The sequence below is a fragment of the Berkeleyomyces rouxiae genome, assembly GCF_048999995.1.
Source record: "Berkeleyomyces rouxiae strain 22BRR77 chromosome Unknown BrBRR77_ptg000009l, whole genome shotgun sequence".
Taxonomy (NCBI): domain Eukaryota; kingdom Fungi; phylum Ascomycota; class Sordariomycetes; order Microascales; family Ceratocystidaceae; genus Berkeleyomyces; species Berkeleyomyces rouxiae.
Window position 1 is genome coordinate 895885 of NW_027396499.1, and position 108857 is coordinate 1004741.

At 49.9% G+C, this 108857-nt stretch overlaps 28 protein-coding genes across 28 annotated transcripts; 10 read left to right on the forward strand and 18 right to left on the reverse strand.

Moving 5' to 3' along the window:
* Nucleotides 1-295: 295 nt before the first annotated feature.
* BROUX77_006833 (uncharacterized protein) lies at nucleotides 296-1205 on the forward strand (the record flags this gene model as incomplete). The annotated part of the gene is made up of 2 exons (XM_073751861.1): nucleotides 296-306; nucleotides 716-1205. 2 exons carry the CDS (start codon nucleotides 296-298, stop codon nucleotides 1203-1205), a joined length of 501 nt encoding a protein of 166 aa, XP_073602980.1.
* A 777-nt stretch (nucleotides 1206-1982) lies between these two features.
* On the reverse strand, nucleotides 1983-2317 carry BROUX77_006834 (uncharacterized protein; the record flags this gene model as incomplete). The annotated part of the gene is made up of 2 exons (XM_073751862.1): nucleotides 1983-2013; nucleotides 2145-2317. The coding sequence occupies 2 exons, from the start codon at nucleotides 2315-2317 to the stop codon at nucleotides 1983-1985; spliced, it is 204 nt and encodes a 67-aa protein (XP_073602981.1).
* A 1662-nt stretch (nucleotides 2318-3979) lies between these two features.
* Nucleotides 3980-4897, reverse strand: BROUX77_006835 (uncharacterized protein; the record flags this gene model as incomplete). The annotated part of the gene is made up of 1 exon (XM_073751863.1): nucleotides 3980-4897. The coding sequence occupies one exon, from the start codon at nucleotides 4895-4897 to the stop codon at nucleotides 3980-3982; it is 918 nt and encodes a 305-aa protein (XP_073602982.1).
* A 134-nt stretch (nucleotides 4898-5031) lies between these two features.
* Nucleotides 5032-6739, reverse strand: BROUX77_006836 (uncharacterized protein; the record flags this gene model as incomplete). The annotated part of the gene is made up of 3 exons (XM_073751865.1): nucleotides 5032-5121; nucleotides 5318-6444; nucleotides 6514-6739. 3 exons carry the CDS (start codon nucleotides 6737-6739, stop codon nucleotides 5032-5034), a joined length of 1443 nt encoding a protein of 480 aa, XP_073602983.1.
* A 917-nt stretch (nucleotides 6740-7656) lies between these two features.
* On the reverse strand, nucleotides 7657-9204 carry BROUX77_006837 (uncharacterized protein; the record flags this gene model as incomplete). Its single annotated transcript, XM_073751866.1, has 1 exon — nucleotides 7657-9204. The coding sequence occupies one exon, from the start codon at nucleotides 9202-9204 to the stop codon at nucleotides 7657-7659; it is 1548 nt and encodes a 515-aa protein (XP_073602984.1).
* An 828-nt stretch (nucleotides 9205-10032) lies between these two features.
* On the reverse strand, nucleotides 10033-12100 carry BROUX77_006838 (uncharacterized protein; the record flags this gene model as incomplete). The annotated part of the gene is made up of 2 exons (XM_073751867.1): nucleotides 10033-11508; nucleotides 11564-12100. The coding sequence occupies 2 exons, from the start codon at nucleotides 12098-12100 to the stop codon at nucleotides 10033-10035; spliced, it is 2013 nt and encodes a 670-aa protein (XP_073602985.1).
* Nucleotides 12101-16121: 4021 nt separating this feature from the next.
* BROUX77_006839 (uncharacterized protein) lies at nucleotides 16122-16331 on the forward strand (the record flags this gene model as incomplete). The annotated part of the gene is made up of 1 exon (XM_073751868.1): nucleotides 16122-16331. One exon carries the CDS (start codon nucleotides 16122-16124, stop codon nucleotides 16329-16331), a length of 210 nt encoding a protein of 69 aa, XP_073602986.1.
* A 3524-nt stretch (nucleotides 16332-19855) lies between these two features.
* Nucleotides 19856-20714, reverse strand: BROUX77_006840 (uncharacterized protein; the record flags this gene model as incomplete). The annotated part of the gene is made up of 3 exons (XM_073751869.1): nucleotides 19856-19949; nucleotides 20036-20565; nucleotides 20688-20714. 3 exons carry the CDS (start codon nucleotides 20712-20714, stop codon nucleotides 19856-19858), a joined length of 651 nt encoding a protein of 216 aa, XP_073602987.1.
* An 843-nt stretch (nucleotides 20715-21557) lies between these two features.
* Nucleotides 21558-22542, reverse strand: BROUX77_006841 (uncharacterized protein; the record flags this gene model as incomplete). The annotated part of the gene is made up of 4 exons (XM_073751870.1): nucleotides 21558-21563; nucleotides 21679-21904; nucleotides 22106-22245; nucleotides 22540-22542. 4 exons carry the CDS (start codon nucleotides 22540-22542, stop codon nucleotides 21558-21560), a joined length of 375 nt encoding a protein of 124 aa, XP_073602988.1.
* A 486-nt stretch (nucleotides 22543-23028) lies between these two features.
* BROUX77_006842 (uncharacterized protein) lies at nucleotides 23029-23871 on the forward strand (the record flags this gene model as incomplete). The annotated part of the gene is made up of 3 exons (XM_073751871.1): nucleotides 23029-23094; nucleotides 23182-23295; nucleotides 23368-23871. The coding sequence occupies 3 exons, from the start codon at nucleotides 23029-23031 to the stop codon at nucleotides 23869-23871; spliced, it is 684 nt and encodes a 227-aa protein (XP_073602989.1).
* A 299-nt stretch (nucleotides 23872-24170) lies between these two features.
* On the reverse strand, nucleotides 24171-25231 carry BROUX77_006843 (uncharacterized protein; the record flags this gene model as incomplete). The annotated part of the gene is made up of 2 exons (XM_073751872.1): nucleotides 24171-24825; nucleotides 24885-25231. 2 exons carry the CDS (start codon nucleotides 25229-25231, stop codon nucleotides 24171-24173), a joined length of 1002 nt encoding a protein of 333 aa, XP_073602990.1.
* Nucleotides 25232-26015: 784 nt separating this feature from the next.
* On the forward strand, nucleotides 26016-27456 carry BROUX77_006844 (uncharacterized protein; the record flags this gene model as incomplete). The annotated part of the gene is made up of 2 exons (XM_073751873.1): nucleotides 26016-26154; nucleotides 26213-27456. The coding sequence occupies 2 exons, from the start codon at nucleotides 26016-26018 to the stop codon at nucleotides 27454-27456; spliced, it is 1383 nt and encodes a 460-aa protein (XP_073602991.1).
* Nucleotides 27457-28751: 1295 nt separating this feature from the next.
* Nucleotides 28752-29532, reverse strand: BROUX77_006845 (uncharacterized protein; the record flags this gene model as incomplete). Its single annotated transcript, XM_073751874.1, has 2 exons — nucleotides 28752-29177; nucleotides 29263-29532. 2 exons carry the CDS (start codon nucleotides 29530-29532, stop codon nucleotides 28752-28754), a joined length of 696 nt encoding a protein of 231 aa, XP_073602992.1.
* A 7490-nt stretch (nucleotides 29533-37022) lies between these two features.
* On the forward strand, nucleotides 37023-39388 carry BROUX77_006846 (uncharacterized protein; the record flags this gene model as incomplete). The annotated part of the gene is made up of 4 exons (XM_073751876.1): nucleotides 37023-37150; nucleotides 37254-38871; nucleotides 38939-39050; nucleotides 39123-39388. The coding sequence occupies 4 exons, from the start codon at nucleotides 37023-37025 to the stop codon at nucleotides 39386-39388; spliced, it is 2124 nt and encodes a 707-aa protein (XP_073602993.1).
* A 466-nt stretch (nucleotides 39389-39854) lies between these two features.
* Nucleotides 39855-40954, reverse strand: BROUX77_006847 (uncharacterized protein; the record flags this gene model as incomplete). Its single annotated transcript, XM_073751877.1, has 3 exons — nucleotides 39855-40007; nucleotides 40112-40462; nucleotides 40898-40954. 3 exons carry the CDS (start codon nucleotides 40952-40954, stop codon nucleotides 39855-39857), a joined length of 561 nt encoding a protein of 186 aa, XP_073602994.1.
* A 568-nt stretch (nucleotides 40955-41522) lies between these two features.
* BROUX77_006848 (uncharacterized protein) lies at nucleotides 41523-43931 on the forward strand (the record flags this gene model as incomplete). Its single annotated transcript, XM_073751878.1, has 1 exon — nucleotides 41523-43931. The coding sequence occupies one exon, from the start codon at nucleotides 41523-41525 to the stop codon at nucleotides 43929-43931; it is 2409 nt and encodes an 802-aa protein (XP_073602995.1).
* Nucleotides 43932-45223: 1292 nt separating this feature from the next.
* On the reverse strand, nucleotides 45224-47899 carry BROUX77_006849 (uncharacterized protein; the record flags this gene model as incomplete). Its single annotated transcript, XM_073751879.1, has 5 exons — nucleotides 45224-46126; nucleotides 46217-46598; nucleotides 46663-46977; nucleotides 47046-47382; nucleotides 47452-47899. 5 exons carry the CDS (start codon nucleotides 47897-47899, stop codon nucleotides 45224-45226), a joined length of 2385 nt encoding a protein of 794 aa, XP_073602996.1.
* Nucleotides 47900-48465: 566 nt separating this feature from the next.
* Nucleotides 48466-49704, reverse strand: BROUX77_006850 (uncharacterized protein; the record flags this gene model as incomplete). The annotated part of the gene is made up of 2 exons (XM_073751880.1): nucleotides 48466-48907; nucleotides 48974-49704. The coding sequence occupies 2 exons, from the start codon at nucleotides 49702-49704 to the stop codon at nucleotides 48466-48468; spliced, it is 1173 nt and encodes a 390-aa protein (XP_073602997.1).
* Nucleotides 49705-50810: 1106 nt separating this feature from the next.
* BROUX77_006851 (uncharacterized protein) lies at nucleotides 50811-51515 on the reverse strand (the record flags this gene model as incomplete). The annotated part of the gene is made up of 1 exon (XM_073751881.1): nucleotides 50811-51515. One exon carries the CDS (start codon nucleotides 51513-51515, stop codon nucleotides 50811-50813), a length of 705 nt encoding a protein of 234 aa, XP_073602998.1.
* Nucleotides 51516-60192: 8677 nt separating this feature from the next.
* BROUX77_006852 (uncharacterized protein) lies at nucleotides 60193-60897 on the forward strand (the record flags this gene model as incomplete). Its single annotated transcript, XM_073751882.1, has 1 exon — nucleotides 60193-60897. One exon carries the CDS (start codon nucleotides 60193-60195, stop codon nucleotides 60895-60897), a length of 705 nt encoding a protein of 234 aa, XP_073602999.1.
* A 3273-nt stretch (nucleotides 60898-64170) lies between these two features.
* On the reverse strand, nucleotides 64171-66912 carry BROUX77_006853 (uncharacterized protein; the record flags this gene model as incomplete). The annotated part of the gene is made up of 2 exons (XM_073751883.1): nucleotides 64171-66367; nucleotides 66425-66912. 2 exons carry the CDS (start codon nucleotides 66910-66912, stop codon nucleotides 64171-64173), a joined length of 2685 nt encoding a protein of 894 aa, XP_073603000.1.
* Nucleotides 66913-67336: 424 nt separating this feature from the next.
* BROUX77_006854 (uncharacterized protein) lies at nucleotides 67337-67752 on the forward strand (the record flags this gene model as incomplete). Its single annotated transcript, XM_073751884.1, has 3 exons — nucleotides 67337-67387; nucleotides 67486-67589; nucleotides 67680-67752. 3 exons carry the CDS (start codon nucleotides 67337-67339, stop codon nucleotides 67750-67752), a joined length of 228 nt encoding a protein of 75 aa, XP_073603001.1.
* Nucleotides 67753-68143: 391 nt separating this feature from the next.
* On the reverse strand, nucleotides 68144-68922 carry BROUX77_006855 (uncharacterized protein; the record flags this gene model as incomplete). Its single annotated transcript, XM_073751885.1, has 4 exons — nucleotides 68144-68317; nucleotides 68377-68423; nucleotides 68627-68659; nucleotides 68721-68922. 4 exons carry the CDS (start codon nucleotides 68920-68922, stop codon nucleotides 68144-68146), a joined length of 456 nt encoding a protein of 151 aa, XP_073603002.1.
* A 966-nt stretch (nucleotides 68923-69888) lies between these two features.
* On the reverse strand, nucleotides 69889-71962 carry BROUX77_006856 (uncharacterized protein; the record flags this gene model as incomplete). Its single annotated transcript, XM_073751887.1, has 5 exons — nucleotides 69889-70130; nucleotides 70187-70448; nucleotides 70503-71789; nucleotides 71850-71878; nucleotides 71941-71962. The coding sequence occupies 5 exons, from the start codon at nucleotides 71960-71962 to the stop codon at nucleotides 69889-69891; spliced, it is 1842 nt and encodes a 613-aa protein (XP_073603003.1).
* Nucleotides 71963-72337: 375 nt separating this feature from the next.
* BROUX77_006857 (uncharacterized protein) lies at nucleotides 72338-73791 on the forward strand (the record flags this gene model as incomplete). Its single annotated transcript, XM_073751888.1, has 3 exons — nucleotides 72338-72462; nucleotides 72537-72849; nucleotides 72931-73791. The coding sequence occupies 3 exons, from the start codon at nucleotides 72338-72340 to the stop codon at nucleotides 73789-73791; spliced, it is 1299 nt and encodes a 432-aa protein (XP_073603004.1).
* A 592-nt stretch (nucleotides 73792-74383) lies between these two features.
* BROUX77_006858 (uncharacterized protein) lies at nucleotides 74384-77962 on the forward strand (the record flags this gene model as incomplete). Its single annotated transcript, XM_073751889.1, has 1 exon — nucleotides 74384-77962. The coding sequence occupies one exon, from the start codon at nucleotides 74384-74386 to the stop codon at nucleotides 77960-77962; it is 3579 nt and encodes a 1192-aa protein (XP_073603005.1).
* Nucleotides 77963-80084: 2122 nt separating this feature from the next.
* On the reverse strand, nucleotides 80085-81365 carry BROUX77_006859 (uncharacterized protein; the record flags this gene model as incomplete). Its single annotated transcript, XM_073751890.1, has 2 exons — nucleotides 80085-80212; nucleotides 80279-81365. 2 exons carry the CDS (start codon nucleotides 81363-81365, stop codon nucleotides 80085-80087), a joined length of 1215 nt encoding a protein of 404 aa, XP_073603006.1.
* An 18351-nt stretch (nucleotides 81366-99716) lies between these two features.
* On the reverse strand, nucleotides 99717-103482 carry BROUX77_006860 (uncharacterized protein; the record flags this gene model as incomplete). Its single annotated transcript, XM_073751891.1, has 2 exons — nucleotides 99717-99949; nucleotides 100011-103482. The coding sequence occupies 2 exons, from the start codon at nucleotides 103480-103482 to the stop codon at nucleotides 99717-99719; spliced, it is 3705 nt and encodes a 1234-aa protein (XP_073603007.1).
* Between the last annotated feature and the right edge of the window lie 5375 nt (nucleotides 103483-108857).

Genomic DNA, 108857 nt, shown 5'->3' on the forward strand with positions numbered 1-108857 from the left:
GTAGCAACTAAACAGTACTTGGCTTGTCTTTAGCAGCCAAGTTGAAGTTTGCGTTTTCACTGGCACTTGTCTTGAAAACGTTCGTTTTACACATTCCTCTTTCTTACTTCTATACTTCCACTATATCCCAAGTTCTCATGTTCTAAATGTATTATGTATATTCCCCCCTAACTTACCATATCACAAAGTCATCGTAGTCCATATAAATACTGTAGTGCCTTGAAGAAATAAATGATAACATATTGAGGGCATTGTTCCGTGTGACTGTCAACATAGCCACCCTGCTTCCGACGTCATGACTTCGGCGTAAGGACCTGCCGTGTTGCAGGTTCAGGCCTGGTTTGATTAGAGCATGTTTAACTTCCACCCAAAACACTAGGAGACAGTGACGCTGAATTTGTGACCGGGCGGATGTTGAATGCCCCCCTGTTCCGCACCCCCGGGTGATTCGGGGGTGTCGCTCCGGACCGCGCTCTTCCCTTATAGTCCGTCTTGTCACCCCCTTCTATCACATACGACCATAGCCTGCGGAAAATACGGGGTCCCGTCTGCTCCCCCTTAGTCAAGCCACAGAGCGCCGAACCAGTAGTATGGTGGGTGACCACATGCGAATCCTCGGTGTTGTATGTTTTTTGACCTTTTGCTCCACTGGGTTTCACGTTACACAAGCCAACAACACCATTCAGTGATGCTCCAAACCGATCTGGGCACGCAGTGAATTCCGCGCCCGGGTCACTACCGCATTTCGCGCCTGGTGGGAGGCAGAGGGTCGCAACTCCAGACCTCACCTGCGCCGCCCGGTGCAGGCCCCGAAGAAGGCTTGGACAAGTCTCCTTGACGAGACCGATCGCAACCTCGCCCGCGCGGTGCTGACAGCTTTGTCAGGACACGGCGACTTTGCGGCCTATCACCGCCGTTTCGAGCACGAGGACGCCGTGCTCTCCTGTCCCCTCTGCGGAGCCGACACGAGCCCGGAGCACATCTGGGTTTGCCACCACAACCCACAGCGGGTGTCCAGCAGCTTCTTTCAGAAGTTGATCGGTACCAAGCGCGGAGCCTGCTGGCTGGCCGCCAAAGCAGCCAAAGCCCCCACGGCCCTGTTGGCTCACCGCCGCATGAGGCCGGACACGCGGGCGCAAGACGCGGCCCCTCCCGCGCTCCCTCTGCCACCTGGAGACGGCGTACCCTCGGGGTCTCCCCCTTAGCGCGTTTGCGCTGCCATCACCTCCCTTTTTCCTACTTGTTTTTCTCTTTATTTGTACTTCCCTTTGTTGTTTCCTTTGTATTTGTTTTTATGTTTTGCCTGCATCAGCGGCGAGGCCAGGACTCTGGGCCAGGTTTGGGGCCACACAAGCAAAGGACAGCCTCTGGGCTGGGCGGGTGGACACACTTTAGTCATTACACTTTGTGCGGGGGGTTTCTGTATGCATGGTTTGGATTTTGGGTTTCTGTTTCTGTATGTAATTTCTGGTACTACTTGTAGTCCCCTGTCGTATGCCGAGAATACCTCGCGAGTAGACAGGTAAATAAAGAATCAATCAATCAATGCTCCAAACCGATCATCATTTTGCGCAGCCGCGAGCCGCGAGCGAGATTTTGCGTCGTATGCGAGGAGTCCCTCGCGAGTAGGCAGGTAAATAAAGATTTTCAAATCAGGCCCCTCATCAGTAAACATTTTGACAAAGACTTTCACATTTCATTTTCAAATCATCACACAAATTAATACTTGTACTATCCTGGAAGTTTTGTGAAATGGTGTTTATATTGATACGAATATCTGCTACTCACCCAGTGGACCTTGTTTTGAGAAAGCCCAGTCCCCTGGATAGAACTGCAGCTGTTCCTATAGTGACTCGTAGTGGAAGAGAGTTGACCTCCCAACTAGTCGGTCATACTGCTCAGAACAGAAAATGTGACATCCAAGCTGATACCAAAGATATCAACAGAGCCGAGAGAAAAAAGAGAGACCAAAATAAAGAAACTTAAAGAGGGCTTGATGCTATTCCAGTCTCACTAATACAACAGCTGTTAGCAAAACACAAAAGAAGAAATAACAAAGGCAAGAAACTCACTACAAGACCGAGTCCATCTGCATCACCCTCAGTACTGGCAGACATCTCAAGGATCGTACAGTCGTGGTTTACATCACGCTGCAGCCGGCAAAGGTGCCAGAACGCTGGATCGAGCAACCAGCAAAGGTGCCGGAACGCTGCACCGAGCAGCCAGCAAAAGTCCCAGAGCGCTGAACCGAGCAACCGGCAAAGGTGCCAGCCTTGTTAGCGGACTTGGAGGAGGCGGAGGTCTTGATGGCGGCCATTTTGAAAGATTGGGTTGGTTGGTTGGTGTTTGAAGAAACGAGAAAGAGATGTAATAGATGAGTGTGCGGTGCGGTGCAGAAGAAGAAGGGGAAAGCATCAGAGACACGGTGGATGGGATAGCTATTTTATACAGGGTGAGAGCTTTGTGGTTCATCGCGAGAACTCTCATCTAGTTTGTATGTGAGAACCACATATGGCAGACAGTCTTGTCGGCTTAGAGGCATCTTTCATCTCGGTCACACATTGCATATTGTTTTCTTCTCGCTACCCATTGTCACTCACGTTCAAAGCCTGCCGTGCATTAGATACTTCCCTTATTGCCATAGTGCTGAAGCTAGATGTAGGTGCATCTCAATGTTGAATGGCTATCTTACCAGTTCATGCGTGTGAAACCAGCCCATTCATACTTTCGAACCACCCTCCCCTCAGCTTCAGCCTCTATTAAAGAGACAATCTTAGCGTTGTCTCTTGCCCACAGTTCTCTCACCAAGCTTCAGCAATATCATGCAAGTACTTGGCTTTAGCTTCCTTTTCCTCTTTAAGAAAACGCTGTCAAAGACGTTGACATTGTGTGCCACTCCCCCGTCATACAGAATGAGAGAATTAGACAGACAGTGTTGGAAGCTCTAACAACAATCAAAAAATATGGATATCTCGGATATTGTGTCGAGTGAATAGCCAAGCTGACTTGGTGTTTGAGTGGGTTGAATGGACAGTCGCCCCATCATTGTTCTCATACCCCTGTACGGCGTTCGATATTCAGGCAGCTGGAAAGTTAGCCGTGGACGCCAAGCACAGCCAAACTCCTCACTCAAAACATTCCAGCTTTCAGACTCTCAAAACGTGGTTGTGTCCAAATGTCGAGAGATCTTGTAGTCCCCGAGTGCCGGGATCAAAGAGAAGGAAACAACGGAAAAACAGAAAAAAAGGTTTTGCATTGTCTGAAGCTCTAAGACAGGCCCGGTCAGCGAAGGAGGTCGATTTCCCAGGAATTTTTTGATTTGATTTTATTCTTTTACGTCTACCTACTGTTATTTCGCAGCAATATGACGGCGATTCCCAGGGTTTTTTTTTTTGTTGTTGTTTATTTTTACGCCGTGTTCCCTGATTTGATTTTGATTTGATTTTATTCTTTTACGTCTACCTACTGTTATTTCGCAGCAATACGACGGCATATTCCGGACGGAAGCAGTCGGGCGATGTCATCTTCCAAACTACTCCCGGGCGGTCAGCGATTGCAGGTGCGCGTAGACTTCAAGCATCTCCTGTGACTTTTTAGGGTCCGGCATTGAAGCCAGGAGGACTCTCTGTCCAGCGCAGCCCGGGGGCGAACCTGCGGGGTTCCAGGGTTGGTTACCTGGTGTTTTTGGTTTGCAACAAACCGCGTGTAGTCTAGTCTAAAAGGCCACCGGCTCTCGGCACGGGGGTTTGTCCCCGGCGGATTACGCGTGGTTTTGTCCTCTTGCGGGCATGGCCGTTGCTGCATTTTTTTTGAACGTTTTCCCTCCTCTGTAGTTGGTGGACGGGAAAAGGGCCCCCCAAAACCTCCTCATGGAATCCTTCTCGACATCTCCTTCCGATCCTACTACCTCGTCTCCTCCCAATCTAACCTTCCTCTCCCATCTCTCTTCCACTCTCATCTCTCCTTCAAAATCCCACCTTCATGTCTCGGTGCTGGCAGTGGGTAGTGGCTGGGTAGTCTCGAGGCGCTCGGGCTGTTGTCTTTCTTCAAGGAACTTGAGATTGCGGCGTAAAACGCTGGCAACGTGACTTGTTGCTTTTGTTGTTTTCAGAAGCTTGTCAGCAAATCTCTGGCTCCACGGCCTCGGCAATGCCCTGCATGTCCACCAGTGTCCTCGTTCCTTTGGCTGGTTGCAAGCTCGGCACCCGCGTGGACAGTTGTGTTCCCATCGGTCATGGTACTCGTCAAAGTCACCATCTCCGGTTCTGGCGGCCAGGATGTGGCCTAGCTCAATCCTGGTGAGGCCGTCGTAGCGGGAGACACGGAAGGGGGGTTCGGCGGGGACACCAGTTCCCAGTGGGCGGTATCCTTTTTGCTTCTGCCACCATTCCCCGTATTCGAGACTTAGACGGTCTCGCCTCCATCTCCGTGCTCCGGCCAGGCTGACGCGGGGTTCTGTTGTCGTCTGTTGGCACCCCAGTTTTGCTTGCGCGTCTGCCAGTTCGTTGCCTTCCAAGCCCATATGGCCTGGGACCCACAGCACATGGACTCTCCTCCCAGGACTCTCGCTCGCCCAGCGGCGAAGGGTTGTCTTTGTCTCATCAATAACGTCCTGAGATGTGCTGTTTCTGGTGGATGGGTTGCGGAGGCGGTTCACTATTCCTTGGTTGTCCAGGCAAAGCCAGATTTCCTCGGTACCTTCGCGCGCCGTGGCCCGCCTCGCTGCTTCGAGAGCGCCAATCGCCTCAGCGTCGGCCACTTCCATCCATTTTCCCAGAGCTACGTGCCCTTCCTCTAGCGTGGCCCCATCTTCCGTAATCACCCAACCCGCGCCCGCGTTTCCATTCTCGTGCTTCGAGCCGTCGGAGTAGGCAATGATCGTTCCCGGGGTGGCCATCTCAACTTCCGCTCTGTGTGCCTCTGCCTCTTTTTCCTTGTCCAGCCACGTTCGAGACGGCATGTCTGGCCCAGCTGCGTTTGGCCTGAGCCTGGTGTGCTTCTCCATTTCGGCAGGTAGCAGTTTTCGCAGCCTCACCACCACTGGATTGTACTGCGGCCCTCGAAGTAGATGCTTGTCGTCGAGTCTGTGCCATCGTACCGCCTCTCGTCTCTTTTCATCTTCTAGGAGGAGCCCGAAAGGTGGAAAGCTTGCCGCATGGTGTATGCATTCTCTTGGCGTGGTGCGATACATAGGGAGAGCCGCCCGTAAGCATTTTCTAAGGGCAACATTTATCTTGTCTGAGGCCGTTTTTGTCGTTTCCGTCCCAGTCCAAGAGCTGGCCGCAAAGAGTGCTTTGCTCAGAGCGCACGCGCGTACCGCATGGAGCATGCTTTTCGTATCTGCTCCCTTATAGCAACCGGCCAGATACCTCAGGCCGTTCGCCACTCGGTTGATGCCCGCGGTCACGTGCGCGATGTGCTTGTCGAAGAGAAGTTTGGCGTCTAGATGCAGCCCCAGCCATCGCATCGAGGCATTAGCCGGGGTGGGTTCAATCGTGCCTAGACCCTCCACTGTGACGGACGGATTTCCTGCGACCTTTCTTCTGCCCTTGACGTGCAGCAGTGTTGACTTTCCGGGGTCGATCTCCAGTCCATTGTTGGCCGTCCACCTCAACACTTCCCTCATGAGAATTTGGATGACTTCGCAGTTCTTGCTAAAAGCAGGACCACTAACCACCAGAGACCCATCGTCTGCGTATCCGAGAAGTGCGGGGTTTTTCTTGTACAATGGGGCCATGAAGAGCATGTACAGCACTGGCGAGACCGGCGAGCCTTGCGGGAGGGAACCTCCTACAAGGGTTGTGGCGACGCCTCCTTCGGTGCGCATGCTTGCAGCCCTATCTTCCATGAAGCTTCTGACCCATCGGCATAGCTTCGTTGGCCAGCGGTTCTCAATCAGGCGGTGCTCCATTCTCGCTGGGTCAACTGCATCAAAAGCTCCCTTGATGTCGAATGTGAAAATTGAGGTGACCTTTTTCCAATCCTGGGCGTCCTCGATTCTTCCACGGAGCTCAATGAGCATGTCGGTAACGGCCCTTTTTGGCACGGCGCAGATGTAGTTTCTCGGGATGGTTTCTCTCTCTATCGACTCTTCCGCGAGCCGCCTAGCCACTGCTCTCTCGAGGCCTTTGCCCAGAGTGGGGAGAAGTGAGATTAGGCGATACGAGCGTGGTGCTTGGCGTGGGCGTCCTGGCTTCGGTATTGCCACGAGGTCGGCTTTCTTGAATGTGCTCGGGTGGTGTCCGCTGTCTAGGCATAGGTTATATAGTCCCGTTATCAGATTACCTAGAGGTTTCCACGCCCTTTTCCATACCTCGTTGGGGATGCGGTCCGCTCCCGGCGCAGTGTTCGCAGGTTTCCAGATGGCAGCCTTCACCTCGTCCGAAGACAGAGGGGGCCACTCAATTGCGTCGGGGTTGGGCTCCTGAAACCGCCATTCAGAGCCTGTGTGTGGCTTAGTATGGGTTTCGAGAAGGAGAGCCACGGATTCTGCTGTGCAGGTCGTCTTCGTACCGTCTGGTCTCTGCAACAGTGGAATACGTCTGTCGGTTTTGTCGTTGGCCCATTTGATCGCGCGGAATACATCTCTCGTTTCGTTGAATCCGTTGATGATCTTACTCATGAGGGCCTTCTTGGCCTGGACGACCGCCCATTGCATTGCCTTTTGCTCCTTGACGTATGCCGCTCGCAATGTGAGGTCTCCCAGTCTTTCTCGAGTTTTGTCGCGTGCCTCTCTCATCCTGGCGTTGCACCGTTTGCAATTTTCGTTCCACCATGGTTTGAGGTCGGTGTTGGGTGGTGTTTTCGGTGTCGACACATCCAGTGCCCTTCCCACTGCTGCGACTAGTCTCCCGGCAAGGTCGTCCGCTCTGTCTGCTCCGCTTCCGCTACCGGTGAGCAGCCACTCCAGGCCGCTGTTCTCTCTTGCGCACTCCGCCACTAAACGGTCCACATCCATCTTCCCTAGTCTCCACCTTGCCTCTGGTCGTTTTCGAGACGCTCTCGCTTCTATCTCTAGCTCGAGTATCTCGTGGTCGCTTGTGCTTCCGGGAACAACTTTCATGCGGGTCTCCCATTTCACTACCGCCGCGTGCGGCACCACGACCAGATCTATCACCCTCCCGGCTCTGTGCGTTGGTTCGTCTCTCTGGTTCAGCACAGTCAGCCCTTGGTCAGTCAGCCAATTTTCCAGGGTCATCCCGTCGTTGTTTTCTTTGTCGTTGGTGTCCCATGTACCGTGGTGGGCGTTGAAGTCTCCCAATGCAACCCATGCGTGTTCTTTTTCTGTACGCATCAGTTCTTGCAATCCCTCACCGGCTCGCAAGCACCTCTCCGGCGCATTGTACACTCCCAAAAATCGAAGCACGCCCTTTGTCGTCTTGATGCGGATTGGACACAGGTCCGGGTGGGCCTGATTTGTTTCAAGTGTCTCGATGTCTTTCCGCACGTAGGCGATGCTCCGTGGTCGATCCAACCATCCTTCTCTCGGGCTATGCAGAGTGAATTCTGGGTGGAACTTCGTTTTGTCCTTACGCGGTCCAATCCAGGGCTCCTGCACAAACACGACGTCTACCCGTTGCCTGACGGCTTCGCGTAGAGTCAGTTCATGGTTAGGTCCCCCTCTTCCCACGTTGACGCTCCATACTGTTAGGTGTCCTAACATTCATCTCGCTGGGAGCGTTCTCGGATGACCTCGGGCCGCGGAGTCGGCTGCTCCGCCGGGGAAAGTCTCTTTCTCTTGCGAGCCTGGTTGTCGTCCTGGGGGTTGGCTGGCGTGTTTTCCGTTGGCTTTGGGGTCGTGCGATTCGGGCGAGTGCCTCGCTTGCAAGCGGGGTCCCCTGCCGAATGGTCCGGAGCCTTGCACACGATGCATGCGGCGCGGGATCCAGCGTGTTGCCCCTCTCTGTGGTCTGCGCTCCCGCACAGGCGGCACCGTGGCTTTTCTTTGCACCCCGCTGTCGGGTGTGTCGCCCAGCAGGTACGGCACAGCGGCAGTGAGGGGGTCCGGCACTTCTTGACCGTGGCCGGGTTTGAGCTCCCCTCGAATTTCACACTGTTGGGGAGGGTCTGGCCCTCGGGTAGGTCCACTGCAATACGGAGTGTGGCGTCCATGTACTTCTCGGTTTCGAATTGCCACTTGATGGATTTCACTTCTCCACCGGTTTGCTCCGTTATCTGTCCGATGAACCATTCTTCGTTCTTCTTAGTCACCGGTCCGTTCTCGCCTACGACATAAAAGTCTGATAGGCCAGTGATGCGTGCATGCGTCCATCTTTTGTCAATTTCGCACGCTTTCGCCCCACACGCTTCCTTGACGCAGTTCAGCTTCTCGGCTGACACCGCACCCTTGGTCGTGTAGAACGCCCAGCCCGAGTTCACCTTCTTGATCTGGATCTCGGCGGGCTTGCCGCCAAGGACCTTGGCGATCTCGTTGCTGGCGTCCGCTTCATTTGCGGCCGCTGGTCCTCGGACAAAAACTCGCACTTTTTTCTCTTCCTCTGTTGTCGTTGTCTTTGTCTTGGGCTTGGGGGCAGTCTTTTTTTTCAGGGTGACTGCTTGTCCCTTGCCACCGTCGGCCTCTGCCGCAGTGCTTGCGTAGCTCCTGTTGTTGTTGTTGTTGTTGTTCGTGTAACCCGGTGTGGGCTTCGGGGCTTTGGCAGACCCTTGCTTGTCGTTCTTAGGGTTGCCTGAAGGGGCAGGGGTAGTGCCACCTTGGAGCTTCTGGAGCATAGCTCTGAACTCCTGGGACACGTGTCCTGCCAGCTTCCTCACGTTCGCGTCGCCTTTAGCCATGGCGACGGCTTCGTTGCACATTTCGGGGATCTTTTCTGCGAGCCAGAGGTACGCCTCAGCGCGCAGTTCTATCTTCTTCATCTCTCCTGCGATGTGCTTTCTGGCCATGGCGAGATTGCGGTCTTTCTCGGTGGCCGCCCCACGCTTCTCGTTCTCCTTGGGGGTGTTGGACGGTGTCGAGCCCTCATTCTTCTCGATTTGTTCGTCGGGCTTGTCGACAATCATCAGCTCCATTGACGAGCTGGTCGGAGTCTCTTGCTGGGCGTCGTCGGTCTCGGTTTCTGGCTGGACGTCGTTCGTGTTGACCATCTCAATGTCGACCTCCGTGTGCGCGTCCGTTGCGCTGATCGTGGGCTGGTCTTTCGCGGGTCGCGCCACCTGGGCGCTTCCTGGTGCATCGTCGCACTCCATTTCTGGATAAGGGGATTGTTCTCGATTGATTCTTGTAAGTCTGTGGTCGTTTCGCTGATTGACTGTTGACGCCGTGTTCCCAAGGGTTAGGGTTTACTATCACCTGATAGTTTCTTTTTGCTTAAAAAATTTTCAACAATCCACCCGCCCGGTTAGCTCAATCGGTAGAGCGTGAGACTCTTAATCTCAAGGTTGCGGGTTCGACCCCCGCATTGGGCTCAATTCCCAGTGCTCCAGATCATCTGGATTCTTTCGAACCTCCTTCGGGACATCTTTTTGGCTGTATCGCGACTTTTTTGTGTAACCTCGCGAAAGGTAGGCCAGGGCTGGTGTTGATAGGTGATAGAATTGGGGGGGAAGGGGGGTTTGTTTTTGGCTCCCTGTGTAGTGAATGGGTTGTTTTTTGGCCCGTCTCGCGAGTAGAATGGTTAATACAGACGGCTGTATAATTGTTTTTCATGTAGCTTGGTCATCTCAAATACAGTTAAGTCAAGACAGGTTAATGATGGCTTCCAAGTTCAAATTCAAACTCTCATCATGGTATATCTCCGCCTTATGCATGGATGTTTAATATTCATGAAGATTAGTTATGTTGAATCAAGTCAAGTTATGTCAATTTACTTCGCCTGCATTCTAGCTTCCACTCTCTGACTTTCATGACTCATGGTTAGCTCTCCACATCATAGACGATTGCGGCCACCAACGCCTGTGCACTTCTTGTTTTCACAGGTATAGATCGTTTAAATTACTCCTAATTAACAGGTATATCTGGCCACATTTTACCTTATCACACTTTGAATTCCTCTCCGTCGAAATTATTTGCTCCATCTAAAAGCGATCAGCGGGTTGGCGACTGGGACGCTCCTCGAAAGTGGTACCGTCATCAGTGCGGGCAACACCGAGACCCAGACATTCAGCAATCTTATAGAACACGTCAACATTGTTGTAAACACCACCAAAATCAGCCTGGCAAGGGCCCAGAGCAAAGACAGGAACGTCGGTTAGTGAGTGGACACCACTATACTCCAAGGGTCCCAGTGTGCCATTGAGAAGTAGACCATCAGGGGAATCCTCGTCATTGACGAAGAAATCCTTGATGCCCTCACGTTCCATGACAGGGTAGCGGGGACCCTCAGAATGTACGCGGTAGTTCTCACGGCGATCAGGAACACCGGCGGCACCAGCTGCAATGGCATACCGGGGCTCCCAATTCATGGGAAAATTCGGTCCAGTACCATAGCTGATGCCGGGGACAGGCTTGGTGTACTGTGACTCGCCAGACTGGCCGTAGGTACCAACGGCCTTGCGCTTGTCGCGCATGTTTTCAGTCTCGGCAATGTACTTGGTGTCAGCAGAGCCAAAGACATCAAAACCGTGACCGTGGTCAGCAGTGACAACGATTTGGGTCTCTTCAAAGATGCCAAGTTGTTTGAGCTGGTCGATAGCCTTGCGAACAGTGTCATCAAGCTCCAGAAGGTCACCCAGAGCACGGTCATAGTCCAGGTTGTGCATCTGCTTGTCGATCGAGGCAGCCTCAACCATGAGAAAGAAGCCTTCGTTCTCACTCCTAGCCTTCATAATCTCAATGGCCTTGCTAGTCATGTCTTTGAGATCTGGGACATCGAGAGCAGAGCCGTCTTTTTCACGAGGGTGGTTTTTCATCTTGGCAAGGTTCTCGGTGTAAATTTTGCGATCCAGCCAGACTGGAATAGGGCCCTGGGAGAAGACACCCACAGCACGAGAGTCGGTTGTCAACTCATTCAAAGCAGCCTTGTCGTTCACAATAGTGTAGCCCTTGTCAGAGAAAGCAGCATAGTAGTCCTTGCCCTGGTAGGACTTTTTGTTGGGAAAGAAGTATTCAGCACCACCACCAAGGTAGACCTCGGGGCCACCATGGTTTGTCCAGGTGTAGTTGGTAATACCGTTCAGGGCCTGGTCAAGAAGCGCACCATAGTGCATACGGGTGCGGGTGTGAGCAGTCAGGGCGGTGGGGGTAGCATCAGGGAGATGGGCGGTAGAAACAGCGCCCCAGCGCATGCTAAGCAGACGGGTAACGAGCTCCACAATGGTCTCAACCTTGGGATCATCGAATGCGTCAGCAGAAGAGTCAGAGTAGACACCCATAGAGTCCACGGTGGACTTGTGGCCGCTGAACAATGAAGCTGCTGAGTTGGCAGAGTCGGTCAAGTAAGAGTCAACCGAATGGGTCATCTGGTGGCCAAGCACGGGGAAGGTATCCATGGTCATACGGGACTGGTACTTTCCGTTGATAGACTTGTGGCCTAGTAGGCGGGCAGCAGTGATCTAGGGATGTGGTTAGTGATATACAGTATGTTCTGGAATAGGACAGAAAGCTTACCATGTTAGTAGTCATACCATCGCCAATGAAAAGAACAACGTTCTTGGCCTTGCGCTGGGTAGAAATCGGGCGCACGACCCAGTTGGCGACCGTGGTCTCGCCGTTGTAGTAAGTCAGAGTGACCTCGTAGCTTCCGGGCTCAGTGAGAGCGATGCGGCGGTAAATTCTCGACGCAACATTTACCATGCTCCTAGAGCCTGCATCTTCCGCAAACATATCCTCATACCAGCCAAACTGCCACTTTTCAATCTCAGGCTCCCGGACCTTGAAGAACTCAGTGATGGGCTTAGGATCAATGCCAACTTTACCGATGGTGACAGTGAAGCCCTCATCGGGGACGCCGTTGTTGAAGGCCTCGGAGCCGTTCAGGGGAGCGTGAACCTCGACACGAAGATCGAAGTACTGGCCAGGGAGGAAGTCGGCCTGGTCAGGCGGTAGAACGCAGCCAAGTTTGGGGCAAGTACCCAGACGCTGGTACGTCTGCGCAGTCGCAAGAGAAGCCGAGGCCACGAGCGCAAGAGAAGTGAGCTTCGTCATGACCAGGAAGTGAAGGATAAAGCCAAGAAGAGAAGCGCAAAACAAGACACAGTCAACAAATCCTCGGTGATTGGAGTCAAGATGAGTAGATGTGAGAGACTGATGAGATGGTGGATGTGAGTGAAAAGAAGAAAGTTAGAATCAACACATGGGAAAAACACGTCTTAAGTACTGAGAATGAGATGTAAGTGAGATCGCGATGTCTGCCAGAAAGCAAAGCACGTACCAAATGTTGTAGGGTGGGTCATTGTTCCATCGAAGTTTTGTTTATCTACACACCCACGTCTAGTCTCTTAATACCTTATCTTGGATTTTTATCTTTCTTTTGTCCTTTTGACTTCCTGTAGTGCGCCTTTACCCTCGTTCTACTGATATCTTGCTGGCATTTGTTTTCGCTAGTAGGCCTATGATCTACATTTCTGCAAGTAGCAAAACTCTCAAGCAAAAGATTGCGTATGGTAGTACGCTGCTGAAGTGACACATAGGTCTAGCGTGTAGTTTATCTATATAACTATTCTATACTCAGCACCAAGACCAAAGTCACGATACATTTTCTGATGTCAAGTTCTCTCTACACTAGTATAGCGGTGTAGTCGCGGTACATCTAAGACATTATTACTTGATTTTGAACTTGGCTAGATAAAAACGTCAAACTCCACCATACCCAGACTCTTCTTGGCGTGGGGGTATAAGCTAGAATCAAGTGTGTAATATCAATGGGCGAAGGGCGCGTGTACATATGACTAGGCCATGACAGCAATGAGCACGAGGTATGGGATCATGTTAGCAGCAAGTTTATTACAGTTAGAGTTGAGGCTGTAAGTCTCAGTACACAAAGTCCCGATGGGATTACCACCGACCAGCGCTGCCATGGATAGCCTACATGATTTGCGGAGATGGGAGCGGAAACACATTTCCCGACAGGGCGGGAATATGACGGAGATGGTGTAGTTGTCATTGTAGAACTTTTAAGCTGCTAAACTTGTGGAGTAAATCCCGCTTGGTAAATCATGCACGCCAGGCAGCAAAATAAAGTATTTTTCCCGGAAGAATGAGGGTCGAAAAGCCTCGGTAAAAACCCGTTATGGAGGAAAAGCAAGTCCCAAAATAACGGCCCAGCAACATCGGTTTCACCAAGACAAAGATCCCTAAACCGGCAGTACACCGAGCAAGGGTAGCTACTGACCGTAGCCTTGGCCCTTGCGAATACGGAGGCTAGATGTGTAATCGAGTTCAGCCCCCAAGCGGCAATAAGAGGCCATCCTACAAAACGAGACTAGATATCCGCCTTGTCTATGGGTTATGGATAGCTGAGTATGTGATGGTTGACTAACAATGTTGTGTAACCTAAAGTTTTCGAAGATTCGACGAGTCAGACCTTTTCTTTGCAGCTTCTGGATTGTTGCTTCCTTGGGCAACGTGCCATGCTCATTATAAAGACGCAATTATACACAAAAAACATGTGTTTTTCATGTTGTTGGTCAAATGTATACATCCCAAATGCTCTCTTGTGCCCTTTTGGTTGCAAGTAACTACAAGGCTGGTTACTTTTGCCGTTTGCCGGTATTTGCTCATGTCCAAGGTCTCCATGCAAGTCATGGGCACGCCTGGGCCATATCAGATCTTCCTTCACGCATTTTAAGTGTCTTCCCGTCCGTATGGCGACCATTCCCACAGCACTTTGTATCGCCGGACCACCAGGATCGCCAGATTCTTCCTGTATAAAAGCTGCGGTATAGCTTTGACATGGCTGCCTAGCTGCAGTTAATGGTCCTAGCTCAAGGCCACCACGCCGTCTCTGACATACTGGTCCACAATAACGCAGCACGGTTTTCAGGGCAAAGGAAGGAGACCATCGCTACGTTAAGCTTGGATGTTGTTGACGGCGCGGTTAAAATGGGTACAAGAGGCCGCAGCTAACCGAGCCCTAGACCCATAATTAAATCGCACCATCGCGCATCAGAAAAAAAGTTCACTCGTTTGCATGGTTCGCTCTCATTGCGAGGTTGGATTTTATTGAAATTATCTTTTGCCGAAAATAGATCCAGCAAGAAACAACCAGTTAACCCTAGCGAAGATTGAGGCCATGAACAACGTCGAACCACTTGGAGAAGAACAAATGATCTATGGGTTTAGTCTAGTCGATGGAAACATGAGTGACTCTTAGTGCCCTCAGGAATGAAAACAAGATTACGGTTTTTGCATTGCTAGCCCTAAGGTATTTCCCAAGGACAACTTCATTATCTGGGAATGGCGTAACTAGGTCTCTGGGTTCAAACAGCCTCATGATTGGAGATGAAAACACGCAGGTTGTTGTTGAATGAAAAAAGAGACCAGGTCATTTTAAAAGGGATGAGCAACCTTGCTCCTAGGGGCTCTATAGCCAAAAATACCGCTGCTCAGAGTTTTGACTTGACTAACTAATAGGTAGTCATGCTATCTATTGTAACATGTCAGTCACTGGGACAATACGGCTTTAATCCACCTACCAGAAAAAAAAGAGACTCACCAAAAAGCGTAAGTGAGAGTAGGCTACATGAAAAACAATTATACAGCCGTCTGTATTAACCATTCTACTCGCGAGACGGGCCAAAAAACAACCCATTCACTACACAGGGAGCCAAAAACAAACCCCCCTTCCCCCCCAATTCTATCACCTATCAACACCAGCCCTGGCCTACCTTTCGCGAGGTTACACAAAAAAGTCGCGATACAGCCAAAGAGATGTCCCGAAGGAGGTTCGAAAGAATCCAGATGATCTGGAGCACTGGGAATTGAGCCCAATGCGGGGGTCGAACCCGCAACCTTGAGATTAAGAGTCTCACGCTCTACCGATTGAGCTAACCGGGCGGGTGGATTGTTGAAAATTTTTTAAGCAAAAAGAAACTATCAGGTGATAGTAAACCCTAACCCTTGGGAACACGGCGTAAAAATAAACAACAACAAAAAAAAAAACCCTGGGAATCGCCGTCATATTGCTGCGAAATAACAGTAGGTAGACGTAAAAGAATAAAATCAAATCAAAAAATTCCTGGGAAATCGACCTCCTTCGCTGACCGGGCCTGTCTTAGAGCTTCAGACAATGCAAAACCTTTTTTTCTGTTTTTCCGTTGTTTCCTTCTCTTTGATCCCGGCACTCGGGGACTACAAGATCTCTCGACATTTGGACACAACCACGTTTTGAGAGTCTGAAAGCTGGAATGTTTTGAGTGAGGAGTTTGGCTGTGCTTGGCGTCCACGGCTAACTTTCCAGCTGCCTGAATATCGAACGCCGTACAGGGGTATGAGAACAATGATGGGGCGACTGTCCATTCAACCCACTCAAACACCAAGTCAGCTTGGCTATTCACTCGACACAATATCCGAGATATCCATATTTTTTGATTGTTGTTAGAGCTTCCAACACTGTCTGTCTAATTCTCTCATTCTGTATGACGGGGGAGTGGCACACAATGTCAACGTCTTTGACAGCGTTTTCTTAAAGAGGAAAAGGAAGCTAAAGCCAAGTACTTGCATGATATTGCTGAAGCTTGGTGAGAGAACTGTGGGCAAGAGACAACGCTAAGATTGTCTCTTTAATAGAGGCTGAAGCTGAGGGGAGGGTGGTTCGAAAGTATGAATGGGCTGGTTTCACACGCATGAACTGGTAAGATAGCCATTCAACATTGAGATGCACCTACATCTAGCTTCAGCACTATGGCAATAAGGGAAGTATCTAATGCACGGCAGGCTTTGAACGTGAGTGACAATGGGTAGCGAGAAGAAAACAATATGCAATGTGTGACCGAGATGAAAGATGCCTCTAAGCCGACAAGACTGTCTGCCATATGTGGTTCTCACATACAAACTAGATGAGAGTTCTCGCGATGAACCACAAAGCTCTCACCCTGTATAAAATAGCTATCCCATCCACCGTGTCTCTGATGCTTTCCCCTTCTTCTTCTGCACCGCACCGCACACTCATCTATTACATCTCTTTCTCGTTTCTTCAAACACCAACCAACCAACCCAATCTTTCAAAATGGCCGCCATCAAGACCTCCGCCTCCTCCAAGTCCGCTAACAAGGCTGGCACCTTTGCCGGTTGCTCAGTTCAGCGTTCTGGCACCTTTGCCGGTTGCTCGGTTCAGCGCTCTGGGACTTTTGCTGGCTGCTCGGTGCAGCGTTCCGGCACCTTTGCTGGTTGCTCGATCCAGCGTTCTGGCACCTTTGCCGGCTGCAGCGTGATGTAAACCACGACTGTACGATCCTTGAGATGTCTGCCAGTACTGAGGGTGATGCAGATGGACTCGGTCTTGTAGTGAGTTTCTTGCCTTTGTTATTTCTTCTTTTGTGTTTTGCTAACAGCTGTTGTATTAGTGAGACTGGAATAGCATCAAGCCCTCTTTAAGTTTCTTTATTTTGGTCTCTCTTTTTTCTCTCGGCTCTGTTGATATCTTTGGTATCAGCTTGGATGTCACATTTTCTGTTCTGAGCAGTATGACCGACTAGTTGGGAGGTCAACTCTCTTCCACTACGAGTCACTATAGGAACAGCTGCAGTTCTATCCAGGGGACTGGGCTTTCTCAAAACAAGGTCCACTGGGTGAGTAGCAGATATTCGTATCAATATAAACACCATTTCACAAAACTTCCAGGATAGTACAAGTATTAATTTGTGTGATGATTTGAAAATGAAATGTGAAAGTCTTTGTCAAAATGTTTACTGATGAGGGGCCTGATTTGAAAATCTTTATTTACCTGCCTACTCGCGAGGGACTCCTCGCATACGACGCAAAATCTCGCTCGCGGCTCGCGGCTGCGCAAAATGATGATCGGTTTGGAGCATTGATTGATTGATTCTTTATTTACCTGTCTACTCGCGAGGTATTCTCGGCATACGACAGGGGACTACAAGTAGTACCAGAAATTACATACAGAAACAGAAACCCAAAATCCAAACCATGCATACAGAAACCCCCCGCACAAAGTGTAATGACTAAAGTGTGTCCACCCGCCCAGCCCAGAGGCTGTCCTTTGCTTGTGTGGCCCCAAACCTGGCCCAGAGTCCTGGCCTCGCCGCTGATGCAGGCAAAACATAAAAACAAATACAAAGGAAACAACAAAGGGAAGTACAAATAAAGAGAGAAACAAGTAGGAAAAAGGGAGGTGATGGCAGCGCAAACGCGCTAAGGGGGAGACCCCGAGGGTACGCCGTCTCCAGGTGGCAGAGGGAGCGCGGGAGGGGCCGCGTCTTGCGCCCGCGTGTCCGGCCTCATGCGGCGGTGAGCCAACAGGGCCGTGGGGGCTTTGGCTGCTTTGGCGGCCAGCCAGCAGGCTCCGCGCTTGGTACCGATCAACTTCTGAAAGAAGCTGCTGGACACCCGCTGTGGGTTGTGGTGGCAAACCCAGATGTGCTCCGGGCTCGTGTCGGCTCCGCAGAGGGGACAGGAGAGCACGGCGTCCTCGTGCTCGAAACGGCGGTGATAGGCCGCAAAGTCGCCGTGTCCTGACAAAGCTGTCAGCACCGCGCGGGCGAGGTTGCGATCGGTCTCGTCAAGGAGACTTGTCCAAGCCTTCTTCGGGGCCTGCACCGGGCGGCGCAGGTGAGGTCTGGAGTTGCGACCCTCTGCCTCCCACCAGGCGCGAAATGCGGTAGTGACCCGGGCGCGGAATTCACTGCGTGCCCAGATCGGTTTGGAGCATCACTGAATGGTGTTGTTGGCTTGTGTAACGTGAAACCCAGTGGAGCAAAAGGTCAAAAAACATACAACACCGAGGATTCGCATGTGGTCACCCACCATACTACTGGTTCGGCGCTCTGTGGCTTGACTAAGGGGGAGCAGACGGGACCCCGTATTTTCCGCAGGCTATGGTCGTATGTGATAGAAGGGGGTGACAAGACGGACTATAAGGGAAGAGCGCGGTCCGGAGCGACACCCCCGAATCACCCGGGGGTGCGGAACAGGGGGGCATTCAACATCCGCCCGGTCACAAATTCAGCGTCACTGTCTCCTAGTGTTTTGGGTGGAAGTCAAACATAGTCAAGTCCAAATCACATCGAGCGTTTATCCCTTTTTTCCCCCTGATTTTCCGCCATTTCTCCTTATAAATGTTGGTAGATATCGGAATTGCAAAGTCACGATCACCTATACAAGAGTTTTGCCTCATCTAAATGACCATCTGGATAGCACCCCAGCTTGAACTACGAAGTTACGTAGCAGCGCTCCATATAACTACACTACTTCTCGTGCTGCTAGTTCGTATAGTACTGCAAGTAGCCCAGGGGCTACACAACAACAAGAGACAGATGAGCCACATGTTCACTCCCATCTAGGGGTGTTTCTACTGATCCCAAGACTCCTTGGCTCTTCACGCTCTAGCCATTCTGGAAGTTGTTTGTTTCCAAAGCTCATCGAAGTTGTGGTCATATGACTCTATTCCTAATTTTGCTCTTTGTATCTCATCCCACATATCGAGTGCTGTCAACATATGCCCGAGGGGTTGAGGAAGCACTTCCTGAATACCTTGAACATGCGCCTTTCAAGGGTCTCTAAGTGTTTATGGACTATGAGGCTCTAAAGTCTCGGGACCGCGTAGGTGGTCGCTGGTCTCAGACCTGAAGCTCTTTCGCATGTTGCGAAAAGTAGGGACACTACATCGTTGGGGGATGACATTAGTACACTTGGGAACACGCTCTCTTTTGGAACAGAATTTGTGTTGTTTTGAAAACATGCCTATTTGCCGAACTGGTGTCATAGTGCATTAGAACCGGTTGAATGGAGGTCAAGCCCTATGTGCTTACTCACTTCATGATCTTGAGATAGGTCATCCTATACCTTGACACACTTCAGGGAACCGCTGTGGCGGGTCCTATCATCGAACTGAATGAGAGAAGATTAGATGTGAATAAAAAATCATATTAATATGTCACTGGCTCTGCAAGCGCTAATAACAGCGATTCCCTTGAATTCAGCAATGAAGTTTACAATGCGGAAAGCAGGACCTCTCCGATAGGCTTCTGAGCCGCCATCAAGCTCTCTTACTGCGGAGAGCAAATCCAGGGAATGGGTAGTCCCGTACTCTCCGCCATCTGAGCGCCGTTCCCATAGTTGCATGCCAATCATACCCAATCTATACTCTGAGACATGTGTACACAAAAGCACGGAAGAAGATGACTCCCAAATCATAGGTAGCTACCAAAGAAAAGTCATCCTGTTCCACCAAGAATCCAACACTGGCATAACGTCACTTCGGCAATGACAAGACTGAGGTACACGTACACTTATTAGAGGAGCATCCATGTTTCTCTGGTGTTCATTCCAACTAGAGCTGTTGATCTTTTCTTTGTTGCCGGTGTTCCTCGTCCTTATTATCTGACGACTCCCGACTTTAGTTAACCCAAAGTTCTCTCCGCGACAGAAGATCCAATGATTCAATAGAAATAACCTCTCCTAAGTCTGAGCTATCAGAAAAGTCATGTCCTCTCTTGAGAACACTTTCAATGTTACCAAATCTAGAACTCATGTTATTGTTTCTAGAAAATTACACCCAACCACAGATCGAGCCTATAACAATCGTTCTTTCAAGAGAAAACGGTAAAAGAGAGTCTTGGTTATTATGTATATTTTACACCATCCGTAGGAAAACGGCCTGCCGTTTCTCTTTGTGATGAAAACTCAGAATTGAAAATGGAACCAAACTCCGACATGGAAAACATCACTCATGGTCTTGGCCTCATGCTCGCTCACCCTTACCTGCAGTCAACTCGTTCTTTGTTAGTTGAGCTTTTGTAGATATCCCTGGGCTATCAGGCGCTCGACATCGCCTTGGCGTACATTCAGCTGACTGTTCTTTGTCAACGTGATTGGCCTAGAAGAGGGTGTCAGTGAATGATCATAACTGAGTTCCAACATCTTGAGACCCCAAGATCAACTCCGCTAGCACCATCAACTTACCCATATTCTGTCTCAATCTCGCCAGCGTCTTTCAACACTCGTACGTCAATAAATAGATCCCTCGGTGGCTCCAACGTACCCGTCAGGTCGATATCCGTCCACTGGCCCTTGTACGCTGCAAGCAAGTCGCTATACTGGCGCACATACTCCTCCTCCTGCGGGCTCAGATTGCTCTTGACCTCGCCAGCCGCCGCTCCGCCAGCCGTAGCCCCCGCCGCCGTCGCGCCAGACCCAGCCGCTGACAGATCCGCGATATCGTAGCCCTTCCAAACCAGCTCCTCGAGCTTGTCGCCGCGCGTGCGGTGGTAGGCAAGCAGACAGCGCTTGTTCCGGCGCATGGCCATGTAGTTGACAAGCAGGGCGGTGGCGATGGCCGAGTCGCGCATCGGATCGAAGGAGCCCTGGAACGGCGCCAGCGTCGTCTGCACGTCGCGGTTCAGGTCGCGGATCTCGCGTGTTACGTCGCGTACTAGCTCCGTCTGATATGTCGGTAGGTGCACGAGGTTCTGCGTTCGTTTGGCATGTTGCACCTGTTGGTCGCGGCGGGCTTGCGCAGCGGCGCGCGCGGATGGGTTAGCGAGGGGGGCACACAACAATAGGTGCAGACGCGTGAAACAGAAAGAAGACACGCCGACCGCCAGTGGGAGCTCACTAGTTTGTTGCCGTTATCGCCGTACATTGCGAAGTTTGCAGTCAATACGCAGGAAACAAGTATAAAGGAAGAGAGGCGGTGACAATGACTCGCAATGTAGTCTGCAGCAATTGCACGAACGCCACAGGCCTTTAGTCTCTCAACAGATTTAGCCCACAAGCAGGACGTTTCTAGTAATACAGCAACTAGGTGTTCAATTATTTTCCTCTTGTCAACGGCGCGTTTCTTTTCGGGTTCCCATTCTCGTCGAGCCTTTCTGAAGCTACAAAACAATGGTTGGACCTGCCCCGCCAAACGAGTAACAGTAGTGCAGGTAAAAATACTTGTACTGATGGGGCACAAGTATTTATACATACATTCAGACGAACGTCACTACCCTTGGCATCACCCAACCACTAACACTGTTGTCTATTCGTCTATTCATCATCTGTCTTTTTTACTCATGTATTCTGTATTTTTTTGTTCATCTTACATCCTCAGCCTTTCTATAGCAGAGACATGTCGCTTAGTTAATGTCTTCTTGAACAGGCCTATACGCACACCATCTAAACCAACGTTATTTTGGCTAATTTTCCCCATAGAAAGCAGAGAATAGGCAATCCATACTTTTCAATGGTAGTAAACCATGGCCAGTCATATACGGTTCGATGGCAGTGGTGGAGAAATTCGAAGCCTTATTTAGATGGCCCTATCCCGTGGGCTGCTTCATGCAAACGTCAAACATAATGCAAAAAGCCAAATCCGAATTCCATAGACCAATGCTGATGTGTTCAAGGAGAAATAAGTTCTTTTTTTTGTCAACCAAGCGCCGTCCTACCCACCATATGATCGCCGCCACATGTCGTTAAACCGAGAAAGACAGGTTGGAACTTAAGCCTGTGGAGAAATAAAATGTTAGTATGAGGTTGTGTAGCGAAGTTTCCCAAGTTCTAGATCATGAATGGTGTTCAAGATCAGGATACCTGGGTGGTAAGTATGGTATAAAACGCACCTTGACAGCGAAAGTGCGCTGGGGGAAGTGGGTTCTCCGCTTCTGGACCTTGGCCAGAGTGGAGGAAGCCTCGTGCTTTGTTAACCGGCGGCGGATGGCACGGGTCTGCTTGGCACGGAGGTCAAGAGGAGCGTACTTCTTGCCCTTGTAGAAGAGGCGGAGCTGGGCACGTTGCTTAGCGTTGACAACAGTCAGGACACGGGCAATGGACTTGCGCAGGTCGTGGCTACAAAATCAATGTTAGTAAACCTGAATTGCATGGGTTCGTCGTTCAAAAGTGTATGGCTGATACAATAGATTGGAAGGCAATTATCGAATCGCTGGGAATAAAACACGCTGTTTTTCAAGGCCAGTCAAAGCCCATCACAGCACTTTTGCGGGCAGAGGTCGGTAAAGAGTAGATTTTTTGCAGTTGGAAAATACGCACATCTTGTTCAGCTTGCTGCCTGAGGAGACAACCTTCTGAATGCGAAGCTGGCCGAGCTCAGTCTTCAGCTCACCGAGCTGCTTCGTGAGGTCCTCCTTCTTCTTGTTCCAGAGCTGGCCGGTCTTAACCTTTCCCGTCGACTAAATTTCGAGAAGACGACGTCAGTATTTCGTCTTGGCATCGTTGATTCGCAGAGCATTTCGTCCATCATCTGGGTTGGTGTCTTTGAGTTAACTTGTTGATGAGGGTAGTCATTTCGGCAGTGTGTATATCAGGTAGCGAGAAAATGTTTTGTTGAGAGGCGCGTGATCGGGTAGAACATTGGGTTGTCGTCGGCTGTATGGGTGTCATCACGGATATGTCGTTCGGAAATCGATGATGTTGTCGAAATGTAATTCCTCCTGGTGATTCAAATCACTTCATCTTCAACTCACCATTTTGAAATATTTCGGCGTCTGGCGTCGGATTAAAGATTCGTACTTGTGAGGGTATAATTGAATCAACGGCAGAGGCGCTGAACTCTATGTTGCAAAGAAAACCAGATCTTGGTGTCCAATAGGCTCCACTTTTTGGTAGCACAGCAAAATTTGGCAAAAGCCCTAATATGATTTCTGTGCGAAAGACGGTCGGAAAATTGACGGCACAAAATCCCATTCCTATCGATAAATGGTGGAGACGACCAATTGATAAGATATTTTTTGCACGTGACTATATTTGAAGCCTGCATTCCAGGGATAGGTAGCAGTGGGTCTGCCTGTTACATACTATTGGCTATAACTAAGCCGGCTGACATAATACAATAACAGGGGTTGTCCAGAGCTTGAGACCTATATGGGATATCTGGAGTCTTGGGGAAACACACGTCATTGAGTTGAGGGTTAGAAGCATCGACCTAATCACGCATAAGTACCCGCCTACCAATAATGGCATCATCCGGCAACAGTGGCTGGGCCCAGCTTCGCCAGCAAGCTCGAACTCTCGAGAGTCAGGTATGACAATGTGCTCTAGGGCTGGGACTAGCCTTGATATCTTTGAAGCTACCAGAAGCCAGGCTAATGTGAGACGAAACAATGTAGACCGAAACGGCATTCCACACATATTCGCAATATGCTCACGTCCCGAACATCCCCGCGAAACCAACGAGCGAGGAGCGGGCAACAGAGGACAAACTGAAAGGCTTGTTGGAAAAGGTAGCACCCTAGCCATCTTCTGCCAGAACCTTGCTCCTCTGATCATACTGACAAGCTCCTGACTGTCCTCAGCGCGAAAACGTGATTGGCCAACTTGGCCGCCTCCTTGATTCCGATCCGACCCTTACATCATCAGCGCTGAAGCAGAACAATCTGCAGCTCCTTCGCGATAAGCTGTCCGACCACAAGCGCGACCTTGGCCGCCTGCGCACGGCGCTGCAACAAGCCCGCGATCGCGCCAACCTACTCTCCAACGTGCGCGATGACATTGACCAGTACCGCGCAAACAACCCGGAGGCCGCCGAAGCGGACTACATGCTGGACGAGCGCAACCGCATCGACAACAGCCATAACATGGCAGACAGTGTGCTAAGCCAGGCGTATGCGGTCCGCGATGACTTTGTCATCCAGAGCCAGACGCTTCAGAATATCGGCCGGCGTATCACGCATGCTGCCAGCCAGGTGCCTGGATTAAACCAGCTTATGGCCCAAATATCAGCGCGCAAGCGGAGAGACAGCATCATCATGGGCTCCTTCATTGCATTTTGTTTCCTCATGTTCTGGTGGTTCTCATAGACTGCAGAATATGCCATCCCGCTCTGTGCTATCTTTGCTTTACAGTCTTTGTTGCCTAAGCTAGGCTTGGTGTGGCGTTTTTGGGAAAGCCTGTTTTTGTTTGTTCTGTTTGTGCATTTCCTTGTTCTCTTATATCGCCCTATTACCACATGTTTATCAAGCGAAGAACCGCAGCATCATATAATCTATAGCCTACATCTTGTTACAACGTCTATTATACATGGCCCTTGGTCCAGGGCGAGTAAGTTTCCAGTGACTTTGCAGACCCTGTAGTCCAAGCAAAGATCAGTTCACACCTTTTAGTCCTTCTTGTTGCCCCTGCTAGAATTCTTCTTCGCAGCAAGTTCAGCCTTTTCGGTCTTAAGTTCATCAATCACGCGCTGTAAACCCTTGACCAAACTCTCGCTTTCAACTGGATGCGGGGGACCACTTCCAGCCCAGCGGATACGACAGTGCTGGTCCACCAGATAAATGTAGCCAACTTTGCTGTTAAGGTAGCCAATGTGTTCCCGGATGCTGTCAGTGATTCCCTTCTTGATGATAAAGTATTTGTCCCAGTCTTGTTCGGCAAAGCCTCTGCGAATCGAGCTCATGAAAAGCTTGATCATCCATGCCTTGACCGAATTTTCCTCGACATTACAACGCACAATTTGCGCCTCGGGATTGTTCTTGAGGATTTCAGCCAATTCAGGGTTTTTAACGGAGTTCACCCATGCATCGATCTGGGTTTCGGCCCATCTACCACTCAGCATGGTGACGATGGAGGCTTTGCCAGTGAGTACCGGCGTAGTATCTCTTTCAAGGCCAGCCTTCTCAAGAGTCACACCGTGAAGGTTTGGGAAGTACAGAGACTTGTCAGCTTTAAAGATGCGGATAGGTCCAATAAAGGACTTGCCATCGTGCATTTTGATGTTGTCCCAGTCACGGAAGTAAGGGCGCGAGATTTTAATTTTCCTATAAATATGTGATTAGTATCTTCACTTTGTCGAATGGGCCAAAAAAGCAGCACATACAGTTCTTCTCTGCGCGCCAAATGCTTATCCCAATCCGTCAGGTCCTGACGCTTCTGCATCAACGACCGAGTGTCGACTCCAGTGTTCTGGCCTGCCCGGGGAGGCGCCAGCATGCCAATTGGTCGCGGAAGAGGCTGAGGCGTGAAGTCTTCGACCTTCATACCGTAAGATCGTGGAGCCTGGATCACAGGCGGTTCCTGGGTTGCCGCCGGGGTTGGTTTCACGACCACATTGGGCTTGGGTGATTCTTGCTGTGTGAGTTGAGCCGAGCTCGTAGTGAACGTAGCTGCCCCATAGCGCTTGACAGCGTTTGACAGAAAGTGTTTTGATGCTATTTGAACAGACATTGCGATATGATATGCGGCTTTTTGATGGAAAGAAAACTTGATATTGGAGTTTCGTGATACGATGATCCCTCCTTAACAGGTTCCACTCAGCCTTACATGGGCATGCCCCAACGTCGTTAGTGCAGAACGATGTGAAGGAAAACAGAGCTTATGGCTCTATGAATAGAACCCAAAAAAAGACAAATTACTTAGTACACCAATGTGATTCCATCACACCATCAAAGTTCAAAAGCCTTTCTGGAGAGATTTCCGAAATTTTGAGCTTCACGGTTAACCCTACCCCTGATTAAATAGGGTTATATAACTACCCCATACTTCGGCTCATGACCATGTGCCCTTTCAGACGGTATAAGACTCCCTGCACAACAATACCTAGCTTGGCACATGCCCGGCTATTCACGGGGTGTCTTTTGAAAGCCGAGACACACAACATGAACTACGAGAGGCCGACAAGATATGTACAAAGAAAGATAAAACAGCAGGTAAAAGGAGAGATGTTGGAGAAAGATGGAGAGGTCGGGCAATTTGTTTTCTTTTTACCTCAAAAAGTCGAGGATCGTGAACTCAGCAACAGCTTATTTTGAACCAAAGTTTCTGAGCACTTGCGATTTTGATATATGCAACTCCTGGCGAACAACATCTGCTTATTTTCACGTGAAATTCGGCGCAACAACTACTGGACTCGACCATAAGAGAATACCCCACGAAATACTCACCGTCTTCAACCCTGTCTTGTATATCAAGCTAAGCGACGCCATTTGCGAACAACTTGATTATAAACACCATGTTCCTCCAACGGGGCACAAGCGTCCTACGGACTACTCCCATTTCCAGGCGGTTCGTCACGAGCCAGTTGCGTGGGTTCCGCGGGGCAGCAGCATTGCAAGCAGTGAAGCCTGTGATACTGGCAGATATCGGTGAAGGTGGGAACAACCAGGCGTGTCTCCCGGTAGCAAAGTCCTAACTAACCTAGCCATCTAGGTATCGTGGAGTGTGAAGTCATCCAGTGGTTTGTCCAGCCAGGCGCTCGGGTCGAGGAATTTTCTCCCCTATGTGAAGTACAAAGCGACAAAGCCTCGGTCGAGATCACGAGCCGCTTCAGCGGCATCGTCAAAAAGCTCAAGTACGAGGCGGGAGAGATGGCGCGAGTCGGCCAGCCTTTTGTCGAAATTGACATTGACGGCGAAGTTGAGGAGGCCAACCCCATAGAAGCAGAGCCTGAAAAGGCAGAGCCTGGGGTATCAGAGTCTAAACCGCCGAAGGAACTTTCGATCTCTGAGAAGAAGAGGCTTCGTAACGGTGCTATTGCAACACCTGCAGTGCGACACCTATCTCGCGAACATGACATTGACATCACCCAGATCGCTGGAACTGGTAAAGATGGAAGAGTACTAAAAGAAGATATACACAGCTACCTCAAAGCCAGAGATTCCGAGGTATCTACGCCGGCATTCGCAGGACAAGCTATAGATGCAACTGTTCAAAGCGGCCAGCAGGTTGAGACGACTGTGGCTCTGACGAACACTCAAGCCCAAATGTTCAAGACTATGACAAGGTCACTTGCTATTCCACACTTTCTCTACGCCGATGAGGTCGACTTTACCCGGCTTCGTGACGTGCGGTCCAGGCTCAACACCGTTCTCACTACCATGGACTCTGTTGGCGTGTCTAAGATATCGTTCCTCCCATTCATTATCAAGGCCATGTCTATTGCTCTTCAGCGCTACCCCATCCTTAACGCCCGAGTCGATGCTGCGCCCGGTTCTAAACCACAGCTCATCTACCGCTCGCAGCACAACATTGGAATAGCCATGGATACGCCTCAGGGGCTGGTAGTTCCGGTAGTGCAAGACGTGGGCAGCCGGTCTCTGGTGTCTATCGCTAGCGAGGTTGCCCGACTACAGGCTCTTGGACTCGCGGGAAAGCTGAGTCCACAGGACCTACAAGGCGGCACCATTACGGTGTCCAATATTGGCACGATCGGAGGAACCTATGTGGCGCCTGTCATTGTCGACAAGGAGGTTGCGATCCTTGGAGTGGGCCGTATGCGGACGGTGCCAGCATTCGGTGGCGAGGACGGCAAGAGCATCGTGGAAAAGTGTGTGTGTAACTTTAGTTGGAGTGCAGATCATCGCGTGGTCGATGGAGCGACGATGGCGAGGGCGGGCGATTTAATCAGGACGTTGGTGGAAGAGCCGGAGCTGTTGATGGTCCAGATGAAGTGAGGAGCGCATCTCCCTTGCAGTTACAGTGTATAGGTGTGTGCGATTGCCTAGTTATTATTTTTTGAATGTCAGTATCAAGTGGATCTGTAAAAGCATTCATGTCTAGTAAAATACGTGGGCGTATCGTGTATGTCGTTGATTTTCTTGGGTACGACTTTGAAAAAAGGGCCTGGTAGGGTGCAACGTGATGTCTCCACATCTCCGAAGAAGCCGGCCCGACGACAGCGCAGTCCCGCAGCCACCGAAACAACAACACCACCACAAAACCACAAAGTTAGCTGCTCGCGTACAAAAGCTACGTCTTGGATCAATCTTGCGCGCCGTGGCTGGCTGTGCTCGTACTGGCAAACCTCGCAGCGTATTCTAGTCCCGTCTCCCTGCGGTTCTCCAACGGCGCTGCATGAGTTGTCAGGGCACATGACGTGGTTTTTGGATCATTGGCATGGAGAAATGGAGCGTCTCGTGACATGATTGTACTTGTACAACATGCAGCAAACGAAGGGATAATTAAACGGAGGCATAAATAGAATATCCACGTTACCAGATCCAGGGTATTTTGAAGGCTAGAGAAATAATCGGAGCACTTCCCCAACGGCGAAGTATACATGCATACATACTTGTATACTTTTACAGGGTCTAGGCCGCTGGAAATACATTCTGCCTCTGCCGCCATGGAGACAACGACCTGCGCCGATGCCGAGGCCGTTGCCGCGGAGGGGGTTGGGGGAAATCGGAGGGTAGAGATCTGATGTAGCCTGTAATTACAGGGCGTTCCAGGGCTGTCAGACACTAAGCACCCACTGGCTCTATTGGCTAGCCCGTGCCTGTGGCTTACGGCAGTTCTTCACCACAAAAACATTACACGACATTGGCTGCGGCAATTGCGAGCGATATTACGATAACAGTATCCTGATGATTTGTCTTACAGAAAAGATAAAACTAGAAAACACGATTTATGCTAAAGAACCCAAAAAACGAGGCCTGGCCCGACAGAATCCAGTGTCGACGGCAAAGTATAAATCCCAACAAAGCAAAGACCCAAAAACAAGGCAGTGGTTTCCAATCCCGAGAACAAAATGCGAGAAAAACAGAAAGCCAATCCTCAAGGTGGAGGAGAGTATCAAAAGAAGAAAAAGATGAAGAAGAAGAGTGCAGCTGGACTTGGACGAAATCATAAGCGATCCAAGCCTGGAGCTTAAAACAGAGAGGCAAAGCCCAACGCTGAGATTAAAAAAAGGTGTAAAATAGAAGATCGAAAAGGCAACGCAGAAAAGTACCGAGAAACCCGGGGCCTCTTAGTCCATGCCTGTCAGCACAGCCTCGAGCGCATCGTGCATGACAACTTCCATTGGCCGGCTGACATCGACCGTGACGACGTCTGTTTCGCTCGGTGTCGGGCGCTCCAGCACGTCGAACTGGCTGCGCACCATGCTCGGCGGCATAAAGTGGTCCTTGCGGCCGGCGACGCGCTGCACCAGCACGCTCTCGGGCGCATCAAGATAGATGAAGTGGATGTGCAGCGACGTGTTGAAGTAGCCGGCAACGCGGATGACATCGCGGTACTTGCGCTTAAGCGCCGAGCACGTGAGCACCACACCGTCGGAGCCGTCTTCGATGCGGCGCATCGACTCCTCGCGCAGCGCCGTCAGCCAGTCCCAGCGGTCGGCGTCGGTGAGGGGAATGCCATTGCTCATTTTCTCGACATTGGAGGCAGGGTGGAACTGTTGGTGGGGGAAAAGGTTGCGTGGGTTAGCTTGTTTCCTTGGGTGCTGAGATGCGTGGTCGTCATGGGATTGGTAGGCCTACCTCATCGCCCTCGATGTAGGGGAAGTTGAGAGCTTCAGACAAATACGCGGCAACTGTGCTCTTTCCGCAGCCGGCCGGGCCAGTAACTAGCCAGATGTGGTGGAACTTGTGCGGCGGTAGGTCGTGAACACGGATCGAGTCGGCAAAGGCGGTGGCGGGCTTGATGGACGAGCGGTGGGGGTTTGTGGAGGACACGGAAACTGAGGGCGCAGAACTGGGTTCCCGGGAAGACGGAAGGGCAACGGCCACGGGGGTGTTGTATGACAACATGGTAAGGTGTGTGGATGTGGATGTGGGTGAGAGTGTGGTTCTGTGAGACTGCAGAAGATAGATGGAGGAGAGACGGCAGCAGTGGCTGTTGGTGTCTGTGGGTGTAAGTCGCAAAGACAGCGAGGGGCGCTATGCAACAAAGATGTGGCTGAGAACAGAGCTTTTTAACAGCTTTGACTGCGAGTATAAAGACCTAGACGAAGGAATCCATGTGATTAGCAGACAGCTCTAGTTTTTTCATGCCCATTTTTATTTCGACACGATGGATCAATCGCTGCAATTGCCATAGACTAGGAGCTGCTCTGACTCGATGGTATGGGCGACGAGAGACTTACCAGGGGCAGAATATAAGGAGAGACGTAGGTGGATATGGAGACGGAGGCTCAAGAGCAAGTAGAAGCAGAGAAGACAGGACAGCAGCTATCGCAACGCCGGAGGAGTATCAAAGGCAGAGAGAATGGGAGAATACAGAACAGACAAGACAGTGAAGACTGAAAGAAGACTGAGGCACATGAAGCAGTTCCAGACAGGCAATTGTGGGTGGGCGTGATGGCCGACTTATAAGAAAAGACGTATTCACTAACACACGAAGTCCAGAAACATCGATAAATTAACGATAAATGCGCCAAGTGTCAAGGCCATATGCCTGCTGGTTGTAGCAGATTTTTCTGGCTGGCACAAACTCTCAGCGAAGCAGACAGGTACCGGTACCTGCTCCGCCCCCGGCTTTACGGCGCTGTGCCAGGTACCTGTACTTATATGTGCTTGCGCCCACGTCTCCACATTTCTTTGCCACAACGAGCCATCTACTCACTCATATAGCAAGGCCCATGTATGTATATTATAGTTTTTGAGTGTGAAGATGGGGGTCAGGCTGGCTTCTCTCGCTCTCAGAGACGGCCAAGCAGCCTCACATGCTTTTCTGATCTATCTCTCTCCCTCACGCACGCTGACGACATCTTGTGAGCTTGTTGTTAGAGACCCTCCCTCCACCGTGTGCGTGTACGTACATGTATGGCTACAAGTGCCTCATTGCAGTATACTTGGGCGTGGGTGGGAAATTGGGGTTCGTGGAGTGCGGTTGTGTGTTTTCCTGGCTCACGATGTTTTTGTGCATGTAACATGGTGTATGTGAGTGTGCTGTCTGTCCGCGTGACCTGGTGTGCAAGGGAGGGAGGGATGGTCATAGCCAGCTGCTATACATCGTGAGTCTGGGCGGATAAAGGAGAGGACGACTAACAGGCCCCCGTCAAAAAAGAGACCTTTGGAAGTCCCATACAAACAAGCAGGTCATATAGAGGGGGGGAACGCTTGCTCCACATAAGTGGGCGTAGCTGTGAGGACTCGTGGGCATAAGAGGGACCAAGAGACAGTGATGTCTCTCTTGAGCAAGCTACGATACAGCAAGCAAGCCCAAGCACAGCAGCCACAGCCACGACTTGCCGCAAGTTCCTTTGCAGATTCGCCAGCATATACGCACAGTTTGGGCTTGTACTGTACTCTGTACTGGTACGTTGGTAGTTCGGAGATCACATTCTAGACTGTTGCGTGCTCCCAGCAGCCATTCGCTTGAGCGCTGTTTCGAGGCTCCTGGTATCCAAGTAACAGGCAGTATGAGATGAGCCGCACAGCAGGGGTCAAGAAAGATCTCGCCGAAGTGCAGAGAGCAGAAAGGGCCCCCACAGGTGTGCCGGGCAGTTGGGAACATAGAAAAGTCACGAAACAAAAAAAAAAGTTCAACACCGCCTTTTAGCCATAGATATTCCTTTTTTTCCTTTATTTTTTCTCTCTCTTCCGAATAGCCTACCAGCCCGGAGAGTCTAGCCCGGTCCCTCAAACAACCCCAATCCCAGCTTGAGGTCAAAACTAGCAAAAAAGGGTTTTCTCTCCTTGGTCCAGTTGAGTTGCGTGAGCAGAGCGTGGGATGTCCAAATTCAAGCTGCAATCCAAACAGGGAGCATCCCGGCTACTTGCTTCAGAAGCATCAATTATACACCCGGTGAAGAAGGGAACGAAGACCAAGGCGGCAAGTGTCGTTTCTGTGGTGGTACCAAGTACAATGTACACAGGAAAGTAGTGGTCGTACTAACTCACTAGTAACTAGTATTGGTTAGTAGCTAACTATGGAAAATACACTTGCAAGGCCCTGTCATCATCCACCGGGACCGGCCAACAAGTTGGAGAATGAACCTTGCGGCCGGATACCCTCTGTTGGCAGTTCAGTTCCCTTGCGTGTCTCCCAGCCGCCGAGACGACCTCCAGAACAAGTATTGTATGTGTGAATCATGAGCCTCTATGTCTGCTTTGAGCCAAGCAATTGTGCGTGTGATCGTCCATCATCTGTACCCCATACTATTCCTCACGCAAGGCGAAGCTGCTCAATGTCCTGCGGCTGCAGCGCTTGCATGTTCCCCGCGAATTGACCGTCAAGCCAGCACGAGATGTTGTATGCTGTGCTGCAAGGCTCTTGAGACCATGCACCCACGAATGTGTACATAGTTACATACATACATGTGTACTGGCTACTTGTAGTTGTCACTAGTTGTGGCTAGTTACATAACTAGCTATGTACATACATAGTTAACGATAACTACATCTAGCTATACATGTTTCAGCTTCAAGGGGTCAATCGCCGAGCTGGGCCGAGCCACACGGATTCCGTTGACAGTTGACCAGCCCGGTCGTGATACTTGCGTGAGAGCCGACATGAATCCATATTCACTTTCCCGTCGAGCCAAAACTGAGATGAACCCATGTGCATGATGATGGTCGTGTGCTCCCCTGCCGGCTTCAGCACCTAATGAGCTACACAACTATACATGCAACTAGTTACATGCATACGTAACTATACTTATGGTACCGGCACGACTACACTTCCCCGGCTGCACTTGTTCCAATCTACTTGGAGCCTGGCCGAGTGTCACCCAGCACGCGCTATCATAAATACTGTCCTTCTTTCTACAAGTCCACACATAACTGCCCGCATCCGAAGCCCGCATCCTATGCCTCTGGAGCAAAACGTACGACAACCAGTGCAAATTGGGCCTACGCTGCGCCAAAGGCTATGACCGACTTGTGTGGGTGGGTTTTCTGTCACCACGGGGTCTTCGGCGGGCCATATGATGACTCTGTCGGGCAAAAAGCCTCAAGATGCCGTGTGCCAAGCTGATGAATATGACAGATCCGCTCTCCTGTTCACGAGTAGCCAACTCCGTATAACTATATGCATGTGTTTGTACGTTTACTGGTATGCCGCCGGGACAATTGTTGTTGGGGTCTTGTCTCCAGTCGTCTGTGAGTGAGGGCAAGTTGCGGCTTTGCATGTTGACTCGGATATCTCCAAGCTCAAATCAACATCACAGAGACAATGCCCGAGTTGGAGAAATGCTTGGCTTGGCGTTGGGTAAGCCCAGGCACAAACACTTTGTTGAAAAGCGACAAGGACAGCAGGCCAATGGGGCAGTCCTCAAATAACTCAATGCAATCCACAGGTACGATCCAAACAAACAAGCAACCTCCGCGCTCCATATCCCAATCCCGGAGATCTGACTCTGAGGCACGCACATCAAACACGCCACAAAACAAAGAGGCTGGGCGCCGTCAGGTACAGTACAGGTGACCAAGTTCAGCCGTTTATGTGCGCATTCTCGTCTGTAGCACTTGTGCAACTTGTACATACGTACCTCCACGACACCCTCTTGTTTCGATATGCCGGTTTGTCGAGCGTGGGGGTTCCAGGCCCAGCGTTCTCTTTTTCTCTTTCGCTCTCGCTTTGTCTCTCTCCGCTGTTGTCTCTAAATGTGGGTTGTGTCTTTTTTTTTCCCCAAGCTCCGAATCCTGCACTCTACGTTCTGCGTCTGCGTCCTGCGTCTGGAGTGGATAGTGAACCCCCACTCACAGCTTTCATCCGCCATCCTCATCTTCTCCTACATCCCATGGCTACTCCATAGTTATCCCACGCCCTGGCCTGCTCCCCATTATTTCCTCCGGGGCTTTTCGAAACTGAGAAAATATCGCTTTCTGGAAGTCTGCTCAAACAGGCAACGCTCATCTGGGTACAAGTAGAGTAGTACAGGACACGATACTATACTCCCCTCCCCCTATCATTCTTGGCCCAGACGCTACTTAGCGAGCAAAAGGAAATACACAAATGTACCAACCCATCTGTTCCCGTGATGCTTTTTCACGATTTCAACACATGGTGTCTGTAAATATGTACATGGCAGGGGATAAAAGCCCATGATAGTTACAACTAATCAGATAGTTACCTAGTCAAATGTTCTGCTATAGCTACACACACTTGAACTCCTTTTCCACATATCTGCATGGCTCCTGAGGGTCAGTTTCATGTGGGGGAGAGCCCTATTATGCAGCACTTCTGCGTTCGGATGCGGCGTCGGCTTTCTTATTGGAGTAATGTAGATTTGTACACATCTAGCTGTGCATATGTACATACGCATGTGCAAGTATTCTCTCATGTAATGTACGAGCGGTGGCCCGCCCCGCCCCGCAACAGTTTCTCCTGCACCCTTCACCGCCGAACCTCCTCAGTCTGTGACTACATTCTAGACAGAATGTCTTGCGTTTCTTTTGACATTCTGTCTTGCCCAACTAGAGGATTGAAGTGGATGTATAGAGGAAGAGGAGGGGAAGCTCTGGAGCTTTGACCTTTCCCCTCCCCCTTCCCCCTCCCCCTCCTCCTCTTCTTTTTTTTCTAAGCCCCTCCCCATTACGGTGGGAGCCCCCGCCTCATCCTATGTCTTTATTCTTTGTCCCATTGTTTCCTATCCGTGAGCCTCACATTGTTCATGTCAGCTTCGAGAACAGGTCCGCCGAACGTCAGAGTGCCGTTGATTCCGGTTGAACCGTTTGATGGTGTGTACTGGTAACTAGAGATATATACAAGCACAAGCACAAGCGCAGCCAGGGACAAATATGTTTGTAGCACGAAACAGGTTTTGGAGTACAGCCCGCCCAAGTCAAAAACGCCGCCCCCGGATTGCAAAGCCAGCCTGTGGCCACATGGCCTGCTTGATTCCACACGCACAACGATGACATACCAAATGCCGCTCGACAAAAGCAATAGGTACCACTTAACTCGTTAGTCAGTACCTGTAGTTACTTGCATATTTGGCTTCCTGGCTGCCCGGCTACAACCACCCTTCTGGTATCTCTACTCGCCCACCATGCCACGACCATCATCGACGTCATGGTCTGCGTCATAAGAACAGCTCCAATGCCTCCAACCGCTCCGTGTCCATGGAAACCCAGATTCTTCTCTCTGACTGGTCCGCTGGCTGTGTCAGATCACCGCCGCCAGCCTAGCGAGTCACCTACTTCCGTTTGGAAATGTTTGCAATGCAACTTTCATTTTCTGGGGAAGCTCATGGCATATGCAGTCATCTTGCAGGACCAGTGATCTTCAAGTTTGATGTTGATTGCTCTGCCCAATTTCCGCCTACTCCAGCCTATCCAGGGCTGAGCCTAGCCATATGTTGCTTTCTTTGTTGTTGGGTTTCAGTGTTACCTCTCTATATCATCCATATCGGCATGCTCATCTACTTACATAGTTGCTTGTTCTTTTTTTTTTTATTCATTACTCGCATGGAACCTATTGCTTGTTCTTGTTCACATGCTACAAAAGTAATAGCACAGCCACCTATTCGCTACCTCTCTATGCCCTACTCTCTGGGCAGCAGAGCTCTTGTATACATATTAATACTAGTAGCCAACTATACAGCCCTTCCCCAAAACAGACTGCCCTCTTATTCTCTCAATCTCCCCCCTTGCCATAAAATGAACTCCCACGCGCATCTCAACAAAAAAGAAGCATCACGTGGGCACAATGCTTGAGGTCTGTCTCTCGCGTAAACTGACGGCTGAAGCGCAGCCGAGTTGGACACAGGCATATACTGCATGTTTCGTCCTTGGGCCCGGGTTCTGTCTTCCTGTCTTCCACGGATAATCTCTTCCCGCACGGGTTAGCTTAATGTCATAAGAGCCTCTTTCTTGGCTCCCGTAGTGACGAACAAATACCGGTGGAGATGGGAGAAAAGCTCCATCATCTGACATGTAGTTGGTTGTAGTTGTTGTCACTTGTAGCTAGTCAAGTCTACATAACTTACTACACTACATTCACCCATAACTGGTTATCCCTTTCTCCCCGCCTCCCGCTGTCCTGTTTCATGTTTCACCGCTATCCCAGGCCTGTCTCCGTCAATGCCAAGCACCACCAGATAGGCAACAGGGTATCAACACTCATCTGCAATTTACTCCTTATTCATTCTGTCCCCCACTTGCTTTTTGTACAATCCCAGAGCTGGTCTTTGCCCCGCCTCCATCTTTACCTTTACCTCCCTTGCTGATCCCCACGAACCAAACATCAAGCTGCGTGTCTTGCCCCTCCTCTCCCCCCTGCTTAGCTTTCTCCATAAACATGACCACAGCTAAACCCTTGCAACGTCTGGACGTACCCCACGCTTTGCCCCCTCTCTTGTTTTTCTGGGGCTTCTAAACTTGGGTCGATACATGTCCAGTTTCCATGGCCTTTGGTTAGGTACCGGAAAACCCAGGCGGGACCAATGCTTTGCATAGTTGCTAATGAACTGAACGTCGTGTCATAGGGTCTGCTCTAACCCTGGCATTTAATCATTGTTCAAAGTACATGAGCCAATATCGTATTTTGATAGCCAAAGAAAACATGCATTCCTTAGGTGTCAAATGGAAAATTTCTCGAGCCCACATCGGCCCTTTTCGAATCAGTTCAGGCTGACTGACAGTCAATATAAAGACAAAACAGTACGTGTGAGCAGCTAAGTATCCCTTCAGTGTAAGACACAAAGAATTGTATGTTTGATGGTAGATGAATAATTGGTCTTGATGCCCCATCGAAAGATGCCTGATGGCTGGCCAGCTGCTAGCACTCTGTGACGGACCGATAAGTCCGCCTAGAAATCCGTCGAAAAATGGCGTCGAAAAACCAGGCAACTATATAGAGTTGGATAACTAGGTGTGTCAAGTTCGGCGGGTTCAACAAAAAAAACAAGCCCCGTCATCTTATTGCTCAAGAAAGAAGCAACGGCTCACGTAAGAATAGGGAATCGAGCGGATGGTATTAGGTATAACTAGAACACAACTATAACCATAACCTATAGAACATGGTTGCTTACCGTTCCAGGCTGTTGTGTCAGCCTCGTGCGTTTCGGCAACTTCAGTCGCAGTTGCAGTTGCAGCGGCAGCGGCAGTCACACTTGCCTTCGCTTCTGAAGACATCCGCTACTGCTGCCACGTCGCTTCGTCAGCACTGCTTGTTCTCCTCATCCCCTCCCTGCCGCTCCTCTTCTTCTACCTCCTCCCCGCTGTTTGCGTCTGTGCAGTCTCGTTTCTGCTTGTCCAGCCGTCTCCCCAGGCAAACCGCCGTTTCTGTATTTCCGTCCCTCAACCACATCCACAACCGCCACCTGATCCCCCGTTTCTCCTCTTCCGCCGCCATGTCGACCACCGAGGATCTGAAGCACTTTCTGGCCGATGCCCCGCCCAGCGTTGTGCGTCTCGAGATCGAGAATCATTTCAACGTGTTGGATGACAAGCTTAAGCGCTATGCCCATTACATCAGCAAGTGGGTTCAAGTACATCTACATCATCATCATCATCCTCACCCAACCCCACCCTAGACCCCCTCATTTTAGTCACCAACCTAACAATGTGTGTGTGTAACCCAGAGCTTCGTTTGCTGGCACTCGTATTGTTTTAAGACAGATCTCACCCGAGTCAGAGCCCATCTATGACTTCATTATTTCTCTCCACAAGGCCTGTAATGGCGACTGGAAGGCCTTGGCTTCCAAGGTCGGCGTTGACACTGCTGGCTTGGATGCATTTTTGGAATATGCTGCCATGTTCCTAGGCAACAATGGTAACTACAAGAGCTTTGGCGACTCCAAGTTTATCCCCCGCTGCAGCGAATCTGTCTTTGATGCCTTGGCTACCGCTTCTCCCGAAGCAGAGAAGTTCTACAAGGCCACTCAGGGTGCCATCTTCTCCACGGATAAGCCCGGCCTCTTGCACCTCGGTTACACCGACGCTGGTCATTTGACCACTTACTACCCCGACTCTCCGACAATCACCAAGGACGAGATCGATGCTTTATCTACCTGGATGGAAAAAAAGGGCCTTTTGCCCGAGAACACCCGTCTAGTCAAGACTCCCCAGGGCGTCTTTGAGATCCTCATTGCTTCTGCTGACAACAAAATCCCTGCCACTGGCGGTGACATTGGCAAAGATACCTCGTTTACTGTCGAGGGTGGTCTTTTGGATGGCAAGACTATCAAACTCATTTATGGTGATTACGCCAAAGAGATGAAGCTGGCAGCTGAGTACATTGCCAAGGCCCAGGAGAACTCTGGAAATGACAATCAACTCAAGATGCATGAGGCGTATGCCAAGTCTTTCAACAACGGATCTCTTCTTGACTTCAAAGACAGCCAGCGCTTCTGGATTCGTGATAAGCAGCCCCAAATTGAATGCAACGTTGGGTTCATTGAGACTTACCGCGATCCTGCTGGTGTTCGCGGTGAGTGGGAGGGCTTCGTGGCAATGGTCAACCTGGAACGTACTAGGGCTTTTGGTGAGCTCGTGGCTTCTGCTCCCAAACTGATTCCGCTTCTCCCCTGGAGCTCCGATTTTGAAAAGGACAAGTTCCTGTCTCCCGACTTTACATCGCTGGAGGTCCTCACCTTTGCTGGTAGTGGTATTCCTGCCGGCATCAACATCCCCAACTACGATGACATTCGTCAGACTGAGGGCTTCAAAAACGTGTCTCTGGGCAATGTCCTGAGCGCCAAGAGCTCACAAGAAAAGATTCCCTTCATTGCTGAAGCTGACCTCGAGGTGTACCAGAAGCACCGTGATAGTTCGTTCGAGGTCCAGGTTGGCCTACATGAGCTGACTGGCCACGGCTGTGGCAAACTTCTTCAGGAGACTTCTCCTGGAGTCTTTAACTTTGACAAGCAGAACCCTCCCATTAGCCCTATCAACAACGCTCCTATCACTACCTGGTACAACGTTGGCCAGACTTGGGGCTCTGTCTTTGGCAGCATTGCTGCCTCGTATGAAGAATGCCGTGCCGAGTTGGTTGCTATGTATCTATGCTGCGAGTTCCCCGTGCTGAAGATTTTTGGCTTTGGGAATGGCACCACAGATATAAACAGCGAGGCTGGTGATGTTCTCTATGCCGCCTATCTGTCCATGGCCCGGGCGGGGTTGGTTTCACTGGAAATGTGGGATCCCAAGAGCAAGAAATGGGGCCAAGCTCACTCTCAAGCTCGCTTCTCGATTCTACAGGTAATCATCAACTGTTTTGCAAATTTGATGAAAGTATAAAGACATGCCATCCTAACCTTTTTTGTAGTGCTTCCTGGAAGCTGATAACGACTTCTGCAAGCTTGATTACACCAAGCCTGATCTCTCAGACCTGACCATCAAGCTGGACCGCTCCAAGATCCTGACCTCTGGTCGTGATGGTAAGCCAACCTGGTGATATGCTTTTAGTTACACTAGTCCGAAAACTAACCGCATCATTGCTACACACACAGCTGTTGGTAAATACCTGCAGAAGCTGCATATCTACAAGTCGACTGCGGACGTCGTCGAGGGCTCCAAGTTCTACAACAAAATGACTCACGTTGACAGCGACTTCTGGGGCAGCAAGGTGCGCAACGTCGTCATGAACAACAAGCAACCCCGCAAGGTCTTTGTCCAGGCCAATACCGACATTGATGCCAACGGCAAAGTTTCTATCAAGCACTACGATGCTTCTCTGGAGGGCCTGATCCAGAGCTGGGTCGACCGTGACCTGTAAAACAAACCCCCGGTTCACCCGAGATATTGTCAAGACAAAGAATATGTGCCACACAAGTACTTGTAGGACACAATATTGAATCAGCATCTGATTAAGTGTGTGATTTTGTTCAACATTGACCCGTCTAATACCTTTTTGTTTTTTTTTACTTCTTCATTGTTTGCATTTTTTCGACAGATTCTATCGCCCAGCCGCGACCTTCATGAAGACTTTAAACTACTACTGTGGCTGTTCCGTTTACTCGAGCAAGAGGACAAGAAAAAAAGAAGGCGGTTTCACGTTTTATTCTTTTTTTGCCAGTGTCCTGGTGTGGGTCTTTTGTTGGTTTCTTTCATTTGTTTGTTTTTCCCGAATTTCCCATAAAATGAATGCTCTCTTTCTTCGAAAAAACCTCTCGTAATCAATTCATGATGTTACGCCAAAGACGAATTCTTTTTGGATTGTTTGCGGGGGTATAACGAAACATCTACCACTTCATCTCGTGGGGCTTGTCACCCTTCCGCAGGGAGAAAGTGCTGGACAGGTAGGAAGACAGCATGTCGACCTTCTTGATGTTGGCCAGCAGAGCCTTGTCAATGGCCTTCTGGTCAGCCACCCGGGTGGAAGTGACCTCCTTCTTCTGTAGTGATTGTTAGACACAGGTTCATGCTGAGTGTTGTAGCACCAAGCCCGGTGAATGGTGCTTGGATATCCTCGGAGGATGAGGTACTGGTAAGGTCTTACCTGGGGCTTCTCGCCGTTCTTGAAGAAAGCCTCTTCGCCGGCCTTCTGGGACTCCTTGTCGGCGGTGAAGTACTTGGCGGTGGAGATCTCGTCAACCTTGGCCTGGTCCAGACCGGTCAGGTCAACCTTCATGGAGGTGGCGATGACGTATCTCGAGTTGACTCTCCGCAGAGGGACACCGTTGATCTTGAAGGGGCCAGTGACCAGCAGAACACCCTGGTCAAGAGTCTTCAGGAGGACGACGCGCTTGCCACGGAAGCGGCCGGCGAGCAGGATAAGGACAGTGCCGGGAGCCAGAGACTCACGAGGAGTCCAGGGGCGGACAGCCTTGCGGACCTGTTTGCGAGCGTACTTGTCAGTATGTGCGCATATAGTTGATGTGTGATATTGATCCAAGTCTTTGAACGTGCTAGCTGAGCAACTGAGGTCTGGTGCGTGTGGCGAATGATGAGAGATGGCGCCCAAGAAGTATAAAGTGGTGATGGGCGGCGGGTTTATCCGTCTAAGAATGTTGTCGGTCGCTCTCAGCTGGCAATGAGTTCGTGTGCGGTTCGTCGATCATCGGGTTTCCGACTACTCGGGGATGGTAGAGTGTTATACAAGGTCCGACATTGTTGATCGTCACTACCATACTTTTTGTCTCGGTCGGTTCGATGTCGCAAATATATATCTTGTGTCGAATAATGCGTCTCTCGTCTTTTTCGCTTGGTACCAAAACCACCAGTTGTTCGATACAAAGCCCGTCCATCACTATCGTCAATATCGATATCCGTGAGGAAAACTCACCTGCTTGAGCTCCGAGTTGTCGTCGGTAGGGTACCACTTTTGCGCGACGGGGGCCATTGTGACTGATTTTGTCGTCCGGGTGAACGAGGATTTGAGAGAAAAAGAAGAGGAAGAATCAATACAACAGAAAGTAGGAAAGGTAGACGAGAGTCCCTATCTTGGTTGACAATATTTAGTGGGTTGCTTGGATTGGCCAGACCCCGGCGCCAATAGGATTTCGCTCTCTGTGGTCCAAGGCCACAGAATGACAAAGTTTGTGCGAATAATTTTCCAAAACCCTCTCGTGCTAAGCCCTCATTGGAAGGGCTAATGTGGCTGAAATAGTCTGAGTGTGGCGTCGTACCCGAAGAATACCCGGTATCTTCTTCAGATAAGAAGATGACGATAGCAGCCCAGAGTGGGGCACTAGCATGGGAGGTTGCTTATTCTACTTGTTACTAGAAGCTGCGAGAAAGTAGGCCAAGGTACCAGAGCCAAGTAGATCATTCTGGGTTAACTAACACTCGGGCATGATTTTTGGGATATAAGTTGCCGCATGTCTCTCATGGAAGCCGTGGCTATTCGCCATTCTCAATCTGTTATTTGACTTTTTTTGCCTTTCTACCTCATCCAAACATTTTGTGCAATGCAAGCTCGTCTTCAACTTACATCTGTAGCCCGGAGAGCTTTGCGGTCTCAGGCTATTCCTTCGTCACTTTCACACCGAATTCCAGTGTCTGCTCTAGGCACAGCTACGATAGCTGCCAGAAATATCACACATCGCATCAGCACCCAACCATCACAAACTCGCAGCTATGCTTCTGGCGGTGGGGCACACCCGCCCGGCGGTACCCACCGCATGGATATGAGTGGCGGCGAACAAAAATCGGCCCTTGAAGAATTCGGCTTGGATCTCACCGAGAGAGCCAAAGCTGGCAAGCTGGACCCAGTTATTGGCCGGGACAGCGAGATCCAGCGTACCATTCAGATTCTGTCAAGGCGTACTAAAAACAACCCGGTGCTCATTGGAAATGCCGGTACCGGAAAGACCGCTGTTCTGGAAGGACTTGCGCTTCGCATTGTCCAAGGCGAAGTTCCCGAAAGTATCAAGAACAAGCGAGTCATTAGCCTAGATCTCGGCTCCCTTATCGCAGGCTCCAAGTACCGCGGCGATTTCGAGGAGCGCCTCAAGCGTGTTCTCAAAGAAGTACAAGAATCCAAGGGAGAGGTCGTGTTATTCATCGACGAGCTTCATACCCTGCTCGGTCTTGGGAAGGGTGAGGGCTCCATCGACGCCTCAAATCTCCTCAAGCCTGCGCTTTCCCGTGGCGAGCTTCAATGTTGTGGCGCCACTACTCTTGCCGAATACCGTCTGATTGAGAAGGACGTGGCATTGGCCCGTCGTTTTCAACCCATTCTTGTGAACGAACCTACTGTTCAGGACACCATCAGCATTCTCCGTGGCATCAAGGACAAGTACGAGGTTCATCATGGCGTGCGCATCACGGATGGCGCCCTGGTTGCTGCAGCTACTTACTCCAACCGCTACATCACCGACCGCTTCCTTCCCGACAAAGCCATCGACTTGATGGATGAAGCATCTAGTCACTTGAAGCTACAGCATGAATCTAAGCCCGATGACATCCTAGTGCTTGACCAGAAGATCATGACGATCCAGATTGAGCTTGAAAGCCTGCGCAAGGAAACCGATATTGCTAGCAAGGAACGTCGCGAAAAGCTCCAAGCTGATCTCAAGGCCCACGAGACAGAACGGGAGAGACTCAACAAAATGTGGCAGGCCGAAAAAGCAGAGGTGGACTCTGTCAAGCGCATTCAAAGCGAACTCGACACTGCGCGCATTGACCTTGATAAAGCCCAACGTGAGGGGAACTTTGGACGGGCTTCCGAGCTTCGATTCGGTATCATTCCCAACTTGGAGCAAAAGCTGCCCAAGGAAGGTGAGCCGAGATCAACGAGCGGTGGTCTGATTCACGACTCTGTGACTGCCGATGACATTGCTGCCGTTGTTTCGCGCGTTACTGGCATCCCGGTTGCCAAGCTAACTTCAGGCCATATCGAGAAGCTTGTTCACATGGAAGATCTACTCTGTGAATCAGTCAAGGGCCAGAACGAAGCGATCAAGGCTGTCTCGGATGCCGTAAGACTCCAACGCGCTGGTCTAAGCGGTGACAATCGGCCCACTGCATCTTTCTTTTTCCTGGGTCCTACCGGTGTCGGTAAGACAGAGCTGTGCAAGAAGCTTGCTGGTTTCCTGTTCTCTACCGAGTCTGCAGTTGTCCGCTTCGATATGAGCGAATTCCAGGAAAAGCACACCATCTCGCGTCTTATTGGCGCCCCCTCGGGCTATGTCGGCTACGACGATGCCGGCCAGTTAACCGAAGCGGTCCGTCGCAAGCCATATGCCGTTCTTCTATTCGACGAATTTGAAAAGGCCCATCGCGATATTTCGGCGCTTCTCCTGCAGGTTCTCGACGAGGGTTTCTTGACCGATGCACAGGGTCACAAGGTTGACTTCCGCAACACCATCATCGTTTTCACTTCCAACCTTGGAGCTGACATTCTGGTTGACGCCAACCCCCTGCACCCCTACAAGGAAACTCCCGAGGGTGATGTTGACCCGTCCGTGCGAAAGGCCGTCATGGACGTTGTCCAGGGCAGCTATGCGCCTGAATTCCTCAACCGCATTGACTCCTTCATCATCTTCAAGCGTCTGGCGCTGCCGGCCATCCGCGAAATTACAGACATCCGTCTAAAGGACCTGCAGGGCCGCCTCGACGACCGACGCATCACACTGGACGTCTCGAGCGATTCGCGTGACTGGCTGGCAGAGCGCGGTTATGATCCCAAGTATGGTGCTCGGCCGCTCAACAGACTTATCACGAATGAAATCTCCAACAAACTAGCCGACAAGATTATTCGCGGACAGTTGTTGCAAGGTCAAACGGCAAAGATTACTATTAATGACGACGAGAGTGGTCTTGTTGTTGAGGCCGTGGATGCTGCCCCTACATCTGATCCCATGCCGGCTCTATAAATCATGGGCCCGGCACCATATAACACTACTGAATACCCTCACTGTACTATAATCTCCTCTTCAAACACTCACCCCCTCTCTCTTCTTTTTTCTCTTTCCATTGTCAAACGGTTGTTTCCACTAAATACTTGTATCAATATTCAATTTGCACTCGCTAGTTATACTTTTTTGTTGAAGACAACAGAATTCAATTCAAAACTTGGGATCATAATCCCTGCTTAATAGTCACGTGTCTTTTTCCAAAAAAAAAAAGAGGCCAAAAACCCATACCCAAATCCAAATATGCAAATCGAACGCCGGCTCGATTTTACTCACCACCACATCAGCTTCGCGCAAAAATGTCAAAACAATCGTGAAATAAATCAAAAAAAAAATTTGTAGCTTCTCTTTGATGTAGCGTGTCATCCTTAGTGCAGGGGCCATGCTAATCTTCTCTGTATCGTTTCTGTGGGAGTTGTTAGTGACTGTAGGAGTCATGGTGAGAGGTATTAACCAGTGACAACTTACCAAATTGACCAAATGTCCCGAAGGACGAAAGAATGGTCTTTTACTTGACCTTATAACAGTAACTTTTTCAAAATTTGTGGGGCATTTGGCACTGTCATATTAGCATGACAGCTGGCATTTGCCAGCCATCCGTCAGCACCCATCGCCGACATTGCGTTCAACAAGCATTGTTGAACATGGGTGAAATTAAACTGTCATATGCAGAAATCTGACCATTCGCCAGCAAAAAGAAAGAACAAAAAGAAAGCGACAACCAGCACTTCTGGAAGAATAAAAAAGAAAGCAGAGAGAAATGAGAGGAGAATTTGACGATAAAAAGAACAAAAGAGAGGAGGGGAAAGAGAGAAATCAAAGCGCTCGTCGATTTTACTTCCATAATGGCGCACAAAAACTTGAATTTCCCCTCATTGAACCCTAACAAGTGGCACTCTCTTGTTACTCACCCCACTATAAGTGTCACATCATGGATATAACTGTGCAAGGAAAGATGATACAGGAACACCAAGAGTGGGTGGTATGTGTAAGAGGAGTGAGCTTTGAAGAAAAGCGAATATTGATAAATGTATCTTTCAGCATGTCCATGAACCAAAATAAAACCCATTGTGAAGATTGTATATCACGAATGTTTTTTAATACGGCCACACTTGAGATGAGATTTTGAAACGTACTACCAACCCTAACATAAAAGATTGCATACCCTACTATGCGAAAGGACCTTGATGGTCGATACTTCTTGCTCCTTGTATCCCTGTCATCGTCACAAACTACTTGGTAAATGATCCATGTCAGATGGCACTTGACTGCGGGGGGCTTTCACACAGCCCTTGATTGGAACCTCGAAAACTGGGATTCTCCCTCTCCTGAGACACATTCAATGTTGAGTTGGCAATGAGCTTCTCAAGCAACGACTCGATGCGCGCCGACCGATTTTCGAGCTTATCCAAGCGCCGCGACAACTCCGAGACATCGTCCCGTTGAGGCCCAACGCCGACTGCGCCCGCGGCTCCCGACAGCGAGGCCATGGGTGTGGTCTGCGAAATATCGCCAAAAGTCGAGTCACGGCGGGCCTTGGGGCGCACGTATTGGCGGCGAATCAGGTGGTGCGTGAATTCGTCGTCGGCGGCAATGGCGTCCTCGACGCTGTCAGATGGCGGGAAGTCAAAGACGGCTGCGAGGTCGGGGTGGGCGGTGAAGTGGAAGCGCTTCCAGAGGCCTTTGCCTTTGAGAGCCTGTGCCCGTGGGCGATAGGTGGCGGACAGGAGATTTTCGGGATCGGTTATGCCCGAGGTATTGCTCGAGACTACGTCTCCTTGCGGGGGCAGATGGCGGAATGTCTCAAGCAAATAGCGCTCCAATAGCGAAATGACCAACAGGGTCGGTAGGTTCACTGTGCGCACAGCAGCGACATGGATCTTGTGAAACCAGCGCGGGGATAGCAGAAACTTGAGTGGGACCAACATGAAGATGGCTACGATGTTAAAGGGCGGCTGGTAGGCAAAGGTGATGTCGGACTTGACAGCCTCCAGAGTCAACACAGCCATGCGGAATTGGATTTCAGCTGTGCTGTTTCGTGATATCTGTGCAAACGTGTTGGTCAAAACCGAGACGAAGACGGTAAGAAACAGCGTGTTGCCAAGAAACGAAAAGGCAACGGTCAGCGCAGGGCCAAGCAGGGGATGGAATTCAACCTGGGGTTGTTTTGATTAGTTGACTGATGGTAGGGAACCAGACGAGAAATGAGTGTGGAAGACAAGTTTCCCTAACAAGACACGACTTACAGAGTTGGAAATTCCTGTGCCGTCCAATCCAAACCAGATCCAGAGGAGCCACTTGCTGATGACCCAGGGACTTTCTGATCCCTCGGAAAGCCAATTCAAGGCCATCAGAAAACCACAAAAGCACCATGCAGACAGACAGGTCAGCAGTGCGAAATCCGAGATCATGGCACGGATAGACAGGAATACCATGTTGTTCGACATGAGATTGAAAGCTAGTCTTGGCACAAGAATCGGCGCCGCCATAACGAGCAGGTCGATTCCTTGGATGCTGAGACCTTCTTCACCGGCAATCGCCCCGTACGTGCGGAGGCAGATATACATGCCATAAAGACCCATGAAGCCAACATCCAAAAAAGACCATAGATTTTGAGAATATATACCCCTGAACGGGCCTTGGTCAGTACACAACGAAGCTATGGGTAGGTTCAAACTATACAGCAACTTACCAGCCATGCTCCAGAATAGTGGCCAGCTGATCAAGAGACCATCCAAAAGTGTACACGCCGAAACATAGTTCTCGCCATGTGACTCTAGCTGTGTTCCGCTCGGCCATGAAGAGGAAGTAGAAGACGAGCAAAACTGTGAACTGCACCTTGTCTAGGACATTGCGTACACGCGGCACGATAAGGCGATACTGATTCAACAACGGTGCTTTGCGCGGGTTGTATAGAGTGATGGGTGTCTTTTTGTAGTGGTCTGGAATCAAGTCGAAGAAAGACGACGGTGTATAGATGATGCGACCATCGTAGATGGCAGAGATGCTAGAAGACGATTGTTAGTACTGGTTCTCTCCTTCACTGTACGAATGCTCAAGCCTTCCGCCACATACACTTTCTGGCATGTCGATGACGACAGGAACATCTTGCTCCCCGTGACAATGGCTACCTCGAGTGCTGGCACTGGCTTAAAGTGCGCCCAGGCAATGGTATCGTCAGCCTGGGCAATGACATCTGGCGGCGCATTCAGGAACGGGTGGAAGCCGGCGACCAGGATGTTGGCTAGCAGTAGTAGGCGGTCGGCGGGATCAGCATCCTCGCCGTAGCGCCGAAGGATGCGCGTGGCAACGAGCTCGCAGAGAGTGGCGCGCGTGAAGTTGACATTGTTTCGGTTGTGCGCGGTGCTCTGGTCGGCAAGGAATTTGGCTCGGTTGACCATCAGGCAATATACTGCGAGCATGATCGAGCGCGGTTAGCAGGTGGCGACGATCATGTTCCTGGGCTCGACTCAGTGCTCACCTATTGAGATGTCTTCCATGTCGTACAGCTTGTCAACCAACGGGCGCACAACGGCAATGTTGATGCGCACATCCTGGAGCTGATCTAAGCTCAGATAATCTTCAACAATAGCTATGATGTCGCGGCGGATGCGGTGGATGTTCATGTACACTGGGTGCGGCAGATTGCGGTCGACAACGCAGCTGTAGAGCGGAGTCTCAGCGAGTCTGCGGAAGCTCCTGCTGCGCGTCATAAAGTGCACGGAGCGCGCGTTCTCTTGCTGCCGGTCATCATGGGCGGGAGCGGCCTGTGTGGCCAAGAAGGAAGAGGCCGACGGTCTTTGTTCATGCTGCTGCGGCGGCTGCTGCGGCGTCGAGGACGATGATATCACCGACGACGAGGCGGAGAACTGCGATGGTGTCTTGGGCAGGAGAGGCCTCTGCTCGGCGGCGGTTGGGCGGGACCACATTGAAATAGAGCTGACGATGGAGGATGCCCATTCACACCACAGCTTGAGGTGACTGGGTAGATTTATATCAGGATGAAAAGCCGGCGAGGAGGAGATCCTCAACAAGGGAGATACAGTCCTAGCGTAAAGGCATGAAAGGGACCGAAGGGTTAGAATGAGATTGGATTCCCAGGATGCGAAGCAGAAAAACTTTGGCAGAGCAACTTTTTGCGGCTAATGTCTGTTCCTCATGCTACAAAGGTAAATACATCTCATTCGGTCATAGTGCGCATAGCTTACCCGGCTACATTACACTGTCACATTAAGCCCTATGAGGCAAATCTTGAGAGACGGCAGCGGAATTAAGCGTGCGGCGGAATGTTCAGAGAGATGCAGACTTCTAATCGGCTTATTGGAGGAGATATGGAGGCTTAATTACAGCTGTTATTTACAAAAGCAACCCGTCGCATCTGCCTTTGGTGACAGGATCAGTGCCATAGCCATCTGTGATATTGTACTTGGAGATTGTGTGTTCTGTCTGGATTCCACATGTACATCTTGCGCCAATTCACCACCTCTCCTCCGCCTCATAGCTTATGCTTCGGCTTCTTGGCCGCCAGCACCAGCGCCCATGCGAACTCCGCCAATGGGACCATCTGCAACCCATTCTGCTGGGCCATGGCACTACTCGCCTGGCGCAGAGCATAACGCGCCGCAATACCGTGGCAGATGGCTGCCAACCGGAACATGGTAAAGGCCATTCCGTACGCCAGCTCGTTGCCGATGCGCGGGTCGTAGCCCGAGCTGGCCGCATACCACGATACAACGTCATTGAGTGAGGGCAGCCCCGGCGTGCGTCCAGGGAGAAAATTTGGGTCTGACACGGCCAGCTGGTTGCCGGATGGCGCGGCGACGGCGGTCAAGGTGATGCCGGCAGCGGCAACAACTTCGGCCTTGTTAGCGAGGATGAACTTGGTGAGGAGGTTGCAGAGGTCGGAGAGCGGGTGGCCAATAGTTGACATTTCCCAGCTATACTGTCGTTAGAGAGAGGTCGCAGAACACACGCTGGTTGGCGCGGAAAAAAAGAATACTTACTCAAGCACGCCAATCACCTCTGGCTTATCATGCGCAAACACGAGATTATCAATCTTGAAGTCTCCATGGACCAGCCTTGCTTGATCCCGCGGCTGATTCGCCGGGTCGCCAAAGAATGCCAGCAGCTCATCCATGTACGGCAGCTGGCCGACAGGCTCTCCCGTCTCGACATCACGCACGACCTGCTGTGCCTCGCAGATGGCCTTCCAAGTCGCAACCTGGCGTGCAAAAAATCCCGCAGGCCGGCCAAACGTTTCGAGGCCAATGCTCTTGTAGTCGACGGCATGTAGCGCCGCCAGCACGCCGACAGCATGGCGCCACATGGCCGAGCGATCGGCTGCCGCGACACCGGGCATCAGAAAGTTCTCAAAGATGCGGCCATTGACAAACTCCATGATGTAAAAGGGCGTCCCAATGACACCCGCGTCGTCGCACAGGCACAGAGTCTGTGGCACCGGCACGCCCGCTGTTTCACGCAGCGCGCTGAGCACCCGGTGCTCTCGTTCCACCTTGTGCGCCGTCTTGGAGACGAGTGCGCCCGGCGGCTTCTTGCGCAGCACATGGTGCTGCTCTACACCGGCCACCGAGCGCGATGTCAGCTGGTACGTCGGGTTGCTCTGGCCAAAGCCAAATTGCTTGATGGTGAAGGGCTGCGGGATCGTGGGTGCGGCGGTCGCAAGATAGCGCGCGAGAGCGACTTCGTCGATAGGCTGGCGGACCGAGGAGGCCATGCTGGTCAGAGAAGCGGAGGGCGAAGGTTACGGTAGTTTTCGCAAGTATATGGCTGCTGGGCCTTGGTTCGCGGTCTCAAAAACAATAGTTCACTTACCGTCCGGCTTGTGACTTGCTCGCCATTAAATGCGTCGTTGCGAACCTCAGAGCCGAGGAACAACTACGGACGGGCCAGATGAGCAAGCATTATCCTTGCTCACCGCCTTGGTTGGAGAGGCTTACCCCACAGCCTTTCAGATAAATTGGTGGCAATTTAAAGAGAGCTCTGACATGTTGTCTGCGTGCCTTGCTAACATCGACACAACCTGAGGTTCGCCTTCATGTTTGTACTTAGTTGACAATGCATGTAGTACTGCAATTCATTTACATACATATACATGTATAGATAGCTAGCTAGTAACCAGACAGAACAAAATCACGTCCTCGTACATACAAAAGACCCCTCCCAACGAGAGTAACGAACAAAAAGGAAACATCATGTAGGAAAATCATCGACATGCATAAGAAATCAGCTATATCAGGTTTCCTGTATACTGCACATCAGACAACGTATCTGAAAACACAGATAACATCCATAGGAGAACATCTGACTGGTAGGGAGAAAAGAAAAACCAAAGAACTCATGAGACTGTAGTGAACATCATAGTCCGAAGCAGTGGTGATAAAAACATGACGATAAAAGAAAAGCTTCAGGATTCTGAGGGGCATCTTCAATGGACAAAAGTCCCAACACCAAATGTTAACCTATATTTTTCCCCTCTGTCATTTCTTGGAGATGAATATCAAAGAGCCCACCAAGCGAAACATGGAGGGTGGCATGAAGAAAAATCAAATGAAAATAGCAGCGCACGCAAAAGGGGGATCAAGTAACAACCAGTAAAGAAAAAAAAGAAGAAACCTCGAGCCAAAAGGACAAAAGAAAAGGAAATAATGGAGCATAACAATAATTGGGGGACAAAAGAAGCCTGGTTAGTTGGATACATCCAACAACTTGCGTGCGCCCTGACAATATGTTGAGTTGAGGCTTGGAAACTGGAAGCCGTACCAAAATCGATCAGACGGCAAACACGCCAAGTGTACCTTGTCTCTCTCTCTGCTATGGCACTTAAATATTCTGCTCGTCTGTCTTCGCCTTCTTAGCAGTCGAAGTAGGAGATTCCGGTGCCTTGCGCTTTGCAGCAGAAGAAGTAGCAGATACCACGGCATCTGTTTTGGCGCCATCGTTAGATGACCCATCGGTAGGCGACTCTTCATTCTTGGGTTTCTCTAGCGCTGCTACCTCTTCGGCAGTCAAGAAACGACCACCAGGACCCCGGGGGCGGCGCATGGCATGGTTGTGTCGTGACTCGTGAAGGTAAGGCTTTCGGGCTTTGTTGGTGAGCCGTAGCTGCTCCTCTAGCTTTTGTCTGGCTACACGGCGTTTGAGAATACGGTGGAATTGCTTGGCGTTGACGTAGAGAGGCGTTTCTTCGGCGGCAGCGACAGGAGGTTCGACAGCTTCCATCGGTGGCGCTGTAGCTGTTACTACATTTGGCACGTTGCCAGTAGCTCTGGTAACATGATTCAACATAGCAGCGGCAGTAACAGCAGCAGATGTCGGGCTGCTGACTTGGCTGAGCCGACGTTGATCGGGCGAGCGGGGATCGCGCTTGTCTTTGGGGGAGCGTTGTTGAGTGAGGGCTGCATTGTTCAGATACTCGTAGCCGGTCCCTGAAGCAGCCGCTGTCGCAGCCATGGCAGCAGCTTGTATTTGTGGCATGCCATAATGCATGGCTTGCTGGGGAACGCCGTACTGTGACGAGGAGTACATGGTGACTGTGGAATGTGGGTTGTCGATGAAAAAAGCTGTGGCCGACTGAGACCAAGTCGTTGAGGGGCCAATAAGAGATCAGTCGCAAGAGACAAGACAACCTTGGTAGCCCAAATCAGATACCAAATCAGAGCCAATCAAGATACTCAAACACCCTTTTTTTTTAGTTTCTGACTCAACAGAAAGAAAGAAAAATCTCTCTGTACACGGCTTTCCTAGCGAGAGATTTCAAGTTTTTTGTTGCTCCAAGTTGCAAACCTCAAGTAATGGAAAAGGCTGAGAAGACCACAAAGTTAGAATGAATGTTTGGATATATGCCACAGTAGTGAAAGGTAATGATTCAAAGAAAAATAGTGAAGTCGTAATAGAAAAGTCGGGAGTGATGGCAGTATGAGGTGATGAAAAAAAAAAATGAAAAAGGTGAACCAAGGGAAGCTTCACTTGAACCAAGCAAATGGAATAGAGTAGGTGAGAAGGGGGAAGAAAAGGAAAATACAGCAAATGTAACAGACGGTCGAGTCCTGTGCGACAATAGAGAAATTGCCATCATGCATCCAATGGACATGGAGAGCAGTGGGGAGAGCAGTGGGGAAAAAGAAAGCAAGGCGAAATTCATGTAGACGTAAGGTAAAGTCACTACCCAACAAATGTGAGATAGAAGCTCGTCGCTTCTTCGAAGACTCCGTACTTGAAAGTAGCGCGCAGGAAGGACCTGCAAGCCCAAGACAAGCAGGATATAGGGAATACCCGGATGTCTTTATGGGCAAAACAGGTACTGAAGGCAGCCTCTCATATGGAAACGGGAGGCTATCAACAAGCATTCCATGCTAATGGACGCCTGATGAGGGTCACATGGTCCCAAGATGCCCGGCAGGCTCTTCTCTCCACGCACACGCTATTTTGTGAGCAACAGCAATCCTGAAAGCCGAGCTCAAGACTAGCCTCAGGTCAAAGGTGAAATGTGATGCATTGGGCAACATCATTCACATGATCCGACTTGGAAGTTGACAATGGAGTGGTAGCTCGGGAAATGAAAGCTAAATTAAGCAGGGTTGCCGCATGAGCGAGAAAAGCAAAGACGGGCGAAAGTACAGAAATACTGGGGGTAAAGCAGGCAAACAAGGAGGCGCGACTTTGTCATGCCATCTCGTCGCCAGCTAGACCCTTTTTTCGCGTCCACGTTTGAATGGATGATGTGCGTTTGAGTATGCACGCATACTAGCACCAAATACTCGAGAATAAGTCAAAAGACTTCTTTGATATATACCTTGGGGTATTCGGACAGGGACTAGGGCTTATCCTACTGCTCATTCTGATGTAGGTATCCGTTGCCAAGAGATATGCGTACAGAGCAACAGAGCTGCTTCATGGTAGAGAGTTCCTTTCTGGATGGTGTCTTGAATTGTTGAAGGAGGTGAGGTCGCCTCGTCAGACGTCTGAAAGGGGGACGACCCGTCATAATCACAAACTTTGTGAATGAGGAGCGTGGCAGTCTCTGGCCTTGTAAAGAGAGGGGAAGAAGACAGCGGTAAATATGCAACTTACATGTTTGTAGGTGATAACTATACCAGCGACAAGGCAGGCGGAGTTGATGGTCTGAAGTTGGTGATGAGAAAACTGGATGTGCTAGACTCTGGGTCAGTCGCGTCGTTATGGCAAACCAGTCGCAGACGAGAAAAATTTAGATACAAGACAATAGCAGTGGATTGGGGATCGTGATATTGACAACAAATAATAGAAGAAAAAGCGGCAGTACATGGGAATAAAACTACAGGGAGGGAACAGACATTGTCCGAGGGGAATAGATTATTGTCAACAGGCACTCAAAACAAGACCAGACGAAACGAAACGAACTCAAGAACAAGACACCAAGAGCGACAGGCCACTGGCCACCAATCAAGATGCGTTATCTGCCTGCGTTTGTTGCTGTCGGCTGGCGGGCACTCTCAGCCTGGATAGACCCTGGGCATTTTAGAGTGGATGTGCGTACAGTGGTTGCAGAAGCAGAGGGGAAGGGGAAATAAGAGCAACGAAATCGTCGAATCAAAGGTCACGGACGCGCTGTCAAGACAGAGGACGAGACAGGGCAGAGGGAGAAGCCTACTTGCGCTGCAGGGAATAAGAAACACAGGAAGAAGCAGAGAAGGAAAAAAAAAAGACGCGCTGAATCCTACATCAAACACGCAGGCTTTTTTTTCTTTCGTGACGATTCATGCTGGGAGACTTCGCATGAGCATGAAGCGACACTGAAGCGGGGTGACTTGTGTTTTTCTCTTTTCAGAGCACAACTAAAGAAAGAGCAGACCAGACATCGCGATGGCAGCAAGTGGCGTCCAACAACGGTGACAGCAGCGACAAGGCCGATGAGCCAGCTTGGCCGAGCCATCACGACCATCTCCGGCATGGCCGTACGTGAATGCGTCTCGCGCTGCCGGCTCGCCGGAAAATCAAACGCCGCTCCTACTAGGAGACCAGGCACTTCGAGCAGCTCCGACGACGATGTCGATGTCGATGGCACTGGTGATAACGGCGATGGCGATGGCTGCACCAAAGAGTCACTGTGGTCCTCTTCGTGTCCTGCAACGTGATAGGACAGCGAAAGGCTGCAGCAAATAAAAACCAGGGAAACAGGATGGTGATAACGATAAAACAGAAACGAGACCAGATTAAGAAAAAAAAAATAAAGCGGTATAACGTACCAAAGAGTTTGATTCGCTGGCGATAATCGCTTTTTGGCTCTGTTTTAATGCTCTGGCTGTCCCCTTGCGAATGGGATAGATTGATTGGTTGTTGAGGGGGAAAAAGACAAGCAAAAGATGGAGGACGAGAATGCGACAAGATGATTTGAGGGCTTGGGAGGCGGGGGGGAGGTCATAGCTATATGGGCATTTGGTGCAAAGTCCGGCGACTTATCGGGTGAACACTGTCGACGCACTGTAATGGCCGTAAGGAAACTTTTACACACTGTTACTTTACGGGTATTAAGCACCGTGTATATCAAATACACACTGTTTCTTGGGGTACTAGCACACAGTGCCCTGATTGCATAGCACGACTTCAGACAGTCGCGTTCTGGGGGAAAGAGGGCCCCAGATGTTCCCTGTTCTGTCTGCATCAGTCTGCCTGTCGGCTGGAGGCAACTTCCGATTCTTGACCGTGTATGACAAGCCCTATTTTCCTTCACTTTGAGCTTTCTTTTTTGCATTGCTTTTCTAATTTCCTTTTTTTTTTTCTCTAAGTTTCTTCTTGGTCTTTTCTTCTCTATGCTCTTTTTCTCATGCCGTGTCACGACTTTCTGTTGATCTCGCAAAACATGAAAATCCCGCTCCCTCTTCTCTTCCATAGCATTCATATGCGTAAAGTTTTCCTGCCGAGAGACATTATGCACGTCCCTACGCACGCACTCTTTCAAATATCGGCACAAGACTTGCAACCTCTGTGTTGATTTTCTTTCTGCAGGCACCACGAAAGAGTCCACCACGGACAGAGGGCCAGCATCCAGCCATTCATGTAATATGGCTGGCTCTCTGCATCTCCGAATCGGGCTGTGGTCAACTACGTGCCAGTAAACATCTTCTAAATTTAGTGGGTACTCTCCCAAGAACCCTGTGTTAGTCTGACCCGCCCTGCATGTCTTTTGGGCAGATTCGTCAAGGGTTCGTCTTTCGTGCTGCCAACTCAGCCCGACTAGATGCAGCCCTCCTCCCAATATGTGCGCCCGTCCGCAACATCTTGACTGAGTAATGACGTCAACCTGGCTCTGTGCCGTCCTCTCTGCTTTGTTGTTTCCGCAATAGCACTTTGTCAATTATGTGCAAGGTTCTGGAGCCCTACAACATCGACAATGTGTGGCAAATTCGACGCTGCGACTCTGGTCCTTTCTTCACCACCCAGAATCTTACCGACCCACCATCTTCGGCACGGGATACTCGATCAAGCAAATTGACACACGGTGCAGATTCCACAGTCACACAGGTCTGGACTCGGTCAGGGAAGGAAAAGAAAGAAAAAGGGACTGGCTATGCGCAGGACACAACATGCCATGCTGCAACTCAGTCAACCTTAGGGTCTGGACCAACCTTCATTGGTCCTGATAGACCCACTCAAAACCAGCTGTCGACATGGCCATTGGCTGCCTGCTACCTAGCCCCGCTCTAATGGAGAACTGTGATTGGCTGGATGGCAGAGGCAACTGGAGAGGAGCGCGCCAATTGAAGTCAAATGCAAAATAGTAACATCACAAAATTAATAAGTCATGATGTGTGTGCATGTATGGTTGGGTATAATGGTAGCATACAAAGCAATGCCAATGCCTCCCAAAACTGAAGCGAAGAAAAAAACAATGTCGAAAGCGGGGCTACAGAGTCATGACACAACACGAACCTTGACAAAGCACAGGTACACTTGTGTTCGTGTACTATCTATTGAACAACCTCACACTGCTCAAGGAGCCAACCAGCAGTAGTTACAGCATGACCAAAACCAAAAAAGAAAGAAATCGCGACATATGACAGTCTGCTCATCTTCACTCCGCCTGTTGTCTCTGTCCATGCATCTCTTCACTTTTCTGCTTTCGTTTGGCTCTGAGGCCCTCTGGCCGTTTCAATAGCCATCTTTTATTATTTCTGCGGCTAGATACCGGGTTGTGATTGGTGGAGAGACTTCCTTCTTGCATAGATGCAAGAGGTTTCCGTGCCTCAGAATGTGCACCGATTCTCTTTCTGTCTTCCTGTCAGACTCTAGCAGTATTAGTACTGTGTAGTTATTGATTGCACAAGTTAACTTGGAGCCAGCCGAGGTATTCCTGGTACCCTTGAACAAAAAAGAAGCCTGAGGTTGTGGAACTACTTGCTTTGACGCTGGCCTGTCATGCGATCCTATTGTCCATCTCCTTCAATCTGCCTCCCCGCTCGTCCAATCGAGTCCGTGCCTTTGTTTACCCGGCTTGCTCGGCTATTTTCTTTCTCACTTGTCAGCAGTGGCAGACAGTACTATTAACCCTGTTGAAGAACTGTATTGGGAATGTTGCGTGATACTAGGGTTCGTCCGATGGCCAAGGAAGCCATCGGATTCTTGTGTCACGGAGCTAAGGTGTGGGATGTCGCCAACAGAGTTAAATATATTCGTATAAGTACTGAGTTGATGGAAAGATAACTAAACAGTCTATAACATGTGGCAACACTTGCGGCAGAGACGACGCTATCTGGAGCTGGGATAGAAGAGTATCTTGACCGTGCAGCTTTATTCAGATTGTAGAATGGCAATGTGAAATGTTGTTTTCCACATACACAATTATGTACTGGAGCAATCGGATGAGAAGAAATAGATTAGATATCAAGGAAACCATGTCCTAATGTTCATTGAAGCAATGTTGGATAAATAGATATGTACAAGCGATATGCATCTCAGGCGATGACGATGCCAGGCGGTCATGTGAGAGGGAGGGATGACTCGATACTATGAGTCTACCTATGTGCTTATAACTGAGCGGCTATACGAAATATCGATGAGTAGCTACGCGCCTAGCGTAACCAGCTACAAATTTAAAGAGTGGTGTACCTGAACACCAGTAACTTCAGCAAATGTTGGCCACCCGATGGGGATAGGACTTTCAAAGAGATATCCAGTCACGAAAAACTATGTGAGATGAAGTATGTCAAGCCTCTTCATGGTCCAAACCTCATATTGAGGGGGCTTACAGTTGCCATTAAATTCCGTGGATAGAAACGAGTTCCTCGAAAGTTGGAACATCCCATAGGCAGGATCAATGCCTGAACTTTGAAAACGAGGTACACACTACTGACCACCAGCCACCAACCACCGACCATGACCTCCGAATTGCAAAATCGTTGTAACCAGAGCTAAGAATATTGAGAAAAGCGCTTCGGTGCTCAAGCGCCCCAGTAAAACAAGATGAACACTCCATGATGACTCGGAGATACTGGTGGGAAGTGATTGATATGTATACGCGCACTCTCTGTATTCTAGTCAGAAGCCTTTGGAATACATTTTGTAGAACCAACTACAATGTGGAAAGAGCAACTGAACCAGTGGATATGAAATTGATATCAGCACTCGCTCTAAACTTAGACCAAGCATTGAGATGTCGTCAAGAAAGATGTCGCCAAGTTACACAAGGTCGGACTAGACAAAAACACTACGAGGAAAATGGAACTATTGTCCTGATGAATAGATAGTGTTGTTGAAACTACAAATAGCTCATGAGAAAAGGCTAGGTGGATTACGAACCTATAAGGTTCTGACACGTGGCCTGAAAGCCGGACGACCTACTTGATAGACCTCACATTCACCAGAAACAGATGAGTTGGAAACCACATGGATACTTTATTGACAAAGTTGCGGTCTGGATGATATGTACCATAATCTGATTTACTGGAAGATATACTGAAGAGCTTGGGAGTGAGATTGAAGCCCAGCCCTTTATGTTTTGATCTCACAAACCTGTCTTATTGCACCGGGCCGTGAGCGCACCTCGGCGGTAAATGAAGCGCAGCAAGCTGCCGGCCAAGTAGACGCCAATTCAAACAATGCCGGCGAATAACAAGATCCCAGACATTCATCGTAGTGAAGTGTAAATAAAAGGCAGGAAAGCATTTATCCTGGGTAGCCGCGCGTGTATTGCTGCTTCCACCTGTCTGTCTTATCCAATGTCGAAAGCCGCAATGCCGGTGATGACTGGGGGATGGCGCGTGTATCTCAGGTTTCTGCATTGTCTGGCCGACGGAAACTCATCTCGACTTCGCCATAGGCTTTGGAGACATCGGAGAGGATGCAAGCAGCCGATGAAGAAAGGCCCACGATGAGTGTTGGTGAATGAAGCATGTATGTATGTACATATGAAGTGATATGTACTTAAATGCAGCCGGGCCACCGCAACTTTCCACTTTGAACTCCAACACTGCCCGAAAGCTTCCAGGCTCCCAACTTTACCCTCTGCTTCTCATTCTCATACTTCTACCCATTAGCACGCAGTATCATTGTACAGCTCTTGCTCACATAGTTCCATCTTTCAAGACTGGCATCTTTGCGAGCATCCCGACTGGAGAGCCGACCACCGTCCTCCACCGCTCCTACTTCAACATAGCCTCACCGTCTTTTCGCCGGTAAGTTCTCGATGCCCTCTCAATCATCCACTACTCCACCAGCCTCCAAAGACGGACAACTGGTCATCCAGCTTCGTGCTTGGGCAAGGCTCCGCGCCGCTGTCAGTGTGCTCTGATTGGCCGGGCTCTTTCAGCATACGGACTTTCTGCCTGTTGGTCCAGGCGACAGCAGCATCGCAACCAACAGCAGTGCAACCATGGTGATGAATAATGGATCCAACGTGCATCGCTCACATTTTCCTGTCTCCATCCAGCAGAACAAGCTCTTTTGCGTCAACTCTCACAAACCGAAACGCAGCATCACAACTGGCTCAAAGGTTCACATAGCTTGTACTTTAGCGCCTGGAGCACTGTAAATCAGCAACACGCCCCCGCAGAGCCCTGTTTCTCCATTGGCTTAACAGACCTTACGACTGCCACAGAAGTGGACACAAAGCGTTTGCCTGGGCATTTTAATTGGCTACGACAAGTCTGAAGGAGCAACCTGGCCCAAGCCTTTTTATTTGCACCCCCAACAATCCATCCGTGGCAGGTCCCTTGAAGCGACAAAAATAACAGGCAAGTGCAAAAAAAAAATATGTGATGAATTGTCAAAAGCAGGAGGAGAGTGTCATTCGGAGCTGGAATGGAAAGAGTACCTACCGTTTCTGATTGACGCATGCCTTCCCTTTCATCTCCTACTTCCACCGGCTTCCATTGATTGTGGGGTGTTCTTGCTGCGTCTTGTTTTCTGGTGCCCCTCATTTTTGACTTCTCATCTTGCTCTTCTCACCTCTACAACCAAGTCTTCTACCCATCACCGCATCTATTGCTTGCCAATCGTCTCGCCGTTTCATTGCTCTGCCTTTTACCATGATGCAGCTCGACTAATTCTCCTGGCTCTCCCGTAGAACTTGCAGCTAACCTTCTCTTCGATCGATACCAGACCACGCAAGAAATCAAACCTCCGCTCTGCTCCTCTTCGACTTCTCTTGTTTGCCAGCTCATCCGAGTCGTTCTACAAAGAACAAGAAACATTTTGCATAAAACAAGTCTTTCTGTTCGCACACCCCTCCCCGGTCACAGTCTTTCATCTCCTGCTCTTTGCCGCCAAACACCCCCCGGAACACCATCCAGACCCCAGGCCAGGCTCAATCCAAGCAGCAGCGCATCGCTCCTGAAAAGACTTGGACGTTTGCTATTTGCCCATCTCATCTGTAACCATCACTTTCTTCTGCATCTACCAACGCTTGTCTCTCAAACAGTGCTTCCTTCGTTCCTTTGGACTAGCACACATCGTCTTTCTACGCGCTTGTCTACTACTACCGGCCGGCTTCTACTGGCTGCTGTCACGTACCCACTCTTTCCACCTTGCCTGTTTCCTGCTTTGGCTCTTGATCAATAGCAACACTTAAGCGAGTCGGCCCTCGATTTTTTTTTCGTCTAACCCGGAAGCACGTCTTTGTTCACTTCTTTCTCTTTGCCTTTCCGGTCTTAAGTGCGCACAGTAGTCATTTTTACTACCACCGACTACTCCGCCTTCTTCAACACCACCACATAGACGACTCGAAGCCATGGCCACTACTTGTAAGCCGAAGCTGCCGCAGCTTTCAACACCCGTCAACAGCAAATTCCCTCTCTCAGTCTCCGGCCCCTCCCCTCTATCTGCGAATCCACTGTCCGCGAATGATAGTGGTCGCACTCCCATCAGCCCCCCCTCAGCCTATGTCGAGTATCTTCGAATGTGGTCTTTGAATTCGCCCATGACTGCTCGGCCTTCGGTTTCTGGAAACACCACACCATCGACATCTAACTCTCACTCTGATTGCTCGTGTAAAGCCGCAGCCTCTGCAGCGATTGCAGCTGCTGCCGGTGAGGGCAACAGCACAAAGAAGGAGCTGGGCCTTAAGACGCCTCTGACGGCCCCCCAAGTCCCCCCAAGTCCGTTTGCACGTATTCCTATGTCTGCTCCAGCCAATGGTGCTTCATTCCCCAGCTTAAAAGTTCCACCCTCACCATCAGTTGCACTCTCGCCCTACCCAACAGATTCGCCTACGAGTGCCATATCGGCTTCTTTCAGTGCTCGCTCAAATATCAAGTTCGACTGGGATTTACCTTTGACTGCCGCACTCAAGTCTCGATCCGCCGCTGCAGGAGATTCTCGGAAGCAACCTTCCCGAAAAAGTGTCAGACACATCCGTGAGGTGGTTACGAGAACAGTGACTTATACTCCTCGCATGAAGCCTGCGCCCAAAGGCAAGCGGAAGAAGCTGGAGTGAATAATGTTTCTCCTCCAAGACTTAGCTCTTCTTGACTTTGCTGCCTAGACTCGTTATGTGACTCGATGCGTTCCAGGCCATCGAGCAAATAGTGTCCGGGCCAATCAAATACTACCGATACGATTTCCATGACCGACTGCTTTGATTTTCAAAATTTACATATGGTTTATTATGTACTACACTTTGTCGCCCTTTCGTTTCAATACTTGCTTTCCCACTTCCGATTATTCACTTTGGAAGGCTTTCTAGCTCTTGGACGCCTATCCTCAAGATCTCAGCCTGTCTAGCCCTTTCGCCTCTCCTTTTTCGATGTCTTCGTTTTTCTTTCGCTCTCTTTGGCGAATCGCTCTGAGTTTTGGTTACCGCCTGTCAAACCTGATAGACGCTCCTAAAAATAGCACAAAATGCTAGTCAATGTGGCTGGCTATGCTAGCCTCCACCCGGCTCTCTACAGGCCTTCGAATTGGCACACCAGCAAACTGGCTTCGACAATCCCACATGGACAGGGAGAGCGAGCTACAAGGGCTGTTCATTCTGGTTGCTCACTGTCGCAGATCACCTGGCGGGTCATGAAGACGAATGATCCAATGATGTGGTACTGCTACTACCACTCTTAATCTTTTCTCAAGGGGCTGGCCCCTTTTGGTCCGAGCTTTTGCAAGAATGCAGGGCAAGGGGGTAGTTCATTATGCCTATCTGAACCGGGGAGACCCAATGGGGTCGTTGTTCATGTTTGAGCATAGAACAATGGTTATGTTCCCCCTACTCTTACCAAGCACCGGGCTATCTGGATCAGCCGACCTTATATTGTGTTTTTCTTTTGTGCACGGTGTTGACTGGTGTTTTTTTTTTTTTTCATTTTCATTTTCATAATATCTTGATCTCTTGTTGTTGGGCGAGAGCAGTCTTTGGAACAGGACGTTGCCTTGATGAATCTCACGAGATATTGTTTCAAATCTATGTGACACTTACACCTGTGTTTCCTTTTGTTTTTTTTTCTTCGTTTGCGGTGGGTATAAACTAGGTCATGTCATTAGCATTTGACGATTGGAGTTGGATACGGTTGAATACAGCAGTCTCTTTTAGGTGGAGATGAAGATACAGAATTCTATTCGCACAAGAAGAGACATGCCCAAACCTCTCGCATTGTGAACTGTAAAGACTTCCAGACTAACATGTTGCACAGTCTGGTTAGCCGCAAAGACAATCAACCATACTGAAGCAAAGTTCCGTAGTTGATTCTCGTTATCCCAAGGGTTTCTTTTGTCCTTGACACTTTTGGTCTAGTGGACGATCATTACTGGGACTGTTTGTTAAGTGCCTTGGCCGCACATGACCGCACTGCAAGGCGGCCTACTTGTACAAGTAGTCTATTCAAGTTCGACGAACCGGGTGTGGTGGACAGGGGGAATAGTAGTCATCACAGATGCAAAGTGATGAAGGCATGCACAGCTGGACCGACAAACATAGACTATCAAACGACCCTCCGAGGAAGCACAACAGCCCTCCCCCCCTCTTTCTCCCTATCATCAGCCAGCCGCCGCTTCTGTCGTCGCCGTCCCCTGTGTTTCAAGCCAATCTACACAACAGTGCTCTTTGTCTGCCCTGTTCTTAGTGAATAGCCCGGCTGGACGTGTGTGTAGTAGCTGTACTGGCACCCATATCAGAGGGGGTTTTTCTTTTTGAAGGAGGGGGCGTGTGTATAGCCTAAGCGAAGAACAGGGCAGGGCGCCTGGATTTTGTGTTGATCCTTTTTCTGTATAACTACATATTCCGTTGGACGTCGTCCATCCAGTAGATGTCGTAGCTAAGCGCCGGGCGAGGAAGAGAGAAGAAAAAAAGAAATAAGGAGAGCAAAAAAGAAAAACACGGGGGTGCTTGTGGTTTGTGTTTGTCTCCTGTACCGTTTCTGTTTTGTTTTTGTGGTGGTTATTTGCCAGGTCAAGTCACCATCCTAGGTCCGCCTGATATATTGTTGGCTTTTCTTCTTTCAACACTTTGTCTCTTTTCACATGCTTAATGTTTTGGTTGATCTTTGAAGGCTTGCACTCTTGTTCTTGTTCAAGGCAGGGGAGCCGTCCTGTGATTGGCTGCCACTTGTGGGTGAGACAGGTGGGGCCTGTAGACAACGACTTAAGCGCCTGATGGGCTTCCTTTAACTGGCGATGATTTGGATGCAAGTGAAAAGTACGAAGAGGATAACAGCGATGCGTTCTTGCATCAGCTGTGTGATTGTGCGATTGTGCTGAAGATGTGAAGAATACCTCTGGTCCTTTTGGCCCTGGATGTGTGTAATATGGACCGAGACCAAACCAAACCCCCCCTCCGACTACATGGAGAGCACTGCAGGGGCGACTGGCTTGCCATGCGCAAAGAGGGCCTTTTCTTTTTTCGTTCCATTGTTCTGTCTCGGGGGCTGTACTGTCGTTGTATGAATGGACAACGCGCTGCTGCGCATATAGATATCAGAACGAAAGTAAAACTGCGGACGGAGAGAAACAGGAGACGACGCTAGGACGGCAGTCCCACGGGGAGAAATAAGAGGGGAGACAAAAGGAGAAGAGAGGGAGCGCGAAGCAGAGGCCATGGACACAAAGGAGGGGCGCGAGGAGCGTTGTGACATTCTTCAGGCTTGCGTTGTACCGGAGAGAGAACCATGTGAACCAGTGGCTACAGGGCATTCATTTCCTGATGCTAGGTATTATTCTTCTGTTTGCCTTCTCTTCTGTCTTCTTGCCCACAGATAACCCCCTCCCCGGCCTCAGGGTCCCAAGTTCATGGGTGGGCCGGTTCCAAGGCCGCGGTCCTAAGGCCAAGTCGAATAGAACGAGGAGACCCTTGCTTTGCCCCCATCTCACAAGGTTTTGTCTGTTCTCTCTTAGACCCTCCCTCTCTCATCGGCATAAGTATATACACACAAGACAGAAAGCGAGATAGACTCTCATTGTTCTAAACTTTCTCGCTGCGGGGGTCGTTGTCTCGGTCAATGGGCTGTCGCTTCCCAGGGGCAAGAGAGAGAAAGGGGGAGAAACACAGTCCTCTTTCATTTTCCCTTGTCAGTAACCTGGCAAGAGAGAAGATAGAACAGTGCCCCCTATACAGAGGAAAACCCGCCTGCTTGGATCTACCAAAACTTGGAACCCTCTCTCCCGTAAATCCATGTCTGCCCCCCATGATCTGTAGTTTCCCTTCCAGCCAATGATATCCCTAAATCGCCTCATCTCTGTCACAGGAACGTCCTTTTGCCACTCCTACACATTTGTGACTGCGACTCTACTTGCTGCGAACCTCCCGTGCAAAAGTCCGACAGACAGCTACTGGAATGCCTGCCCCACCCAAAACGTGCATCCACAGGCGCTGCGTATCGCTGACACGGTCACCCGCGCTCTTAACCTCAACAAACATGCACTCACCAGGCGCATCCGTCTCCGTGTTGTCGTCGTCGTCGTCATTGTTGCCACTGCCACCATCTCTCTCGCGCCACAGCAGCAGATCCGGCATCCCGCTGCCGCGCATGCGATAGTCCTGCGCAAGCACCGTACACACCATGGCCAGTGCGGCAGGTGGGAAGCACCGTACGAGCTGCTGGATGTCCTCTGCAGCAAAATCCCAGTTCAACCCAACGACACTGGTGCGGCGCGGGCGCTCCCGGGCGCTGACGTCAGCGACGAGGTCGCTGGCGCCGCCGTTGGAAATGAGTGCGAGCCGGCGGTTGATTTCGCCGGCCCGCGTAGCGTAGAATGTATCAGAGAATAGGTCAAGCGGGCAGTTCTGAAAGGCGGTTTGGAACACGTTGGGGACTGGCAGGAAGAGAATGTCGTAGAACAGGTATGCAAACAGTGTGCGCACAATCCCGCCTTCGGCATGATATCCTTTCCAGCCGCCGTGGGCTCGGTACCAACTCAGAGACATTTCTTCCACAGTCACAATAGCAGTTGGATCACTGCCATGTAGGTCAAGCCACAATGTGCGTGTACTCTTGGTGGGTTCAACCCCGCTGCCTTCTTCCGCCTCAGGCTTCAATTGGATGCCTTGTACTGTATGTTCAAGCGGACGACGAAAGCTGACATGTCCAAAGTCATGTTGGAGTCTTTTTGGGATGCGCAGTTGGCGCTCTAGCTTTATAAGTCGCTTCTGGAGATCATAGTGAAAAATGACATGACAGTCATTGTCCTGTAACGCCTGTTCACATGTCTCGGCGGCTTTCTTCTTCCACTTCTTTTTCAAAGCCTCAGACTTTTCAGTCAAAGTCTCTCCCGCTGCCAAATCCACAGCGTGCATGTAATGCTCCTCGAGAAGAGCCTTGCGTTGATACCACGATCCTCGCCGGGCCCTATGAAAGAGTCGCTGTGCCAAAAGCTCAGTTAAAAGGCTATGTTCACGGGCATAATTCTTAAGCCGTCCTAGAACAAATAAACCTTTGTGGATGATGCGTGTGTATATATGTGCCGGTATGAAGCGCCGTAGATAAGCGCCTTCCCCGGGCTCAAACATCCACTCGCGCTCTTGTTCTTGCTTGAGAGATACCTTCCAGGAATGATACACCGAGTCTACGATTTCAATAACACGCGAGAACTCAGAGCTTCCCACTTCGAGAAGTGCGTCAACTTCAGATTCTAGACACAACGCTGCTTCAAACTCTATGACATTGGCACGTGACGAAAATATCGTCGATGACCGATGAACGACATATTCGGGGAAGTTTCGTCGCGAAATCTTGGCCAGAATAATGGTAGTGAGTGATTTCTCAGTCCATTGTGTAGACCGGTAAAAGACAAGATGGACACGCTGAAAAAGCTTCGCGGTTTGCCTCGAAAGCCGGATACATGGTCCAGTGACAGCCATGATCTTGTCCAACATGGACTTTTTTCGACAGCTAGGTGCTTCCATAGAACTAATTGGTGAATCGGACTTTTTATCAAGACCACTTGAAGAGCGCCTGGAAGTGACTCCCATGGACAACAAGCTAGACTGTTCTCGGGTGATCTGTATAATGCTTCGACATAGCTCAGACTTGCTCTTCCCAGATGCCTTGGTTTCTTTGGCAAGCGCCTTGAGCTCCTCAAGATTAAGCAAGACTATGGCGTCTTCAAGAGCAGTAATGTGATCCACGGAAGCATCAATGAACGTGAAAGAGGCCCCATACTCAACGTCTTTCATGAAGACAGACTGGCTGCCCAGTTGCATTTTGGTTTCGACACTGGGTTTTTGCTGAGTGCAGCTCGACGTGTTGTGCTTCACATCCTCGGGTTCTGTTTTGCTATGAGGCAATGGTATTTGTGGTAGACTGTCTGGCTCTATTTTTATCTGGCAAGATTTGCCTGGCTCGCTTGATTTCAAGAAGGAGAGAAACGGCCAGTTTCTTTCCAGTACCTTGATAGTGGCCTCTAGATCTGAGATGTCGCTGTGATATCCTAAGCGGGATATACGATGCCAAGCCGCTTCTTTCCTCAAGAACAGTCTCACGTAGCTAAGTCGTTAGTTAGATCACACGCTCAGTCTCAGACCAGGCATATATCCAACTTACAGATATTGTTCCTGATAATCCAACGCCCTCCACTCTCGGAACACTTGCTGCTCCTTGTCGTCAAATAAATGGATCTCGTCTTGAAGCACCGTGTCAAGCGCCAAGTTGAAGGCATCAACATACAAGGAGCTTTCACCCTTGACCCATAGATATCCTGTTGGTGTAGGGTGCTCTTCCTCCTTTCTGATGGCATCTTGAGTCCCTTCAGTCTCCTGACACATAGCACCCACGGGTGGTGTTTCCTCAAGCTGCGCGGAGAACTCCAATGCACTCAGCTCCGTCTCTTCATTGCCGAAAAGAACAGAGTCTCCTGAAGGAACAGCCAAATCAAAGTCGCACTCTTCATCTTGCTCCAGCTTGATAGGAGTCGTCGATGACGCACTGTCTGCTGATTCATTGCCGACGTCACTCAGCCGAGGCTTTTTTGTCGCACGCTTTTCTATGAACCCTCCGCTTGCCCTAGGTTTTCGTATGATGAAGCGATCCATAGATGCTTCAAGTCAATGACAAGGTAGGAAACTTGGCTCTGATTTCGAGAATGGCAAGAAATCACATCTTCGTTGTCACTACCAGCAGTGATTAAAGATATGATAGAGCGTATTTTGCCTGAAGCAAGAAGAAAATCCCATGGCCTTGTCCATGGGGGATGTGTTAGAAATAGGGTTATGCACGCAGCCGGCGCAGCTACCGACTTCAAACCTCTCACGAAGGAAAAAGACGGGGGTAAGGGAAAACAGGGAAAACAGGGAAAACGCGAAATCACGTGCTGATAAAGAGTAGTCCAAAAAAGATTAGGCCTTGGTGCAACCGCCAACAACCGCACTTCATCAACGCAAGAGTACTTCTTTCATACACCTCCTCGCCTTCTACAGCCTAGCTTCACCTGTTATTGATCATCCCGTTGTTTGAAGAATGGCATCTACTCAGGGAGACATCCAAATGGCTGACGCCTCTCCCTTGCTAGTTCGTCACATCCCATTCTTGTGTCCCCGTGGCGTTTGATTGTTTCTCTGTAGACAAGTTGGTGCTGGTGGACTGACCTCTTCTTGAAATCAATCCAGATGACTCCGGCAGTTGATAACGACAGTGAGTCTGTCCGCAAATATCTCAACACAAAGGTCACAGGTGTGTTGATGGAGGGCATGAAAAAGATTGGTAGCGAGAAGTATGTTTTGTTATTTTGCATCATTAGTCGTGCTCTTCTACTTCATATTGAAAGACTCGTTCACCGTTGGGCGCTAACTTGATGATATAGACCAAAGGACCCTCTCCGAGTTTTAGGAGAGTTTTTGCTTGAGCGATCTAAAGAGCTTGAAGAATCAAGCTAGTACACACACTCGTAATCCTCAATTCGGTGGATGGTAACTCAAAGTCACTTTAACCTTTACAAGCATAAAAACATCACATTCACAAACGCCCATCTGTTCTGGGGCGAGCTGGCAGATTACTGGCATATCCAGGTGACATGGCGATGTACGACTGTTCGATAAAACAAATAGGATATATTCATTCATCAGACCTCGTTAAGCATGAACACCGTTAACGCCATGGCCTTGGCCCCAGGACTGTGGGTGAATCCGTTCAAAAAAAAACAATATACTTTTGGCGTGGTTTAGATGTGATTGTTTGAAAAGAGCTTTTTTATTTTCTTTCAAGACTTCCTTTCTCAAGGAGACCCTAATCACACACATCAATTTTTGGTTATTTATGATGGTGCATTTAAGCAACCAGGGTGCTAGCGCTGGCCGACTCGTACTTCCAGTTGGGGGGAAGCTGAGCGACACGGCGGTAGTAACGGGCCAGACGGTGGATACGGGACTCGATCAGAATCAAGTGGAACTTGGCGTCTTTGTCCTTGCGGTTGCGCTCAAGGTGCTTGCGGACAGTGACAGCCTAGAAAACAGTTAATATAACACGATGCTGATAGTTGTCGGGGATATGGAAAAACTCACCTTCTTGATCAGGTTGTACAGGTCCTCAGGAAGCTCAGGGGCCAGACCTATATATTCACTCTGTCAGCCAAAACCGAACAGAGGCCATGACGGGTTGGTCCTCGTCTTGCAACGGAGAAACCACCTTGGGTAAACATCTGTATGACGTATATCCATGTTGCTCATACTCGCGGGATATTTCCACGTTCATGCGTAATAGAGTCGAGGTGAATGGATATCGTCGTTTTATTTCAAGTAGGGGGAATCGTACCGTGAGACTTCAGAATGCGGACAATGCGGTTGCCTGTGTCAAGTTAGCAATTGGGTCCATGAAGCCAAGCGGGTGAGAAAATTGAAAAACATACCAGTGATAACCTTGACCTGGGCAATGCCGTGGGCGTCACGCAGGACGACACCGATCTGGGAGGGGGAAGCACCCTTACGGGCCAGCTTGCAGATCTGGTCGGCAACCTGGTCGGGGGTGGTCTTCTGCCACGCGGGAGCGGTGCGAGAGTAGGGGATTGTGGAGGCAGAAATGCCCTTGCCCTTGCTGTGAAGTCTACCCATTTTGTTGATGTGGTGTGGTCTCGAAGATTGGTGAGAAGTTCGTTAGAGTCGGAGAGAAAAAGAAGTTCAAAGTAGCCCAAACGCAATTCGCAGTTATGGCCTCTACAGTATTTTTCGCCAACAGGGATTGTGACCCACCTTAAATGTGGAGCGACTTGTGCGTTGATATTTTGGCAGGGTCGGCTAATTGTCGCACAATTAGGGCCATGATGACAATGAATTTAATCGATAAAGGGACCCACGTGATCCCTCACGTGTCGTAATAGACTCCAATAAGGCTGCATGGACCCACTCGCGACATCAAAAGTCTCGAGAGGCTGGAGAAGTATCTGCAACTCATCTTTCTTTCCAAACAAACTGCCTTTTTAGACAAGACAGCCTGGGGACGGGTGACGCGCTGGACGCGTCCGGGTCAAATTTTACGGCATGTCAACTAATACTCTCCAGCACATTTATTGCCTCATTCAATCACATCATGTAAGTTACATCTCTTCTGCTTACCTCTAACCTACCTGCTTATGATGAGACTCATTACTATCTGGTACCTATAACATGAAGACCGTTAGGTCTCTTGATTCTACTGTTTACTCTGATACTTGCCCTTTTTACCTTCTTTTAGTTCCGATTCAATTTGGACCTGAAATGCTAACATCTAAAAGTGTAGAGCCGGTGTTGGATTACCAAAGATATAACTATCAAAATAGGGATACTACGAATATAAAATTTTGAATCATTATTGACCATGTATTAAGTGATGTGGTATGACCAAATATGTGAATGATTTTTTCGAGGTTACTGCTATGATGTGTAGACGCTGAGAGATGCGTTGATCTAATCAGTTGATCAAAATGAGTACTATCAAGTATAAGAGCTTGACCATGTTCCACCGTTGAACTCCGGATTGCACTAAAGTAAACAGAAAAAAGAAAGCCCTATGAAGGAATATGTAACCAACCGAGAACCATTTTACCACAAACCCACTTCGAAGTTCTCTTCCGGGAAGAAGGTGGTGATAACTGTACGATCAGAGAACTTCCGGCCGGCCAGTGCCCGCAGCGCCTTGCCAGCAGCTTCCTTAGTGTCGAACTTGACGTAGATCTTGCCAACACCGGGCGACTGCTTTGAAGAGCCTGACGTAGGCCGAGGGATCTTGAGCTCAACGACCGTGCCAAACTTGGAGCATTCGTCTTGGACGTCCTCGCAGATTTCTATAGTCTGTGTTAGCTAATTGGTCAGTGTTCATGGGATTGGCAGTGTTACTTACCCTCGTAGTCTTCATTGTCCAAAAGCTCATCAGGTGTCACCATGTTAAGCAACTGAAGAACACAGGTCTCTTCAGGATGGACAGCGGTGGTTCCGGCCAGCATTGACATGGCGCTAATACCCATCTCGATGCCGGCAACTTGGGTGATTCCACAGCTGGCCTTCTGAACTCTGAGTTTCTTGTCACCCAGCTCCATGCCATTGAGTCCCTGGATGGCAACATCAGTCGCTGAGGAGTCGGCATATTCGCAGAAAGCAACACCCTAGTAATGAAGTTAGCATAGAGGATCATAAATAATAAAAGAGGGTAGACTTACTCTTGACTCCTCGGTATGTCTGTCGCGAACAAGGACAAATGACTTGATTTCGCCAAACGAAACAAGAAGCTCGGTAACCTGCTCCTCAGTAAAGTAGGGTGCTATGTTGCATATGCTGATCTTGTGAGGGCTGTCAGGAACAACATTTCCAACGACACCACGTTCTCGGGAGCCATCATCGATGTAGTCTGGGACGATATAGTCCTTAGGGCGGCGAATCGAGATGCCATCCGAGACACCGTTGGCAGCACCATCTTGAGCTCCACAATCCTCCATCAGAGTCCCATCCAGGGTGAGAGCCACAGTCGCATCATTAGACTCGCGGAATTCAACGATGGCAAAGGTGGCGTCTTTAGACTTTTGCGCCAGAATACAAGGGTCAGTACCCTCAACAACGTTAAGACCATTTAGCTGCAGGTTAAAGAAGGCCAGAATGCTCTCATCCGTTGCCGAGGCAGGGAGATTCGACACCAGAAGACGTTTGCTTTGGCGCGCATTGGTCGGCTTGAGCGAAGCATTGTTGGTAGGTGCGGAGGTTGTGTTGTCCTTGACGAAGGCCTGAAGTCTGGTAAGATCGGGCTGCTGTTGCTGCTGTTGGCGAGGGGCACCCGGGAGGGCAAACATGCCTGAAAGTTTGGCTTGCTCGGCTGCGACATTGTCATAGCCAGGAGGCTTAATGTCCCATTGAGTCATGCGACGCTTGCGCTCCAGAACAGGCACGATATCTGTGAGATCGGGAGTAGGTTCCCGCTTTGCAGGAGGCGAAGGGCTGCGCCGGTCGCGGTTGCTAGGAAAGTCATCGTAGCCGCCGCCACCACCACCACCACCGCCGCCGCCACCGCCACCGCCACCGCCACCTCCGCCTCCCCCTCCGCCGCCGCCACCACCACCACGTCTGTCTCTGCCTCCACGATCGCGTCTACGATCGTCTCCGAAGCCCCCATCACGATCGCGTCTACCCGATCGGTCATCGTCGTCTCCACGGCGGTCGCGTCGGCCGCCGCGATCGCCTCTCTCCCGGTCCCATTCACGGTCTCCGCGGCGATCCCGACCGGAGTAACGGTCTTCGCGTTCTCTTTCGCGGTGGCTACGACTGGAGGAGTATGCATCGGGCTCGTCATCACGGCGACGGCTACCGCGGTGTTCGGGGGATCGGGAGCGTCTGCGCTCTCGGTGACTATCGCGGTCGCGGTCACGATCACGGTCCCGGTTACGGTCCCGATCACGATGGCTGTCTCGGTCACGGTGGCTGTCTCGGTCACGATGGTTGTCTCGATCACCTCTACCCTGCTAGTTGTTAGTACCGGGCTGTGTGCGCATTGTTTAGCAGTGGCTGTGGAAACCTACAGAATATTCCCGGCCACCCTTCCGCGATTCTGTCGATAGCAAGTTAGAAACGAAGCAGCAGACTTGGGCTTGGAAGTACAGATGAACAAACCTCTCGGTGCGCCTTCACCCATGATAGTGTTTTATGCTGATGTAAATAGTTTAGGAGGGCTAACCCGATGTGAATTGGACAACGAAGTAATGCAGAATTAGAATTGAGTCTGCGCTCATGACCTCACGCTCTTCCGTGGCGACCTCGACTTATGGATGATGGCAAGGCTGTAACTTTTTTTTGTGGGTCACTAAAACTCGGTACCCGCATATCCTCTTTTTATGCATGTTGGTGACGCGAACAAGGCGCGCTCTTGGGACGAACTGTCAAACAAGCAGCTAAAGTAGACTTTGCTAAGTCCAACTGGCCTGATTATCAGGCGCCAGCCTTGATTCAGGTAGATATTCATGTGATCTTTTTGGCTACCTTTTACTCTCTTTCTAGACTCGCTCTCAAAATGCCGCCCAAGTCCGCGTTGGCGGGAGAATGGCGCAAGATACCCCTAAAGCTCGCGGACCTCAGCATCGACACGACGCTGCGCTGCGGCCAATCTTTCAGGTGGCGCAAATATGGCGATGAGTGGTAAGTTTGAGAATCTTTGTGTGGCCTTCTGTTGCTTGATGGAACATGTCTGACGATTTGTTCATGGTACACAGGGCATGCACTTTGAGAGGACGCCTCGTGCGACTCAGGCAAGATGACGCGGCGTTACATTATCAGGTAATCTGGCCCGAGAACAAGTGCTTGGCTGAGGGCCATGATGACGACACTGAGGCTCTCATTTGTCATTATCTGAGCTTAAGCGTCGATCTCCAGGAGCTCTACAGCGAGTGGTCGGCCGCAGATCCGCATTTTAAGAAACTGGCCGCAAACTTTTCTGGCATTCGGATCTTGAGCCAGGACGCATGGGAAGCTTTGGTTAGCTTTATATGCAGCAGCAATAACAACATTTCTCGGATATCACAAATGGTAAGTGTTTGTTGTTGGGACAAGCAAACATCAACCCCTGGGCCGCTGCGACCCAATAACGTTGCGACTAACAATAACTAGGTGCAGAAACTTTGCATTCAATACGGGCCGTTTGTGGCCAAGGTTGAAGATGAGCTTTTCCACGACTTCCCCTCTCCAGAAGAAATGGCTGGCGATGACGTTGAAGCAACTCTCCGCGGGCTCGGGTTTGGCTACCGTGCCAGATACCTTGCTGACACTGCTAAGATTGTGGCAAGCAAGCCAAAGGGCTGGCTCGACAGTCTTCGCAACCCCGAAAATCCAAGCTTTGGCTCATCTACTATAAACCCTAATGCTACGTATAAAGAGGCTCATAAACAGCTGCTACAGCTCAAGGGCGTAGGCCCCAAAGTGTCTGATTGCGTCTGTTTGATGGGGTTGTCCTGGGGCGAGTCGGTGCCAGTTGATACACACGTATGGCAGATTGCAGTCCGTGACTACAAGTTTAGCAAGGGTAAACCGAAGGCCTTTGCTTTAAGCATGTACGAGCCAGTAGGAGACCTATTCCGGGATTTATGGGGAGCCAAGGCTGGTTGGGCCCATTCAGTACTGTTTACCGCAGATTTGCGTGCCTTTTCTGAGCAAAAGGCCGCGACATCCGTGAAGAACGCGAGCAAGAAGGAGGAGCTTAAAAAAGAGCACCCCGAAGATACTATGGAAATCGAATACCCGTCCCTGTCCCGCAAACGAAAAAGTAGCGTTGGGCTGTATGAGACAAACTTTTCAAAGAAGGGGAAACGCGAGCTTGCAGACAGGCTCAGTTCCGAAGCTGCTGTGAAGACGGAGGTCGAAACTGATGTTAAAATCAAAGCTGAAGACATGGACATTGACATGATGACACCTGAGCCTGAGCGCCCAACCAGGCGCAGTGCAAGGTTGCGTGCGGTGAAGATGGAAGAATAGAGGCAATAACTAGCAATTCAGGAATCAAGAAGTCTGTTGCTTCAGCCAATCTTAGAACATTTGGCACATTGTCATGCGCCAACCCGATTACTTGGCCACGCAGAAATAAACATGTGCATATTGATCCATCAAGCAGTGTCCCGCCCGATGCAAGACAGCCTATGCATGCATGTCTGGTGCATAATGGCCGAGTCTGGATGATGCGTGGTCGGTGTGGAGCCCTTAGCTCTCGGTGTGCGCCATCGGCTAATCCTCGGCTGGTCAACACGCGCCTGGTCCACCACCAGCCCAACGCCAAACTGTGCTTGTCTTGTCTTCGACCCAAGACACCAAAATTTCTTCAGCCTTGTACTGCCAGACCCATCATCACAGCCTCGAGCGAGTTTCCCCAGACCAGTTTTCTCGCGTCTTCTACTCTCGCAACGCCTGTTTCGTTATGTGCAGCGGTCCTTCGCTGCTTTTCCATGCTTGAACCTGAAATGCAGGGCTTGAACGCTTGAAGGACGAAAGGAACCTCGATCCAGCACCAACCACCCGCTACCGCTTTATCTCATATCTCAACTGCTTACCTGGCCCCGCGCCTTCTCCCACAATGTCCGACTCCGATTTCGAGACCGTCCGCAAGCTGCAGGCTGAGCGCAATGCCGCGTCTGCTGCCAAAAAGAATGGCGCTTCCCGCTTTGATCAAACCACCCAACGCGCCTCCACCAAGCAAAACCTCACCGACGCTGGCGACTCTGAGCTCTATGACACTGCCGACAAGTTTGCCGGCTATAACACATCCATTGCTGTCCGTGATGACGATGAAGAAATGGGCGACAACGGCTCCGATGCCCGCCATAATCTGACCGGCCAATACACTGCTTCCCGCGACATCATCGACGAATTTGCACGTGGCGATGGCGTGGAAGAAGACGATATTCTTGCCGGCAAAGGAGAGCGCAGTAACCGAATTGCTGACCGTGAAACCGAATACCAAAAGCGCCGATTCGACAGAGCCCTAACCCCGACCCGCGCTGACCCTTTTGCTGAAGGCAATGGCACGAGCTATCGCGATGTCATGGAGGTTCGTGAACTGGAACGCGAGGAGGAGAGAGTGCGCAAAGCTATTGAAGATAAGCAGCGTGAAGCTTCTCTCAATGGCAATGGAAACGAACATCAGGCGACTCTTAAAGATAGCGAAGAGGGCACTGGAAAAAAGCGCCGCCAGCGGTGGGATGCTGTTGAACCTACCACCGAAACCAAGGAAAAGGAACCCGAAAAAGACGAAGCTGCTCCTGAAGCCAAACCAAAGCGCTCCCGCTGGGATCAAGCACCTGCGCCTGACGCTGCCCCAAAGAAGCGATCTCGCTGGGATCAAGCGCCCACTGCTAGCGCCGCTGCCGAAGTTTCCACCCCCGATGTCGCCGTGGCGCCTGCTTTCCCCACAGACTTGCGAAACCACGTGTATACCGATGAGGAGCTGGATGCCATGCTTCCTGGCGAAGAGCAAGGCTACAAGATTCTAGAGCCCCCTCCGGGCTATGCCCCTACCCGGGTCCCAACCCATAGAGCACAGCTTCCCCAGGCTGCATCCGGCTTCACCATGCAGGACCCCGAAACCGTCCGACTCAGCGGCAAGGCCATGCCTGCCCAAATCCCTGGCTTGGGTGACCTTCAGTTCTTCAAACCGGAAGACATGGTCTACTTTGGAAAGTTGGCTGATGGCGTAGACGAAAACACTCTCAGCGTGGATGAGCTCAAGGAGCGCAAGATTATGCGTCTGCTTCTCAAGGTCAAGAATGGAACTCCTCCGATGAGAAAAACTGCCCTGCGACAGCTCACAGACAATGCTCGGGCCCTCGGTGCTGGCCCTCTTTTCGACCAGATTCTGCCACTTCTCATGGAGAAAACCCTTGAGGACCAGGAACGCCATTTGCTAGTCAAGGTAATTGATCGTATCCTCTACAAGCTTGATGATATGGTTAGACCATACGTGCACAAGATCCTAGTTGTTATTGAGCCACTGCTTATCGATCAAGACTACTATGCTCGTGTAGAGGGTCGTGAGATCATCTCCAACCTGTCCAAAGCTGCTGGTCTTGCCACAATGATCAGTACCATGAGACCGGATATCGACCACGTCGACGAGTATGTGCGTAACACTACTGCCAGAGCTTTCGCTGTCGTTGCCTCTGCCCTTGGTATCCCAGCTCTCCTTCCTTTCCTTCGAGCCGTCTGCCGCAGCAAAAAGTCTTGGCAAGCCCGTCACACCGGTGTTAAAATCGTGCAACAGATTCCAATTCTCATGGGCTGTGCCATTTTGCCTCATCTCAAAGGCCTTGTTGAATGTATTGGCCCCAATCTGAACGACGACCAGACCAAGGTACGAACCGTCACTAGTTTGGCAATTGCTGCCCTTGCCGAAGCTGCCAATCCTTATGGTATTGAGAGTTTTGATGATATCCTGAACCCTCTTTGGACCGGTGCCCGCAAGCAGCGTGGAAAAGGCCTGGCTGGCTTCCTCAAAGCTGTTGGTTATATCATTCCTCTAATGGATGAAGAGTACGCCAACTATTACACCAGTCAGATTATGGAAATTCTACTGCGCGAATTCTCGTCTCCCGATGAGGAAATGAAAAAGGTTGTTCTCAAGGTTGTCTCACAGTGCGCCAACACGGAGGGTGTTACCGCCGGTTATCTCAAAGAGCATGTTCTCGATGAGTTCTTCAAGAGCTTCTGGGTACGACGAATGGCACTTGATAAACGCAACTACCGCCAGGTAGTCGAGACAACTGTAGACATTGGCCAAAAGGTCGGCTCGGGCGAGATTCTAGAGCGCATCGTTGTCAATCTCAAGGACGAAAGCGAGCCTTACCGCAAAATGACGGTGGAAACAGTCGAAAAGGTGGTTGCATCTCTTGGCGCTGCTGATGTTGGTGAGCGCCTTGAGGAGCGCCTCATTGATGGTATCCTCTATGCCTTCCAGGAACAGACTGTGGAGGATGTTGTGATGCTCAATGGATTTGGATCAGTTGTTAACGCCCTTGGCACACGCTGCAAGCCGTATATTCCGCAGATCGTCAGTACGATTCTGTGGCGCCTCAACCACAAATCTCCGACCGTCAGACAACAAGCAGCTGATCTTATTTCCCGTATCGCTATGGTCATGAAACAATGCGGCGAAGATGCATTAATGGGCAAGCTTGGTGTCGTTCTGTACGAGTACCTTGGTGAAGAATACCCTGAGGTTCTAGGCTCCATTCTAGGAGCACTGCGCTCCATTGTCAATGTGGTTGGTATCGCACAGATGCAACCCCCCATCCGGGATCTTCTGCCACGCTTGACCCCCATTCTACGAAACCGACACGAAAAGGTACAAGAGAACACTATCGATCTAGTTGGCCGTATTGCTGATCGTGGTCCTGAAAGCGTCAATGCACGCGAGTGGATGCGAATTTGCTTCGAGCTACTTGACATGCTCAAGGCCCACAAGAAGGGAATTCGCCGCGCAGCCAACAACACATTTGGTTTCATCGCCAAGGCAATTGGCCCGCAGGATGTGCTAGCGACTCTACTCAACAACCTTCGTGTTCAAGAACGTCAGTCCCGTGTCAACACCGCTGTTGCAATTGCCATTGTCGCCGAGACCTGTGCGCCCTTTACGGTTCTACCGGCGCTGATGAACGAATATCGCGTACCGGAACTCAATGTGCAAAACGGTGTGCTCAAGTCTCTCTCTTTCCTGTTTGAGTACATTGGTGAGATGGCCAAGGACTACGTCTACGCCGTTACCCCCCTCCTAGAGGACGCGCTAATTGACCGCGACCAGGTGCATCGCCAAACCGCTGCCTCCGTCGTCAAGCATATTGCTCTTGGTGTAGTTGGCCTGGGTTGTGAGGATGCAATGGTCCATCTGCTGAACTTGCTCTATCCAAATCTGTTCGAGACCAGCCCCCACGTCATTGACCGCATCATTGAAGCTATCGAAGCTATCCGCATGGCTATTGGCCCCGGAATGATGCTCAACTACGTCTGGGCCGGCTTGTTCCACCCGGCGCGCAAAGTGCGCCAGCCGTACTGGCGACTTTACAACGACGCCTACGTGTATGGAGCCGACGCCATGGTGCCTTATTACCCAAACCTTGACGACGAGCTCATAGACCGACCGGAACTGGCCATCATCCTCTAAATCCAAAAGGCTGGAAATGAAAAAAGTCACATTCTGTTTTTTCGATGTATTTACTCAGGGGATGGTTTCCTGGTGTGGGTTTTCCTAATTCGTCTTTTGTTCTTCACTCTACTCATCTCACTTGCCGTAGAAAATCGCTAGACTCGGCTTGTTATTCTTTTTTCTTTTTATTGTCTTATTTCCCTTCTGACGGCCTGGTGTTCGAGTTTACGTTGTGCCTTGTCTTATTCGCCTCCTGTCTTTCTGCTCTATTGGTATTTTCTCCTACTACTACATACCTTTTGTTTTCTCTCCCATCTTCTTGTTAGTTCTACCTGATCATGTTTTGTTAGAGTAGTGAGAACAAAAATAATTTATCATGACATTTGCCAAATGTACTTTCTGAAAAAAAAAAAAAAAGAACATCGCCAAATATTCTCTGCTCGTGTATAAAGCCTGCTAGTTAGTGGCGATGAACATTGTTATCTCAATCTGAATGTCCAACTGGCCTTGGTCCGATCAACATCATTGTGTTGGTAACACAGGTTCAAATCGGCGCCATTGTCAATCTCAAAACAGACACATTTTTCAACGCTCCCGTGGCCCCAAACAATCGGGTGCAACGCACAACATATTAGACATGGTGCCTATTCCTAGTTTCTACAACTACAAACACAGACCCTCCCCATTGTTCGCTTTGACACAGGCGCAATTGTCTGTTCACAGATACCATCTATCACACACCAGTAACTCTATGTACATGTGTACACTTCCAACTACAAGTGAATGTCCCGGCATTGGTGAAACGGGGAGGCTATAGAACCGTGGGGCAGTGCAGATGCGGAGGCGTGAGCCGTGCAAAAGGGTGATGTTTCAAGGGCAGGGCTTTTTGGCAAGGACTTGGACAAGATGGCATAAGGCTTTTCAGCATGGGGACTTTGGCTCCGCCATTGTTTCTGCAGAATGTACCACTCTGTTAGGGAGACGCTACTTCAGAAACGGCCCTGCAGCTTGCGAGTTCCAGGAGCAAAAGAAGGGGGAGCCAAAGCAAACTAAACTTGTACAAAACGAAGCAAGTGGAAGGAGAGATGGCGGCCGCCAACCTAGGAGTTCATAGGGTCAAAACAGGGGGCTTTTTGACCATAACGCCACTGGACCTTAACGAATGACACGGGAATATTAAAAGCAGAAGTGCGCTACTGGTACATGGTGTCATTAGCAAGACTTCATGAGAGACCGAAATCTAATTTGCATGACACCCTTCTTTGTACGGGGCTCCTATAGAAATTGGTGTCGTGTTTGGACATGTACATGTGTACATGTTCTTGACCAAAGGGCCCTTAACTGCCAGGCCTGTTATGTCAAAAGGGAGGCAAAAAAAAGGAAGGCGTACGGAAGGAAAAGGGAAGGCGCGGTCAATTGTGGGGCCGTCGAGGTCGAGGGTTCACAAGGCAATTGCCTCAAATGGTGACTCGGCTAAGGACAGTGAGCGATAAATTCATCACCTCATGTAACAGAGAGATTATGAGCAGCGATTGATGGCTGACTTCCGGGCATTTGGACCAAGAGGAGGATATTTCACGTTGAAAGGCTACATTGTGGGACATTGCTAGACAAGATGAGCCGTCAGACCGCTGCGGCCAGATATTAACTTTATATAGTTAGAGAGTTTAGATATGTACAGAACATGCTGTAGGGAGGCTTGAAAACAGCATGCATTATAAAGAGAAATGTATACAACAGAATCAAAGCAAAGGCAGTATACCCGCAGTTGAGCCCCGTTCCAGCTCAGGAAAGACAAATCATGAAAGTTCAAAGACAAAATAATAGGAAATGGGGAATAAAAAATGAAGATCTTCATATACATGGACTACCCAGAACAAGCATTCTGGAGCCCGGGGAGTGATTAAGGAGTGTAAGAGGATAAGACTCAGAGTGACTAAAAAGTTCCTTGAGGCTCAAGTTGGATTGACGAAAGAATAACAAGAAACCGGTACCATGCCGAAGAGTATCATATCGATCCGTGAGCGCCATGCTAGAGATAAAGACAGACAGAAAAGAAAAAAAAATGAGGATGAGAAATAGGCTGATGCCAGGTCGGAAGAGAAACGCGAAAATGTGGAGGCAGGGAACTCGTCGCCCTTTACATTGTGTCGAAGTGGGCGAGGCCGGCTTTCGCAGCCTCCTTCTTCAAGTGCGTTCTCTCGTGGCGGCGAGCATTAGACAGCACAGAGAAATAGCGATCACAGCCTTCAACAGAGCAACCAAAGGCTAAATAAAACAGTTAGTACCGGTGAACATAGAAATTAGTATGCAGTGGAAAGCAAGGGAACTCACGCTTTTCGCCAGTGTGGCTGCGGATGTGAATGTCAACGGAGCTGGGTCGGGTAAAGGCGTGCTGGCAGATGCGGCACTGGTGCTTTCGCTGGGGGCCAGCGCGCTTCTTGCTGCTGAATTGTCCCATAAGCTTACGCAGAGAGTCTTGGTGGTTGGGCTCTACAGGCGAAGTGGGCTGTTGCTGGGGCTGTTGTCTGAGCTGTGCGCTGTGAGGTTGAAGCATTCCTGAGACGGAGCCTACATTCGCAGCTGTTGATACACCGTTGGTATTCATCAACAGCGATGGGCTGGGCCCGCTGTTGGTAGCGTGGTAGCCACCCTGCGTCCGCGGGGTGAAGGCTGAGGCAGCGTTGTCGAACTGGTACAAGCCATTTGACGAATGCACGTTGGAAGACGTCTGCTGGTGTTGTTGTTGCTGGTGCTGAGCGGCAGCTGCTGCGGCGGCGAGTGCGGATGGGTGCATGATGTTGGAATCATGGCTGAAGGACCGGCTTCCAGGCGTTTGACGAGGGGCGGAGAGTGACCCCCGTGCGCTGCTACTGGCGCTGCTGCTTCCCATGCTGAAGTGATGCGGTAGGCCAAGGGGAGATGCTGGCGAGGCCAAGGTGTAGGTAGGGCTACTCGGCGACGCGCTGCTGCTATAGGCACTGTCGGTAAATGTAGTGGGTGACATGCTTGGTGGTCTGCCAAATCCCATCATGTCACTGTATGCTTGTGCGTGAGAAGCCTGAGTCTGAACCTGTGGTAGTTGATGAGGGTGCGGGAGAGATTGCTGCGAGTGTTGGTGGTGCGTGTTGTGGGAGGAGCTCGGCACATTGTCGTTCAGGAGGTTGTTAATAGTGGCAGTAGATGTGGAAGGCCCCGGCGTCGGCCCTTGGTACATGGACGCCGGGAAGTGGTGGCCGTTGGCAGAGGCAGGAGCTGTTGAGTTGTTTGCCCATTGCGGTTGAGACGAGTACTGGTGGTTCATGGAGGCGATAGGCGTCAACTGATTCATTGGGTGAGGCGCAGGCATACTGGGGCCGACAGCGGGCGCAGAGCGCATATGCACCGAGTCAAAGGCCGGTTGAGAGTGGTGAAACTCCATTGTGAATGTGGGGAAGAGAAGAATATATCAGGTAGTTTAAGGGTAGATGGATAGCAGGCTGCAAACTCGGTTGCAAGTCAAGACGGAGCCAAGCTAGCAAACCAAAGAGGGGTCAAGATGCTGACAATGGCAAGTCCGTGGGAAGAAGTAAACAGATGTTCCGGCTTGAAGACAAGAGGCTTGCGTGTAGAGAGATATATTAAAGCAAGCTGTAAGTAATGTAACAGAGATGTATTGGACAGGCAGGAGGTTGAAGATATTGTGAGAAGAGTGGAAGATCGGGCTGGTCGGTTGGAAGGGAGTTCATGTCCTGATATATACATCCGCAGATGCAAACAGCTCCACGCTGTATGGATGATGAGCCAGCTCCCAGTTTGCCCAAGTACCACAACACCCAACTAGTATGCATCAGTACTTCGGATCCTCCCAGACCCAGAAACCTCGACCTGCGAGGTTTTGCTATAGGAGCTTAAAGACTAAAAGACCCCAGTCTTGTATCAGAGTGTCTTTTCTTTTTTCTGCCAGGATCTGCGAGGTTGAATTGATCGAGTTTATCCAATGCGTACATCTACTACAACACCGGTGTACACTTAGTCAGATACCCATGCTAGGCTGCCGATTAAAAAGAGCCTATATAATAGTATGATGTCCAAAGTCAACAAGTTGCATCCGTTGTATACTCTGCTTGTTGTATATGTCCTCACTGTGCACATTTAAGCGCCTGCTTGGTGAGTAGACCTGGCGAGCACGCATGTGTCGGTACGTACATACGTATACTTGGATAACTTCACTCTACTCGAATCGCTATAGCTTCTGTATCCCCGGTCACAGACACCCTTCTATGCCTGAGGCCAGCTCCATTCAAGCTATTCAGGCAGCCTGGTTGATCTAAAAGAGATACCATGGTTGTCCTTGAAGGGCTGTCGAGTGTTGATCTAGCTTCTTCGTAGGGTGTCTTCTCGCTCTCTTTTTTGCTCAGTTCTTCGTATCTTCCTCCTCCAGAGACACGTCGTCACCCAACGCCAAAAGGCAAGACATGCCAAGGAAGTACTAACAGCAGGCAGGTCTCCTAGCCCATACAACAAAGACAAGCCAAGCTGGTCTCACTTACCTTGCACACTGCACAGCGCCCTCGAACTGAAGTGAACGGCACAAGTCGACAGGATTTTGCTTGCGCCTCAGACCTCCTGTTTCTCTTGCTCCTGCTCCTTGTCCTTTTGTTACTACTGCTGCTTAGCTACTCTTTAGTCTCTGGCCCCTCCATGTCTGCAGACAATCCTTCCGGCACATCAATATCGCCACTACCAAGATGGAGTTTGGAGGTTAGCAGCAAGACCCTTGGCATCCTCTTTATCCACCATATACATAATTACATATATCCAAGCATAATTGTACCAGTACTTTATGATGCTCCTCTCATAGCCACTACACATAGTCCAACAAGAGCGAGGACAGTTCGCCACCTGTTCTAGTCCCGAAACACACCAAGTATGCCGTTCCTCGAAGTGGAACTCCCGTCGAAGCAGAAAGACTCAGGACTTAAACCAGTATGCCAGGTCTAGCCATCGATGACGTTGCCATAAATCACAGCGAGAAAACAGAGAGAATAAAGGAAACAAAAAACACATCCGCCGGAGATTCAAACATATGTCCTTATCCGATCAGAACCCAAACACCCTCTAAAACCCTACTTGGACTTGTTTTCAGTCAATGCCCCAGCGCTTGAAGTAGTTAGTTATAGTAAAAGGGAACGTCCCGTCCAAAGGGAAGCGAGTGAATCCAAAGGAAACAAAGAACAGCGGCAAACAAAAAGGCCAACATATGAGAGTGAAGAAAGGCCATAACAAGGCTGCCCGAGGAATGAATAGTCATGGGGGAAAGTGGTACCGTGAACGAGAAAGCTGGTTTCTACGATATTGCGCTGTGAACTGTGTGTTATGAGACGTACAACACTACCGCCACATCTGCAACTACGGCCGTATCTATATCCAGTTTGTACAAGTACCAACGGAGAAGTTGAGCCTGGAGTGATGCCGGTCTTAATGGCGGGGGACAAAGGAATCAGCTGCATTGTAGGGTTATACTAACACTCACAAGGGTTAACTGCGCATTCTCAGGTCAACTAGCACCGACAACGTTGTATGTAACTATTTACTCTCCAAACTACCGGCGACACACTTATCTTTTGAATATATCTTCATACTCAATGACTCGTGCACAACCACCACGACATGTGGACATAGAACATGTAATGTTAGCACGCTGACTTGTGTTTCCCAGGTCTCACTCGGGCTTTGTGAAGGCAAAATCGTCCTGATATTCCCTTGCTTGCAGCATGCCCGATATCCGGCTTTGAGGGGTCAGAAGGAATAGGAGAAGTACAAGACAGCATCGAAAAAAGAATGATGCAGCTAAGAAGGGGAGGTTAGCAAGGCGAGGAAAAAAAAAATTACTGTATCCTCTTTTCGATACGACCAAGTCTGTATCAGTTGAACTATTCTTTACATCTTGCGTGAGTGGACTTGTCATGTAGCAACTGGTTTATACATATGTACAAGTAGTGCCGGCCCCTGGGGTCGTCTTGGCTTATGAGCTTAACGTCAAAAGGTCTCGATGACCTCGTCCTGACCCTTGCAGTGTAATCTGCCGTTGTCTTTTTGTTAGGCAAGGTAGCTTGATTTGGACGGGGGCTTCAAGGTCTGTGCAGGCAAAGGGTTTGCTTATCCATTAGCTCAATGCAATGCTAAAAGAAGAACTTTGCTGAGAGAATACATGTCTAGCTCTACGAGAGCAAGATATCTGGTGATGAGGGGAGTGCTTGAAACGGGGAACCCCAAACTTTCGGAATCTCCTTGCAATCCGCATTCTTTTCTGCTTGTCGTTTGAAAGAAAAAAAAAAAAGTTCCTGGATGAATATCGTCCGAAGATGTATGCTCGAGAGTCCAGGTATTATTTTCCTTGTCCTCTCAAGCAAGACAAAAACTTTCAAGAATGCAGTTGGCTGCAAGTCCCTTTTCTCTCAGTTGTGTTTCTTTCCCTCCACTCCCCACTCCGCTTCACCCCTCTATTTAACACTGGCAATTTATTGCTGGGTATATAGTGGAATGCCATGGAATGGCGCCCAGCGGGAGAAAGTCGAGGATGCCGCCGTCGCTAGATTCTCTCTTTCGAGGCATATTTTGCAACACTCTTTGTTTTGAAGATCAGTCATGAGGAACAGGTGATTTTTTAGGCTTTGTAGGCTATTGTCAGTAGACTTGAGTATGTTGAACATCACTAGTTGACCACATGTATGTGTGTGTTGTCTAAAGTTTGCTAAAGAGAGCTTCCTATGACAAGCAGTAACAGAAAGCCTCGCAATACTGCCATGTTGGCTTGGCTGAATAGTTTCCTTCTCTTTTTTCCTCTGACTGTACGACGAGAAACTCACTCGTAGCTGGCTTGACTGTCAAATACTGCCGTTGTGGATTGAGGCTAGGACAAGTTTTGGTTTGTAGGCTTTCGGGTAATAGAGTTTTGTCTGTAGACATGGGCGCTGTTAAGACCACCTTTGCATGTCTGGCTCTCGCTGACTTCTTCCTGCTGTCTTCACCCCTCCTCCCCTCTCGACTCTCTGGCAAGAATTCTCCGGCCTGATTTAGTCTCGGTGCAACTGGGGGGGAAGAGGGGGGGCTCAAGAGCAAGCCAGCCAACAAGACAAGGTAAAAGAAAAAATACAGTCAAAAAACATGGAATCAAAGACATGGCCACTAGCACAGCTTAGGACTATTGGAGGTGATACTAAGCACAGCTAGCTGCTTCTCCGACTGTTCTATCAGTCTTCTTGTAAGCAGTGAGCGTTTCAATGCAGTATCTAGTGCCAGGCCTAACGAGAGCCTTCTTGAAGCGCCAAGCCCTTGACTCTTCTCTTTTCCCGCTCGAGATCTGTCTGGCTTTTTCCCCTCTTGACACGACATACATACAAGTTCTATATACTGCGTATAGACAACCGCAAGCTGTTCAACAGCTGGGATAGCTAGCTCGCAAGGGGGCCTCACAAAAATCATTTCCAACATTACAGCCGGAGATATTGTGAGTTGGTGGTAAAAATAGCTATATTTATCCTACGAGCTGATGTCACAGAATAGATTAAGTAATCTTGTCCCAGTTAAGTGAAGACTTTTTGACAAGACGGGTAACGCCAGGGGCCATATCGTCTTGCCCTTGATATCAAGGAAAGGCACGCAGGTTTGTGCTTGTAACTACGTGTAGTAACGGGCAATGTTCATTGACGTCGCTAACTAGTCCCAAAGGAAACAAGTCTTAGGTACCGGCCTATGTAGTGTATGGATATTATGTACTTGAAAGTTGACACCTGTATGCATACATCATCGTCGTTCACCAGGCAGAAAGTCTTCAGCTTGCCAGCGGAGAGCCGGATAGGGCCAGAGTTATTGTGCGTGTATCCTTGGACTTGGATAGATTTACGTATATTGGACAGATATACTTATCTGTATACATAAGCGAAGAAACGCCCTATGTAGTTGTGCATTTGCGCAGTCTGCCGGAATAACTTCACTTGTTGAGACCCGCAAGCTTGATGCACGCTGGCCGCACTGCATTGACAGTGTGTTATCAGCCGAGCCCAAGGAGGGGCGTACCAACAAGGGATATCAACTTTGCCCAAGAGAGCCCATCTGGGACGCAAGTGTAGACATGCGGCGTACTGACTGGCTGAATGTATCTTCAACTGGTACACTTGTACATTGACCAAGTATGTTGCGAGAGATGGAACAAAAAGTTCGAATACACAGCAACGACGACAAGCATCAAGGGATCCTTGGGATGAGACAAAAAAACAACAAAACAACGATTAAAAAAGATAAAATAGAAGATGCAAGCATACTCGACAAGGCGGTCCCACATTTTGTGGAGAGAAAGAACAGGAGAAAATGGAAAGTGGGGAGGCAGGAGGGAAGAAGGAGCGAAGGGCAAAGGAACGGCAGGAGGAACCCCCCTTATCAACGGCAGTTACTCGTTCCGAAACAGAATAAGCCACTCTTGACAGGCAAGAAAAGATCTCATGAAGCAATTGCGTGAAACTGCAGGCGGGCTTGGGCTCAGCTCCGAGCTCCTGCTTTCGTTTTTTATTCATCGATTTATTCTCCTGACCACACCAAACCCCACAGATATGAAAGTGAATCTGGCCCTTGATGGCCAGAAAGATGTAGACACGCAGGAAGTCCGCGTCATAGGAGCCGGAGCCGGGATAACAAGAGCGTAGTATTGGTCATAGCAACCTGTCCTCGGCTTTCAAATATCAACAAGCTGTCTATAATGCTTTGTTAGGAATGAATATGATGCAGTGCGCGGCGGCACACACCGGCTTCTCCCCGCTTCGACCTCTAGCCAAGTCTGGCAACTTTAAATGGGTTGTGCCCAAAGCTCGAGTCTGGCTTAGTGCGCTGGTCTACTCGGTTGGTTATTTGTATTTCCCCAAGCTAGCAGAGTTTGATTGTGAGGCTGTGGCTACATTACTGTAGTATTGGTGAGCCTGGGACTAAATTGGCTGTGATAATGTATTTACGGATGCAGAAGGCAAACTCTTCACCTAGAGAGCAACAAGAGCCAACGTCCATAGTGGAGGATAAAGGCCCAGTGCCTTCGCTCTTTGGTGTCCTTGTGTTCTGGTTAATTTGGTGCATAACCCTATACATACAATGGAAGAAAAGGCCCTTAGTCCACCATCGACGTTGACAGTGGCGATGGCACATCATGGCCAAAGTAGGCACTGGTGGGCGAATGTCTGGACAACATCCTGTCACATTGTATTATTATAAGCCACAAGTTTGATCGTCATATTTGACGGAAAGATACATGCATGCACAACTAACTTGTATCTACTGACAAATGTAGAAGTGATTCTCCAATTCTGGCCTCACAGTTACATCGCGTCCCGGTCCACAGCCGGAGTGATTTAGGTATTGGAGAAACTAGATAAAGAGAACAGCTAGAAAATCCAAAAACACAAGTGATTGTATAATGTGTCCAGGGCTAACAGGCGACAGTTGTCTGACACTGCGCTCAAGATCCAGATTTTGAGACTTTCTGACGTGACCAGTAGTTCAATTTGCTGACCTAGAAACACACAAGCACGGATGTTATTTTCAATGCTGGCATGGGTATGATCAGAAAAGATAATACATCATGAGGGGGACATGGGGAGCAAGGACAAAAAAGACGAACATTATGTACAAATACTGGTTAACTATCTATTTACCAGCAGCACCTTGGGTCGGACGATGCCACCCAGCCTCAAGGCCTCCCCTTCCCCGTAAATGTACATTTGTACCTGTAAGTCCGTGGTCTCATATTTCCAAGTAGCATCAGTGAATAAGACATGCAGAAGTGACCAAGGCCACTGCAGGAAAGCTGAACAAGGTGGATTTCTGGGCGATTTTGTCTGTCAAGGCTATATGGATATGGCGTTAGGTTCTTCCTGTGATAGCATCAGCACTACCGCCAAAATTTCGCTCCAAAGACAAATTAATCCGCTAGTATTCCTTGGAGACAATTAACAATGTGCCCAGACCAATTCAATGCAGAGTGATTGCAGCTATGTGTGCCTCTCGATGTTGGTTTGTGACAAGAAGGGCCTGTTTGTCTGGTGCTCCTCCAGATGCTTGGGCTTAGAGGGCTCCATTGTACTTTGGGCAGGCTCCAGGGGTTATTTCGGAAGACAATCACGAGAGAAAAGAGAAAAGGCATGAAGAATTCTCGTCAGGCTCTTAGTTGCATATTTCTTTTTATTGAGAGGCGAGCGAGAGCACGGAGGGGAAGATGTGCGAAACAGATAAGGCGATAGCTAAGGTTCAGCTGGAAAAATGCTACGCAAAAGAGAATTTCATGGCAACTGAATAGCGGTGACAACCACAGCTAGTTTTCACATTATACAAGGACATGTGGACTTGTCTGAGTGAGAAAAATGTTTCTAAAGCAAGCTATGGTCCAAGTCAAGCTCCCGCTATCTGTCAAAGTGTAGAAGGAAAAGCAAAGACGCCCAGCTAAAGAGACGATCAAGGCATCGTGGGTTGTGAGAACCTATGCTAGTGCCAGTATCTGTGTATGCATGTATCCCTTGAGCTTCACCTAGATCTGTCATTGTACCTTAGCTACAAGGAAACAATGGGCTTTCTGCCTCATCCCTCGTAGTGACACTTCGCCAGCTGCGATCTGCCTGTGCCAACTTTTTTTCCGCCTCAGTAGCGAACAGCTTCTGCCCTAGCATGACGAACCCACGAGACTACATCTGTACGTTTTGGGCTTAACGCCTGTCGATCCAGGGCCAAGTGCAGCAACGCGTTAGCGCATATTTGATATCAAGCCCGTCAGATACGTCAACGTCTTACAGAGTGTCTCTGGGAATGCTGGAACTGACTCGGCAGAACACATGATCGTTCTCTGTGTTGGTCGGCAGATCATCAACAAATCGCGAGTGGGCGAGGATGACTCGAGTCAGTTGATGTCTTGCTCAAGGGTTTCTCATTATCCCTATCGGTGTAGTCTACCTTGATACGGACCCAACATACCGCACATCCGGCGCGCTATCTACGTATGCAAGCCGGATTGCCACTGTGCCTACGATCACTTTGGCCCCAAAACCGACAACACCGTCTTAGATCAACGTCTTCTGAGGCAGAAACATGTCAACCAAACTTTGTTGACATCCCAGACCAGAAACATCAGCTTCGCCCCCCAGATATCTACTACTTACAACCCTTTCATGGAAGCAGCCACGCTTTGAAGGCCGGTCTAGACTTTTGAACAAGGGTTGCAATTGACCGATGCAAACTGCAACGGGGGTTGTCATCAGCTGCAATTTCAGCCAGCGGCACTATCATCAACTCATCAACATGGCCAAGAAATATCCCCCAGCTGATTACGGCTGGTCGGCAAAATATCGCCAGAGAGCAGCATGTGCGATCAGGCTTTTTCCAACAACGGAGCTACTTGTGCAGATATATACACTTTCGCTAATTATACGGCACATCATGTCTAACCGTGACATCCCATCGCGAAGAGTGCTACTCCTGGTCGCTCTTACTGCTCCTATATATGTGGTACTTGGTTACAACAACACTTTCCAAATGCCTCTAAAAACTCCTCTGAGCTCTAACACAACTTAGCGGGTTGTCATTTAGTCTTAGCGCTTGTGGGACAAAATAATCACCTATAACCTACCGTCTAACCCTAGCTTTATGGGACATGGTGCTATAATGTCACCCAGGTACTCGCTTATTGACGCCATACTATATCCTCGCCTCACAAGCGAACAGTTTCCCTGCTCATCGGCGACGTTCATTTCCTGTATAGACCTTTTATCTACTCAGCAGCCTTGTTTGGCTCGCTTGTAGTCAAGCATAACCCTGTATCTAGGGATCATGTCACAGGTCGGTGTTCATCATGGGTATGTTGATGTTGCTAATAATAGGAGATTATACACAAACTACAGACATGAGAAAGACAAGAGAGCGCATGAATCGGTCTGTTTATTGCACAGTTGCATACGTTTCGAAACTTCATATTCGATCAAGCACCTCGCATCATGTTTCTCAAGGGGGATTCTGCCATGAAAAAAGATGTACATGCATACTTATACACATCCATAGGTCCAAATAGATTGACATACCGGGCCACTCTCAGGTTACCCGGAGCTTGCTTCCAGCCTCTCAGCACAGCACAGGTAAACACTTCTAAAAATTCAGTTTCTATACTGTAAGAGAGAAACAAGACCGGTGCATACGGGGTAGATCCCGGAGGCTATACACAAACTTTGCTCCATCCTTGACTCCTACTCATCATGTCCTCGCCCGTCCCCGCCCCACCTCTGCGGGGCTTCCTACATGCTTTCTTATTTCTCTCTAACTCACTTGAGCTTGCCTATTATTCTTAGTCCCAAAGCCCTCCATCTCAAGGCAGGAATCCAGTCAAAAAGTCCAACACCATACCCTTACAGGCCTAGCTACCCTGCTTTCTCGGCAGACAGGGTAAAGACAGGGTGAGGTTCAGGGTTGAAAGGTAGAACAGCCAGGCAAGATTCCGGTGGGGGGTCGCAAGGAGAAGAGGGAAAGACGATGCCAGTAGTTAGTGAAAGTAAAAAAAAGAAAAAAAAAAAAGAAACCCCTGGTGGCCGTGCCCTTGACCAAGATCGCCACTGCCACTTTCTTCCCGACAGAGAGAACAAGACCGCACATGCTAACTCCTTCCCTCTCTGCTTATAAAAGTACAGATAACTATACGCTAGTTACTTGTATCAAGTGCTCTCTTTGTTCTCATTCCGTACTTGTACAGTTATAGTAAAAAGAGAAGGAGAAAAAAAAAGATACCCGTTCTGCCTTTCTATCTGCTTCCAGACTCTTGCTTACCTTATCTCCTCCATCTCCTCCATCATGTCTTGACTGCTAAAGCCTTGTCTGGCAAACTCAGTCCTAATGTGTATTCTATCGCAAGCCCTGCCAGGCAGTTTTGATACGTAAACCCCGCACCCCCCTTCTGCTTCTATGTAGTCTGGACTTTGAGGGAAAATCGACATGGGTCTCCTGTTTAGTTATCCCTAGTCCGCCATCCATATTGACCTAGATAAAAGGGCTTTGAAACACGCCAGACCTACTTTGGAGAGGTTGCAGACATGGGCTACAAACCCTTCCAATCTATGCTCACATCTTGGGTTCTCTTGCCAACTCATGCGCAAGATCATAGACCAGCCAGCATTATGTAATTAACGTCTAGAAAAAAGACAACGTCTCGATAGGATTTCGTTGTGCGGAGGAGCCCATTTCACTGGTAGTTGTGGACCTGACCAGTATGCCAGGGAGAGCACTGTTGTGAAATTGGCATGACGTGTGTTTACACAAACTTAAGATGCTAACTCTGGTCACTCATGTATCTCCCAGCCTAGCCCGGGTTGGACAAGGCGTGGGACGACACTCGTTACATCCACACAATGTCTGAGCTAGTATGTGATGGAGCAGTTGTGGTACGGCCCGACCAGCATCGGGTCGGCGACAGAGAGGGTATAACCATGTTGGTTGTGAACTGTATACATGTAACTACACAATGTGTGGTTACCGCTTCTCGCATGTATAGTATGTCTGGGGCTTGGACGCGTTGTTTATATTAGCTTCGAGGTAAAAGGTCCTCGGTGGAAAATAGTCAGCGTTCCTGTGGTGGGGAAGTCCTTGAACGTATAAACTATGAAATAAACACAAGAAAAAGAAGGACATCCCCATCCCATTCTGCCTTGAGGTTTGAAAACAAAAGACAAGGAGTGTAGGCAGTCTTTCTGATTGGCTCAGAATATATCAAATATGCACTGCAACTCGAAACTAGGAAAGTGACGAGCCACAACCACAAGCTGCACTTGTGCATGTGTATCTGTATGTGACCCCTCTTGTTGTTGCCTTGTGTGGGAGTGCATGTGGGAGGCGCCCTGTATATAAGCAAGCTTAACAATGGTCCACCGCAAGTCACCGCCCGTCATGGATTCTCTGGCTTAGTCACTTAGGCACTAGACATGACCCCAAAGAGAGAGTGCGCTATTTTGTTTTCCTTTTGTTTTCTCGGCTCCGTTTGCCGGCCGTTCTCCGTACTGTGGTAAGCTGACTAGAGCAGGTGCTCTGCAACCTACCCTTTCATCCCCAATAGCACTTGAGCACGTTGTATGTATGTGTCGACAACTAAGAAACAACATTCCTGGTCTTTATGCCATGCACGATGCAAATCCGCTTCTTCCGGCTTCTACTCACTGGTGACTTTACGACCTTGGTTGACTGGCAAGCATATGACTATACCATTCTCCTGCGCTAGCTCGTGATATTGTCACATATATCTGTGGATTGCAGCCGGAGACGATTCTAATCCACATCCCTCCAATACATCCTAGCTGTATACTCAGAGCTAGAGTGGAGTATTCAATAGATACTTCATTTAGTTATACATCTTGTCTTGGATGTTTGCACATACATGAGCAGTGCGCACATAGGAAATACCAACAGGTATGTACATGTAGGCATATATGCCGAAGCTCTATTATGCACCTTCGAGCAGAACTTTTCTAGCGGTGTTACGATGTGGTTGCTAACTGGCAAGTCTTTTCCTAAGCCCCCGTTTACTGTGGGCCTTGTGTTTCGAGATTTGTGTACCTTCCTCAACTCCTCAAGGTTGTGCCCTCGAGATCGGGGTTTTTTTGTACAAATAGGAAGGAGCTCGAGTCCAAGGACTCGGCTCGGGACTTGATTCCAAACAATGACAAACAGCAGTTACCTTGTCCTGGCAACTCAAATGGACTCGAGACAGCACCGCGATAATATTCTTTTTTATTCTATGAGTCTGTCTGCTCCTCTCGCGAGTGGACGGCCAATAAATCTAGTTATTTGGAAAAGTACACTGAGTGGCTAGACTGCCGGCTCACCCGCGGCTAATAACGTGTTGATGGCCTCGATATACACACCAAGATTCACATATTGCATACAAGCTCGTCGCAATGTCGGTACAGATGCACCGTCCCGGAGCTTTTTAGAGCAGTTGTGTGTTAATACCGATCGGGTGTGATTTTACGAGATGATGCAGCTGTCAAAAAAGAAGCAAGCAAGATTAGCCACAGAAACGAAACGGGACGGGGAGGGAAAAAAAAAAAAAAAAAAAAAAAAAAAAGGGGGGGAAGGTACTTGTAAAGAGAGGACATAGCCGATTAAGACACCCGTCCCTAAAGCCCTAAAGTGCGAGAAGAGATCGTCGTGATCGTCACCATGAGCCTCGTTGAAACATCCAAGCTGCCGGCAAACAAGACTTCATACTATTGGTGGAAGTTGGTTTTATCCTTGTTGTGGGTTTGTGCCCGAGGTCTAGCGCAAAACAACTTTTTGTAGATTGCTAGAAATGCTTTGGAGTTGGGGCGTGATGATGTTATGACACCGCCGCCGCTGTTATGCTACAATTTGGACTACACCTACACGCATACATAGTTTCACGATTTTTCTTGCTACATTCTAGACGTCCGAGCCAGTGGCAAGTGAGAAGTTAGCGGGTGTTTAGGCTGTCTGGCAAATTGCGACGTGGCACAGCGCTCAATGACAACGCAAAAGTAAGGCCTTCAAACACCCAAAAGTCTGTTTTCTCTGTTGCCAAAATACCCAGTATCATAAGGCATAAAATTGCAACTTCAATGCTACTACCTGTATGGCCTAGCCATAGTCAAGTCGCTTGCTCGGGTTAATAAGAGGAGTGCGTAAACAAAAGGAAACAAGTTAATGCTTAAGTAACTATGCCTTGAAGGTGTGATTTATGGGACAAGATGAAACCAAAAACAATATGCGAGATGGAATCATGATGCAACACTACAACCGGCTCCACCCAGGAAACAAAAAGAAAAAAAAAAGCTGATGTTGCTTGTTTGCCCAAAGCTAGGAGGTGATCATTAGGGTTGGATTGGGCGCATGCCAGGGTAATCCCTAGATTGCGGGTTTGTTGGCTTGCGACCCAGACTTTATTGAGGGTGATGGGAACTCAACGACAAGGCCAGGTAAAGCTGGAAACGACGGAGGATTGCTACCAGGACCTGGCCGGCTCGGTGTAGATGGGCTGAATGCAGCCGGGCAGGCGGACAGGTGGCGGTACGGTGGTGGTACGGTGGATGTGATGTTTTGTTTCGTTTCTTGCGTGGTATAGGACGGGGGCAGCCCGCTATAGCTAAATCGACAGCCGCAGCCACGACACCCACATGACGACAAGTTTAGGTGTCTATGTACATAGATACACCGATAATTTGTGTTGATGCAAGTATAGCATATGGATTTTCTTGTCTGCTCAAGTAGTCCTCGATCATAGCACCATTAGACATCATCGTATGACACCAGCCAATGCGCGGGCTGTCGCTTTGAATTGGACCCTGTTATTTAGAAGAGGCTTGTCCCATCGTTCATATGTCCCTTTTGGACTACGCATCTCATCTAACCCTTTGCCTTTTTGACGTGTAGCTCATCTTAAAATACGCCGCGTGTAATAACAGCCCTGTCCGGGTGACTCAATCCGCCCTGGGGTTACAGTTTTGTAGTTGTTGACTGGTCGATCACCTGCCAATTACAAGTATAGCACAGTAGCAAATTGAAACAGCTTCACGATGCTGGCGTTGCCGCTTGTGTCGTTTTGGTTCTGTTTTTTCTTCTTTTTTTGCTCTGTGAATTTATGGTTAGTTAGGACCTCATCGTCTATGCCGTAGTTCTTGTTCTTGTTGTTCCTGCGTTCACTGTCTTTAGTGAAGATCTACGACCACCTGAAACGCCGGAATACAACCCCTCCCCCATCCACAGAGGGTGCCGTGGTTTTTGTAGAACGTAAGCGCCACTAAAACAATGTTTCTTCACACTCTTGTCTTATACGCTATGCGCATTATCGTGAAAAGAGCTGCGTAGAAAAGCAGTCGCTGCACCACCAGATGCTCATTTTTCTGTGGTTAACCGCACTTCATTCAGGGAATTCTGCCTTTTTTTTTCCTTGCCGCCCTCGGCCTTGCCCAGATTTGCGCTTATCCCTGACCTATATGTCTATCAGTCATATAACCCGCAACCACCATTCCTGCATCCACACACCAGGACGACCACCGAATTGGGTGGACTGGCTGATGGAACTAGAGTACTGTGCAGGAACACTGCGATCCTAGGACTTCGCAACACAGTTCTGAGAGAGGAAATACGTGCTAGAATCGCAGGATAACCGTTCGTGGGGGGAAACGAGCGACTGGCCCGCCGCAGATCGAAATAGCAAACAGGATACCACACCGCATGAGCGATCGTCGATGCCCAGAAGATTGACCCGATCTCTCAACATGCGGATGTTTGGACGGCAAGCTTTTGCTTCATGTGCAGATTGCCTTACATGCGAAACCTGTGCCTCGCATTATCTGTTCCTGGATTGTTGCAAGTGCGGGTGCGCTCGGTGTTCTCTTGTCTGGCTCTTGTTATACCGTCTAGGGCTGCGGAGATTGGCACAGAAGCATGCCGATCAGCCTCTATTCTCAGGAACAGTTGCTGGCATGGGCTGTTCTGTAGCCGCTGGGCATTGCTGTTTTCCTTTTTGCTCACTGGCATCCGGGGCATAACTCGGCCGAGGTCCTGTAGGAGAAAATCCCTATACCCAAGGAATAAAGAAAATCACATCGATGGCTTTGGCTGTGTCTGTCTGGTTATGGATGGTGGACAATCTCCGCCTGTTCGTCCTCTGAGTTTTCAAGTTGTCTGCCGGCTTGGATTTAACTTGCAGCCGCAGCCGCCGAAAGTCTCCTCTCTCCATTCCCAGATGGGCGATGCTCTTGGCCGCCCAAAGTTCCTTTCTCTCTCTCTTCCTCCGGGGGACCTTACCATTCCTCATCCTGCCTCCAGAAACACTGCATTACTTTGGTATGTGCACCTTGAGTGTATGCCAGAACGCGGCATTGATCTGCGTCTATGGCAAGCTCCTTTAGGCTCACTTTGGCGGTCCCCTTTTTTGGGTGTGGCATGGTCGTTCTCCAGCCTCCTCTTGAGACCGATAGCCACAAATTGTGCTTGTAGGCGGCTGTTCTTTGTGTCGTTGTCAAGCACTGGATGTCTATGCACATCTTTACATACCCCCTTATGCTTGTCCACCGCCTGTAGGCTTGAACTGTTTCTGTCCCTATCGAGCGTCGGAGAGACCAGTGACGGTCGACTGCCGGTGGCCCCAACCCTCTTTGTCCTTTTGTTTGTTTCCCTTTGACTCTTGGCCATTGCGTCGCCTTATGCCATGTACTATAAGTGTTTCCTGCGCCTCTATTCCCCTTCAGATCATCATACGCCCCCATATGCACCCTTCATGTACCTACTCCCATATCCATTTACGTCTATGCATTCTCTTTCTTTCTGCACACTCCTCTCGTGAGTGAAAACCTTTCACTTCCCCACGCCCTCCAATCCCTCCCTTGCTTCCTACTGGCTCTTCTCTTGTCTTCTGACCTTGGAACAGTAACTTGAGTCTCTCTTCCCCTTAGTCTACCCATTTCGTATCGGGCCTCATAGTCACCGCTACTCTTGCCCCCCCTCTCTTTCTCCCCCAGCCCAACTAGAGAAGGCCCTGTTCCTTGCTCCATCTCTTTCTCCCCTTCTATAGTTGTCACTGTTCAACTCTACCGACTCTATTGTCACCTTTCGGCTCTTGTCTCTTGTCTCTTAGTCTTCCAAGGTCTCTTCTCCTTTTGCGTCTTTGTTCCTGCTCATTCTAGCCCCTTGTTGCCTCTCTCTCCCCCCTCTTCGCTGTTACATTGGTCCCGTTGTCCGTTTTTATAGCGTAAGCTGGGCGGGCGCGCTGCATGTTTGTGTGTGTATGTATAATACAGCGTGACTGTACATGTGTGCAAGTACCTTTGTCTGCCACTGTGTGTGTTGATGCCCTTGGCGTTTGAGACTATCTTTACTGTGCGCGCTTTTTTGCTGGTCTTGTGCCTGGCTCACAGCCACGTACTCTCTCTCTCGAGGTTGACTTTGGAGTACGTACACGTTGACAAGTCACAATGGCGTCAGCCAGTGTTCATGAAACTGTATGTGAGAAGGGATAGCTGAGCATGGTGCAGTTACACCCACACTGCGAGCTGCAAAAGGAGAGGTACCTGTAAGAGACGCTGAAGCAAGAATTTTCATGCCCGGCTATCATAGAGCTTGGTCTGAGTTTCTGCCACACCCGTAGATCTTGCGAATCATCAAGAGAATCCGCGGCATCTTGATTCCAGGCCCTGGGGTAGACTTTGGAAAGGTTAATCATTCGAGTCCATCCCGATGGATACTGAGGAACAGACATAATGACGCACAAGCAGTCGCTTATCTCGTGGCAACCGCTTGATTTCTAGGGCCACGGCCGATATGGCCGTGGCTGCGCTGTAGACGAGTACAAGCGACGCGCCGCCTCGTTGTCTAGCGGGCCGACAACTCGTGTGATCCGAAGATCATAACAAGAGAGAGAGCGCGGGCATTTCTGTGTCTGTCTCTCCCTGGGTGTGAGGTCGTCTTCTTCAAAGCTGTCATCCTGTATTTCATTGTAGGCCCAAATAGCGCAAGAGTCGTACGCGATGTCATCTGATCGGCACGTTCACCGTTGGGAGAATGTAGATCTCCAGAGACTTTTTGGAAGTCCATCAAGCCACCCAAAGGTCTCATGCTTGCACTTCACCTTTCTTCACTATACACCGTGTTTTCTTATTTTCGCTGGAATGTCTGTGGCTTCATACCTGTAACACCTTGTCGTTGTCGTGGAATAGAGAGGTCTCTCTCGTACCGTTGTAGTCGGGGATCTCGGCGTTCTTGTTGGAGACACCACACAGACATTGCTGGAGAACTCACCCTCTTTGCTACCATAGGACTATGCCGTCTCGGCATGACCTTCGCTTCAGCCATCATCACATTGGGGAGACTGAACGCTTGGCTCTCGTTCGATGGAGAAATCTACCCCTTTCTGCTTCGGCCACTTAGCCAGCGCCAACCGTGCTTGTGTGGTCCACTAGCTTCATAGTTGTCTCTTTCTTCTGGTCCTCCTTTTCGCCCTATCTACAAGTACCTAGACTCTGATGCTTCTATCGCCACAGCATCACGTCCTCTCCTCCGGCCCTTTGGACCCCGCACACGCCCCCTCAACCTCCTCATCTCCGCCCCTTTAGCCTCATCCTTTGTATCTTTTCACCCAACTAACTATAGGCATGAACCTGATGTCGTGGCTTTATGGTCTTGGTTAGCTGAAAGGCAATCATGCATTGCCCTTCTGGCTCGGCTGCAGTTGTTCGTGGGGCTCGCGAGCAGCAGAGCTGGTCAGACAGCCGTGTGGCCTCAGTAGCCCTTTTTTTTAAACGGGGATAATGTACAGCGAAGAGACTGAGCTGTTATGCAGAGCCCTGCGAATGATGAGAACCATTCTTCCTAAACATTTCCCTTCTTTCTTTAACAAGACATAAACCTGCAGCTGTGTCTTCCTTCTTGGCTACATCTCAGGTAGAACGTACTATATGTCACCGTTAGTAGGAGCTGAGGAGAAGCGAGGAGCGAGGAAGCACACTGGGTACTTTCATACAGTCCACACTACCCGTAGCCGTAAATGGTTCCCGCGAAAGCCCGAGCTTGGGGCCCTATCGGTGGGCATTGCTGTGAGGAGGTCACATCGTGCCAATGCAAGATGACCTTCTCGGCCATGATTGTCTTGAGATCGAGTTCAAAAACAAAGAACCACTTCCTTCTGCAAAGGTACAGTACTAAAAAGGTGACTGAAAGGGCTGGCATCTATCGTTCAAAGATTTTTGCATCACATTGTTCACAATTAGGGGGAAACGACCATTCGGAAAGTTAACGTTACACCAGCGATAGTTCAGGTGGTACAGGGTGTGGTTAGTTATCTAGACCTTCGGGGTTCCATGTGATTTGTTTTCTACTCACTAGTTGAATGTCTTATTTGTTTGAAAGCTCCTGAAAGTTCAGACCGTCAAGAGATAGGCTCATTGAAACAATATTATGAAGGTTACGATTCATGAATTCCTGGTTGACACACAAACACATTCACACATGAAAATATACACAGCATGCGAAAAAAGTAATCCACCGTACAACTATGATTTTCAAGACATTTATTCAGTGAGACACACAAATATGGGCAAGGATGAGGGAAAAGAGGTAATTAAGATCATAAATCTTCAGTAAATAAGCTCTTGATCGCACAAGATGATGGGTTGAAGGTTGCAGAGCACACATCACCCCAATGATCGAGAAAAATAAAAACGTGACGACAGAGAACGAGGAGGATGGGACGGAGAAAAAAAGGGGACTGAAGAAAATCAGAAGTAAAAGTTCAAAGGCCGCCGGGCTCTGCCTGGTATCATATCGCCATTCGCCAGAAGAAAAAAAAGAAAACAGCACAAGCAAAGACGAACAAAAAAGAACAAAGTCGAGAGGGGAGTAGAACAAGGCAACCAAGAAGCACTGTAAAGATGTGTATGTATGTCGATAAGAGGGAATATAACGAAGAGAAGAAGAACCAACAGAACAATATGAAGAATAAAGAAACAAAACGCCCATAAGCCCACGAGTATTTCCCAAGATGAAAAGCCACCAATCCGCTAAAATATGTCTGTATCCGCCATGAAAGAAGGGGGGAGAAGAAGAACTCAATGAAGAGCAGAGAAAAAAAAGGATAAATAGTAATGTAAGAAGAGGAAGAAAGCGAGAGACAGAAAGATAATGCAAAGAGGCTCGCCACCGGAATTTTTGAATTTGTGTTTTTTGTCATGTTTTTCTTGTTGTTTATTGGGAGAATTGTTGCGTGCAACGACTACACCCGAGGAGCATTCAAGGCTCCGCGCTCCAGAAATTCCAGCAGCTGCTGTGGAGGCACACGCTGCAGTCCACTGCCACGGTCAAACATGGCAGTTGGCGCGGGTGTGTAGCCTTCACGCTTCTTGCGGATGTGGTCAAGCAACATGCCGCCAGCCACAATGATGAGTATGAGGCCAAGTGAGATCGCCATACCGATGAGAACGACGAAGACAAGGCGCATGTGGCCACCTGTTGGATAGTCATGTTAGTAACCTGTGATTAGAGGAAGAATGATGGGAAAAAGACATACCGCTTGATTTAAAGAAGCTGTCATGCTGTACAAAGATTCCAGAAATGCTGCCACGGTTGTTTCCACTGGCAATGGATAGCAAGTACGGGTCAAAGCCAGTGCCGTCAAACACCACGGCGGACACGGGGCCAAAGTTGCGAAGGTTAATCGAGCCTGTGATCACAAGCACCTGCTTCTCCTCTAATGTCTCGCTGCTTTCGTGCTTTGTCGTGGTTGCGAAGACTTGTAGGCTGCTAATGACAGACCCAGACTCCATGTCCGTGGGCGCTGTGGATAGCCACTGATCACCGGTCCACTTCATCAAGAATATGCTGCCGTCACTAGTCGAGTAACCGGCAACCCAGATTTGTGAAACGTCGTCGGATCCAGCCGTCATTAGGGAAACGGGGCCAGGTAGAATAGTGTCGCTGTCGGCAAATACATCCCATGAAACACTCTTGGCGTTGTAGATTGCCAGAGACGTGTTGGTGGTTTCATTGACATGGACGGAGCCTCCCACAATAACACTGTTATCGCTGTTCCAGAGCATCGCAAAGACATCGCCCTTGATACTTATACCGGGCTGATTCCATTGAGAGGCAGCAGTATCCCAGATGCAAATGCCAGGGCAAGGCAGAGAACCTGCCTGTGAAAAGGATCCACCAACATATACTTCATCAGACTCGGGACGTACGGAAATGGCGTTGATGGTCATGTTAGTGCCGGTGATGGCAGGAGGCTGGTTGGGAGTAAAGGCACCAGTCGTCAGGTCGTATGATACCAAACCTCCGATGCCCGAGCCGCCCACACTTCCAGTAACACGTCCGCCGGCAAATAGTAGAGTGTCAGTGACAGCGACGGCAGTAAATACTGAGCTGTTGTCGATACCACTACCCAGTCCGCTCATTTCATCGTTATTTTCGCTGTCAATCATGACTAGGTTTTCAACGAAGCTTCCATTGCGGGAGACTGCTGTGAAATGGCCGGCTAGAATGGTCAGGTTGCGGTTACTGGATGAAAAGAAAGTGCCGGCAAGAACACCGGAAGACGGCATTGTTTCCAGGTTGGCGCGCTTGGTCAGATTGGTATTGCTGCTGGACTGACTACTCTGGGTGTTGTTCAAGACGTGAATCGAAAATGTGCCAAGGGTTCCCTCCGTCAACGTAACAGCGCCAGGTGCGCCCAGAGAAGACGAGGTAACTGAGCCGGCAACAAGAGACCCAACATTGGAAACATTGTTCACGGCAGCACTAACAAAGCCGTTGTATAGGGGGAAACCCTCAAGGTTTTGGATCCAGTTCCGTGCCGAAGGTACCCAGACAGCAAGGCCGTCTGCTTCAGTAGAGAGATAGTTGTCGAAAGCAATGCATTGGTTAAAGCTGCCGGTGAAAGCAATGACACGTTCAGTTGTTTTGTTCAACAGGTTGATATCCATTGGAACGACATAGCTGACAGGGCCATTCACACCAGCGCCAAGGGCAGACCAGGACTGAGAGTCGATATCGAAGAGACCAACATTTGTGAGGCCCTGGACGTCTCCATTGGTAGCATTGATGAACGAGCCACCGGCATATAGAGATGAGCCTTCGATATGGGTGGCGACAATATTTCCGCTGACACCTCCGTTGAGAGTCGATACATCGCTAGACGAAATGTTGATAGAAACAATGTTCTTCATAAGCGAGGTGGAGAAGTTTCCTGAAACAAATAGTGTCTCATCCTTAATAGCCAATGAAGACACCTCCGATCCTGTTCCAAATTCAGTACCGAGTTTATTAATTTCGGAAGACTCAAAGTCGGCGAAGTCCACAGTCGAAGCATTGGGGTTGAAATCGTAAAGGCCGTTCAGCCCGCCAGTCGAATTGATCAAGATAAATCCAACGCGCTGAGCCACAAAAGTCTGGCCCTCGACAGACTGGCCGTTGAGAGGCGTAATGGTTACACTAGGGCGAAAGTCGGACTTGCTGCTGTCGACGTAGCCAAAGTATATCTGATCATACTTGTCGTAGTTATTAGTCTGGTACAAAGAGGTCGAGAACGCAACGTCTCCGTCAGAAGTCATGGTGCCAGTGATGTTGACCTGGCCACGGGTAGCACATGTGTTATCCTGGATGCAGCCCGGGGTGTAGATATTCACAGTGTAGTTTCCGGTTTCTCTAATGTCAGGGTAAAAGGTTACGGATGCGTCACTGGAACTAATGGTGCCGTTTAATGAGGTTGAAAGATAGTTAGAATCGCTCTGTCCAGACGACACGGAAGTCCAGGCACCGGAAATAGATGACCTTGACACGGTGTTGGAGGGTATCAGGCAAGTAGGCTCGTTAAAGTCGTTGATGGCATAGGCAGTGATGTCGTCCTGGAACAGCTGGATGCCATTCAGGCCACCACCGGAACCATACCAGTCGGAGATATCGATTCGGAAGCCGTTGAATCCAACTGTGTTGACGAAATGAAAGTCCTGGTATGTTTGGCTAGCATTGTTGCTGAGGGGGCATTCGCTAGTGCATGAGATGTTCTGGCCGGTAGACGAGTCGACGTAGGTCATATTAAGAATACCGTTGAGAGGCAGAGCGGTAAACCTCCATGTCTTCGTGCCACGGCCGTCGCTGTTGGCATTCCATAAGCGTAATTTCGTCGGACGAAAAGTATAACCAAGCTCAGCCTTCCAGAAACCGGCTGTGTTGTCCTCGAGAAGCCAGCCACCACTAGTGGTATCGTTGACGCGGCAAACAATGGACGTCGGGTCGGAGAACTCGCTGTTGCTCGTGGTCGATTCGGCGGTGATGTTAGCAGTGGATAGGTTGATGGCCTGGCCATCGAGTTCGGTCGGTAAGGACGCATTCCCAAGACCAGTGAAACCGCCACCGAAGATGATGTGCTCGTTGGGCGCTTTGACAATGGCGTTCACGGGGCCGTTGAAGCCGGCAAATTCGAGGTTCTTGAAGCCTGACGAGTTGGACCAGGTCAAGGCATTCATGGAATCATTTGTTTTAAAGTTACCGCCGATGTAGACGAGGCCGTTCTCCTCGCATAGGAGAGTGTTGACGCGTCCGTCCAAACCGTCGAGTGTGGTTACAGACCCAGAGCTAGGGTCGAAGAGGGCCAGGCCGTGGGTTTTGTTGCCATCAAGGCTGGTAAAGTCGCCGCCGAGAATAACGGATGAGGAGTCGGATAATTGACACATGGCTCTAACGATGGCATCGACAGTTGATAACGAGGTGAAGACGCCGTTGGGCAGCTGGGCCATGATGGACTCGCTGCCATTTGTGCTGTAGGGGCGCTCATTCTGGCCGGCGTATTCGTAGACTGATATTCCGGAAAAGTCGCCAGTGATGCCGACGCGGCCGAGGAGTGAGAAGTCGATATTTGGTTGTGTGATGGCAGAGAAGTCGAGGGCTGAGGCGAGAGAGAGGATCGAAGCAAGAGAGAAGAGGGATGTCGGAGATGTCATGGCCAGGGCGCGGCTTCGGGGCGACCGCCGTGACCACGGCATTTTTATCGTGGGCTGGCGTCAGTAGAGTTGGTGGTGGCAGGTCGGTCAGAGATTCGAGTCGAGATCCAGTAGAAGAGTAGATGTGAGGGGCGAGGCGCCAGGTGGCGCGCCGAGCAACCACAATGTAGAATCGAGAATAGAAGCGGTCAGATTAGGACAGGCTCAAGCCAAAATGGAAATGGGCGCGCAAAAAGGTAAAAAAAAAAAAAAAAAAGAGGCTAAAAGGAGCGACGAGAATAGAAGAAAAGCGCAGTCGGGTATTTTCGACGACGGACAAACGAATGGCTGCTTGCTGCAGTGGACTGAGGCATGAAGCTGAGCTGGAGGTTGTTTGGTTGCTCAAGGGTGGCAAGATCTGCTGAGATGGCAGAAGAAGACGCAGACAGTCACGTCAGTCAGCAGAGGCGAGGCTTCACTTCACGTCAGAAGCAAGATCACGAACATGTGCACAAAAGAGAAAAAAATCGGAACGCAAAAGCCAACCAGCAACGCAAAACAGACAGCTGCTGAGAACGATGCAGAGAAAGGGGGAGTAGGCCAGCCCAGCGAAATTTCACAGGGCGCTGGGTTTCAAATGGGGCTGAGCGACAGGGGCACCAGGTGCACAAAGCAGCAGAGCAACGGCCGAGCCAGGGACGGTCTCTAGGTCTGAAGCAGTGGAAAAATTGATAACGATAATAATACCAGGTCAGGTAATGGATGTTCTTTTCTTTCTTTAGCAAGGGCCTGCTCCATTTGCCTCATTGCCTGCTTCAAGTTCCATGGATGGGCCTGGCTCTGGGTTTCCTTTTAATTAGAAGCCCCACTGGGGGCAGGGATTGCGCCGCAGATGGAGTGATCTAGATTTGAGCAGCATGGCAGGAGTACAAAAATACAGACATGTAGAGAGTGCGGAGCAGGACCAAGATCTCTTGTCTTTTTTCTTGCTGGCTGCGACTTGCATCTCGGTGCATCTTGTGCGGCCCTGTCACCGCGCACTTTTCTTCTGTATCTATATCTATGTAGTATCTGCGTATGCACCAGTAGACGCGTCGTACCGCGCAAATTCTGCCGCCCCCACCTGCGCATCGCGTGCCTTCCTCTCTCGCCAAACCCTTCTCCTACAGGGAAGCCCATCCTTCGGGCCTGCCACAACAACCACAACAGCAAAGTGTGGCCAAGTGGGGCTATTTTAGCCACGGGATGGTCGTGGGATCCTTGGGACATGGGTCCACTGTGCCCTGACTATAAATGGCCTGGGCCAATGGCAGCAGCCCAAGACGCCATCTATGACGATGTCTGTCTCTTGTGTCTGACTTGGCCGCCGTGCACGTCCGGCAGTCAACAAGACCCAACCTTCTTTCTGTCCTGCCTTGCCCACAGACTTTTTTGAGCAGACTCCGGGTTGGCTTCGTCCCATGCTGCCACAGTGACGCCGAAGCAAGTGCCATCTCCTTCTCCTCATGAGAGCCGCCGGCGCCAGCAAGGCCTGCCTCAGACATCAGATGGCTGGGCTGGAATGTCGCACACGCTGAGTCGGTTGGCCAGGTGAACCGCAAAACCTTCCCTGATCTCCATACTCTGGGCCGAGTGTCTACCCGGCTCTAAAATTGCTTAACCTGCATGATGTCTTGGTCCTTGTGACTACAACAGTCACTTGGGCTTTGGAGTAGCAGCGCGACGGGTGAGCCGATCATGATCCCGAAAAAGGAGAAAATGTCGACGTCATTGTAAAATGCTAAGGCTTGCGTTATTCTCGGCTTCCTAAGCTTCCTGCAGTAGTGCCATTTTTTTTTCCGTAGGTCAATCAAGGCGTAGACCAGGCACAGAGACAGGGCACAGAAAATGCATCGCGTGCCAGGGCCACATTGAACCAGTAGGGTTAGGGTCAACAAACATCACCTCTCTAATCAATTCATCCTTTTTTCTTCTTGCACATCACTCCCCTCTGACGTTCAGTGTTGATCAGGCACCCCCGCTGCACCGAACAAATAACCGACAGCCCAACAGCCAACAATGCGACACTTGTTGTGACTTTTCCGGATGGCGGGTCACCCACTTCCATTCTCTGTGCGCTGTATACCGGCTCACTGAAACTCCGTGTTGTTTGATGCGCAGGAAGCCTGCATGCACGCCGACGAGAACACCATAAACATTGACCCGTTTCTCCCACAGTTGTTGTTTTTCTTACTGCAGTGCCACATATCACACATCATCACGTTTCAATACCCACTGATGCACGTCGCACATAATAGGATTCCGTAGGTATACGAGGCGTCCCGCTGCCCATGTTATGTAGTAGTATTTGTGTACAAGTAACTATGTGTCCAGTGACAGCTCATCAGGTCTTTAATTGCGCGCCACACAGAGCCCATGTGGCCCGGCGACTAGTCCAATCGAGGAGATCAATCATAACGCGTGTCGTTTGTCGTAATATTTGTTCATACAAGCACCTGTAAATGTCAACTTTGTTCATCCTAAAACGACACCAACGCCTTGTGGTCTCAAGCTGCTTGAATAACCCCCTCTTTCCTGAATAACAGAATCAGAAGCTGTGACACCGATGAAGTGTTAACTATACATAACAACAACAATTTGCATGTATGCATGTGCATATTGACACCGCATGCTTCGAACACACCAGTCTAGCTCATCCAACCACTAAGTCAGCATTCAACCTGGCATGAAATTCAGGAAGCAAGGGATCTTCACATCTACCCTTGTTCTTCGTAGCACGTCGCACACACGCGTGTTTGTACAAGTGTATAGCTTTGCTTCTCCCTAATCAACTTACATACGTACCTCGAGCTAACCCGGCAGCTTGTCCCCTGCTAGCGACATGTCCCTCTCAAGCAAAAGGACCTACGGGCCGTTTGAAGGGAAGTAGAGTTGCAGGAGAAATACGACTTGTTCATGAGCCGAGTAAAATCTCAACGGTTGTATATATTTGCATCTTATCGAAGCCCAAGTATGCGTGGATAATATCTGATTATGTGCGATGCATAACCATTTCCTGGCGAGCTGGCTTGTACTGCCTCCATAACCCGATTTTGATTTTATTATTTTACGTCTTGTCTATATAACCCTAACCCTATTTATTATTGTTGTTTATTTTTACGCCGTGTGCCAGGGTTCACTGGTCGAATGGGCGTCACAGGCGGCTAGTCCACTTGTGAAAAGAGTATAACCATGAAAAGAACAGGTCTGCACCTGAACGAAGAGAACAAACAGCTGGAACACGGAGGCTCGCAGCCTCCAGAGTGACCCTAACGTCACCCTAAAGGTCCTAGTAAAACAAATAACTAAATACAAAAAACTAGACGAAGGAAAAAAAGTAGAAAATGGCTCGGTCTTTCTGCCGGCCTATGCTTGGTTGATGAGGCGTTGCCGCCCGGGGCCCCTCTGTGCCAGTTTGTCGACTCTCTCGGCCAACGTCTTTGCCCCTCGTGCCGTCTTCAATAGACGCTCTACCCATGACCTGCTGTATCTTTTCTGTAGGCCTTTGCATGTCCAAACATGTGGGCCGTCTTTCTCGGCCCCGCATCTCTCGCACCCCAACGGTGTGTCGTGCTCGAAGCGGACGTGGTACTTGTCTAAGTCTCCGTGCCCCGACCTAGCTGCGAGGACTCTGCCGACGCTGACTCGGTTGTGCTTTCCGGCCGTAGCCTTCCATGCCACCGGTGCTTCCAGATTTCGCCCGGTGCTTTTCCACCATCGATCTGTCGCTGCTTGGAACTCCCGCTTGCGCCATCGTTTCAGTGCAGCCAAAGTCCACAATGGGTTGGGCTGGGCTGTTTCCTCTGTAGTGGCCTCTTTCGCCAGCTGGTCCGCTCGCTCGTTTCCCGGGATGCTTCTGTGGCCCGGAACCCACCTAACTTCCCAGCTTCGGCCTGGGTGTCCGTCTTTCCACTTGCGCATAAGGTCCCTTGTTTCGTCTATAGCTTCCTGCGAGGTGCCCCAAACTGGGAGCCTGGCGTTCAGCCTATCCACCACGCTGCGGTTATCTAGGCAGATGACGATTTTGATGTTCGCTGTGTTTGCAGTGGCATTGACTGCTTCGGCTGCAGCGTGTCTCGCCGCGATCGTCTCCGCATCCGCAACCTCTGCCCCGACCCCCAGATGCAGTTTGCCTGTGGCCAGTTCTTGCCCTTGCTTGATCAAAGCCCATCCTGAGCCGGCGTAACCTTTGGAGTCCTTGGACCTATCTGAGTACGCCCACAGAATTGGTGAGCTTTCGTCTGTGATCTCCTGGGTGTGTCTTTCTGCTTCCTCCAGCTTCGAGCCGTAGGCCGTCCTTCTTTCCTCAGGGGCGGGAGCACCGCCATATCTGGCCCAGCAGTTGAGCTTCGTGTATCTATTCGGTAGTGTGCCCAGTATCCAATCCGTCCATCCGTCGAAAGCGTTAGGGATATGCACTCCGTGCTTGTACTTGGCTCTCCTGATAGCCTCAGCTCTGATAGTGTCGTCAAGGATCACCGTGATCGGCGGGGCCCCGACGGTGTGGTGTACCAGGTCCACTGGCGTTGTCCTGTAGGCGGGCGCGGTTGCTCGGTATGCGGCCCTGGCTACCACGTCCATTTTCCCGGTGATGGTCTTCATGCGCTTGTCATCTGACATGTTTCCTCGAGGGGCTGGCCACCAAGTGGCTGCCGCGTAAGTCAGGTTTGAGATCACGCATGCTCTTGTCGCGTTCACCATCGCCTGGACTTCTGCTCCCTTGTAGCACCCTGCCAAAATCCGCATCGCATCAGCGGCCTTGCGAGCTTTCCTCATCATCACTTCCGTGTGCCCTTTGAACGTGAGTTTCTTGTCGAAGTGTACCCCCAGCCATCGTAGGGTGTCCCCATTCGGCGTGGGTATGACTTGGGATCCGTCTGCCATCTTTGCTGCTGGCCCTTCTGTTCCCTTCTTGTGGAAGTGTATCAGTGCCGTCTTTCCCTGCTCCAGACTGAGTCCGTTCGCTTGGCACCAATTCTCCACACCCTGTAGATCCCGCTCCAAGGTTCTGGTAGTCTCCTGCAGGTTCCGGCCCGTCGCCAACAGACACCCGTCATCTGCATATCCTCTGAGCATCTGAATGCGGTATAGGGGACACATGAAAAGCATGAAGAGCACCGGTGAGACTGGCGATCCCTGAGGCAGAGTCCCTGGGAGCATCTCTGCTGGCGACACCTCATCGTCTATCCTCATCCTCGCTGTCCTGTTTTCCAAAAATGATTTGACCCATCCACAGTAAATTGCTGGCCACTTCTGCTCCACAAGCCTTTTCAGCATTCTGTTTGGCGTGACCGCATCGAACGCGCCCTTGACGTTAAACGTGAGCATCGATGCCACCTGTTTCTGTTTCCATGCGTGTCTAACCTCCGTCACCAAGGATAGGGTCAGGTCCGCCGCCG